At 40.6% G+C, this 144,179-nt stretch overlaps 1 long non-coding RNA gene across 1 annotated transcript; it reads left to right on the top strand.

Moving 5' to 3' along the window:
• The first annotated feature begins 37,595 nt into the window (after positions 1–37,595).
• On the top strand, positions 37,596–143,870 carry LOC137502188 (uncharacterized). The gene is made up of 2 exons (XR_011018706.1): positions 37,596–37,784; positions 143,663–143,870. It is a non-coding gene; the product is annotated as an uncharacterized lncRNA (long non-coding RNA).
• Positions 143,871–144,179: the final 309 nt, after the last annotated feature.

Genomic DNA, 144,179 nt, shown 5'->3' with positions numbered 1-144,179 from the left:
TGATCTTTAATATTTCAAAATAAAATTCACTGGGTGAGTTGGCCGTGCGGTTAGGGGCGCGCGGCTGTGAGCTTGTATTCGGGAGATAGTGGGTTCGAACTCCACTGTCGGCAGCCCTGAAGATGGTTTTCCGTGGTCTCCCATTTTCACACCAGGCGCTGTACCTTAATTAAGGCCACGGGCGCTTCCTTCAAACTCCTAGACCTTTCCTATCCTCTTCGGCGCCATAAGACATATCTGTATCGGTGCGACGTAAAGCCACTAGCAAAAAAATTAATATAATTCCTTTTTCAATGCCGCCTTCTGGCCGCATAATGGAACTAAGCCCCAGCACCACCAACTGACAGTTCCTTTTAACTAGCAGCGGGCAATATACCCACTTTAATTTTATGTCGTCCGGCTGCATGCATAAATTGTTAGTATGCTGGCCTTTGGTCCAGGGGTCCCGAGTTCGATTTCCGGTCAGATCGGAGATTTAAACTTTCATTAGTTAATTCCTATGACTTGGGGACTGGGTGTTCGTGCCGTCTTCAGCATTAGACTTCATCTTAGGTAAGGTCTCATCCTCACAGACGTCACAGCGTCAATTATAAATGTATGTGAAAGGTAAAAAATGCACTATATTAGCTTTAAGACAACAGCAAAATATTTAAACAATAATAATATAATACACCTCGGTCTTTTACATTCAACAACCATTATTTTCCCCCATCTGAATGGGGGTGGCAGAATAACGTCCACAGTTTCCCTTGCCTGTCGTAAGGGGCGACTAAAACGGGAAGCGTGAGTCACCACGCACCTCATCCTTCCTGCGGTCCTGCTGTCCGAAGTCGTGAATTTTGAGACTCATTAGCATGTTTACTTTAGATACCAGTTTGTAGTCGTGAGTTTTGATACTATTTGTCACTAATTTTAGCCCGTGAGTTTTGAAACTCGGGAGTTTTGAGACGTAACCCTTGGCGAGAGGATAGTACCAAACATCTCTGAAAAAGAAGCCTTGGCGTCACGTATGAATAGAATGGAAATGGCTTATCAACTGACCAAAGACGTTTACAACAAAAAGTCCATATCCTTGAATGCAAAACTCTGACATTATTGCACTGTCATAAGACTAGGGCTTTGTATGCAGCGGAACGCCTTGCTATGAACAAGAAAGGCCTCATAGAAATATTGGAAATAAAAGAAAGAAAGAATGAAAGAAAGAAAGAAAGAAAGAAAGAAAGAAAGAAAGAAAGAAAGAAAGAAAGAAAGAAAGAAAGAAAGAAAGATCTTAAAGACAATTATTGGCCCAATTAAAGACGAAGATGAATATAGAAGTCGGCATAACAATGAGCTGTATACTCCTGTCCAGAAGATCTCTGATGTCATGTGGAGAAGGAGAATTGCATTTTATGGCCACTTGCTAAGAATGAACCATACCAAACCCCATGGCACTACAGCCCTTGAAGGGCCTTGGCCTGCCAAGCAACCGCTGCTCATCCCGAAGGCCTGCAGATTGCGAGGTGTCGTGTGGTCAACACGACGATTCCTCTCGGCCGTTATTCTTGGCTTTCGAGATCGGGGCCGCTATCTCACCGTCAGATAGCTCCTCAATTCTAATCACGTAGGCTGAGTGGACCTCGAACTAGCCCTCAGGTCCAGGTAAAAATCCCTGTCCTGGCCGGGAATGGAACACAGGGCCTCCGGGTAAGAGGCAGGCACGCTACCCCTACACCACGGGGCCGGATTACTAAGAATGAAACCCTCACGATTTTCGAAGCAGATCTTTACCTATTTTAAGAAGACCCAGCGAACTTGGTTCAAGGAGGTGGAAAGGGACCTACACGAGATGGGGATCACTTATGAAGATGCGTTCTTGGAACGCAACCCACTGACGAGGAAACTAAAAGACCACCAGGGTTTTCAAGAAAGGCCGAAGTTAAAGACGGGAAGTATGTGGACGGAGGAAAGAAAAGAGCAACACCGGCATCGAATGAAGGAGCACTGGGCAAAGATCAAAGCCCACATAAGACAGCTGAAATAATGTGGTCCTTCGTAGGCCGATACGAACAAAGTAGAAGAAGAATACAGCTCTGTCCCTTTCGTTACCAACCATTATTTTCCCCTTTGGATTGGCAGGGGGGGGGGGCAGAATAGGGTCTAACATCCACAGTAAAGGGCCCCAGGGATTCTTAAATTCTTTAAGAAAAGGCCAGACAAACAACTGGTAGGCAATCTGCCACCTTCGTAACTGCCTTAAATGCTTATCAGTGGTGAGAAATTGATTGATTGGTTGATTGAGCTTGTGTTGGCAACCGCGAGGCCCTTAGCTGATTCCACTCACTTCTGGCAGGCTCCTTGCTTTCATCTATCCTAACCGACTTTCCACAGTCAAATCTTGTTCTTTTCCAACCCCGACGGTATTAGGTTTCCAAGGCCTAGGGAGTCTTTCATTTTCACGCCCTTCGTGGCACTTGTCTTGTTTTACCCGATACTTTCATTTTTCGAAGTGTAGGACACTTTCCATTTTCCCTCTAATTAGTAGACTACTAATAGAGGATGGCTGGCCAGTTGTACTCCCTCTTAAAACAGTAATCACCACCACCACATTTTCTTTATTGTTTTCAAACCCCCCCTTTTTTTTTTTTTTTGCAAGTTGCTTTACGTCGCACCGACACAGGTAGGTCTTATGGCGACGATGGAGCAGAAAAGGGCTAGGAGTGGGAAGGAAGATGATGATGATGATGATGATGCTTGTTGTTTTAAGGGGCCTAACATCGAAGGTCATCGGCCCCTAATGGAACGAGGTGGACGACATGATATATGATAGTTAAAATTTTAAAATGTATCCACTGACTAGAGTTTAAAAAAATGGTGATGAAGAAAAATGAGTATGAGATTACAACAATCAGTGGATCTAATTCGCAATGTCTTATTTTCTAATAAAATAAGAGAAAATACAGGAAACAAAGGAATAAGGCATTGCCTGGTAGTACAGATATATATATACATAATTTACGTTAAACGTTTAAATAACACATTAAAATACGCAACACAAACTAAGGGAAGGAAGCGGCCGTGGTCTTAATTAAGGTACAGCCCCAGCACTTGCCCGGTGCGAAAATGGGAAAGCACGGAAAACCATCTTCAGGGCTGGCGACAGTGGGGTTCGAACCCACTATCTCCCGAATACTGGATACTGGCCGCACCTAAGCGACTGCAGCTGTCGAGCTCGGTTTTTCAACCCTTATTGATTTGTATTGACCATTTACATAATTTCTTCGCTGGAGAAAGAACCACTAATATCATAATCATCATCATCATGTCCGGCTCCATGGCTAAATGGTTAGCGTGCTGGCCTTTGGTCCCAGGGATCCTGGGTTCGATTCCCGGCAGGTTCGGGAATTTTAATCATCATTGGTTAATTTCGCCGGCACGGGGACTGGGTGTATGTGTCGTCTTCATCATCATTTAATCCTCTAACGACGCGCAGGTCGCCTACGGGAGTCAAATCGAAAGACCTGCACCTGGCGAGCCGAACATGTCCTCGGACACTCCCGGCACTAAAAGCCATACGCCATTTCATTTCATCATCATCATTAGCGATGTGGAGTTTTTTAAAAGTCATTCAGCAACAGAATTTCAAAGATAGCCACCAGCGACTTCGCCATATTTTAGATAAAATTCTGACGCCTTTTTAGTGACTTGATAAATTTGGTGAGCCAAGTAGTCAATACTACATGTATATAGTATTGCGCTTCGTGTAACTGTGTGGGTGCTTGGGTGCATTTTAAGTAATGGCATCTGAGTGTTCATGACTCATTCATACGTGTGGGACCATGAGTTCATATTATTTTCGGAAAGCTTATCAGAGACAGTTTTTCCTACCCGCTCACTTCCTGTAAGGGAATTGAGATATGTAATTTTAATTTCCCTGTGATGAGACTGTGAGGGCAACATTAGGATTACTTTCCATTCGATTATTTCGAAAACATTCACTATTCACTTGCTCCAGTCATTCTAACGGAATTTCAAATGAATAATCAAAAAATAATCGAATGAAAAGTGATCGAGTAATCAAAAAATGAAATAATCGAATAAGCGATTATTTTGCATTTGATTATCCCATCACTGGTAGGAACTGGCCCTGCTCGTGAGTTCTGAGACTGGCCCAGGTAGAGAAACGTACTCTTACTAATCTTCTTGAAATTCGTGAATTTTGATACTCGTGAGTTATGAGACTCGTGAGTTATGAGACTCGTGAGTTCTGAGACACTTGGTTGACGCATGAGCTTCAAGCCTCCTCCTCTCCGGAAGGTGGGGTGATAGCTGTTGGCCTCGCTTTTGATTAACAGCATCTTACGGCAGCACAGCAGCTAGCTTGGGTACATGTTAGTTGCTAAGGTTAACATTTGAAGTCTTCAGCACCACACACCAGAGGCTACAACATAAAACAGTATAGCCACTTGCAGATAGTCCTGCTACTAGAAATAGCCATTTTATGAAATAAACTGTAATAAAAGTATGCATTTTATATTTGGATTTCGGCATGTTTTAAATTTTCTTGTAGCGATTCATTGATGGGACGAGTAGAGAATGTTTTTCGATGCACGCGGAAAAATACTTAGGTTGCCCTGTACGAGTGAGTTTGCCTGTAATGGTGGTATAATGTGAATTTTTGTAGCGTTCCTCTTGGATTATAGGTGAAGCTTTCACGAGTTCTGTGGCATTCTTCGTAAATATAACAGTGGTATAGGCCGTGAGGAATATTTCACTCGTTTGTCGTTGTTGTACCTACGTTCAGTAAGCGAGTGAAACCGTAAAACTTCGGCGACGGTAAAATACCTGCTAAATTTTGCTCATTTAATTTAGGTTAGGCTTTTTAAATTAAAAAACAAGAAGTTAGTCCCTTTATATTTCTGTGAAAACCATGACTGAACTATTACGAAGAGTCAGTGGGTAAAACATTTTTTTAAATCTGCTGTAGCTTGATGGTACCGTTACTGCCGTGAATACCAATTTGGAAAAATGTGCGAGTATGTGGTTGAAATATTCTTATGCAGGGTACGTAAACGAATCGTATTCATGAAATTTCATTCTAATTTTTGTCCTAAATGGAAGATAATTGCTTTTACGCAAATTAAGAGTAAAATTAGCGGTAAATTAATAAATACCATTATTCCTAGAGAAATATATACTTTGCTACATTACGACTATGAATTCTACTACGTCACAGCGCTTCAGTATGCCTTTTGTTCACGTAACACGTCTGTGTGTGATGTCTTTGCTCACTTACGGTCTTTGAACTTCTTTGCTTTGCTTTGCTTTGCTTTGCTTGATTTTCCTTGGTGGGGCGAGTTGTTGGCTTGTGCCCACAACCCATTAATTATATAATTATTTTTCTTTCAACAATTTTGTTTTTGTTTTTGTTATTTACGATATACTTTTCAATTCCATTTTACCGTTTGAACTGCCCGCGCTAGTCATGATGGGCAAAGATATTGAGAATTCACAGACATAACACATTCATTCGTGGACCTCAGGAAGGAAACAAAAGACGGCACGATGAAGCGGGATGCCACAGAAGAGAGTCGTGTATACAGCGAAATAGTCGCCATAGTTTCTTATCTATATTTCTGTAGTAATAATGGTATTTATCAATTTACCACTAATTTTACTGTTAATTTGCGTGAAAGCAATTATTTTCCTCCATTTAGGACAAAAATTACAATGAAATTTCGTGGATACGATTCGTTCACATAACCGCTCATTCCCACTTAGTTATCGAATGAGTTTATAAAATAATAATGTTGGTTTTAGAGAGTGAGGTGGGGCTGCGATTGCTTTTTTAAAAAATAATTTGCAGCTGGGGTAACGAATGTGTTTACCGCACGCCACTACTGCACTTCGCAGTTCAGGCCCGCGTTTAGAACGTGTTGATCTGTCGCTCTAACTTGGCTCCAACTGTTCTCGAATTGTGAAGCCGCGCATACAGCTAATAAGACATTAAACTTAATTGAGGAAAATTTTAAAGACCGTATTATCAGTACCGACTTATGGCCGTCACGGTCCCCAGATTTACCTGTTTGTGACCTTTATTTAGGGGGAAGCTTTAAAGAAATGTATGCAAAAAACCCCACACGTTGGACAAACTGAAAGAACATATCCGGAGAGAAATAGCCAAAGTTACAGAAGGCGAACTTATGCATGTGAATCGGAGTTTCGTAAGACGATGCCAGAAATGTGTGGATGCAGGAGAACATTTCAAATATCTGTCATAAGGTAGAGCTTATTTTCTTAATTCTTATTTCCTGATTTTTTAAAATTGTTATCTCATGTCATGCACGGATAAAGTGAGCGAAGTGCTGTCCTTGTTGCTACGCCGCGGAGCGGGGAGTGATGAGTCAACGGGAGCCAGATAAGTTGGGCACGTCGGCCGGCCAACCAATGATAGAAACTCACCGTATTTGGTACTTTCCTGCCTTCTGCTCACAGCGTAGAATCGGAAATGCAAATTCTAGCATCACACATGTTGTTCTGGAGACATCAGTTTCAGTGGCATACGATTAGGAGGCGCTAGAACTAGAGTTTCTTCCCGATTGTGGTGTTATATGCCCATTTTAAGCGATTCTCTATCGGCTGGTGGTTTCTCTACACTGCTATTCTCTTCTTTCTGGATCAGCGTAGGCCACGGCCGCCAAACCCCTCACCTTCTCCGATCTCCCTGGCCTGGGAGACGGCGTTACCGTCTAGGTGGCTCGCCATCTCTTTCCGGGACGGAATGAAAACTTGTTTAGTAGTAGATTGGAAGAGACTGAGGGCCGTTTTCCCCAAATGAGTTTAAACCAGGTTTATTTTAATCTAGTTTAAGTCTGAGTTTAAACTAACATTCATTTTCCCCATATTGGTTTAAACTTTGAATCGAGTTTAAACCTGGCTCAGAGTTAAACCTTCTATATTGTTGGTTTAAACTGATGTTTATATTCAATCTTCTTGACATTTTATTAACGTATCTGTGATTTTCCTAATAAAAGGGTTAGTTTTGACTACCAGTACTGCAGCACTTTAATGAAAAACGTACTAAAATTATAGCATTAGAAAAATGGGATAATTTATTGAAGTCTTTGGTTAAATAGGAAATAATTTTGATGTGCAAGAGAGGTTAAGAAGCCGCGTTCCAACAAAAGTTTACAATCTTGGAAAATCAGATGTAACGGAGTTCTTTGATGGATTTATAATTCATAAGCGAACAGCAAGGATTGTCTAGTATCGAAGAAGGATTCATTTAAAACGTCAACTGCACGAAATAATGCTATTTCGCTACAAGCAATGATTCTGGTTGCTTTAAGATATGATGCAGCAGGCATTTTTTCATTAACAACGGGGACCACAGACCTTAAATTGCAGTCTCCTTATAATATTATATACTGTAAAATACTGTTGGTGGTATGAATACTGTAATGTGAAGCATAAAAATATTCCTACATAACATGTGTAATATGTCCACTCTTCAAGTGGTACCTGGTGGCTGTGGTCGCTAAAGCGTAAAGTCCGCATCGTCCGAATCCGTGACAAGGCGGTTCGAATCCCATTTATCGAAAATATTTTTACCATCAGAATGTTGACCGGCACGGTAGGAGAGGCGGTGGTATACAATTTCTAATCGCTAGATTATATATTTATAGGATCAGAAAAACAAAAAAGTGTTTCATGCTTGCTAGCAAACTTGTAATAGAATAAATTATAGTGAAAAATGTTTCATCGTATCTATTGCCAGCATACCAGCAATAGAAATATTAATGCTATAGGGAGAAGAGTATTATGCATACAGTACGACATATCGCGAACTTGGTTATGTTATAAACGAATATGGAATCAAGTAATACATCTCCAAATAATACATCCTCAGTGGTCTGTCTGCTGGATCCAAGGTTTGTGAGATTGATCCCGGCCGAGGGCGATGGATTTTGATAGGAGATAGATCCCGAGCATGCTTAGAATTTGTTTACTTGAAATTCACATAAATGTTGATTTTCTGAGGAAAGGAATACCGTAGGCCTATTGCTGAAAGACCAGGATTTTAATATTTCAACGTTCCCGTGTGTTCCATAAGACAATACAGACATCAAAAGACACGTATTAGGCCCACGGTACTTGTTTATGGTAAAGCATGACAGAGAAAAATAAGAAATAAAAGTGCGTTCCAATAAATTGTAGACAGCAATAGGTAGAATTATATGACACAACACTTCGCACAAATGTTAACAATTTATTTATCAGTAAAGCTAATATCCCGCCGAATTTGTTCTTTATTCACTACGTACGATAGCATTAATTCGCCACAAACAGCTGATATTATTACAAAAATGTCGGTCATTGAATTACTTGGCTATGATTGGCCAATTCCAATCGACCATGCCTTCGACTATTCCTTCAGTGCAGCCAACGTTAGCGCCAACGACAGCTCGCCCGTTTAAACTAAACGAGTGTCAGAAACTGGTGGAGAAAATGGACGCAACTTTAAACTAGGTACTAAAGTTAAACGGGTTTAATTTATACCAGGTTTAACTCGATTTGGAGAAAATGGCCCTGAGTAGAGCAGGCTTCCTCTTAACAGCGACTAGTTTTACTAGCCTTGCAGCTCTACATTCGGGAGGCGGAAGACTGGTCCCCGCCGTCGGCTGTCATGAGAATGATTTTTCGTGGTTTTCCATTCTTCTGCACTAAGGCGAATGCTGGGACCGTTCCTGGTACAGGCCACGGTGCCAACCCCACCTCACCTTCTCCGTATATCACCTTCACAACTCCAAATCTTCCAGCCTAAGAGAAGGAGTAGCCCTGCAAGAGGCCCCTTCAGGCCTTAAGGTATGGAATTAAAACAATTGTAATAGTAGTAGATTGGAAAAAGAAAGTACATACATACAAACATTCATACATACATATATACATACAGATGTATTGTAAACACTCAAAATTTAAACATTTAATTAGGATCGAACAAAAAACAGTCGTATGCATCTTATCTACATTGGTTTTGACGCTCGTTGGGGCAAACCGTGAGGTCCAGCCCTCCGACGTCTTTTAATCGTTATTTCATACTCCAAGTGCATGTGTATACCATCTATGAGTACTTTAATAAAATCTAAAAACAATCAATTTTAATAAGAAATACCTTGTAACAAGATGTCATAATTGAAATCAAAATATTTATGTTCATGAAACACCTTTAATGGTTTTATCAGAAATAAGTAAATGATCCAGCATAGTGGAATATAGTTTTTGGAAATAAGCAGATCCACACTCGTCAGTTTTCGACTACTGCGACAGAAGCCAGGCAATGACCATGAGAGTTCCCGACTAGTTCAACAAAATACATTTTTAATGGCGTGTGGCCTCCGGAAAGGCCTGATGCAGGTCTTTCGAGTTGACGCCATATACCTGCGCGTTTGTTAAGATGGGGTTCTACTTAAAAATGAATTCTATTGTGAAGACGACACGAACACGCACAGACGCCGAGCCATAGGAATTAACTGACAAAAGTTAAAATCCCTAACCCGGCTGGGAATCGAACCCTAAACCTCTTGGACTAAAGGGCCAACATGCTTTTCTTTTTCTTTCTTTCTTTCTTTCTTTCTTTCTTTCTTTCTTTCTTTACGTCGCACCGACACAGATAGGCCTTATAAAGACGATGGGATAGGAAAGTGTTAGGAATGGGAAGGAAACGACCGTGGCCTTAATTAAGGTACAGCCTCAGCATTTTCCTGGTGTAAAAATAGGAAACCACGAAAAAACCATCTTCAGGGCTGCCGACAGTAGGATTCGAACCCACTATCTCCCGATGCAAGTTCACAGCTGCGTGACCCTAAAACCGCACGACCAACTCACTCGATCGCCAACATGCTAACCATTTAACTACTGAGCCGGAAATGAACTAAATTTATAATAATAACACTGACATTAATATTAATGGTGAGTGGCCTGGTGCAGATCTTTCTAGTCTGATGAATTAACCAATGGAGATTACAATCCCCGAACCGATCGGGAATCGAACCCGGAACCCTCTGGAGCAAATGAGCCGGACAAACGTAAACTCGTGTCCTCATCTCGAGGTAGTGCAGCTCTTTTCGGGCACACCCCCGAAGGAGGTGAGCTGCAGGTACCATTTTAACCACATACCAGCCCTCCTGCCATTCTTTCTGGCAGTACCGGGAATCGAACCCGGGCCCCCGAGGACGGCAGCTAATAGTGCTAACCGTTACGCTATGGAGGCGGACAAAACTGACATAAAGAGAAGTGATTTTTATTTTAAATACAGGTCGTTGATTGTGCAGTTTCTGAAATCCATCCGTGTTTGAAGCTGGGTCAATATTTATCTAAGTGTCTTGTTTATTCATTCAGGACTGCTGCACGAACGATATTAATCGCTATCGGATATTGTTTAGTTGGAAATTAATGGTTCCAATAATGACAGTACCGTACTTTAATGAATGGCAATATGACAGTTACATAACATGTAATTAGCGTATTGTAGTATGGTCGAGCAAAAAAAAAAAAAAAAAGACACACTTTGACACCATTTTCAGGAGTCATCAGTTCTCTAAATGGCTAAACAATTATTTTCTAAGCGAGCGAAACCGCGGGCAAAAGCTAGTTTGTCATAATTTACTGCCTGGAATGGCACGCACGGTATTAAATAGATAGATTTATTTATCATCAACAGGCTATTTACCCAATTACAGACGAATCAATAAAACATTATAAAACATTATATACAACAAATACACCTTAAATAAATAAAACAAAGTTCCTAAAACAATTACCAAGTTTGAACTAAATCTAGAGACGTTTATTTACACATATTTACAACACCTTAAATGAATAAAAACTAATTTTCTAAAATATTGCCAATGTTAAACTAAATCTAGAGACCTTTATATACAAATATTATACAGAGAGGAACTTACCTCCGTGAAGTCGTTAGTGCACGTCTAATTTTAGGGGGGGGGGGGAGCGGGGTTGAGTGAAAAAGGTCCACTGATTCACAACCTCATTCAATGATTTTAGTTACCGACTGGTTCTGAAATTACTTCCCCCATATGATCTCAAACATTTCAATGTCTGAGCCTCCGACTGTGGTTCTACATCCATAATACGGCAACTCTGACACGGGAAGTTAAAAAGGAATCATTACTAAAACATAACAGTCATCGACCTTCCGTGAGGTGAGGGCACCACAGGAAGAAATTAAAACATCTTATGTGCTGTTTTACAATGTTGAAGGCTTCGTTATTCATCCGCAGGCCTTTTAGGAATGTTGATGTACCGCAGAGCGTTGAAGATCCCACAAGCGAAGAGGTAATCAATCCGTCTTGCCGGGAATTCATGTGATGCCCTAATCCTAAGAAAAAAGAGATCCCCGGCCTAGTCTTCGCAGACGACATTCTGCTGCTCTCACTAACAACAGTCGGTATGCAAAGAAACCTTAAAAAAATGGTAGAATACTGTAATGCATGGAATTTGAAAATAAATACCAAGAAAACAAAAGTAATGGTTTGTAAAAGAGGAAATAAATTAAAAAGAAATGAAAGGCGATGGTGGTTAGATGGTGTTGAATTAGAAGTTGTAAATAAATTAGAATATCTAGGAATGATACTAACAGCGAATGGGTTGTGGAAGGAACAGATACGCCATGCAAAAATAAAAGGTTTGGCCGCCCTATCAAGTATAAAGGCTTTAGAAAAGAAGATGCCTAATTTAGAATACAAGCTACATAAAAAAATTTTCAATGCTCTTGTGGTATCAAAAGCACTGTATGGTGTTGAAATATGGGGTATAGAAGTTGACAAAAAAGAACTAGATGTCATAAGTAACAAATTCTGTAAAATAATAATGGGTCTACCAGAATGTTCAGCAAATAGTGGAGTGAGAACTATATGTGGAGATATCAGCATCCAAGCAGACATAAGTAAGAAAATAGTAAAATATTGGTTAAGATTAAAAAGGGGAGAGGGGAGGGAAATATTAAACCTAGCTTACCAGCACCAGATGAGACACTTGGATGAGGATTATTGGTTATCGAAAGTAAAAAGTATGCTAGACAAAATAGGAATGAGGCTATATTGGGATATGGAGATGAACGGTAAAGAAAACAGCTTCATTAAAAAGTTAACGATTAGAGTGAAGGACATAGAGAGACAGATGATTAGGGCAGAATGTGAAACTAAAAGGACACCAGTAGAATTTTGTGGAATTATCCAAAACATGTCAATAAGAAAAAAAAGAATCCCAAATAGGGAACTAAGAGGTGTGTTGTGGTGGCTTTTGGGTTTATACAAAAATAAGGGACTAAGCGAGAACCATAACGTAAATCATTGTTTATTTTGTGACGACATAATGGGAGAAGCCCATTTACTGAGAACATGTAAGGGAACGGATGCACTGAGAACCAAATACCTTGGAGATGAATATAAATTAAAAGTAGAAAGAGAGAAAGAATTTTATACAATAACCAAATTGTTAAATAAAGAATGGATCACCCCAGGAAAACTAGCTAAATTTTTCTGTATTCTAAGAAACATGTGGAAGAAAGAAATTAAAATGAGATTAGCAATAACTGAAAGTGATACCAGTGTTAGTAAATGTAATGTAGATGAGCATGAGGTTAGACAAGTCATTTGTAACTATAAGTATTATTAGAGGAATGAGAGGTAGTATGGAAATAGAAAAATGTAATAAGCAAAACATGATGACAATGTAAGTTACAAGCGCAGCAGAGAGGTAATACACTGACTGACAGAGCAAATGCAACACCAAGAAGGAGTGGTCAGAACTTTATGCCAATTGCAGGGTAGACTGACGTCACTGAGGTATGCTCATGATGTGAAATGCGCCGCTGTGCTGCGCACGTAGCGAACGATAAATGGGACACGGCGTTGGCGAATGGCCCACTTCGTACCGTGATTTCTCAGCCGACAGTCATTGTAGAACGTGTTGTCGTGTGCCACAGGACACGTGTATAGCTAAGAATGCCAGGCCGCCGTCAACGGAGGCATTTCCAGCAGACAGACGACTTTACGAGGGGTATGGTGATCGGGCTGAGAAGGGCAGGTTGGTCGCTTCGTCAAATCGCAGCCGATACCCATAGGGATGTGTCCACGGTGCAGCGCCTGTGGCGAAGATGGTTGGCGCAGGGACATGTGGCACGTGCGAGGGGTCCAGGCGCAGCCCGAGTGACCTCAGCACGCGAGGATCGGCGCATCCGCCGCCAAGCGGTGGCAGCCCCGCACGCCACGTCAACCGCCATTCTTCAGCATGTGCAAGACACCCTGGCTGTTCCAATATCGACCAGAACAATTTCCCGTCGATTGGTTGAAGGAGGCCTGCACTCCCGGCGTTCGCTCATAAGACTACCATTGACTCCACAGCATAGACGTGCACGCCTGGCATGGTGCCGGGCTAGAGCGACTTGGATGAGGGAATGGCGGAACGTCGTGTTCTCCGATGAGTCACGCTTCTGTTCTGTCAGTGATAGTCACCGCAGACGAGTGTGGCGTCGGCGTAGAGAAAGGTCAAATCCGGCAGTAACTGTGGAGCGCCCTACCGCTAGACAACGCGGTATCATGGTTTGGGGCGCTACTGCGTATGATTCCACGTCACCTCTAGTGCGTATTCAAGGCACGTTAAATGCCCACCGCTACGTGCAGCATGTGCTGCGGCCGGTGGCACTCCCGTACCTTCAGGGGCTGCCCAATGCTCTGTTTCAGCAGGATAATGCCCGCCCACACACTGCTCGCATCTCCCAACAGGCTCTACGAGGTGTACAGATGCTTCCGTGGCCAGCGTACTCTCCGGATCTCTCACCAATCGAACACGTGTGGGATCTCATTGGACGCCGTTTGCAAACTCTGCCCCAGCCTCGTACGGACGAACAACTGTGGCAAATGGTTGACAGAGAATGGAGAACCATCCCTCAGGACACCATCCGCACTCTTATTGACTCTGTACCTCGACGTGTTTCTACGTGCATCGCCCCTCGCGGTGGTCCTACATCCTACTGAGTCGATGCCGTGCGCATTGTGTAACCTGCATATCGGTTTGAAATAAACATCAATTATTCGTCCGTGCCGTCTCTGTTTTTTCCCCAACTTTCATCCCTTTCGAACCACTCCTTCTTGGTGTTGCATTTGCTCTGTCAGTCAGTGTATGATGACTGTACAACAAGAGATCTCGGAAATAGCAGATGTGTATGAGTTAATAAGAACGATATTTTGTAACCATATACGTATATAATACAACTGTATAGAACACTATAGAGTTTAAGTCGCTAAGAAGTAAGGGCGACAATAGTTATAAGTTTAGCATTATGTTTTTCTTATAGTTGTTCAGTGTTCCTTCATACATCAGGTATTGTATATTTCTAATTAGTAGATTTAGTTCATTAATATGTTAGCAGTAATGTGTTCCTTACAATGAGGTTATTTGCTGTTTGTTAGACTGTTTTTATTTTGCTTTGGGATTGTTAGTTTGTTTTGGCTGCTGTAGTATAGTAGAGTGGGGAGAGGAGGAGATAGGCCTAACCTATCTCAAGCCTAGTGTTGACTCAGTACTTCTGCACGTGTAGATTAGAGTAAGGTGTGAACAGTATTAAACCAGAGGAAACAAGTTGTCAATCTGTCAGCGAAATATGAGCCGAGTTATGGATTCCGTCTCGGCAGTGGAATACAGGCGAGACAGCCTACATGTTGAGCTAGGTCATCCGCACACATGTGGGCTGTCACACGGAGTGGTGAGGAAACCATATTGACAACTTAAGGGGTCTACGAGGTTTCGATTTCGGAGCCTCGTGAGACGGGTCTGGTTGTGACATCCCTGGGAAGGGTGGTAGGAGTTCCTCACCAGGGGGGATGTCGCGACCAGACAGATTTAGGTTAGATGTAGTATATATTTAATGTAAATTTGTCATTTTGATTCTAACTTTTCTTTTAATGTTATAAAAATTCGTTCAATTAGTAAGATAAGGTAGGGAAGATACATGTTGTCCTAGACTATATAATATTGTTAATGTCTAGGACAAAATAATTCATATTCAGTATAGTAACAGCCAATAATTGTAAGAGGGTATTGTAAGTCATGTATCATAATTCAAGGAATTGCAATAAACGAATGCTCTCTCCCCAGCTCCAGGCGATCCGGAATTGGGGGACGGGAGTATTCTATTCTATTCTATTCTATTCTATTCTATTCTATTCTATTCTATTCTATTCTATTCTATTTCGATTTGTATTTGTTTGCTCTGTAGCAAGAAGTGTGGACATTCTCTTCTAGATGGCACTACTAGAACTATAATTATGCACCCTAGTGCGAAGTGAAGGAACTGGTTTTTTTTGAAGAAATTTGGTATTCATAAGTTTGTTCTTTGTTAAATTTCTTTCATTCATTTTTTGGGTTGGCAGTATAACCCTTCTCTTTCCGCCAGTTTTGAATTTAACCAGTCAGTAATTTCTGTAAGTAATTTTCCTCCAATCATAGCTTTTCTTCCTCAGGTTTCCATGTGTAATTTCTAGTCTACCAATGAAGTTGAAGGGGTGTGTCTATTCATTCTTGAAAGGTCTCGAATTTTCCACAAGGGTATAAAAACTGCTGATTTTCTTGTCTGCGGGCCACTTCAGTAACATCTCTCTTAGTGTGTGATTATGTAGCAGGGGGCGGGAAGCGCCTCTTTCTTCGGCCAGCAGTTCATCAACATGGTAATGGCCTGTTAACATCTTCATTTCTTGCTAGCTCAGCAGTTTTAACCCGCGGGGGAAGGTTCGAATCCTTTTTAATGTAAACCTTACTATATTCATGTAAATTAACCGCAATTTGGGATAGAGAGTGCTTAACCCTCTCGAGCTCCCCCTCATGTTGTTTTGAGGTGACTACGTTTTCATACCCGATTTCCTTCTCCTCTTAGTGTAATAAATTATTATTCTACGAGTCACCTCCCTAGTATGGGATTAGCCCCTGTATAACTGGCCGAGTGCCACCTAGGTTTTAAGAAGTTTCATGCAGGAGTGCAAGCTACGCCTCCAGTCAATTTGTTTTTTTGGGCCATTTAATTAACCCAGAGTTTGTTTTCTTCATGTGAAGGCCCTGTAGGTTGGGTACAAGATACCCCTGTTTCACTGTATGTGTGCCTTAAGGGCAGTTAGGAATGAAGTTTGTTGTAGCCTTTGATAGGCTTGTAAAATTGAGAGCGGGTCTGCTCTTTTCCTCTTAACATTGTAATTAGGAGCAAGTGCTCCTCGTACTTAGGGGTTTTCTGCCCTTCAGCTATTATGGTGGTGAGCTGAGAGCTCAGAAATTAATCTTGGGGCTCGAAGCCCAAATCTTGTAACACTTGTAATTTCTTAACTTGTTTTCCTGCTACTTGGTACCTGTTACTCTGTTGTTGTTATCTGTTGTTTTTGAAAAGAAAATATAACCTTTGTTAAAGTTTTAAATTAACTTTACTTTTGTAGTTGAGACCTATTCCAGCCCGCACCTTCTTTCACGTCTGCTGTTCCACAAATACCTCGGAACACCTACAATAACAAAGGCATTTACAATAAAACAAAGATCAGTGCTCTACCATCTGAGCCATTCAGTCTGACAGGTTTCTACAAATTTATCACTTTACAGTTTCTATGCTACCAGTTAATTACAAAGAAGGATCTTCACAGATTATGAGATAATGTTATACGTGACCAAGATGATCCACGCCCTAAAACCATTACCAGCAATTTCACGAATTACAAACATGTTCACTGATGTCAGTTTCAATAAAGATAGCAAATCATTTTCTCAGCATTTTCTATGACAGGGAGGGTCTTCGAGGTTCAGTGCACACAGATAAGTTTTCAGTCTTCGCTGCAACCCACAATCATATCTCGACTAAAACACGTGAAATATGTGCTGAATCACACGCGAGCAAAGAATTTAGAAATTTTTAATTTTCATTTTCAACTTTTCTTTTGAAGACTGCTCTACACTTAGTCGTAATTCGATGGTCGAATTTAAGGTGTGTCGTTGGACGCATGTTATTTACAGTAGTGAAAGCTCGCAGTTTTCTTCCTCACGTGAGCCTACACGTGACACGATTCGAACGAACGAACGAAGGAACGAACTACTACTACTACTACTACTACTACTACTACTACTATTTCTAATTTTCTTTTACCGCTTTTCCCACACCTGTGGAGTCGCGGACGCGAACTGCATAGCTAGAGGCATGATTTTTTCACATTAACGATAAACGCGACAAAAAAATATTTTGAAGCGATTTTGCGATATATTTACGAATCATATGTTTCTGCTTAAGAAAATATGGATATTATGTTCGCGAATTAAAGCGAATTGAAGCGATAAGGCCATTTTAAAGCGAATTAAAGCGATAAGGCCATTTTAAAGCGAAATTATTTCGCGATAAGCGCGATATTACAGCGAAATCTGTAGTGAATAACGGACTTGACATTTTGTGTCAAGATTATGTATGAAAAGAAAAGGAAGAGCGAAAAAAGATTCATCAACAGGAAAGAAATATGTTATCATTAATGTTCTGGAAAATCTCTTTAAGACATGGCATCACAGAAAAGGGGTTGGCTCCAGGTTTCTTGCCAAACGAAATGTATGGTATGTTGTTATTGTGACGGCTGGTAATCCCACCCCAGCCTGTCTCCTGACGGCATTGTGCAATCCTGGAATCCCTAATGACGTCCACAACAAGCAGCACAATTGATTGGTGTATTTCGGCTTCGTGGTCAGGTAAAATTAAGAAAGTGATCACAGACAGTAGTGAAGATGGGTCGCTCGACAAGTGTTACGGTGCACAGCAGAGCTAAACAGTTTGCGAGTGAAGGTTTATACGTTTCGGAAAGCAATATTTTAATGTGTAGGCCTACATTTAGTAATGCTCGTATCGAGTGGGAGAAAGAAGATACTGTCTCAAAACATTGTTTTAAAAATAAGGAACATTCAGAACGTAAATTTAGCACTCCAACAGTGAAACGGCAGGCAACAATAGAACTCGCAAAGCCAAGAGTTAAAACATAGAATTTATTCACGAAACAACAGCGCTGCTACTCAAAGCCAACATCCCGCTGGAGAAGGTAGACGACCCTGCAGTCCGGAAATGGCTTCAAAAGTATGTACCAGATATGTACAGTCTATCAATTAAACCTCCACAATCAACGATCAGTGACAGTAATTAAACCTTTAATGATTAATTTTAGAATTTCATTAAAGCGAAATTAAAGCGATACGACAATATCTATTTCGCGAAAATTAGTATCCTTCTCGCGAAATCGTTCAAAAATGAATGCGAAAAAATCATGCATAGCACATGTGGATTTGACCCTGTTTTACGGATGGATGCCCTTCCTGATGCTATATAGAGGGATGAAATTACGTAATCACTATTGCGTGTTTGTGTGGTGGTTGGTAGTGTGGTGTGTTGTCTGGATATGAAGAGGAGAGTGTTGGAACAGACACAAACACCCAGTCCCCGAGCCAGAAGAATTAATCAGAAACGATTAAAATCCCCGATCCGACCAGGAATCGAACCCGGGCTCTCTGAACCGAAGGTCAGTACGCTGACCATTCAGCCAACGAGTCGGACATTACTACTATACCATAATATTAAAAGCGTTTTGACAGATAGGGCTGAAGGGAGGAGAATAGCACGTGCCATTGCACGCTGTTGCCACATTCCTGCATTCCTTTCTTCTTCCCTTCGCTTCCGACTCACTTGTTCGTCCAGACCAACGACCTAGAATAACACAGAGGGGCTGTATGCCTGACATCAGCACACATCGAAGGTTTTCGGCGACACAAGGATGGGAAAGGGGATTGGGAAGGTAGTGACCGTGGCTTTAGTTAAGGTACAGCCCCAGCATTTGCCTGGTGTGAAAATTGATGGGATTCGAACCCAACATCTCCCGAAGGCAAGCTCACAGCTACGCGACTCTAAACGCACGACCAACTCGCATACAACACGAAACATACCTTATTTAGTCTACAGTTGTTTGTGTTATCATGTGATTAAAAAGATTTGTTTATTGGAAATAATACTGCTTATGAACGCAGAAGATCGTAATCCTCCGCTTGTTTCTTGATGGATGATGATATCAGTGACTGTGAGTGGCCTGTGGAAGGAGAACCGGTGTCTTCCCTACTCGCTGATTTAAGCTTCTCCTATGTTAATGGTATTTGTAATATGTTAACCCCTCTGACATTGCACTACACAAACAATTCCTTAATTTAACTAGACTACTGATATCGTCACAGATGATCCAGGAAGCGGGATATCATTATTTTTGTGTGTGTACGGACTAAGGGACCAAAAAGTGCTTAGCCTTGCTCAATTTCGTAAAAATCAACAGCCCAGCAGTCAAAATCGGAGGAGATTTTACCCCATGTCGAATAGAAAATGAAAATCCACAGCCTGTTTCCAGTCATTTGACCGGGTCAGGAAATGGAATGAATGAAGCCCCATCTAGCGGCGAGGAGTGGAGTTGTGCCGGCTGTCGAAGCCTGTCTCAATCCTCTGGGGCAATGATTAATTAATGACAGATGAAACGAAATTATATTCTAGATTGTTGCTGGAATTAATGATGACAGGGAAAATCGGAGTACCCGGATAAAAGCCTGTCCCGCCTCCGCTTTGTCCAGCACAAATCTCACATGGAGTGACCGGGATTTGAACCACGGAACTCAGCGGTGAGAGCCAAGGAGGCACCATGTCGAATAGAGTAATTTACTATTACTGAAGTGGCATGTGGTGGTAAAAATTTCGCAGTGTATAAAATGTTACTGTTTTATGACTGAATTATAATTATTATTTAACTACGTAGGCCATCCAGAAATTAAGCTTTCCTATTTCTTTTATTGTAAAGTAAACGTATTTAACCGGAAAATATGATCTTGCGCGACAGATTTATGACGTAGCAATCATATATCGGCCGGACAAGTCCCGCCTGGTGTCAGTAGCGTAGCAGCAGTGGCTCGAAATGGCGGCTCGTATTCTTTTGTTTTTCCCGCCGCCTACCAAGTTCGGTCTGGGATAAAGTTTCTACGGAAACTGCGATGGGCCATTCAAGACAAGAGGCATGGAATGCTCAGTGCAGGTGATCCAGGGCAATGCTCGCCCTCATAAGGATCGGCGCTCAGCAACTGTTCTGCAGGAGTTCAGCTGGGAGGTGTTTGATAATCCACCGTACAGTCCTGATCTTGCTCGCAGTGATTTTAATCTTTTCTCTCACCTCAAGCAATTCCTGTCCTCCAATCAGCATGATCACACGGACGAAGAGCTGAAGAAGAATGCAACATGCTGGTTCCATTCTTAGGAGACAGACTTCTACGACACCGGCATACAAAAGTCGATCCCACGATATGACAAGTGTCTTAATTCTAGTGATGATTATGTTGAAAAATAGCTCGAACATTGCTGTATCGCCTGCCATTAAAGTTTCTCAGGTAACAATATTATAGCCTTTTTCTTAAAAAAAAAAAAGGGAAACTTAATTTCTGGATGGCCCTCGTGTACTCAGGCCTACTGCATTATTATTATTATTATTATTATTATTATTATTATTATTATTATTATTATTATTATTATCATCATCATCATCATCATCATTATTATTCAAATATGGTTCTCCTAAATTCTTACTATAATTAGATGAACACTGCTGTTGCATAGAAAATATAAAATGAGTTGTGTTTTTTCCCTATAAATCATTTAAACATAAGGGCTAACAGGTTATTATACTGTAATAAGATAAAGTATTCTGCTGTTCTGTTTCAACTTTCATCAGCCTACAGTACAGAACTACTGTTCATGTAATGTTGTTTTGTAACCAAATTCATGCTCATTTTTGTACAAGAAAGGTACCTTTCTCTTTAGCTTTAGAAAATTTATCTCTTACTTTGATATTAAAGTCTGAAATATATATATATATTAAATTCTATGGTCGTGAAATATATTTAGGGTAAATTGATGATAATTTTCAGAAGTCGTTCCCGCTCTCCAAATGTTTCAATTAAGTTATTGTGATGTATGAGGGAGTACAAGGTCATGGTCACTAATAGTTCTGTGCATAGCTTTTTAATCCAGGAACAAAGAGAATGACTTCTCGACAACAGGAGCATAAGAATACATTTTCAAAATACACAATTTACAGCATTAAGACCATATTCTCATATTTGGTTTGTAACCCATGCTTCAGGAGTAGCTGAGTGGATTTCATCCAAGGAACCGGGATACTAGTGTAGAAGGCACTCCTACACGATATGCTTGATAGTCTGCATTTCAAAACCACAGTCACATCGAGGAGACCCTTTCCAACCCCACTGGTGTAAGGTTGCGCCAGTTCTAGCAGTGCCACACCGAATTCTAATAAGTCTTGACCATACTGTGCGAGACAGACTGAAACCAGTTAGTGTTGTGGCAGGGTTAAAGATTTCAATGAGGTCACGAGGTGATGACGTGATGAGTTTAACCATTCGTCTCTAAGACAATTCGGTAGTTGAACTGAGTGGATGGAAGATCTATAACCCTTTTACATGCTGATTTTCGGGATTTCAACCTGGTTGTAGACAGTCATTTTACACCACAGGAAGGCAAGGGCTTGCTGTCTCCTGATGTCACGGGGAGCAACATTACAAAATACAGATATACTTGCTGACAAAACATGACAACCTCACCTCACAGCCCTACTCTCCAGCGGCAGCCCGGTGTCTATTAGCGGCTTATAGGATTTACTACGTCTACTGTAGCCGGAGTTGTCAAATCGTCTATTGCACTCGACACGAAGAAAGGATACAGAAGAGATTGTGTAAGAATGTGGTTTGACCTTGACAACCTTTCCACACCAAACAAGGATCATTCATGTATTTATTTATTCTATTTATTTTATTATATCGTTTCAAAGATCCCATGAGCTAATGCTCGTATTGGGACAGTATATTAAAAATCTGGCGCAGTTACAATAATTAAGACAAATTAGATTATTGATAATACAGAGCTGATACAAATTTATAATAATTAAAATCTAGAATACAACATTTTCAAGGATACAATTGTGTGTTTATACGAGGGCATGTCAATAAGTATCTGTAATTTTGGTCTAATTGTCTTGAGGTTGGCTCTGTGGCGTTGTGTACTCACCAGCAGCTATATGGCACCGTTGTCTACGTCTGTGGTAGGTTTCAATGTTATCAGATGAGTACACCTTGCACTGTTGCGACGTAAAGATGGCGGCGCCACTCCCTGTTTGCACCAAGGAAGAACAGCAGAACCATACCTAATGTGCATATGGTTTGCTACGTCATCTACAGTCACTCGTCTGTTATTCACGATCATATCACACACTTGTTCAATATTGGCATCAGTTACCGCTGCACATTGACGCCCGAATCTTTCCTCGTCCTTCACGCTCGTGCGACACCTTTTGAACTGTTCATTCCACTGGTAAACACTTCGCTGTGGTAAAGCATTGTCCCCGTATTGTGCTGAAAGTCTTCTATGAATGTCCACTCCTGGTACACCCTCAGACCACAAAAAAGCGGATTACTGAACGCCGTTCTTCCTTGGTGCAAACAGAGAGTGGCACGGTCATCTTTACGTCGCAAGCTGTACTGATCTGATAAAGATGAAACCTACCACCGACGTAAACGATGGTGCCATCTAGCGGCTAGTGAGGACACGACACCGTAGAACCAACTTAAGGGCAATTAATGCAAAACTGCCAATAAGTATTGACTTTCCTGCGTATTAAGAGAACCACATAGCTCGAAAAGAAACCTGATAATAAATTCATCTAAATAGGCTAAATCCAAGAGCATTAAATTTTGTCCATAAATGTTTCTTAATATTTCTTTTGAATTTATTGAAATTCTGACAAGCTTTTAACGAGTCTCGAATGGAATTAAACGCTATTACAGCCCTATACATTACATCTTTAGTTCCACACTTCATTGTATTAATTCTAGGGATACGTAAGTTTCCAGATTGTCGTGTTGCATGATCATAAATTGACGAATTACTGATGAATTTGAACTCGTTAACTCATCAGGGTGCAGTGTGTGATTGACTGCTCGCTTCCAACTCTCTTCCAGGAACTGAGACCGCCATAGCCACTGGGAGGGATTGGAATACAGATTATCCGCATTGTCTGACGAAGCTGAATATCAACCAGTGATGTACAGTGGTAATGTTACAAATATAACAGAGAAGTAATATCATTCAATCAGTTTTCTGGATTTTATTAATATTTAAAAATATGAATACTCTATTGTATTGATGAGGACAAAATACCACTGGTTGCAGAAGTAAGAGGGTCCAGCTGGCTACCACACCTGGCAAGAATGAACAACGATAGGAAGATGAAGCAAGTTCGGAGAACATGAGCAGAAGGAATGAGGACGGCCAAATATAGAATAGGAAGACTTCATCGCAGGAGTGGCAGGCAGAAGTTTTCTTCCTACCAGGTGTATGCATATGTCTTTTTGGTTTCACTAAGAGATGGCGCCAGCGAACAGTAGGCCTACGCAGCGAATGAGTGTGACACAAACGTCAGTTTGTTCGTCTGCCATCAACCTACCAACACACACAAGTTGAGTCCGCCAAACACTAGCGTCTGTGTTGTATCGTTCAGTGATCATGTCGACATTTGTGTCTGAAAAAGAACATTTGCGGGATGCATTGCTTTTCTTATTTAATCGAAAGAAAAATGCAGTGAAAAGTCATCGTTTTCTGGTAGAAACATATGGTGAACACGCTTCATCGATTAGAACATGTGAGACATGGTTTCGATAATTTAAACGTGGTGATTTCAATGTGGAAAAACCAGAGCAGTATTGTGTATTATGAACTCACTAAGCGCGGCGAAAACGTTAATGCACAACGCTATCGCCAACAAATGATTAATTTAAATTACGCATTGATCGAAAGACGACCGGAATGGGCCAGAAGACATTGTAAAGTGATTTTGTTACACGACAATGCGCCGTCTCACACAGAAAAACCAGGGAAAGACACCTTGAAATCGCTTGGATGGGACATCCTTCCACATCCGCCGTACTCTCCCCACCAGGCGCATATGACTATCGGCTCTTCGCATCAATGGGGCATGGGCTCGCAGAGCAGCACTTCAGCAATTTCGAGGAAGTTGGAAAATGGCTCGACGAATGGTTTGCCGCAAAAGACAGAAAGTTTTTTCTGGCATGGTATTCATAATCATTACTTACGTGAAAGATGGGCGAAGTGTGTAGAAGCCGATGGCCAATATTTTGAATAAACAAAAAATGAATTTCCCTTGAAAATGACGTGAGAATTTAGAAAGAAACGGCCGTACAGCCCCAGGATTTGCCTGGTCTGAAAATGGGAAACCACAAAAACCATCTTCAGGACTGCCGACGGTGGAATTCAGCCAACTCGCTCGGTGCTGGCAGAAGAGGGAAGGGCCTCTGTGAAATCCAGAAGAAACAGTAATTTACACCTGGCTGAAAGGACCCGACAGTGAAGAAGAAGAAGAAGAAGAAGAAGAAGAAGAAGAAGAAGAAGAAACTCTCGCCTGACAGTACTGCGAAGCCTATTATATTGTAACTTGCAAATATCTCATAAATTGTTTTTACTGAAGCTGGTACCGTACGCAAATCTCACAATTTTCCTGTAGGCCTATTGCATAAAAAAACACGTTTGTAAGAAAATAATATATTGGTATCAGGCGGTAGAGTGTGGTACAATGCGTAAATCAGACCCTTAAGTGTGACAAGTTTTGATCCCTACCTCTGTACAAACTCACTGGACTTTTTGAGTTGAGTTTCCTCGGAATGCCTTGATGTAAAGCATGTCTCCGATACGCACCAGCATCCTATTTTTTCTCAAGATTTTTCACAATTAGGTGCACCATACACGACAAACATAAAATATAACACCCTGCTTCCTTGTGTTCTTCAAGAACAGAGGCACGTTGTAATGTTCATACACTTGCGCCAACAGTATGGCAAGTCAAATATGGCTTATCAATCATATCACTGTAATTGCGAGTTTGGCTGTGTTGGACTTACGTCATTCATGAACAGTTTCTGACACATTATGGAGGGTTTTGGCACTTGGTCATGGCATATCTTCCGAAAATGCCACTCAAGAACAAATTGAATCAATCCATGAATTTCCTTGATAAGGGTTTGGGAATAAGTCGATATACAGGTTTATTCTAAATTAGTCACCTGAAATTATCAATTAATAATTTCGAAACTACTGATCGAAATTTATTCAGATGTTTGTCAAACATCAAGCCATATCATCAAGCTTCAGGCCTAGCCGACAGACTTCGCTCTATGCACTCTCCTCGCTCGCCTGGCGGAAAACGTGACACAGTCGCTATTAGAGATGGAGAAAATCATTTATATATCGATATATTGATATTGCAATATATTAAGAACCTATTTTCGATAATCAATATATAATGAACATAATATAATCGCAAAAGATGGGCAATTCTCTTTTTAAAGCCGATATACTTAGAAGGAACAACCTCCTTAAATCGAATTATGCTTGTAAGGTGAGCTTAAAAATATACGTACAATAGCATATAGTCCGTGGACTTCTACGTGGATCTGTCTGAATTAGACTATTGATACAGACAGGAACAGGATTCAGGGATTTAATGTTGGCGGGATTAATCCAGGACAGGACCAGGACACAAATATAATGTTCCTATCCACCTAACAAATTTAAACGTAAGGAAACAGAATTTAAAATATTGCAAGTTTTAACAAATTACATACTTGATTTGATTTGATCCATGTACGTATTTATGAACAACTTGTCCTACAAAACCTGTCATTTAAAAAAAATCACTGCAGCATATACAATGTAGAGTCCTATCTTGCTTGTACATTTAGAATGGGTTACAACAACGTCCCCTCAGAGATTTCGTTGCAATTTCCTGAAATCATCACTTGCGCTTACAGTACATGACGTTTAAACTAAGACACTAAATCCCTAGATTTTGAAGGAACTGTATAATGAGGGACAATAACTGTCATCAGCTCCTTAGATCCACTCCCTTCCACATGACTGATAGATGCAATTAAATGATAATGGAGAGTGTTGCTGGAATGAAAGATGACAGGGAAAACCGGAGTAGCCGGAGAAAAACCTGTCCCGCCTCCGCTTTGCCCAGCACAAATCTCACATGGAGTGACCGGGATAATTTTCATACCGGGCGAGTTGGCCATGCGGTCAGGGGCGCGCGGCTGTGAGCATACAACCGGGAGATAGTGGGTTCGAACCCCACTGTCGGCAGCCCTGAAGATTGTGTTCCGTGGTAAAATAAGAATATTGTTTCAATTTGCTTTACGTCACACCGACATAGATAGGTCTTATGGCGACGACGGGATAGGAAAGGGCTGGGAGTGGGAAGGAAGCGATCGTGGCCTCGGCATTTGCCTGGTGTGAAAGTGGGAAACCACGGAAAAACCATCTTCAGGACTGCCGACAGTGGGGTTCGAACCCACTATCACCAGAATGCATGTCTATAGCTACGCGACACAAACCGCACAGCCACTTGCTCGGTAAAAGAGGAATAGAAGCTTAATATTTAGTAAACGAATGGTCATCTTCTGGAGTTCGAAGCAACGAAAACCTCAATCCGGACATATCTAGTTACTTCTCACAAACAATAAAAACATGATTGCAAGCTTCCTGAGATCCTTTAATTTTAAATGAGTAATCAAACATAGTAAAGTGAAAAAAATAAGCACAGTAAACTTATTAATTTAATTAACCCCTGAACAGCGCAGTAGATATCTCGCTTGAAAAATCATTATCCAAAACTGTTCTGTGCTAATGTGCTTTGTGCCCCAGAGTGAACAAATTTCGATAAACTGTACAGGTAGAGTCCCGACATTTGCCTGATCTGAAAATGAGAAACCACATTATTATTATTATTATTATTGTTACCGAGTTTTAGCGGTAGGTAGAGGCGTAAGAAGGTGCGGGCGTGAATGGGTTTCAAACTACGGAATCAAAGTTAATGTAAAAGTAATTTAAAATTTAACTAGGTTATATTTTCTTTTCAAAAAACAAAGCAATAACAGACATGGCAGGTACAATGTAGCAAAACAAGGGGAGATACAATATTTACAGGTTTTGGGCTTCACGCCCTGACTTCAGCGATCAGCTCAGTTTTACCACAAACACAAGTTTTAACAGAGGGGCAGAAAACCCCATTCATCCCTAGGAGCCCCTGGCTCCGAATTACACAGAAAAGCCTCCACGAGGCATATGACACTCCATTTTCAAAAGAGCGATCCGCTCTTAAAATTTAAGCCTCTCAAAGGCCACACCAAACTCTACCTTCAAGCTGTCCTCTAAGGACGTATTCACAGGGGTAAAATACCCAACCTACAGAGGTCTATTACATGAAAAGAAGGTTGATTACATGACCTCTAAAATAACAATTTGAGAGGAGGCGATCTTGCACTCCTAATACACTTTGTTTTTAAAACCTAATCTGGCTCTGGGCCGCTAACGCAAGGGCTAATCCCATACTACAGAGGTGACTTAGAGAAGAACACTTTACATTACATAAACGAAGAATAGTTTGAGAAAATAAGTTCACCTCAAAACAAATGTGAGTGGGAGCTCGAGAGGGTTAGCACTCTCTATCCCAATATGTAGCCTTACAAGAAAAAGATGAAAAGAGTAATTACATTTTAGGAAAAGGTTACATGATGGAAATGCTTCGAACCCGCCGCGAGTGTTAAACTGCCGACCTAGCAAGAAAAGAAGTTATTAATAGGCCATTACCTGGTGTTGAACGGCTGAAGAAGAAAGAGGCGCTTCCCGCCTCCTGCTATGTACTTAATACACTGAAAGATGGAACAGAAGTGGCCCGGAGACCCCAAAATCAGCAGTTTATATCCTCTCGCGGAAGATTCTAGGCGTTAGGGGAAATAAAACACCCTCCCTCAAAGTCTTTATTGGCTAGGGAAAAGAAACCCCTACATAGAGGAAGAAGAAACACATTATTGGTGGAAAATTAATTAAAGAAATTCGGGATTGGCTAGATCCAAAATAAGGGGAAAAAGAGGGGTATACAGCCAACTTAAACCATGACAGAAAGAAATTTAACAAAGAACAAACTCTTGAAATAAAAATTTCTCCAACAAAATAGTTCTTTGACTCCGCACTAGGGTGCGCTATTGTTGATCTTCAGTAGTGTCCTCTAGAAGAGAAAGTTCACACTTCTTACTTCAAGTGAAACAAAAACACATCAAAAGTGACACAGTTCAAAAACTCAAAATTTTCCACGTGGTGACATCTTCTGAGAAAGTAGAGAATTAATAGAATAGATAAAGTTCAACCTTCCTCCAGAAGAGGAGTTTCAACTGGCGCAACTTTTAAATAAACGGTGTAGAGGTGTACCGCCCGGTACAGACCTCCCCCCCCAAAAGTTCCTCCAAGGGGTAACACAGAAGAACATAAACTTTTGTTTGAAAATAAGTTCCAAGTTTTGATGTTGAGATTAAGATAACTCGCAGAAGTATTTGAGAAATTTCTTAATTCGGTTCCAAAATTTTGTTGTTGCAGGTGAAGTAAAGTCTTTATGTTTATAGAAGTTGAATTTCTGAAGATAAGCTTTTAATACTTAAAAGTGAAGGAAAAATTTGCAATGTCCATCAGATATTGCTGTTGAATTCCCAAATGTAGTTATTGCTTATGGTGACTGTCCATGTAGTTGATGTAGATTGAGTCGAATGGCCGGACCGGCCGTTGCAGCTTGCGTCCAACGGAGGCCGCTCGGACCCCTCAAGTACCCTGAGATACCGCTCGCCCGCACTATGAGGGGAGCAGAGGTGTTGAAGTACGCCGCGCCCGCGGTGAACAGATACAGGCTGCGGACATGTAGCAGGTCGTGCGCCGCACATCAGCCTTGGCCGGGGGGAGAGCTCCGGCTCGCCGTGCACATGTCGTCCTCGCTGGAGAGGAGGGGGCCCATCCCCCTCCCCAGTCGCTGCACGGCGCTGCGCGGCTGCGGGGGCGCTGAAACATTAAAGCTAGGCGGCAGAATTGTGTTGGACTATCATTTTCTTTGAGGGTACGGGCTAGTGGAGAGGTTGAGGGGCCAGCGGCGTGTAGATATCCATGGCATTTACTATTATGAAGCCACAGTGTAAGGTGGAGCAGGAGACGGGAGCGTGGTAATGGCCGTGGCAAGAACAGGATGGCAGTTTAACGGGTCGGGGCAGGTTTTACATAAGGCTTACATCTAAAACCAAAATATTACAGAAGGGGCAGAATGCCTTAAAAGTGAAACTCAAAAAAAAAATATAACCTTCATATCCTTTCCAAAATAATATGGAGCAAGTTAACACAGAAATTACACCGGTTTCACCTGGGACAGGTGAACTCTAAATATCCTCTCGGTGGCTGGATTACTTAGCAATAAGGTAACCGGCGTAAGAAAATCGAGAATGATACAAGGCCCATGAAATCTGGGGGCAAGCTTGCCCGCGGGAACAAAATTTTTGACCATAACCTGGTCGCCTACCTTCAAAGTGGTGGGTCTCCGTCCACGATCATACCTTTCCCTAACCTTTTCATGAGATACTTTAAGATTAGCTTTAGCCTTCTTCCAAAGATCTTTAATGTTGTCCGGATCTATTGTCTCGGGCAGAATGTCATTCAGAGACCAGAGGTTAGAGAGCGGCGTGTTGGGAACGAACTTAAACATCAAAGAAGCTGGAGTAAATTTGTGAGATTCATGAACCGCCGAATTCAAAGCAAAAGCTAACCAATGCAGGGACGTGTCCCACCTAGAATGATCTTCATGATGATAGGCAATAAGTGCGGACCTGAGATTACGGTTAACCCGTTCAGCCAGAGATGGTTGAGGGTAATAAGCAGATGTAGTTACATGAGAGATGGACAAGTCAAAACAGAATTTACGAAACAGATTTGATGTAAAAGCTTTAGCATTATCAGATACAATGTATTGGCACGGACCAAAAGAAGCAAAAATAGAATTTAGGCAAGTAATGGTGGACTGAGCGGTAGCCAGCTTAGTCGGAAATAACCAGGAAAATCTTGTAAAACCATCTACACACACAAAGATGAACTTGTTGGCATTACCCTTTGACTGGGGGAAGGGTCCCACATAATCGATATACAGGCGTTCCATGGGGCGCGACGCTTGATGAGAAGACAAAAGGCCTACTTTAGTGGACATGGTGGGTTTACTGATCAAACAAGATTTACAAGCTTTTACAAGTTCTCGAATTTCACCGTCCATACCTTTCCATATGAACATTTCACGAATCTTTTCACGAGTTTTAAAGATTCCAAGATGCCCCCCCAATGGGGTCTCATGATAGTATTTGAAGATCATAGGTACAAGAACCGCTGGAACAACAACTTTCATCAATTTATCATGCCTCGAAGGGCAACATAGAACACCATTCCTTAGAACATAAGGGACAGCATGTTCCCCAGAAGAAAGGGTTTCCATTATCGGAGCCAGCGTCGGATCTTCACGTTGGTATTTCTCAATATCCCTAAAAAGCATGGGAGCATCTGTTAGGATGGCATTAACCTCAGATAGTATGGACTCGGAAGGTGATGAACTGTCGACAGGTTCATGGGTCTCGACGTCGTTATGAAACATACGGCTGAGTCCATCGGCAACAACATTTTCAGTACCTCTGATATGCCGTACATCGAATTGGAAGGCAGAAATACGGATGGCCCAACGGGCTATACGACCTGTACGACGCGGCCTACCTAAGACCCAGCTTAAGGCTTGATTATCTGTCTCCAAGTCGAATTTGACGTGTTCCAGATAGAGACGGAACTTTTCTAAGGCGAATAAGACTGCCAAACCTTCAAGCTCATATATGGAGTACTTTGCTTCTTGAGCCGAGAGAGTCCTAGATGCATAGGCGATGGGGCGCCTCCCTAGTTCAGTCTCTTGAAGAAGGACTGCAGCTACCGCCGACGACGACGCGTCCGTTTGGACGATGAATTTCTTCGAGAAATCAGGCATAGCAAGTACAGGGGCATTACAGAGAGCTAATTTAAGATCTTCGAAAGCGGCTTGTTGAGAAGGTCCCCACTCGAATTTGATGCCTTTCCTACGAAGAAGGTTTAAGGGCGCCGCTCTATTAGCGAAGTTAGGAATAAACTTCCTGAAGAAATTCACCATACCAATGAATCTAGCGATACCTTTGATGTCCTTAGGAGGTTTAAAATCACGGATGGCCTGTGTTCTAGAATGATCGACAGCTACACCATCAGGTGACACAATATGCCCTAGGAATGACATAGAGGGCTTAGCAAAGGCAACCTTGGACAACTTAACAGTTAACCCAGCCTTACGAAGGCGATTGAGAACTTCTCGCAGATGATCTAGATGTTCTTCAAAGGTTTCGGAAAATACGACGACATCATCCAAGTAGTGATATAAGTACTCAAATTTGATGTCGGAAAAGACCCTATCTAGTAGCCTAGTGAGCACAGCTGCCCCCGTGGGGAGCCCGAAAGGCACGCGGTTGTATTCATATAAATTCCAGTCCGTGGCAAACGCTGTAAGATGTTTAGACTCTTCGGCAAGGGGAATTTGATTATAGGCCTGATTCAAGTCCAAGATGGTGAAGAACTTGGCCTTACGAAACCATGAAAAGCAAGAATGAAGGTCGGGAAGGGGCACAGATTGCAACACCACCTTCCGATTGAGAGCCCTGTAATCAATGACAGGCCTGAAGCCTCCTTGGGGTTTCGGGACTAGAAAAATAGGCGAAGAATACGCTGACTTAGAGGGCCTAATAATACCATCCTTCAACATCTGATCGATGATTTCTTTCAGAGCCTTCATTTTAGGTGGAGATAGCCTATACGGTGGAAAACGGACAGGAATTGAATCCGTGACCTCAATTTTGTATTCAATAAGGTCAGTAACACCAAGAGTATCAGAGAACACCTCGGGAAACGACTGACACAATTTGCGAATACTATCAGCCTGCTCCTCAGGTAGATGTCTAAGGTCTAACAACATCTCATCCTGGGTAGGCGAAATAGATGAACATGATGCAGAATTACACTTTAATAGAGGGATTTTACAATTAGAGGCAAATTTGAATGTGCACGACTTACTCTGAAGATCGAGCACCAGACCAGTGTGAGACATGAAGTCCGCTCCCAGTATGATGGGGCAAGACAAATGCTTGGCCACAAACAATTTGATTTTCCATGTAAATTTAAAAACACGAATTTTGACATGTAAGGAACCTAGAATTTCTAATGGAGATGAATTAGCCGAAACATATTTAACAGGAGATGAGTCATAGTCAGGGAGTTTACAAACAGATTTCAATTTAGAATACCAATCAGCCGAAATAATGGAACAAACACTGCCTGAATCTAAGAGAGCTGTTATAGGCTCGTTATTCAACTCAATCCTAAGAAAAGGAACAGGTGCGGGGGTATCCGCCGCAATCCTAAGACACTCTCTGGGGCATTCAAAAAAAGAATTTGAAGATTGCTCATTCCCTGAATTCTCGACCCTTTTGCCCGGGGCTGAGCCTTGGAAAGCAGAATTAGTCGACTCAGCCGAAGCCGCTAGTCACTTTTTATTATTGGCATAGGTGGAATTTGCACCAGAGCAGGAGGGGGTGCTATTTGAGTTTGGGCAATTCTTGGCGATATGTGAGAAGGCCCCACACTTAAAACAGCCTTGTGATGACCCTGCTCCATTCCTTGTCCCACTTGACTTGATCAGAGGACACTTATTCCGCAGATGTTCAGGCGACCCGCAAGCATAACATTTACGGGGATTGACTGGTCGGCGAGGTGGAGGCCGAGTGTTACTAAAGGAAGGCGGGGGTTCTTTCGCGACACGCAAAGAATCGGCGTATCTAACTCCTTCCGCTGAGACGGCCAATGCTTCAAGTTCAGAGAAGGTTTGCGGACACGCCGCGAAACACAAATATGACCTGTAGGATGGCGAAATACCTTCTACAATAGCCTGCACAATCTGATCTTCAGGAAAGTGCAGAGCAAACACCCTAGTGTAGAATTTGATATCTTGAATGAAATCAGCCAAGTTTTCATCCAAGCGCTGTACACGGTAATAGTACTTCTGAATCAGGGAGGACCTGGCCCTAGCCGGGATGAAGTTAGCTAGCAAATGGGCATGGAAATCCTCAATAGATGATTGCTCGGCAATGGCTCTTACGATTTTATCAGAGAGAATACCAATAGCATACGGATAGATAATTTGCAAAATTTGACATGGCGAAAGAGAAAAAACCAGAGCATGATCCTGAAATTCCACTAGAAATCTTAAAAATGAAATTACATCACTGGTGGTGTTGACGGAAAACTTAGAGATACCTCTAAGCAACATTGCCAATGGATGAGGCAAGCTACTGAACCCAGGTGACATAGTCGTTAAAGGTTTCAATGGCAAAGAAGTTAATTCAGAGCGGATGTTACCCAATGACGCACGGCGTTCAGATTCGTTGTTCGATGGGGCAGAGATAGTTTGAGCAGCAACGGTTATCCTATTGACTTCTCCCTGAGGAGGCTCTTCATCACTACCTACGTTCACTGTGGCGGGTTGATCAGTTTTGGGAGGAACTTCGCCGGTTAGCAATTGAGTGACCTTATTAGACAATTCAGAAATAGTTTCAAGGAGCGTATTAGCGTCCTTCCTCTGAACGTCATTCACCTTTAGAGACAACAGATCATTAACTCTATTTGCAAAGTGATACAGCCTGCCTTGCACACGCTTAATTTGATTAGGAGACGGATCGTTTTCATCAAAAAAGCTGACTACAGATGCTAGCCCAGTAATATTCTCGACGATCGTGGAAAGAGAGTCATCAATTTCTTTCTCTCCCAAATTGGGGATGGAAATGGGCAAATCAAGGGACTCTCTAAGCTTGTTGGTGTCGATTGCAACCGTGCCTCCAGATTGAACGTTTCTGATAGTTAACTCATATATCAACTCCTCTTTGCGCAAATAGTTAAGGAGGAGAACATCGCGAGGGCCGGGCATGATGACAGAACAATTTTGAAAAACTCAAAAAAATTCCAGCAACTGAGACAATTGTTAGAGTTCGAATCAAAGCAATGTTTAGCCGTCAAAAGGGGCTAAATTGAGACCCATTCAACCACGCTCTGCTACCACTTGTTACCGAGTTTTAGCGGTAGGTAGAGGCGTAAGAAGGTGCGGGCGTGAATGGGTTTCAAACTACGGAATCAAAGTTAATGTAAAAGTAATTTAAAATTTAACTAGGTTATATTTTCTTTTCAAAAAACAAAGCAATAACAGACATGGCAGGTACAATGTAGCAAAACAAGGGGAGATACAATATTTACAGGTTTTGGGCTTCACGCCCTGACTTCAGCGATCAGCTCAGTTTTACCACAAACACAAGTTTTAACAGAGGGGCAGAAAACCCCATTCATCCCTAGGAGCCCCTGGCTCCGAATTACACAGAAAAGCCTCCACGAGGCATATGACACTCCATTTTCAAAAGAGCGATCCGCTCTTAAAATTTAAGCCTCTCAAAGGCCACACCAAACTCTACCTTCAAGCTGTCCTCTAAGGACGTATTCACAGGGGTAAAATACCCAACCTACAGAGGTCTATTACATGAAAAGAAGGTTGATTACATGACCTCTAAAATAACAATTTGAGAGGAGGCGATCTTGCACTCCTAATACACTTTGTTTTTAAAACCTAATCTGGCTCTGGGCCGCTAACGCAAGGGCTAATCCCATACTACAGAGGTGACTTAGAGAAGAACACTTTACATTACATAAACGAAGAATAGTTTGAGAAAATAAGTTCACCTCAAAACAAATGTGAGTGGGAGCTCGAGAGGGTTAGCACTCTCTATCCCAATATGTAGCCTTACAAGAAAAAGATGAAAAGAGTAATTACATTTTAGGAAAAGGTTACATGATGGAAATGCTTCGAACCCGCCGCGAGTGTTAAACTGCCGACCTAGCAAGAAAAGAAGTTATTAATAGGCCATTACCTGGTGTTGAACGGCTGAAGAAGAAAGAGGCGCTTCCCGCCTCCTGCTATGTACTTAATACACTGAAAGATGGAACAGAAGTGGCCCGGAGACCCCAAAATCAGCAGTTTATATCCTCTCGCGGAAGATTCTAGGCGTTAGGGGAAATAAAACACCCTCCCTCAAAGTCTTTATTGGCTAGGGAAAAGAAACCCCTACATAGAGGAAGAAGAAACACATTATTGGTGGAAAATTAATTAAAGAAATTCGGGATTGGCTAGATCCAAAATAAGGGGAAAAAGAGGGGTATACAGCCAACTTAAACCATGACAGAAAGAAATTTAACAAAGAACAAACTCTTGAAATAAAAATTTCTCCAACAAAATAGTTCTTTGACTCCGCACTAGGGTGCGCTATTGTTGATCTTCAGTAGTGTCCTCTAGAAGAGAAAGTTCACACTTCTTACTTCAAGTGAAACAAAAACACATCAAAAGTGACACAGTTCAAAAACTCAAAATTTTCCACGTGGTGATATCTTCTGAGAAAGTAGAGAATTAATAGAATAGATAAAGTTCAACCTTCCTCCAGAAGAGGAGTTTCAACTGGCGCAACTTTTAAATAAACGGTGTAGAGGTGTACCGCCCGGTACAATTATTATTATTATTATTATTATTATTATTATTATTATTATTATTATTATTATTATTATTATTATTATTATTATTATTATTATTATTATTATTATTATTATTGCGTTTTGGTTAGAAAAATGAGTTAGAGAAATGAAAATACCAATGCTCTGAAGCTATTAGGTTAGGTTTACTTCAGGATATGAACAAAACATACAAACACATAATCCGTTCAGAGATTAAATTAACAGTTGTCTTTGTCGTCTATCCTCATGAAGACCCTCAGTAGTCATATAAAATACTTCAAATGCCTACACCTCTTTGTCTATCTTACATATTTATACCATTTAAAGAGTGTTCGGCATTTACCCATCGTCTGTAAGAGTATATTTCAGTTTCCAAATACAGTGAACTCAAACCTAAACTCGTAAATTATTTTTATTACTTAATCTTTCTCAGTGTTTTCATTTAAGACCCTAAAGGTCAATCAGGACCAAACTCAACATCTTTCGAAGCAATGTTAAGTGAGTATCGCCGTACGGGTCAGAGATGTGGAAACAAACAACTTATCACCTGCAATCTGCTTGCAAAGGATTCTGAATATGTACTAACCAGAAGCGATTTCCAACCATGAACTCTGGACAAGGGCGGAAGAAATCGAGATGTCCACTCAGATCAAGCGTCGGAAATTCAAATGGACTTGGGCATGTTCTGAGGAAGGAAAATAAAACCATCGAGAGAGAGAGAGAGATATCTTGGACTGGAACTCGCAGGGGAAAAGGAGATCCAGGCACTCGTGGTGATGATTTATCCGCAATGAGGCAATGGAGGAAGGAAAGACCTGGAATGAAGTAGGGAGGTTGGATGTCAGCAGAGTGAGATGATAATGCTTTGTTGATATTCCATGAGGGCAACAAGAATTAAGCCATAAGAGGATGTTGAATTTAATTTAAAATAGTTTAATTTCAGAGAACCCAGCTTCGCTTCTGAGAAGAATATTTTTCTCTTTACCCTGGTACACACTATGGAATGATTTCGTCTTTATGTTAATTGTCTCCAGAGGAAAAGACTGAAGTACTGCCAATAACAAACATACCTCCAACCCCCACAAAAAACAAAATAAAACAAGAATCACTTTAGTAGGAAGGTGCGATCGACATAGAAACCGACGGTCAAAAAAAAAAAAAAAAAAAATTCCCCTCTGTTCTAAGTATAAAAGATGCATTAAAATCCTAAATTGTCCCCATGTAAATGAAGATTAAGCAATAGGTATTGATCTATGTTTGAAGGAATAGTCTGGAAGCTAACGTAGCAAATTTATTAAATGCAGGCACGTAACAATACGCAAAAGCAAATAAAAGGAAGCTATATCGTTAAACAGAATTACTGAAAACCTACAACCTGTTTTCCAGCCTTAGACCGGGTCAGGAATGTAATGAATGAAACATATATAGGGCAGTATTACAATGGGGACGCCACTCCCAAGGTGATTATTAATGACTGATAGATGCAATTAAATGATAATGGAGAGTGTTGCTGGAATGAAAGATGACAGGGAAAACCGGAGTAGCCGGAGAAAAACCTGTCCCGCCTCCGCTTTGCCCAGCACAAATCTCACATGGAGTGACCGGGATTTGAACCACGGTATCCAGCGGTGAGAGGCCGACGCGCTGCCGTGTGAGCCACGGAGGCTCAAACAGAATTATTATGATCTAATAAACTTTACGGTCTTAACGGTTCACATAAACCAAGTATTTTGCACTTTATCTGGAATACTAAACTGATGATGTCAGAGATATGAAATGTTGCAAAACAATGCGGTATCAGCAGAACACAAAGAACGAGATGTAGCCTGTTATGGTCGTTTTTGTTTTGACCTCTTGCGATAACATTACCAAGAGCCACTCCGTCTGAAGAAGAAACTCTTGGTGGCTAGACCAATCGCAGTACATGTTGTAACACCCAGGCAGAGGATCGTCATACCTCGTGATTTCAAACTGAACACCAAATAAGGATTCCAAAACAGAGTATCAGCACATTCTAACCGGTGTGGAACACAAGTCATATCTAGCTAATTATGCTGTAAGAAAAACAGTAGTATCAGGAATATTGTGATAGTGCATGAAGGTGAGTTCCAATATAATTATGTAACACAATTACAACATTTGTTACTAGCAGGAAGGTACTGTTGAGAGACAATCTGCTGTAAAAGCAATGACATGAACTGACCAGATATCTGGAATAAAAATCCGGAACACTTCCGATCTAATTTATACGTTCCTTCATGGACATACAGTATTTTTCAGAGGCGTCAATTTTCTTCAGTTCTGGAGTGTTTTCTTTGAGCATCGAGAAACTCAATACATTTACACACACAATATGTCTTGATTACGAGCACTGCGTTTCTGTGCGAAGGTGACTTTCTCCATCAGTCCTCAACTTATTCACTGACCAAAATACTCGTTCTACAGAAGGACTAGTCCCAGGTAAACACAACATGAACTCAACAACTAACCCAATGTTTCAGCGCGGAAAAGTGCTTATTTCCACCCATTGAAATTCCACGCTCTGTATTTTCAGAGTTCCGCTTTGCTACGTCACAATCTAACAAATTATTATTATTATTATTATTATTATTATTATTATTATTATTATTATTATTATTATTATTATTTTCAGTATATTTGATTGCAAGTTAGCGTGATTGTTTCTACTGCTATAACTGTTAGCTTTTCACCTTCAATGTTAAGTAATGCTTCATGGAATGTGGTGTGCAAAAACGTAAGGAAATTCGAAGAAGGCCTTCAGGATTGTTGATCATTTTTATTGGCTTAGAAAAAAATATTTCAATGGTTTCAAAAACGTTGAGTATTCTCTTAATTGCACTCATCAAGCCAACCATCTCGAACTGCCATAATCAAGCAACTTTTTACACTCCACGTCAATAAACTCGAAGAATTCTTTCAGTGATTCTTTGAGTGCACAGCTGCCAACTCACCGACTATGTAACACAATCAAGAAATACGGGCCATTTAGGCATCCCGAAAAATGTTTCCGGGACAACGGGACGTTTCGTCAAAATAAGGAACTGTACCTTTAGATACAATTTAACTAACTGAACAAAGTAACTATGAACTATGACAAGAGATGATATACACTTTTCAGCTTCCTATGTAATGTACATGTTGCCGGCAGTGTTTAAAACCTGGTATTTTATGGAATGAGCAGTAACTGCATAAAATGACAAAATTAAACGGGAAGGTGTGAAATGCGTACGTAAATTCATTAATATATATACTGTATTTCCTATGCATTTTATAGAAAGACAAAATCAAAACAGAGTGCCATAAAAACACTACACTTCAAGGCTTTCGTGATTAAATTAAAATTCTGCCGACTGATGCAGAGCATGCTGACTACAAAGCAGGATAGTCCAGCAATATTCCTCACACCGAATCGCTGTCAATTCTCAATTTTCAAAATTCTTCAATTCTCATCGGAAGCATGTGCAAGACCAAGTGCCGAAGTATGAGCCTTTGTGTGAAAAAATACAGCGCAGTGCAATTCTCTACGTGCTGCTCATCCCTCCCTCGTTAAGACGAACTGATCGCTTTGGAAAAGTTTAACATTTAATTATTCATTCTTCCAGATTTTGAAAATATAAGATTAATATTTTCGTAACATTCTTTAAAATTTAACAACTTTTGAGGATTTTTTCAATCTTAAAGCATTAGTGTTTTAAAACAATCCTTGGAAAACACAAGATCAATATTTTCTGAACAGATTTTGAAAAATTAAGAAATTTTGAGGAAATAATTATAAGTATGTTTTACACAGGTTTATCAAAATGTAAGACTTTGGGGGATTAAGCCTATGTTCTATACAAGTCCATAGAAACAATTAAGCTGTATTTTTATTTCGTAACTGCCCAGAATAATGACTCATTTCTCTATGAAATATGATTTGTTCATACTTTATTCTAACAGCTTTTGACATTATAATGCCTAGCTAGCACATACAATACGTAAGGAAAGCTTAAAACACATTAAAGAAAAACCACAACATTACAAATTACCACAGGTCGCCAATAATTCCTAGACATCTATATAATGCCTGTCTTTCTTAATACATTGCAGGTAACGTACATACTAGACGGTGGTATAAGGCCGTCAGATTTCAAGGGGATAACGAAACTTGTTGCATAAGGAATTTTCGTCAAGAGAAGCTTATAACTCCTAAATAATATTATTTCGACAATGATGATGTGTTTGTCCTTCTTCATACGTCCCACGTAAGTCACGAAGCATTCTTATACCCACAAATACGGTATACAAAACCGAATCAAAATATAATATACAATATAACACTCAAGTTCCTTAGGCCTTTTCAGCCGTGAAATTACCAGCGTTTCGCCTCAGTGTGGCAGTGGCCTCATCAGTTGGATTACCACACCTTTCCAAGACGCTGGCGGTAGTGCGTATTTGAGACACCACTGCAAGCCTCCTGTGTAAGACAATGCTGTGACGTGCACTAGAGGAGTCACCCAGTGGGTGGAGACGGTAGAATAACACCCACGGTAACCACTAACTGTCATAAGAGGCGACTAAAATGGGTCCATGGCTCTTACCTTTGGAGCAGGGTTGGCGACCACGGGGCCTTTAGCTGAGACCTGGCATTGATTCCTCTTACTTGTGCTAGGTTCCTCACTTTCACCTATCTTATCCGACCTTTCTTGGTCAACTCTTGTTCTTTTCCGACCCCAACGGTCTTACGTATGGAGGACTAGGGAATCCTTCACAGGGGGCGATGACCTAGATGTTAGGCCCGTTTAAACAACAAGCTCATCATCAATCCTTCATTTTCATGCCCTTCGTGGCCCTCTCATTTCACTGGTCGATACCTTCATTTTTCGAAGTGTCGGATCCCTTCCATTTTTCCCTCTGCTTAGTGTTAATAGAGGATGGTTGCCCAGACGTACTTCCTATTAAAACAATAATAATAACCACCACCACACCCACCACTAGGGGAAGTATGTACCTCCACTTATATAAGCGCTTTCACATGAAAAAATCAGTTCCCAGAAGGAAAACAAAAATTTAATTTAATCGACTGTCATTCATTGTTAAAAACATGCCAACTACTTTATTTATTTATTTATTTATTTATTTATTTATTTATTTATTTATTTATTTATTTATTTATTTATTTATTGTACACGGCGTGGCTCACGCTATGAAGCCTGCTGTTATGCCAAACCATCTTATACATGTTGCATTGTACAAACTTAAGATTCCTAATAGGCCTATATAATTAATTAATAAATTACCGGGCGTGTTAGCCGTGCGGTTAGGGGAGCGCAGCTGTGAGCTTACATCTGGGAGATAGTGGGTTCGAACCCCACTGTCGGCAGCCCTGAAGATGGGTTTCAGTGGTTCCCCATTTTCACACCAGGCAAATGTTGGGGATTTATCTTAATTAAGGCCACGGCCGCTTCCTTCCCATTCCTAGGCCTTTCCTATCCCATCTTCGCCATAAGACCTATCTGTGTCGGTGCGACGTAAAACAAATAGGAAAAACATGAGAAAACAAAATAAAATAACAGTTATAAGCAAATTGTATTTTTTTTTTTTTTTTTTTTTTTTTTTTTACAGTACTACAAGGAAACGTTATTTTATAGTCTACATAGCATTTACAACATCTCTTTTTGAATACATTTCTTCTATAGTAGGTACCTCTCATTACAACCGGAAGGGAATTCCAGGAGCGTGTGGCTGCCAGCGCTGTGAAGAGGAGGCGGACCTCCTGTTGATTGAATCGGATAATACGATTACAGCGCTCCTCCGGAGACCTCCGGTAGTCCTCCGATTGAATTCACTGGCGGAAAATTCAAATGCTTTGATGTGGGCAATGTTGCAACGGTGATCTTAGGAGGAATTACAATTTAGATTTCAGTACTAATTCCACAGATGCATGTGTTCCCCTACGTTTGTCATTCAAATGATGTAGTCGTTTCAAGATCGCCGCATTATTTGTTACGTTATGAATAACAGATTTTGATCTGCTGACGTTCAGTTTGCAATAGGTGCAGGTGGATAGAATACTGTAGATTGAATATTGGCATATATTATACCGTTGCAAATGCGTTAACAATATTATTAATACTCGTAGTAAAATAGTTACAGTGATAATTATATTCCATTGCATGTAAACATGTATTATATACGATGTTCTTACATTAATCATACTCGTAGCTCATTTATTACGGAACAGTACATCCGGCTCCATGGCTAAATGGTTAGCGTGCTGGCCTTTGGTCACAGGGGTCCCGGGTTCGATTCCCGGCAGGTTCGGGAATTTTGACCTTAATTGGTTAATTTCGCTGGCGCTGGAACTGGGTGTATGTGTCGTCTTCATCATCATTTCATCCACATCACAACGCGCAGGTCGCCTAAAGACGTCAAATCAAAGGACCTGCATCTGGTGAGCCAAACTTGTCCTCGGCACTAAAAGCCACACGCCATTTCAATTTTTACTGAAGAGTACGAACTGATTGGAACTGGTTATATGCTGTACCGGGCTGAGTAGTTCAGACGGTAGAGCGCTGGCCTTCTGAGCTCAAGCTTGCGGTTTCAATTCCGACTTTGCTCGGCGGTACCTGAAGGTGGTCAGGTGTACCGGCAGTAGCGGCGATTGGGAAGTAGAAGTAGGGGGGCAAAAAATGTAAAGACAACAAAGTACCCCAGTTTGTGGGATATAGCGGGGGGGGGGGGTGCTATATGCGTTATACATTAAAACTTTAAAAAAAAAGCTACTAAATGGAATTTCGACAGAGAGGTAAAGATTCTCAGCCTACCAACTTACTTGTGTTGATAATATTTATTTGAGATTTTGATTCAATACTATACAATAAAACTTTCACGAGAGGAACAATATTACACATGTATTACAATTAAATAGACGTACGGCGTGATTATATAATTAAAAATCATTTAGTATTTGACTACAAACTAAAAAAAAAAAAAACTGACACTAAATAGACTGCCAGACTAACGAATGCACGCGTACCCTTCCTCACAGCACATACAAAGTCTCCACTACAGTACTCGCTGTGGCGCTATACAAATCGGTTAACCGCGTGAACGACTTTGTTGCGTATTTCCGCTAATAATTTCGTTATTAATTAAAGCAAATAATTAGCTGATAAGACAACAGGGCTTGTACAAATTGCTTGTTGTAATGATTCCTGTAATTCCTTGTTTCATCCAGCTAAAATGGAATACAAATGCAAAGTTTTCTCCACAAAGTAGGGGGGCGACTGTCCCCCCTCGCCCCCCTAATCGCCGCTACTGTACCGGCACATGAAAGAACTCCTGTGGTACAAAATGTCAGCACCTTTACGTCACAGAAAACCACAGAAGTGGTTATGGGAGTACAATAATAATAATAATCATCATCATCCTTCCATCAATTTACCCTCCAGGGTTGGGTGTTCCCTCGGACGCAGAGAGGGATCCCACCTATACCGCCTCAAGGACAGTGTCCTGGAGCGTGAGACTTTGGGTTTTGTTTTATCACCGACACAGATAAGTCTTATGGCGACGATGGGATAGGGAAGGTTTGGGAGTGGGAAGGAAGCGGCCGTGGCCTTCAGTTAGGTACCATCCCGGCAATTTCCTGGAGGAGAAGTGGGAAACCACGGAAAACCATCTTCAAGGCTGCCGACAGTGGGATTCGATCCCACTATCTTCCGGATGAAAGTGGGTTCGAACCCCACTGTCGGCAACTCTGAAGATGGTTTTACGTCGTTTTCCATTTTCACGCCTAGAAATTACTCTCCTGAGCCGCTCCTATCACATCGTCGTCATAAGACGGCATGACGTAAAGCAAATTGTTACAAAAGTAATCGACAAATGAAACACGAACGATAAATGAGAATGTATATATTTCCTATATTCTCCTTCGTCATACTCATAAAGCAGTATTTACTATGTCACTAGCACATCCGTTGCGCACCACGGATGGAACGGCAAGCGAGGCACACATTCAGTATATACTGTTGCTCCGTCCTCCGCTCGCCCTCCGCTCGCGTGCCGAAGCACCGATTGGTTTCCAAGCAACAGTTTACTAAGCGCTGCACTCGCACTACCGATTGCAATCATAGGAGCAACTGCTCCGTTCCCAGCTCTATTCGCAACAGTAGCTCCGAGTGTAAGGACGCAGTGAGCTGTAATTTCAAAGAACTTACACAGTACACTTCGTTCATTATTATTATTATTATTATTATTATTATTATTATTATTATTATTATCATCATCATCATTATTATGGAAATATGCCCATTGTATTGGCACTAGAATACAGTAGTTTCAAGTTAAATTTGAATTCGCTTTTAATTTCTGGACATATGTAAAAAACGCGAAAGTCGTGCAGAAGTAAAGGATGATTATTTACGAGTGGACGGAGGAGTTCAACGGTTCAAGTCTGTAAGTGCTGCGCTGTAAAACATGGCACAAACACCTTTTAAACACCGTTCTTACGGTGTAGGAGGCAACGCGTCCGCCTGTCACCCGGCGGCCCCGGGTTCGATTCCCGGCCGGTTCAGGGTTTTTTATTTAAATTATTAATATCCCTGGTCTGGGGACTGGGTGTTTGTGTCATCCTTAACGTTCCTTTCCTCACATTCAACACTTTACACTACCGCCATTTACATAATACACGCAGGTTTCCTCACATATGGAGCAAGTAGAGGCAAAAGATCTTCAAAGGTCGACGCCCCGAACATATAGCATTAAAAAAAAAGTTAAAGGAGAGTAGTTTCGCGCAATAATAGCGACAAGTTATAAATTCATGTGAGAATGCTCGTTCATTCCTCCCGTATAAAGTTCACACTACGCGCTTGTCATTCAATGTCTTTTTTTTTTTGCTAGTTTTTTTACGTCGCACCGACACAGATAGGTCTTATGGCGACGATGGGACAGGGAAGGGCTAGGAGTGGGAAGGAAGCGGCCGTGGCCTTAATTAAGGTACAGCCCCAGCATTTGCCTGGTGTGAAAATGGGAAACCACGGAAAACCATTTTCAGGGCTGCCGACAGTGGGGTTCGAACCTACTATCTCCCGAATACTGGACACTGGCCGCACTTAAGCGACTGCACCTATCGAGCTCGATCATTCAATGTTTGTACGTAAGAATGCTATCCGTATTATCGTCCAATAATAAGGGTACCGGTATAAACTGAGGGACCTAGTTTCTCACGATAATAGTGACAAGTTATAAATTCATGTGAAAATGCTCGTTCATTTCTCCCGTACCAAGTTCACACTACGCGCTTGACATTCAATCGGAGGTTCGGGTACATAATTACGTTTGTACGTAAGAATGTTATCTGTATTATAGCCAAATAATTAAGGTATTAACTGAGGGGCCTAGTTTCGCACAATAGTTGCGACAAGTCATAAGTTCCTGAGAAAATGCTAGTTCATTTCTCCCGTACCAAGTTCAAACTACGCGCTTGTAATTCAATCGGAGGTTCTGTTACATAATTATTATGTTTGTACGTAAGAATGCTATCTGTAATATCGCCAAATAACTAAAGTATTAACGGAGGGGCGTAGTTTCTTACATTAACAGCGACAAGTTATAAATTCCTGTACAAATGCTCGTTCATTTCTCCCATACCAAGTTTAAACTACGCGCTTGTAATTCAATCGGAGGTTCTCCGGAGGCACCGATTGAAAGCGCCCGGAGCCTCCGCTCCGTCAACAACCGCTCCGTTAACAGCGCTAGTGGCTGCAGTTATGAATGAATTGCGGTAACTTGTGCGTTAAATTAGGAAGCTCAGCACGGAAGAGGTTTCTGACCTTGTACGAAAACTGTTTGGGGATGACAAGTAGGCTATTTAAGATCCGTTCTCAGATAACCAGGTGTGCCTCAACGGAGGGTGTTGTGAACAAGCGAGACGGAGTTAAGGTTTCTTCTCTCTACCAAATATAACCAAAACAGCTGTTCAAGACAGGGTAATATTATGGCAATAACTGAGCATAGTTAGTATAAAACGGAGGCATGTATTATATGCTATAATACGAGCTGAAGAGAAGACTAGCGGGACGTGAGGTGGGACACGGGGGAGCAGCTTTCTCTCTCTGTTGTCTCGGCTATGGCTCTTCCTAAAAGTATCGTCAGTCAGCCTTTGATGATACAAGTGGCCAGTCGAACAGTTCGGTAGTGTTGATCTTGTCTGTGTGTTGTAAGTGTTGAACAGCGATTTATATACTGAGGCTTACATAACTGTGTTATAAAACATTTATGTTATTATAGTGCTACTTTGCATTAATATTATGGAACCCTGCCGGAAGAAAGAAAAGACTATCCAGAGCGAAGCTAGGGAGGTTATCAGATATGTTATCCAAGAATGTGATGATGAGGCACGAGAAGGGCAACTGAAACACTTACAGAGGCAAACTAATTTGCGTGTATCTAATTACACAGGCATTTCGGTCAGCACAATTAGTAGAATTCGCAAGTACAGCACAGCAGCTGGCGATATGTCACTATTAACACCAGAGAAACATCGCCCACAGCCCGAAGAAAGATAAGTGCAGTGTGTTGGGTTTAATACAGGGGTAATAAGATAAGTAATTCAAGACTTTTATGTAGTCCAGAAGAAAGTGCCTACATGCCCCAAGCTTTTGAGTGCCATCAAGTAGAAAATCGAATTTCCGTGGGACTTTCATACCTTGAGGCGAATTTTAAGAGATATGGGATTTAAGTAGAAGAAGTGTCAGAATTTCAGAAAAATGTTGGAACGCCCAAACATTGTCAGTTGGCGCTGTAGGTATTTAAGAGTTATGCGGCGTTACAGAAAAGATAATCGTTCCATTGTTTATATAGATGAAACATAAATAGATAATCATTTAACATTTAATAAGTGTTGGCAAAGTGACAATCAACCTGGTGTTATGACCAACAGAAGCTCATCGAACCGCTTAATAATTGTACACGCGGGATGTGAAGATGGGTTCCTGGAAGGAGCTTAGCTCATTTTTAAGGCCGGAAAATCGTCAGGGGATTATCATGGCCAGACGAACGCAGAGAATTTTGAGAAGTGGATTCGTGAGAAGCTGTTGCCTAACCTCCCTAAGAACAGCGTTATAGTGTTCGTATCATTGTGTGCAACCGAACAAACCCCCCACGAAGTATGCTGTTAAGAAGGAAATGAAAAGCCGGCTAGAAAGTAGCAATGTGCCATACGGTGAGGACATCATCAAGAAAAGTGACATAGGGACACAAGGTTTGATGAAGCTAATTTAGACCTAGGCTACAGTCTATTGTTTTAAATATTATTTTATTTCATAGGTTTGTGTATCAAGCAAAGTGACATAGGGACACAAGAATTGATGAAGCTAATTTAGGCCTACAGTCTATTGTCTTAAATATTATTTTATTTCATAATTTTGTGTATCATCAAGAAAATTGACATAGGGACAAAATGATTGATGAAGCTAATTTAGGCCTACAGTCTATTGTTTTAAGTGTTACTTTATTTCATACTTTTGTGTATCAAGGAAAGTGGCTTTAAGTTATTTTATTCCATAGTTTTGTATATCATCAAGAAAAGTGAAATAGGGACACTAGGATTGATAAAGCTAATTAGGCCTGCAGTCTATTGTTTCAAATGTTATTTTATTTCATAGTTTTGTGGATCATCAAGAAAAGTGACATAGGTACACAAGGATTGATGAAGTTAATTTAGGCCTACAGTCTATTGCTATAAATGTTATTTTATTTCATAGTTTTGTGTGTCACCAAGAAAAGTGACATAGGTACACAAGGATTGATGAAGCTAATTTAGGCCTACAGTATTTTTAAATATTTAGTGATTAAATAAAATTCTATAAAATTGAGTTCTTCAGTAAACTAACTCGTCGATTAATGAATAAATTCCCTCCTCACTCACCCTTTTCAGATGGTACAGCACTGGCTTTCTGAGTTTACAGTAAGTTGGGTTGGATTTCGGCTAAGTACAATGGTATTTGAAGGTGCTGAACTACGTCAGCGTCGTGCCGACAGCTTTATCGACACGTAAAATAACCCTTGCGGCACAGAATTCGTGACGAACAAGCGAGAACATTGTTATACAGAACAGTAGAATAGAATACTCCCATCCCCGAGTTCCAGATCGCCTGGAACTGGGGACAGAGTAATCATTTATTGCTATTTTTTATATGAATGCTTTCCTTGTATCTATTACTACATTAAACATTATAATTACTCCTAATCACCATTTACACACAATCTCTAAATTGCATTTTTTAATTTTTGTCCTAGACATTAACAGTGTTGTATTGTCTAGGACAATATGTATCTTACCGGTACTACTATTAATAATTAGTGTAAGTTTTTAAAGAGTCCGAACAGATTTCTCCTTAGCTTACAATAGACATTATAAATTAACTGAATGGCTGAATGAGTGAATGACTGCATGTCTGGATGAGTTGCATGATTGGATCGTAATCATAAAATTGTTAAACGCGCACATATTCAATCTGGATTATTATTATTATTATTATTATTATTATTATTATTATTATTATTATTATTATTATCTTCACGTAACGAACACGCCGGGACATGTGTGTGAGAGAGAATGCATTCGTAACTCGGCACACTGACGAACAAAATTGACCTGCCTGTAGCTCATTTCATGTAACTTACTACAATTGAAATATAGAAAATAAATATCGTTTTCTTCTAGTACTGTAACCGTCATCGGACGTTGGTCATCATTTTGTAGAAATATGTAAAAATATATTGTAATGAATAATACAGTATATATATTAAAATTTAAAAATAATAACAGAAGCTCTTTCGATTTGCACCTTGAGGATGGACTCGGCCCGTGATAAAATTTAATGTTGAAGATGGCATAAATTCCCCGTGTCAGTGGAAAATAACCTAGATTACTATTAGTTGGAAACTGCCTTGTCTTAATATTTCGCTGGTCAGATGTAGTCTGTTAATAGATGAATAATGTTACCCACCTGCGATATACAAAAATACATCGAGTGCCTTGCAGGAAGAGACCACCTGAGGACACTGCGACTGCGAGGGCGAACGTTTTCAGAAACGCAAGTACATACACAAGCTTGTGACGAGAAGCCAGGGGCGAGGGGAGAAGCTAGGGCTAACGCATTCCCGGCCACATTCCTAGCGAAACTCTTCTCTTGAGCTCCCATCCCATATACCGGAAGTTTAGCGTTAAGTGTGGTGTTTACGTATACGGCTGCCTGCAGGTATTTATACAGGCGGAGGTACATACTTGCCCTAGAGCACCGTCACTGCACAGTCCTATATGGGAGGCTTGCAGGGAGCCGCCAGCGTCTTGGAAAGGTGTAGCAATCCACCTGACGAGCCCACTGCCACACAGGGGCGAAACGCTGGCAATTTCACGACTGAACAGGCCTGAATGTTTTTAACATTTGTAACTGATGAAATTAAATCAGTAGCGTAGCCAGGATTTCAGTTTGGGGGGGGCCCATTCATCCAGAATTTTACTTTGATAGGTGTCCAAACTTCCATAGTTTAGGTGGTGTAGAATACCTTAAAAGGAAATGGGTGTCCTTGGATCCAAGTAAGAGTAGTGGATTCGTGCGGATTCCGGAAGCTAATCGTAATTTCCTTCTTCTTCTTCCCCACTTTTCCCAAATCTGTGGGGTCGCGGGAGCGAAATGTGTCGCACATGTGGATTGGGCCCTGTTTTACGGCCGGATGTCCTTCCCGACGCCAACCCTATATAGAGGGATGTAATCAGTGTTGTGTGTTTATTTGGTGGTTGGTAATGTAGTATGTTGTCTGAATATGAATATGTTGGGACAAACACCCAGTCCCAAGCCAGAAGAATTATTCAGATGCGATTAAAATCCTCGAACCAGCCGGGAATCGAACCCGGAACCGTCTGAACCGAAGGCCTCAACACTGATCATTCAGCCAATGAGTCGGACTCCGGAAGCTAATATTAATGCACATTATATATAAAATGCTCAATAAAAGAACTTTAGTTAAAACTCCTTGGACGACAACCCACCCCCGGCTACCTCTGTTACTCCCATCGCAACATAACTGCAGCATTTCATATATTCCGCGTAGAAGTGAAATGAATGCAAGAATAAACACTTTGAGTAAGGATGAAATATTCTGGTTTAGAACAAATACGGTAATGTTATAATAATAATGGTCATGTGATAAGCAATAAAGAAGTGACATTTTATACAAATAATGCGGCAAAGATACACACACAAACACACACGCGCGCACTTGCGCGCGCGTCGAATACAGGTTTCTCGTCCTTCTTGTCCATGGCTAGATGATGTAGGCAAGAGAATGATGGCCCACCGTGACTCGTTATTTCGACATTATAAACAAACCCTAGATGACACAGACTTCGAATCTAACCGCATCTTAAAAAATCGCACAAAGCAGTTAATCAGAAATTTAAAAAATGCATATATTTTCGGATTTTAGCTAACAACTTAAATTCTAATCGCGCATGGGACCAACTTAGAGCTCTGGGAATAGGAAAACATCAACAGAGACAGACAACTCCTGACATTCCACTTGACGAACTGAACGATTACTTTAGTAGAATAAATATTCAACCTACCCAAATTAACTGCACCGACTCACCGCCCTCCCCTCCAGCCAATCCGCCATTCACATTTCACAGTGTCACAGAAAATCAGGTTAAAAGGCTTTGTAGTCGATTAAATCAAAGACTACAGGTGTATATGATATTTCTATTACTTTTATGCATAACATTACGGGTGCTATCTCGCCTATACTGACGCACATACTGAACTACTGTTTACTAAACGGAACTTTCCCTACTGTACGGAAAACAGCCAATATTATATCGGTACCTAAGAGTTTAGACCCACAATCACCCTCTGACTATCGTCCTATGTTCGTACTCCCTGCGCTTTCTAAAGACTTTGAACGTTTAGTATACGAGGAAGTTCTGGAATACCTAAATAAAAATGTTCTTTTGGACCCTTTGCAATCTGGATTTGAGAAGGGTCACAGTACCGCGACAACACTTTTGAAGGTTACCGAAGACATTAGAAACGCTATGGACAAACGACTGCTCACTATACGTATCCTTCTTGACTTCAGTAGCGCCTTTAACACTGTACTAATTCCGACTATGATACAGAAAATGGAACTGCTAAATTTCGACCTGGCTGAGCTTAAGGTTTTTAGTTCTTATTTGAGTAACCGTCAACAGCGTGTAACAGTAAACGACAAGGCCTCTAAATGGAAAATGAAACTTAGTGTTGCCCCACAGGGCAGTATTCTACGGCCCCTACGTTTCTGTATTTATATCAATGACATACCATCTGTGACAGGAAATAACACACATGACCTCTGTGCTGACGATCTTTAAATAGGCTATATCGACACTGCAAGACAAGATATTATCAGGGACCTCCGACGACTCAGTGTATATGCACAACGAAGCTCTCTTGTACTAAACTGCAAAAAAACTCAGACAATTATAATTGGATCACGAAAATTACTGAGCTTCTCAAACAATGTCGCAATCCCGCCTATCCTACTGAATGGTAACATTATTCCCTACAGTAAAACGGTTAAAAATCCCGGCGTAATGATGAATGTAACAGTTGATTGGTCTGATCAAACGAAAGAAATACGTAAAAAGATTTTTGGAGTACTTCACCCTCTTAAACGACAGAGGAATGTATTTCCATTTGAGCTACAGGCCAAAGTAATGCAGACACTCATTCTCCCTATTCTTGATTATTGTGACGTTGTTTTTGTTGACATGACGAGAGAAGAAACACTTAAACTTCAACGAGCACTGAATTCTTGCCAGCGATTTATTTACAATATCGGGTACGATGATCATATCACCCCATACTATCAGGCTGTCTCATGGCTGATGTCTGATAAACGTCGGCAGCTACACACTTTAACGATGGTGATCAGAGTGGTAGCTGAAAGTCAGGCAATGTATATTTCTTCTAAATTCATCTTTTTATCATCATTTCACAACTTAGTCTAAATACACGTTCTAGATCCATTCTTTCTATTCCACTGCACCGCACAAATAACATTATTAGATCATTTGTGTTGACTGTCGCCAGATTATGGAATTCCCTGCCAGTTCTGAGGTCAGAGAAACTAACTTTTTAAAATCACGATTTAAGGTCACCTGCCGAGACTACCTGCTGAGGACAGCTGACAGAATGGTTGAAGTATGAATGTGTGCGTTCCTGAGGATTAGCCATGTTTAAGAGTTTTTAATATTAATTAGTTCTAATATTAATTTAGTAAGTAATTTATTTAAATTTATTTTAAATTCTATTAATTTATGTAGTTTTAACTATTTTAAGAATCTCAGTATTTTATTTAAGATTTTGATTAGTATGTGGTTAAGTGTACAAGAGGGCCTGGAGCCCTAACTTCGCCACTGTACTGAAAGCACTAATAAATAAATAAATAAATAAATAAATAAATAAATAAATAAATAAATAAATAAATAAATAAATAAATAAATAATGTAAAACGTATGGGTATAGATATTTTGTTAGTTGGTAAAGAAAAATACACGTTACAACAAATGCTATGTAGGGTTTACCTTGTCCTGTTAGTTTCCAACGCGGTTAGGGCCACGCAGCTGTGAGCTTGCATCCGGGAGATAGTGGATTCGAACCCCACTGTCGGCAGCCCTGAAAATGTTTTCCCGTGATTTCCCATTTTCACACCAAGCAAATGTTGGGGCCGTACCTTAATTAAGGCCACGGCCGCCTTCTTCCCACTCCTAGGCATTTCCTATCCCGACGTCGCCATAAGACCTATCTGTGTCGGTGTGACGTAAAGTAAATTGTTACTTACTTTTCCACGCAAGTCTGGGATACAGAATATAGTAGTATAAAGTTAGAGTATGCCTTTGCTGGCAGGACCTAGTGTTTACAGTGCACTATGTCTTCTGGTATGGGCTAGAGCAATTTTGTTACTTTCATTGATCTGTCACTGTCTTATCCTTGGCTTAGACAATATGAAACTGACTGAGGTATGAGCGCTGCTAGTAATGCCATTCCTTGTGCAACCAGTCCCTGCTATGAATGGTGTGAAAATGTTGCTCATAGGGTCGGTTGGTGCATGCATGTCAGTGGGCTTGGCAGACTGATATGTAATAGCAACTTCTGGCTTGGTGAGGAAAGCAACGGGAAACTACCTCACTCCTCATTTCCCTAGTACGCCTCTTCAGTGATGCCTAGGCCATCTATGACAGCTGATGGCAGAGCTGTTGAGGATCCAACCAGCCTTAGGGCTGAAGACTGAACATACATACATACAAAGTTAGAGTTTCGTGACGCTAATATTCGTATCTATAATTTTTATTAACGTGCCAGAAATCAACGACACTGAGCTGTTGTCATTTCAACACCGTTTTAAGGGTTACCGATCCAATCCGGGATTTGAACCTGCGAACTCAGACTCAGAAGGACAGCGACTCAACCAACTGAGCCACATGAAAAGGAGGCGTTTGTGATTATTGTTATAAATAGATGCAGCCAGTATTTTTACAAAGGTTTTATGAGGAGCATTTATTAAGGCGTACGTTTTCTTACTGTCCTAAACGCACGAGGCCGGACAGAAGAACTAGCTGGAAGCTAAGGAGCCTTGCAGGGGTGTCGCTTCCTTCTCTGTTCACTTTTCCAAATCAAACTCCATGACGTAACAGCCCCGAAGCGCCATCGCCTACCAAGCGACGGCTGTTCAGCCCGGAGGCCTGCAGATTACGAGGTGTTGTGTGGTCAGCACGACGAATCCTCTCCGCTGTTATTCCTGGCTTTCTAGACCGGAGCCGCCATCTCACCGTCAGATAGCTCCTCAATTATAAACACGTGGGCTAAGTGTACCTCGAACCAGCCCTCAGATCCAGGTAAAAGTCCCTGACCTGGCCGGGAATAGAACCCGGAGCCTCCGGTAAGAGGCAGGCACGCTACCCGTACACTGTGGGGCCGGCTGGTACGTTTAGGTCTCCTTATTTTCGAATTTGACTTAAGACATCCTGCATTCGATTCCCGGCACTGACAGAGTTAAGAAAGGCATGGGATGGGGAGGATACAGCCTAGTTTTTGGGTGCAGTAGAGTTTTCCTTGAGTCTCTCGTAATCGAAATATACACGGTGGTTCCTTTTTTTTAAGAAGACAAATTAAATGAAGATTCTACTTCCTCACAAACGAAGAACGATATTATCAATTTTACGAACAGTTTCAATAATGCAGCCGGTTTATGTTAAGGACCGGCTTTCTTTTCATATTCACCGGGCGAGTTGGCCGTGCAGGTGGGGCGCACCGCTGTGTGCTTGCATCCGGGAGATAGTGGGTTCAAACACCTCTGTCGGCAGCCCTAAATATGGTTTTCTGTGGTTTCCCATTTTCTCACCAGGCAAATGCTGGGGCTGTGCCTTAATTAAGACCACGGCCGCTTCTTCCCACTATCAGCCCTTTCCTTTCCCATCGTCGCCATTGAAGATCTACGGTGCGACGTAAAGCAAAATCTAAATAAAAAATAAAACATCTTTTCACAACCCCTTCCAAGGAAAAGTTGTATCCACACTACTGGCCTGGACTTACACCCCACCCACTGAAATTATTTTGTGGGTACGCCACTGCATCCACTCACCATTTAAGGTACAAGGTAAGTCCGAAGAATGGTTGGATACTCAAAATACACCACCATAAATGATGCGGTTCTGGCTCAAAAGTATAAAGAAAGGTAAGGAACGGGATCTAGTGTTTTAAGTAGAATTCGTATCAATAGAACGTGACTACCCATTTTAAAAATGTTTCATGTATCGACTGCGATTCAAGCCTGGGCCGTCCTGATGAGAAGATAGAAGCATTGGAACTGAGTTATCACGCCCACCAATTACAAAGTATTTACCCGGACTTTTGATGGTGCCATTTGAGGTTCCAATCAGTCCCCGGGCATTTGACAAAATATATAGGCCTACCTATCGAACTTAGGCACGCATGCGCTATTGTCTTGGCATTGTAAGAATTAAAAAAAAAACCTTTTTCATAACTTACCGAGGATGCACATAGTGTTGGCTTTTCAGTGACAAAACGGCCCCTCTTCAAAAAATGTTACTTATATGGCACAAAATGAGGAACTAACGTGCAGATCACAATCCTGTCACAATCTTCCCAACGCTGCAACTCAAACACAGCACATCTCTCAACCACGGTGCAACCCGAGGATCCCCAGGACATTGTTGTTTCCTGGAACCGATCTGCAAAAGCTGACACGATGTTGTAAGCTTGCAGCTGTTTATGGACGTGGCCCCCGTTATCTCGGTGGTCACGTTCCGGCCCCCTACTGAGTAATCCCTTGCTAATTGGCCCTTTCTTCATGTCTTGATATTTGTCAATACACGGTTTCATTCCCAATACTGAGGCCTCTACAGGGAAATATCCTCGCGCATCACACTCCTAAGTGTCTTCCTTTCATTCAAGTAGTACAAATATGGAGAATTATGTATGTCCCTATTGAGTCCTACTAATAGATTCTTGTCGCTACGTTAATTTAACATTTCGGCGTACGTTTTTAAGTTGTTCGTACCGTACGTAAAACAACGGCTAATCCTCGCTCTAGTTTCAGAAAATATTTTTGGGGGGGCCCGGCCCCCCTGGGCCCCCCCCCTGGCTACGCCAGTGAATTAAATTATGGTTTCCTTCTGGTAAGTAAATTACTTGGATCACCTTCAAATTTGTCAGACGCTTGAACAAACCACTGTTGTCACATGGCTGTACACTTCCTGTAACAACTTTTTCAGCATAATAATACGGAGCAATCAGTGTCAAACATCGTACACTTCGTCCCGCGCTGAAGTCTTCAGTAATAAAATATTTCTTGTCTTATTCTTCAACACACATTCGCCCAAACCACAATTTGCAAACAAACTTGCGTAGTTCTATTATGTTAAGAAAGTGTCAAGCATCGTTTAGAGCAATTTTTAGGGTATTTAAACTCGTTCTAAAAGCATAGAAGTACACCGTTTTATTAACAAAGTGTACTGTAGATAAGCGTCCGTGTATTAACTAGGCAAGAAATAACTGCTCCTTTCTTTCTGTCGTGCTTAGGCCTATATTCTCGATCAATTTTTGTATTAGGAAGTGTACCTCATTTTAAATCCTTCTTATCTGGAAAAAATATATGTGTGTCCAACCCCTGTCCCTTTTCCGTACGGAGTCGGGTATGAAGTAAAATGTGTAAAGCGAGTTTTACTACCAGATGCCCTTTTAGACGTCAACCTCACAAGGTGAGTTAATGAGATGAAATGAATGACGTGATATACCCTATGATAGTAGGAAGAGAGAGGGTATCAATATTATTATTGGTTTAATGTCTCACTAATTACATTTACAGTTTTCGGAGCCTCCAAGGTCACGAAATGTTGTTCCACAGGAGTTCTTTTACGTCTCGGTAAATTTCCCGACAAAAGAGAGAGAGAGAGAGTGAAATCCGGTGCCAACACTTAGCCTACTCCTGTCGAATAGCACCACGGGGACTGTCCATCCGATGGACGAATCACCATCAACAGTGTTATATATCGTCACTCCATACGAACACTCCGGAGAGGTTTGGAATAAGTTTACAGGCTTTCTTGCACGCAATCCAGTGATTAGAAATTGTATGCCACCACCTCCTCTAACCTGGTAGCCAACATTCTGATGGCGATTTTATCTCCCCAGACCAACGGGACTCAAGCTAACCACGTTGTCAAGCTTTTAGACTTGAATCTTTAACGATCATGGCCACTAAGCGGCCTTTTTATCTGAAAAAAACAAAAAACAAAACCATTTCATTATTAATCGAAAGAGCGTAAAAACAGAAAAACAGCTGTTGTAATTACACCCATTTCCATTAACTAACTTAATGACCATGCCGGTAAGGAATATCATATTTCGTTTAAACCAATTCAACTATCCACTGGAGGTAGAAAAGTTCTATAATCAACTATCCGACAATATCAAACCCCTCCCCGTGAATAATCGCCGCACTTAAAAGCAAGCATAATTCAAAGTAAGAGAAGAATGTATTCTTTCTGCACCTTCAAATTTGCCAGGTTTTTTTTTCTTTTTGCCAATGGTGGTTCAATAAAAACTCGTTCCAGCAAATTAATGATCAGCACTGAATAACTTTTGATGTTACAACATATTTTGGTACCCGTAAGAAAATGTCGACGACATTATACTGGGCTTAATCAATTCATGTTTTAGAATATGGAATGCGCATTATAAATATGATATGGTTGTATATGTATGTATGTTGGGTAATCAGCCCGAAGGCTGGTTTGATCCTCTGCAGCTTCGCCAACAGCTGTCATAAATAGCCTAGGCGTCACTGAATAATAGGGATTATTACGAGGTGAACATTGGGACCAAGAAGGCACCGCATAATAAAAGGACACGTCTGAATTGCTTCCCAGGTGCGGAGCCACTGCATTTTCCACACTCAGGACAGTCTACATGTTCTAGTTTTGGTAGAAAACGTGTAGCTTTCTAGTGATCGTCACTATAAAAATGTCAGGCAAAATGAAGATAATCATTCCACTATTCACGTGGCAGAAACTCGTAGCAGATGTTTTGTATAAACTCATCACCTTTGTCAGGTATTCCATTTCTTGTTTTGTGAACTACTTATCAATGCATATTTTTTCGGAGTTTTCTCTTGTTATTTCGCAGTTTTACGTAAGTACCAAGTGGAATATATATGCTGTTCACAAACATGTGAGGCCTATCTGTGTCGGTGCGGCGCAAAAAAAAAAAAAAAAAAAAAAAAAATGAGAGAAGTAATCGGACACCCCAAAACAAGACAAGACGTCCCTATGAACACATTCCACGGTCGATTTTTTTTTTTTTTTTTGTTATTTGCTTTACGTCGCACCGACACAGATATGTCTTATGGCGACGATGGGATAGGAAAGGCCTAGGAAGGGGAAGGAAGCGGCCGTGGCCTTAAGTAAGGTACAGCTCCAGCATTTGCCTGGAGTGAAAATGGGAAACCACTGAAAACCATTTTCAGGGCTGCCGACAGTGGGGTTCGAACCCACTATCTCCCGATTACTGGATACTGGCCGCACTTAAGCGACTGCAGCTATCGAGCTCGGTGGTCGATTGTTTACAAGTTGCAGACTTTCCAACTCTGTACGAGAAATATCGGTAATAAGTGATAACCTCACGTGGCGCATCCCACGTCTTCTTGGCCTTTTTCCCGATGTATAATTGGGGTCGGCGCGAGCCAGGAAGAATGTGATTACCCCATCAACTTTTCCCCTTATATTAACACTGCGGTACTTACAGTGATCTCCATGAAGTATTTCCACTGCATCAACACAGTAATTAAAACTGAGATTTTTTTTTTTTTTTTTTTTTTTTTGCTTTTGGTGAAACTTACAACTTGACTTTTTACCCCGTTTACAATAACAATAATAATAATAATCTGCCTTGTATTCACAGATCACCTCGCGATCCTGTCTGGAATCACTAACACAGCTACAGTGCAGATAAATATACTAAATCAGGAAGCACATCAAGCAGGACTCTGAATTTCCTTTAAAAATACCAAATATATGACCAATATCAAAACAGTCCCTCATCACTTGAAGACAGAGCATTTTAGGATAGAAAGAGTTGACAGATTCAACTACCTCAGAGAAATCGAAAAGCTGAAAACTAGCGAGAGAGAAGCCAACTAAACCAGGCGAGAGAAGATGACCGCTGTTTTTCGTAGGGCACATGCTCTATACAAGACGAAAGCCATCTTAAGGCGAGCTAAACTCAGACACTACAACAGAGTGTTTATATGCTAGTGAATGCCTCCGAATGACAGGAATGTCTGGAATAAGAGAAGCCGAGAAATTTGAGAGGAAGATCCTCCGCAAGATAATAGGTCCAAAAATCGTGGATGGCCAATTTAGGTTACGAGGAAGGGGAGAAATGTAACAAGAAAGTGAAAGACTGATTGAGTCAATGAAGAAAAGAAGAATCAAACTGTACGGACATTTGTTTAGAATGGACGAGAAGAGGCTGACAAAACATTTTTTTTTTTTTTTTTTTTGACAGCAGACCTAAAGCTTACGACAAATGGTTCTGGGAGGTAAGAAAGGATCTTGAGCAGTCTGGATTAAATCTGGAAGACATCCTGAACCGAACAATGTATAGATCAGTGATCGACAGCTTCAGAGGCTTCCATGACGAGCATAAAATGAATAGGGTATGGATAGAGGAAAGAAGACAGGCTGCCAGAAAAGAACGCAAAGATTTTGGACTGCAAAGGAGCTTCCAGTAATGTGTGATTGTTGCTTAACGTGGTCTCAAATGGCCGTAAACGAATATAATAATAATACAGTGGGAAATTCGAGGTGGACGGGAGCTAAACTACCTCGAACTATAGAAAAACTCGTACTTGCGGAATTACACGAAAAAGCGACACTGTTCATCTTACAACTTCTTTGAAGTATGTTTGCAGTTGCCCACAATCATTATTACTATTATTACTATTATTATTAGTAGTAGTAGTATTACAGTAGAGTCTCGATAGTTCGACATTCCCACAAAAGCGAACTGAAAGATATGAATAACAAAAATAATAAATCGTATGTTTTCAGTACGAATGTGCCTTGTAGGCTACAAGTTAAAAGCTCGACAAAGCACACGGAAGACTGACCTTGGACATAATCTGACAGTTTCCCCTAGCCCAAACCCTCGCACTAGAGGCAGCTATGCGTTATGTCGAACAGCAGCCGGAGGAGACCCCGACGAACATCCTACTGTTTAGACGGTGGCGTGAGATTGCTGCTCGGAAACAGTACAGTTCGTTAAAACACAAGACACCTGACATTCCTCTAAATGTAATGAAAGGAGTGTTTTTGTTTTCATCACTACTGAAATAAGCCATACAATGTTTAACTTAAGCAGCTTTTTTTATTTTCAAAAGACACATGGCAATTTATTTTATTTTGTTTTCGTAACTACTGTGCTGCAACGTTTAAGATAGTAAATTTTGTCGTGTACACTGGCTTTTTCGTGTAATTCCGCAAGCTCGAGATTTCTATAGTTCGAGGTAGTCTCGGTCCCGTCCACTTCGAATTTCCGAAACTCAACTGTATTATTATTATTATTATTATTATTATTATTATTGAAAATGAAAACCTACAACCTGTTTTCCAGTCACTGACCGGGTCAGGGATGTAATGAATGAATCATATATAGGCTATTAGTACGATGAGGTCGCCACTCCCAAAGTGATTTATTAATGACTGATAGGCCCTAGATGCTATGAAATGAGAATGGAGAGTATTGCTGGAATGGAAGATGACAGGGAAAACCTGTCCCGCCTCCGCTTTGTACAGCACAAATCTCACATGGAGTGACCGGGATTTGAACAATGGTATCCAGCGGTGAGAGGCCGACGCGCTGCCGTCTGAGCCACGGAGGCTCCTATTTTATTATTATTATTATTATTATTATTATTATTATTATTATTATTATTATTATTATTATTATTATTATTATATGTCGGGCCGAGTGGATCAGACGGTTGGAGTGAACAGTTCGTCAGTGGTGGTCGCGATCTTGCTGACGTCAAGTCTCGTATGGTCTGACACCGTTGTTAGCCGGTTGGAGTGCCGTTGGTGAAGAAACAAAAATCAACAGCAGAAGCTGACCGGAAGGGTAGGAGAGGTGGTGATATGCAGTTTCTAATCGCTGGATTGCGTGCCAAAAGCCGAGATTCAATTCCGAACTTCTTCGCAGCGTTCACGTGGAGTGCGGGGCATATGGCACTGTTGATGGTAATTCGTCCGTCGGAGACACTCCCGGCACTAAAAGCCATACGCCATTTCATTTCATCCGTCGGATGGGAGACGTTAAGCTCTCAGCAGACCGCTTCCGCGTGGTGTTATTCGACAAGAGCAGGCTATGTTCCGACACCAGGATTCACCCTATCCGTCCCTCATTATCATAATTATCTAAAGACGCGCAGTCATCCATGGGCGCCAAATAGAAAAATCTACACCAGGAGAGCAGAACAAGTCCTCGGACACTTCCGGCACTAAAACCCATACGCTAAATAAATAAATAAATAAATAAATAAATAAATAAATAAATAAATAAATAAATAAATAAATAAATAAATAAATAAATAAATAAATAAATAAATAAATAAATAAATATAAATAAATAAATAAATAAATAAATAAATAAAATAAATAAAATAAATAAATAAAAACTCTTACGAGATCGCCGTAATAATTTTGTTCGCGTTTCAACTTCTAACCAATGTGTTCAGTTCTATAAATGGCCGCGAAGCCGTGGGCTAAAACTATTAAAATATAAAATTATCTTTCAGTCTGTCCATTTCACAAATTCTGCTTCTTCCTGAATCTGCCATATCACATCCCTCTGACGATGGCTATCGATCTGGGATGTTCGTCTCTGCTTTTTGAAAGCCGGAATAGCTTTCGAGGATTTCATATATTCGTCCAATCTTGAATGTTTCGCAGCCAGGTTGTTCGTCTTCTTCCTTCTACGTCCGACCTTCTATTTTCCTTGTAGGATTACCTTAAGAAGTTGGTACTGATTACCCCTGAATGTATGTCCTAGATATGCCAATTTCCTACATTTTATGGTTGTTAGAAGTTCTCGTCCAGCACTGGCTCTCATTAACAATTCTTTATTTGATATTTGAGCTGTCGATGGAATGCGAAGCATTATCCTGTGAGGCCACATTTCAAGTGCTTCTATTTGACCGACTGTCACAGTTTTTAGTGATTAGATTTCACACTCACATAATAATAATAATAATAATAATAATAATAATAATAATAATAATAATAATAATAATAATAATAATAATAATAATAATAATAATAATAATAATGTTATTGGTTTTACATCCCACTAACTACTTTTCCGGTTTTTGGAGACGCCGAGGTGCCGGAATTTAGTCCCGCAGGAGTTCTTTTACGTGCCAATAAATCTACCGACACGAGACTGACGTATTTGAGCACCTTCAAATACCACCGGACTGAGCCAGGATCGAACCTGCCAAGTTGGGGTCAGAAGGCCAGCGCCTCAACCGTCTGAGCCACTCAGCCCGGCCGCATAACAAATATGACTAAATGTAGCACTTAAACATTCTTTGTTTTAGCTTCAAATTTAGATTTTCATCACAAAACACTACATCTTAAGAAAACATTGTTTGTTGCTATCTATATTTGACAAAATATTTCCTTTTATAAAAAAATCTGGAACGATGTGTATACTGATCAATCCCACCTACGGTTTCCATTTATTTGTTGTCGGCCTGCTCGTCTGCTTGTTTGTGAAAGTATCACGCCAAATCAACTGGAATAGTTGGTATCTCAGCAGAATGAAAACTGGAAAGGAAATTAGGTTGAAAACTATTAAAATACAAGCTGCAGTAACCGGCACTGCCCGGGTACTTTTTTGAATGTTTACTTTTAAAATTTGTATTACCTGATAATTATCTGTGAAGTTATCTTTTGTAGATTTCTTTATTGTGAAACTGACTTGTATTTAACGAACTATTTTGCTGTTATGTGTATAAAGTTTTCAGATTATTTTATTACGTGTTAAATTTTGGCCTTGTGGGAGCCCAGATTGTCTTAGAAATACGTGATCCTTTCAAAAAATGAATAAAAGTGATAAAAATCGCGCTATAGATCTGATGTGCGCGATTCCAATTCTCATTGGGACTGTGACCAATCAGCCTACCGACCCCCAAAACTTTGGATTCCACACTAATATAGATCTCTTTCGATTGTTTTTATATTTCGTCCCCTTTCCTAGAGGCGCTAGGGGGTCTTACCCCCAAAGCATCATCATTATTATTATTATTATTATTATTTCTTCAGGTAGTAAGCTATATGTGTAAAGTTGGGATGGCGAACGTTTGCCCAGGCGGCAGCTTCTAATCCCAAAACGTGGCCCGCCCTCGTAATAATGAGGGTTGTAGGTCTGTTTCTTTCCTCTAGACACAAGGGGCGCGTGTCGTTTAAAAGGCAAGTGAGCACTGTCAAGAGCATGGTTGTCATAATTTGCGGACTCCACGTTATCGCATGAAGCTAAGTGAAAAATAGCACACTTCATAAATATTGACAACGGCCGTAGCCTGTTGAAACACCCGATTCCGTGAGATCTCCGAAGTTAATCAACACTGGGCGTGGTCAAGACCTGGAATGGGATGCCACGCGCTGTTGGTGGAGGGTAAGGGAATGGAGGAGCGAAAAGGAACTGGACCGAATGTAAACTCCGGCTCAGGCACACCTCTGCGGAGGTTCGGACCTGCCTTCGGGCAGAATACACCCTCACAAAGAGCCTGCCGTCTATTGTAATACGAGGTGCTGTGAGGATTACTGTTGGGGAATGAGAACTTATATTTTAAGGCCCACTGCCGTCATAAATCACCCCTTGATGGGCAAGCAAGTGGCCGAGAGATCAAACGTTTGCCGTTTTCTTTACTGCCGGCTGAGGCTCCGTTGCCCTTCCCAAAAGTGTGGTTGAGATCTATGCTGGAACACACACATACCCATAATAGCGGCCATTTTGGACATTCTTCTTTTCATCTCTTCGCAACGTCCATTCCGACTGAGGCTGAACTGTGACTTGAATGGCATCCAGAGTGCCACAGTTTATCTCAGCGACCCCGAAAGTTATAGATTCGACACTATTATCCATCGCTCTTCTCTGCCTCTTTCAAGTTTGAGATCTACTTTACAATATGTTTTTTACAATTTGCTTTACGTCGTACTGACACAGATAGCTTTTAAGGCGACGATGAGATAGGAAAGGGCTAGGAGTGGGAAGGAAGCGGCCGTGGCCTTAATCAAGGTACATCCCCAGCATTTGCCTGGTGTGAAAATGGGAAACCACGGAAAACCATTTTAGGGCTGTCGACAGTGGGGTTCGAACCCACTATCTCCCGGTGCAAGCGTACAGCTGGGCGCTCCTAACCACACGGCCAACTCGTCCGATTCACAATATGTTTTCTCAAATCGTGAGACATCTGTGTTGCATGCCAGGTGATCATACAGATCCAGAATTAATGTAGCTTTTGTTAAAAGTTTAAGGTTTAGAAATTTGTTCATTTATAATGTTAGTAACAATGGAAGATGTTCTCTTTCAGGATTTTAACCACTGTACCTTATAAAGCGAGCTTAATTATCTATATGCCTACATTTTCATTAGAAACCAACGAAAGTGCAAACTGTCAATAAGTCAGGATTGCTGGACCAAGTTGTGATTTTCCATGCATGGGTTACCCATACAGAACGAGCTTCAGATAAGAAACTTTGCCAGAGGGTAGATGTACAATCTAGATCTTAAATTCAGAACTGCAGATTCGCTAGTTTGTCACTTTTACCAATTTGCCGGGAGGGGGGACGAACACATCGAAAGTTTTTAGCGTCACATGGACGGGAAACGGCTAGGATTATGAAGGTAGCATAACGACCGAGGCTAAGAATTCCAAGCCACCATCTGCCAAACGCAAGCTCACACCTACGCGATCCAAACAGCGTGAACAACTTGCCCAGTCTTTAACTTAAATTTTCCATGATAATGCCGGGTATCGAATTCACGCCTACTGTGCGATAACCTAAGAGGATACTCCTTAGATTGTTATGAAGACGTATTTGTCTATTTCCTCTTGTACTTCGCTCCTCTCTTTCTTGTGGATAATACCAATCTCCAAACAGATAACGACAGTTGACAGAAAAATATCACCGTCAAACACAACCAAGTTTGCACAAGTAGATATCTACAGAATACTTCACACGTCTTGAATATAATAAATAGTGTGGCTTATGTCCACGAAGACATGTATGTACATATAGCATTAGAGCATAAGTTACATCTCTGAACTTCGAGTAGCAGAACTTGTAGGCCAGGAGGAGAACTGAGAAAATAGTACGAACCAACCAACATCCCGGAGCTCAACGACAGAGAAGGGTTCGGGGACAGGACAGAGAAGCACAAGTGAAGGAGAATAGGAAAGAGGATGCTGCAAATCGCAGAGGAAAAACGAGTGAGATGGGAGAGGATGAAGAGGTTCTGGTGGAAGAGGAAGATCCAAGGCATCTCGTCCGTCGTCCTACAGAGGCCATAACGAAAGATGAAAATAATACAAACAATAATAATAGTACCAGTAATAACACTAATGAATATCCTCAGCCTGTTTCCAGTCATTCGACCAGGTCAGGAATGAAATGAATGAATTAAGCTCCCATCTAGCGGCGAGGATAGGAATTGTGCCGACTGACAAAGTCTGTCGCACTCCTCGGGGGCAATGAATTAATGACAGATGAAATAAAATATTGGAGAGTATTATTGGAATGAAAGATGACAGGGAAAACCGGCATACCCGCAGAAAAATCTGTCCCGCCTCCGCTTTGGTGAGCACAAATCCATAGAGTGACCAGGATTTGAACCACGGAACCCAGCGGTGAGATGCCGGCGTTCTGCCGCCTGAGCCACGGAGGTTTATGGAACTTGAACTGATAAATATTCAGTTCTCTTCGATGCTGAAATATTAGTTTGAAAAGGAAAAACTGATAGCCTTTTGGAGAGTAGAATATAACAAAAGGTTGCAAATGTCGCGGAGTGTTTCTCTCAGATGCGCGGGACGACCTTCCTGTGCGAGAAACCCCACCTGGTGGCCGTGATCGTCAAATCTTTACGGTCTGACACCGTGGTTAGCCGGTTCGAGTTACGTTGGTGAAGAAAAATGTCGCCATCAAAATACTGGTCGGCAGGGTAGGAAGAGTGGTGGTGCACTATACTGCCTGACAAAAAATTTGAAGCATCCGGCAAGGGAGGAGGAAACGAAAGGAAACTTCACGTGTTGAGGGGGTATGTGGTGTTATTTCAGTGATTACAAAATCGGGACAAATTTACAAAGAACTTGACAGTATGAGCCCGCTTATTAGTATGGCACTGCACCTCGTCTGGCCTGAATGCATGCACTGATTCGGTTGGTGTGTCACAAAGCCGTTGTATCCTCTCCTGAGGCTAGCTAGCCCATACCTGTTGTAACTGGTTCTTGATATCCTGGATACTGACACTGGGACGGAGTTGTGGTTCAAGCTGACCCCACACATGCTCTATCGGGGACAGATCTGGTGATCTTGCTGGCCACGGGAGTACCTCAACGTTACGATGTGCTTGGTGCACAATACGGCGATCCTCCTTTGTGTTGGTCAGATGTGGTCAACCGGAACCTTGGCGACGAATATGACTGCCCTCACGTTCCTATGCAGTCTAACATCGGGTCACTGTCACATCCGAATGCCGCACAAATCTGGATACTGCACGGTTCGACAAGCCGGCCAAAATGAGACCCTAAATGAGGTCCCTTTCAAACGCTGTCAGGCGCTGTCTCACACGAGTACTCGGCATCTCCGTGTCCACTCAACATGTGATGCTGTTCACGCCCCTTATATACCCTACCCGGTCTGGTAATAACACTAATGCACGCTAGTGGCCGTTCAACCTATCACAGAGAATTGCAACTCTAATATTTTTCATACACGCTGGTGGTGTGTACGTGTACGAAGTTACACTGACATCTGCCCATTCCTTTTTAGTGCTTCAATTTTATTGTCACACAGTGTATTTCTAATCACTCGATTGCAAGACAAATGCCAGGGTTCAATTCCAAACCTCTACACGCTATTTAAAAGGAGTGGGGGTATATGACGTTGTTGATGGTGATTCGTCTGTCAAATGGAGGTATTAAGCTTTGAGCAGACCTCCATGTGTTATTAGACATGAGTGGGCTATAGCGACCCTCTCCACACTTCAATATCATCTCCTCACACCCAGACGCGCAGGTCACCCAGGGTGTCACGTAGAAAGTCTGCACCAGGCCTCTCCGAATACCACACGCAATCAATCGATCAATCAATCAATCAATCAATCAATCAATCAATCAATCAATCAATCAATCAATCACTTGTTTGATTTATTATTGATTTATTTAATCTGTTTTATGGCACAAGCAAACGCATGCAAGATAAATATATAAATATTCACAGTTCAAAAAAATTGGGGGAACATGATTTTGAACGTATGCCATGCTCCATGTTAAAAACTAAACATTTATTCTTTACCGTTGAAGTATACAAAAGAACATCGATGGATTCGCGTTCATTTTCAGAACACAAACAGAAATGTCCAAATAGGTGCGAACACAAAGTGATAACAGTCTTCCAGGGTGGATTTTTATCACAGTGGGAGAGCGTCAGTATGGTGTAGGTCCTCCACGAGCATTTATCACAGCTTGGCACCAATGTGGCATGCTCCGTATAAGCCGACGGAGGTCACGTTGCGGTAAGGTCGTATTCTTCAATGAGAGCCTGTTCGAGGTCTTGGACAGTATGTGGTGGAACAGGACGCCCACGATCATTTCTGTCAAGCCTATCCCACACTTGCTCGATGGGATTAAGTTCGGGACACACTGCTGGCCATTTCATCTCTTGAATGTCCAGTTCTCGCCAGACACCTCTGGTGATGCGCGCTACATGAGCCCTGGCATTGTCGTGAATGAGTACGAATTCAGGGTCAGCACCGTATGCAGCAACCAACACATTCTGTAGCAGTATCTGCTCGATGTAGCCCGCAGCGGTAAGATTACCACGGACGACGACAAGATCCGTACGGCCATCAATAATGATGCCACCCCACACAATCACAGAACCTTGTCCGAATCGGTCGCCTTCCTGGACAACGTTTGGCATGTACTGCTCACCACGGCGTCTCCATACACGTTGACGTCCATCACGCTGAGTCAGGGGAAATCCGGACTCGTCTGTGAAGAACACAGGTCTCCATTGGCGAAGTTGCCAGTTGACGTGGGTACGGGCAAACAGAAGGCGAGCTGCGCGATGTTGCTGCGTTAAACGGGACACTCGAACAGGACGTCTGGGTCGTAAGGACACTTCTCTTAACCTTTTCCTTAATGTCTGGTCAGACACCGTGACTCCAGTGACGCTCCTGCGGTCTTGTTGCAGTTCTCTGGCAGTTGCTGAACGACGCCGCAACGCACAGATGGTCAGATATCGGTCATCCTGTGGGGTTGTCATGCGTTCACGACCTTGTCCAACCCTCCTTGTGAATTGGCCTGTCTCACTGTAGCGATTCCACAAGCGGTGAATAACTGACGAAGAGACATTGAGGTACACAGCAACACGACGAAAAGTCCATCCTCCCTGGGTCAAAGTGCGGCCCTTGCGACTTGAACCTCGTTAAAATGTCTCATGGGATGTGATGGTTGACGTATAAAGTGCTCAAATGATCGCAGTAGTCTGTGTACTTCACTACGACAGACGGACGTATCGCTATTCACTTTGTTTTGAGGGGTCACATGACAGTTAAAGCATGGCTACGCCTACAGATGGAATACGCCTATAACTTCGATTTGACATACCCTGAGTAGCTAAGGTCTCAAGGCATGCTGTATGACCATTGTAACCCCATCTACCAAATTAACGTTCACATACGAGACGTTACAAAACATGTCCCCCTAATTTTTTTGAAATGTTTATAAATATATAAATTCATATACATTCATCATCATCAATGCCCCACTCCAGTCGCCCGGGCGTGGTTAAATACATATACATCAATATATAATATTTACAAATTTACAGGGCACATGACAAAGCAGGCTTATATCTTTAAATCTAAACTGCCTATCCATTCTATGGCTGCGGGTGTTGCCAATCAGAAATCGGACCGATTTCCCTCATATTCGCTTCTATCACATTCAAATACAATATCGTCCATAAAACGGCAATATATCGTAACCCTCAACTGGATTATGATATGTTGTTACTGGATAAAACATCACCGGGGATAAAACATTTATTTTTCCATTGAAATAAAATAGACATATTTATTTTATTGAAGGTGTAAGCATAACCCAAGCCTGAAAATGACGAAATACCAATTTCGTTTAAAATGAGGGTTACAACACATTGCCGTTTCATGGACGATATGGTGAGCTGTCTGTAAGGCAGTACCGCAGTTATATTGGGGAGAAGGAATTTTTACCCCATTTAAAGAGTGATTCAGCAGAGATTCTGGTTTGTCTTCTCTATGGCTAAATATTGTTCTCCAGCATGGCTGAACAGTCCCCATGTGAAGGTCACTGATACCCAGTTCAATAACACCATGAGACTAATCAGAGAACATATTAGATCTACACTCACTTACTTGCTCGCTGTCCTCAGCAACATCATGCTACCTGACCTACGCAGGAAAGTTGACCCGATGAGAGTATAAGAAGATCCTGAGTAACCCGATTCTGTCTATTAATTGTGACATTCGATTTCATGGTACTCACGTACTTATATGTGATGGTGTTCGCAGCCTTAAAAAAGGTTCATAAACACTGCTCTGGAGAACTGAAAACATGTGGCATGCTGCTATGAACCAAGATGCAAGTTGTTTCTGACCGGTAGTAGGTTTCCGGTTTGGTATACGCATGCACAGAAATGGTGTCCCGACATAAACAAGCAGCACAGCCCCATTCCATGACCGAAAAGGAGGGGGAGAGAGTGAAGGGGTAGTGCTGAAGGCCACTCCAGCACCGAAAAGGAGGGAAAGGGAGTGAATGGGTAGTGCTGAATGCGCAGTGTTCGTATTGCTATACATCCACCACTGCGCCCAATTCAGTCACAGCAGTCTTGTAGCTGGCTGTCTACCTGCAGCAATGTGTTAAACGAGGAGGTGGGGGACACCATGCTTTGTTTATCTCGGGACACCATTTCTGTGCATGCGTGTACAAACGCTATGGGACCATGTATTCGAGTTGTCAACAAGTCACCGTGAAATCAAGGTGGTTGTACCCTATTAGTGTGGGATGAATTCACATGTCATAAGTTGTTACCACTAGGCCTCAAATGAATAGTGGCCGCTACAAAACCCTCCTTGGTTAACTTTTGCAGCCCTTCGTTGATTTCGTGTTTCCTGTAAATGAAGGATATTGCATCATCTAATACGAATGTCGAGAAATTACTGGAGGAGCATTCTGGAGAATTCCAACAAACGCTGTAGCCACCACATTTACCCGGGATGACACTTAATGGAGAGGTCTATTCGTACCCAAAATTCTGCACCTGCCAATACTAGAGAACTGTCCTAACGGTGGTGGTGATTATTGTTGCAAGAGAAAGTACAACTCGGAAATCATCCTCTCTCAATACTTATACGAGGAAAAATGGTACAGGTCCATACCATCGAACAATGAGGGTATCAGAAAAGGGCCACGAACGATGTGGAAATGAGACTTCCTAGGCCTCGCAAATCCAATACCAGAGGGGTCGGATGAGAACAAGAGTTGACAAAGAGAGGTCGGACATAAAAGATCACAGCGAGGAACTGTGGCAAGAAGTCACGACAGCATGGCTTAAAATCTCTTCAGAGACCTTCCATTCACTCGTGGAATCCGTGTCCTATCGAAATGCTGTATTTCTCCAGGCTAGAGAGGGCCTTGCATATTATTATGCAGATAACCCATACTTTTTTGCATATCAGTCTATTTAGTCTTAAGCTTATCGTCTGGAACTAGTAATATTGACTCGGTTAGTGTTAAATAAAGCAGCAAATTAAATTAAAGCTTCCAATATCGCGTATTCTGCGAGTCAGACAGAAGGATGTAAGTAGATGAAAGTAATAATTCAAATAATGCAATGACGTACGTTCGAAGAACGTATGATTTTTAAACAAGAGGAAGAGGATTCTCATCGTGCAAAGAAGCTATGATGTCTTACTACTACCTATATCGGACGGTGGTGGTGGTGATTATTGTTTTAAAATGAAGTACAACTAGGCAACCATCCTCTGTCGAAGGGGCAACCTCTGCCAGAACAAGTCCAAAGAGGTTACCAATGCTTAAAAACGTGTAATACCGTAGTTACAGTATATGACGAAAGGGCTTATTACTTTCTCTTTTTCCTGGTCTTTTTCCCAACTTCTTTGGGTCGGTACTTCGCGTAGGCCTACACTTAGCCCGTTTTATGACTGGATGCTCTTCCTGATGTGAAGGGACTCTTGCGCATGGTAAGTGTTTTTTTTTTTTTTTTTTTTTTTTTTTTTTTTTTTTGCTAGGGGCTTTACGTCGCACCGACACAGATAGGTCTTATGGCGACGATGGGATAGGCAAGGCCTAGGAGTTGGAAGGAAGCGGCCGTGGCCTTAATTAAGGTACAGCCCCAGCATTTGCCTGGTGTGAAAATGGGAAACCACGGAAAACCATCTTCAGGGCTGCCGATAGTGGGATTCGAACCTACTATCTCCCGGATGCAAGCTCACAGCCGCGCGCCTCTACGCGTACGGCCAACTCGCCCGGTCGCATGGTAAGTACCGTAGTGTGTTGTGTGTAGATGAAGAGATGTGTACTGAGACGACACAATCCCCAAGCTAGTGGCGTTAACCACACCAATTAAATCACAGACCCGGCCAGGAATCGAAACCGGGGTCCTTTGACCATTCAGCCAAGGAGATGGACAAGGTTAATTGCTTTCCAATATCCTCGTTTAAAAATAATATACTTTTCATTGTTTATTACTTCTGTTCGAAATATTCTCACTTGCTTTCTAGTTCCAGTAGGCCTTGACTGGCCTCGAAGATGCCATGAAATGTTCGATTATATGTTCTGAGTTGCACACGCCATGTGTTACTGAAATTCTGGTTACAACTAGCTGATAAATATCAGTTGCCTTGACTCTATACAGTTCACTGATAAACATTTTAATTTTTTGCATTGTTTATTGTGGCATAGTGGAAAATAAATGCAATCAAAAAAGGCAGTGTTGTAACCGAAACTTGAAAAGACTAATGCGAATCAGTTTTGTTTCTGAATGCCAAAATGACAGCCAAAAATGGCAAATTTAAAATCATCCAAAGAAAATGATTTACAGTATTCTGCAAGATATCCCAAAGATTGTGTTACGATTGTCGAACTGACTAAGCACGCATTGTGTATAAAAGACATCAGCAAAGAGTATATTTTACAGCAGAGGTGCTCAGTGCGGCCACGCTTGCTTCTCTGAAATACGGGCAGCTTAACGTACCAAGTGTACGACACAGTCAAACGAGAGAGCGGACACATTCGGCACGGGACAGGAGCAGTGATGTTCGAGTGTGACTACGAAATTTTCCTCACACCATTGGAGTACAGTATATAGAAGGACACTATAATCGCAAGAAAAACCGACCTTTTAAAAATAAAATGGGGTTTGATTTAATCTGCGCTCGATATTAATAGACATGGTTTTATTTTCCTGTATTTACGTGTTCAAAGAAATCGGACAAGTTAGAAGTTTCGCGTTACAATGTACAAATGCACGGGGTTGAAGCGTGCAAGCTACGATTTACAATTTCTTGGCCGGGAATGACAGAATTTCCACCAAGATAAGTACAATAATTCCTGTTATTCATTTACATACTTTAACAAGTTTAATGCTTGATTTTTCACAGTGTCGTAAGCTATGTGATTTTCCTTGCTCACTGAGTTTCTGAAAATAGCATTTAAAACGTATCATCAGAAGTCCATTGATGATAGCTAGGATCTAAATAGCGAGTAGGTTTCATCACTAATGAGAACAAAGGTATTTACTATTCAAATACAGCAACACTGTAAATTAAATAACAAGCAGATATGCAGTACCCGTATGTCTTCAAATAAATAATCTAAATAATGTTATTCCCGGTAAACATGATTGCAGTATTCTCCCTAGTACCGTTTTTACATACCGCCCGGCTAACATAACCTACAGTAGATATGTTTCAGTTACATAATCCGGCTCCATGGCTAAATGGTTAGCGTGCTGGCCTTTGGTCACAGGGGTCCCGGGTTCGATTCCCGGCAGGGTCGGGAATTTTAACCTTGATTGGTTAATTTCGCTGGCACAGGGACTGGGTGTATGTGTCGTCTTCATCATCATTTCATCCTCATCACGACGCGCAGGTCACCTACGGGTGTCAAATCGAAAGACCTGCATCTGGCGAGCCGAACTTGTCCTCGGACACTCCCGGCACTCAAAGCCATACGCCATTTCAGTTACATAATATTAATACATATTTGAGTCAGTGGGTACTCCAAATTAAAATGTAAATACTGTGTATTTAAACGATAAATCTTCATTATACGCATAATTGCATCAGTTACATCGGAGTTTAAATCTTTAGCTTGACCATAGCGAGTACAAGGAAGAAGTGTGATCACTCCCCTAGTTCATCGGTTCCTCCGCTACGCCGCTCTTCCACCAGTATTTGAGCTTGAGCTTGCAAGTCAGCATACGAATAAAAGACAATTATTGCATGCAAAATATTATGTTTTTGCTTACCATTCCAGAAATCAGTTGTCAGATAGTTCGGATAGCTTCCGGGTAGATTTCAGTTTCTTTCTCATCTCTCTTGTTACAAAATAAAATCGACATTTCATATAATGTAACACAAGTTTAGGGATAATGTCCGTAACATGGTCATCACAGTATCCTAATTCTTTCGAATTAATAGTGATACTGTGCAAACTGTCCAAACACTCGTAAAATATATCGCCCCATAGACTATGTTCACAGGAGAGTTTTTGTTCCACTACACTTTCAACTTGCACGAACACATTATAAACTGCTCTTGAAGGATGGGCAAGGAAAGTGCTGTCAGTGCTGTATTTATTGCTATAGTCCCTAATAAATGTGAGGGCTGCGGCAAGTATTTCTTCTGTAGGCTTTCCGTGAAGCAAGTTGATACATTTTTGACATTTTGTGACCTTGGATACGTTGTGTATTATATATCCTCCTGGAAAACAAATCAAACACTCCTTTGCAAGATTGCGGCTATCACGGTTAATTAGACCTCAATTGTTCTCCCAGTCTGGTAAGAGGTCATCCATGTTCTCAGTGCAGTCTAGTGCTTGACTTATTTTATTTTGTGCATTTTCTACAACAGCCTTATTTGTCTATTCTGTCTTCTTAGCCAGTGTTCTTTCTCATTTGATTGACGGGTGATGTCAATATCAGTTCAAATTTGGGCTCACAATTACTAGCCAATGACAGGGCAAGTGTGGTTGGGATATAAATAGACTGCAACATGTGTACATTCAGAAAATCTATTGTTGAAGGGTGATCGTCTCAACTTAATGAGCGTAGTCTACGAAAGTGCCGTTGGGTCTTGATTAAATGTGGCTGTGAGCACATTCCGGAATCCATTATTCCATAAATACTCGGACATCTGTACAGTGCTCTCAATTGTTACTCTTACGGATTCAAGAGTTCTTTCTGAAGCAAAAGTATTATTCTTCCCACTGAGGTTATCTCTCCATTTTATTAAGGTTTGATGCCCTATTGAATCTTTATAAAGAGCCCCTGCTGGTGTATTAGTATTTAATACATCCCTTGTGAACGTTTCTGTCGGTTCGCTATCTTCAAATTCCTCCGGGTTTATCTGTCTAAAAGAACTTTATGCCATTTGCAACAGAATTACTAAATAACTGAAAAGTAAGTCTCACGTTCATGCGCTGAAATGAAGTGGGGTCTATATGTGCAGACGTTAGCTTGGGGCAAACTTTCAAACCTAATTATGCAATAGGGGCACAAACATGAAGACTAACGTATGATTTGAGAGTTTACTTTTCCCATTTCTTGGGTGTGTATTCCTAAATTTACAAATTCATCAACCTTTAATGAGTTGGTGTTAAACTGAACTTCTTCCCTCAGTTTTACTTCGTTATATATGAGAATTCCCGTGCGATTGTTTTCACTTTTCTCATCGCAAAAATAGTTCCCAATAGCACTAATGGCATGGGTGTTCACCACGTAAGGGCACTTAAGACCTTTAACTAATCTTCGCAGGTGAGTCTCCGAAGGAAGGGGAAGCATGTCATGCCTTAAACAGTGTCTATAGCCCTTAGGTGATTTAATTTTAAATAAGAGACTATCTAAAAGGAATTCATTATCACATCTCATCCCTTCCTTATTTCTTAGCTGACTTTTTTTTTTTTTTTTTTTAGCGTGATGTCAATAATAACCTTTTGCTTTCTGCTTAATGTCAGCTCACTTGAATACTTTGGCTGTAATTTGGAATCTCTTAGCTGTTTTTCTAGCAACAAAATCTTAGCATCAGCTATTTTCAATTTATTACGGAGAGTCGTTATATTACGTCCCTGTCTCTTTAGTTTGTTTATAAGTGAACTTATTGTCTTTTTAACTTGTATGAATCTATTTCATTTCTTTTATCACTATCAGAAAAAGCATCGAAATTTAATTCGTGGTGAGGCCTGTGTGATTTGTTTCTTGAACCTTCCTCCATCTTCGGAGGCTGTCTTTTACGGGGTGATTTTCGTTTGTTTAATTGTTTCGTGAGATATTGCGGTAAATTGGGGAATATATGAGGGACAGCGCCAGTTTTCAGTTTCCATCTATCTCTAGGAATTTCTACCTGTTCGCCTTGTATTACAAATGAATCTGATTTCACAATAAATTCATCAGAAAAATGTGAATTGCACACATAACACTTATCAGAAAGCTTTTTGTCCTTTCTGGGAATTGCCTTTTCCCATTTTGAAAATTCTGCTTCATTTTTAGGTGGTTTGAAGAAGTGTTTGCCTTTCGTAGTTTTGTAGCCAGACTTATTACATCCTGGAACGAAGCAAGTAGGCATTTTTTCCTCGTCGGTATTTTTGTAAGTTTTATAAACTCAGCACTGCACTTACACTAAATAAAAGAATACCATCACCAAATCACACGCTCTTCACTTTCACTTAACAATAATGCACGACATTTAAGTTTTCGCCTTCACAGAACAACTCTACCGACCATAAAACCATATTACCACTACAGTTATACCAACCCTCAGACAGCAACGGTGCTGCCCCTAGCGGACGATTCATCCCGGTCCCTATACCAGCCAACAGGGAACTACTTATAAGTGGGCCGGCACAAGGTTGCACTTGACAGTTGTAATTCATGTTGGCACCACTACAAAAATGAAATGAAGAACGTCACCCGTCAATCAGAATCACCAATCTACTACTTTTTATGTCAGATACAGTTACGCATTTTATTCATGTTAATTCGTATTTCATTCCGTATAGTGCTTATATCTTTTATTTGCTTACACAAATATGAGCATTTAAAAGAATATTATAAGGTTTAAGCGAGCCACAAAATAATTAGGATTTATTTTCAGTTGCATGTTGTTGGCAATATTGGTAGTATAGTGGTGCTATCTATATCTAGCTTGACTACCATATTGAAATGTTGCCGTTTAGTATGTCGTCGCTACGACGTGGTCAGGTGTGATTTGCGCGTTTGTGAAAGGTTTCTTTTCTTTGTGAGATAATCGTGAAATTTTATTTTAACGAACGCAGTGCGATGTCAGGAAACGACAACATAGTTATGAATCGCGAAGTGATAATCCTTTGCGCCGTGGAGTGGCTCTTAATAGTCAGGCATTAGAATTAGTGGGGAGAACTCGTGAGTTTTACGAGGGGGAGAGGAAATGCGTACGCTTGTATAGCCGTCTCTGTGTTCCTGCAGATCAAGTTGTGGAACACATATATCAAACAATAGGGCTTCCAAACCGTACTGCTATTCAGACAGGTGTTCGTCTCCAAGAACAGAAGGGAAAAGGGACTGGGACTGGGGAACATAGCAGTAGTGGAAACGGGGCTGATAGTAGGGACTTGTTTCACAGCACTCCGGGAAAGAAACGAATTATGCTATATCCTGTAATAGGAATTAATTATTTCCAGGCTGATGTAATGCAAAGACAAGAGTACGATTATTACAGCTCAAAGTCCCTTCTGCCATTGTTATGGGCAATGCATCTTACCACTCCGTAATAATGGACAAGACTCCTACTTCGAGCGCCCGTAAAGAAATGTTAAACCTCATTGAGTGGTACCGGTACGGTATGGGGTGAAGTAAAACATTACGTACGCACTAATAACTAGTCCTTCACAATTACTGAAGTGGAAGGACTGCTCCGGGAGGGTATCGAATGGATGCGGCTTTGCGGAGGAAGAAAGTTAGACATGTCGCAACATTCATTAACTCGGGAATGGCAATACATGGCATCAGCAGTGACTGTCAGGAGTTGATGATCTGCCTAGGCGACGATGACAATAACAACGAAGGTGACGGTAGTGATAGCAGTGATCTGGAAGGTATTGAGCCTCTACCTCTATGAAACAGGTATGAAAATAAGGTTTCTGAATTTTCGTAAATTTTCTAGATTTTACTTGAAACCTTTTGTGTTAGCACCGGTGTATATTATTCTAACATTTATTGGTGTATTTAAAGTGAGATTCTTGTCGGCCGATTTCTTCCGTATTTTCTAACATCGCGAAAATACGAACTTCGTAGTATATGCATCTCGTATCATTTTGTGTGATGAAATATTTTATTGTAAGCTTAATCGGTGTGTCGAAAGTTCGATTTTTGTCGGCCGATTTAATTTATATTGTGTATCATCGCGATGACATTAAAATAATTTCTCCTATGTTTTTAAAAACTCACATGTCGTGCAATCAGCTGTTGTTGCGGCGGCAACATCGCTTCGTGCGCCATTGCAGTGTGACCAACATTGTGCGCAGCTGTCATGTGCAACCTTACGCCGGCCCACCTTTAGTGTCAAATCCATTTCGGAAATCAAACTGGGTGCTACCTATGTAGGATTCACATTTGCTGTATATTCTTGCACGTATTACTCTTAGGAAGATTTTGAAAAGATGGTTCATCCGGTTTATGATTCTGTAATCTCTGTGGGATTTAGCCATTGTTTCTATGCAAGCTATTCGTATATAGAGGCTGCTTCGATTGATCATGAAGAACGTCCAACTCATGATCCTAAGTTCACGGGTGGATCACCCTTTTAAGAGTTCACACTTTCTCTTCTACTCGTTATGGCTTGACTATCACGTAGTGTCGCGCGCGAGCGAAGAATCATTAAGAGAGCCACAAGAGAGCGGTGTCTGAATTAGCCCGGAATCGCTTGCGAGCACTCGATTCTGCATGACGCCGTAAACCCGTATAGCACTCCACAGCAACCGGGCGAGCTGTAGAACATTAGAAGTTCAAAATACTCTGTTATGTCCTGTTCGTGATATCACTAAAATAGTTCAATTTTCCAGTTCATGTTTTCCTGTCTGATATTATTGTTAATGCCATTAGGGGAATTGATATTGAAATTTTACCATATTCATTTTTTCGTAGTAATCCCGTCCGGCTACTCATTCCTGCCACTCGGCTGACAAAAATTTCTGGGGAGAACGCTGTGATTGGATTGTTGATTAGCTTATAAGAACCTTTAAACTGAAGCAACAAGAAGCCACAGCGTATCCGCTTAACTCATTATATTAGTAAAGTTTCTAAAGCAAACACCACCGGGCGAGTTGGCCGTGCGGTTAGGGGTGCGCTGCTATGAGCTTTCATCCGGGAGATAGGGGGTTCGAATCCCACTGTCGGCAGCCCTTGAAGATGGTTTTTCGTGGTTTCCCATTTTCACACCAGGCAAGTGCTGGGGCTGTACCTTAATTAAGGCCACGGCCGCTTCCTTCCAACTCCTAGGGCTTTCCTATCCCATCGTCGCCATAAGACCTATCTGTGTCGGTGCGACGTAAAGCCACTAGCAAAAAAAAAAAAAAAAAAAAGCAAACCCCCCTCTTAAAAAATAATAGTAAAAATTGTAATTCATTGTGAAGAGTACAACATATTTTGATATACCGGTAAACTCTTTATTTGCATTGAAAATTACCTCGATAACGTCCAATAGAAATAAAAAAATAACTATTCCCACTCAACTGAACGTTCACCGTATGTTGACTTTCACAGCCTGTGACGTAACTATAACGTTTCTGTCGCTGAAGCTCACACACTGATCGATCGCCCGCCCTCTTATACGCGGTGTGCCCGCGGGACTAAAAGTCCAGCGTGAGCACCTCGGTTCTAGAGGTTTCAGAATGTCGTATAGAAGCAAGTACAGGGGTTTTATTTATGCTTGGCAGGGACTTTCTCGCTCGACCTTGGCCGCCAGTGACGGCTCAGTTACCGGCTACCGCGCGTGCGTATGTACGGCAGAATAGGGTGATCAAAATCATTATCATGCATTTTACTCACCATGATGGTTCATGTTTGTGGGTTACTGTAGTCACGTCCTAGTTCGTGAACCATGGGCAACGGCTGAGTGGCCTAGTAAGTGGTCCTGAGAGTCGGGATACCAGTTGCTATGGAATGGGAATGGGCATCTCGGACATATTCTGAGTCGTGGCCTTCCTTGTGCTCAGGCGGCTAGGACTATACAATTCACCGCTGGTCCATAGCCCGTTAGAGGAGAGATCCTCACTTGGACTATGTGCAAGTAGGGCAGCATCCTGCTTCATTAATTTACCGAGCTCAGAACACTTTAAGCAAGCCTCGGACCTATGGGAGTAATGGAGTCCCCCCATTTGACAGGCGAGGGACTCCTTGGAAACAACTTGGCGAACGAAATGGAATTCGATGGGGAGCTATCAATATTAATGGGGCTTATGGAAGAAAGAAAGTAGAACTGGCTGAGTCAGCAAAGAGGATGCATCTGGATGTGCTAGGAGTAAGTGATATTCGGGTAAGGGGAGATAATGAGGAAGAGATAGGAGATTATAAAGTGTACTTGACGGGTGTTAGAAAGGGAAGGGCAGAGTCTGGGGTAGGGCTCTTTATCAGGAATACCATTGCACGCAACATATATTCTGTTAGGCACGTAAATGAGCGAATGATGTGGGTAGATTTGTCAGTTGGAGGAATTAGGACAAGAACTGTGTCCGTGTATTCACCATGTGAGGGTGCAGATGATGATGAAGTTGACAAGTTTTATGAAGCATTGAGTGATATCGTGGTCAGGGTCAACAGCAAGGATAGAATAGTGCTAATGGGCGATTTCAATGCGAGAGTTGGGAATAGAACTGAAGGATACGAAAGGGTGATTGGTAAATGTGGGGAAGATATGGAAGCTAATGGGAATGGGAAGCGTTTGCTGGACTTCTGTGCAAGTATGGGTTTAGCTGTTACGAATACATTCTTCAAGCATAAGGCTATTCACCGCTACACATGGTAGGCTAGGGGTACCAGATCCATAATAGACTATATCTTAACAGACTTTGAATTCAGGAAATCTGTTAGGAATGTACGAGTTTTCCGCGGATTTTTCGATGATACAGACCACAATCGGAACTGTAGTGAACTAAGTATCTCTAGGCCTAGGGTAGAGAAAGTGAAATCTGTCTGCAAACGAATAAGGGAAGAAAATCTCCAGGACGAGGAAATTAGACAGAAGTACATGGATATGATTAGTGAGAAGTTTCGAACAGTAGACAGTAAGCAGGTTCAGGATATAGAAAGTGAATGGGTGGCATACAGGGATGCTGTAGTAGAAACAGCAAGGGAATGCCTAGGAACAACTGTGTGTAAAGATGGGAAAGGGCGAACATCTTGGTGGAATGATGAAGTGAGAGCAGCCTTTAAACGTAAAAAGAAGGCTTATCAGAAGTGGCTCCAAACAAGGGCCGAGGCAGACAGGGATTTGTACGTAGATGAAAGAAACAGAGCGAAACAAATAGTTGTTGAATCCAAAAAGAAGTCATGGGAAGATTTTGGTAATAACCTGGAAAGGCTAGGTCAAGCAGCAGGGAAACCTTTCTGGACAGTAATAAAGAATCTTAGGAAGGGAGGGAAAAAGGAAATGAACAGTGTTTTGAGTAATTCAGGTGAACTCATAATAGATCCCCGGGAATCACTGGAGAGGTGGAGGGAATATTTTGAACATCATCTCAATGTAAAAGGAAATCATCATGGTGGTGTTGCAAACAGACAAGCTCATGGGGAGGAGGAAAATGATGTTGGTGAAATTATGCTTGAGGAATAAACTCCATTGTCATAAGGCAGCAGGAATAGATGAAATCAGACCTGAAATGGTGAAGTATAGTGGGAAGGCAGAGATGAAATGGCTTCATAGAGTAGTAAAATTAGCGTGGAGTGTTGGTAAGGTACCTTCAGATTGGACAAAAGCAGAAATTGCACCTATCTATAAGCAAGGGAACAGGAAGGATTGCAACAACTATCGAGGTATCTCATTGATTAGTATACCAGGCAAAGTATTCACTGGCATCTTGGAAGGGAGGGTGCGATCAGTCGTTGAGAGGAAGTTGGATGAAAACCAGTGTGGTTTCAGACCACAGAGAGGCTGTCAGGATCAGATTTTCAGTATGCGCCAGGTAATTGAAAAATGCTACGAGAGGAATAGGCAGTTGTGTTTATGTTTCGCAGATTTAGAGAAAGCATATGACAGGGTACCGAGGGAAAAGATGTTCACTATACTGGGGGACTATGGAATTAAAGGTAGATTATTAAAATCAATCAAAGGCATTTATGTTGATAATTGGGCTTCAGTGAGAATTGATGGTAGAATGAGTTCTCAGTTCAGGGTACTTACAGGGGTTAGACAAGGCTGTAATCTTTCACCTTTGCTGTTCGTAGTTTACATGGATTATCTGCTGAAAGGTATAAAATGGCAGGGAGGGATTCAGTTAGGTGGGAATGTAGTAAGCAGTTTGGCCAATGCTGACGACTTGGTCTTAATGGCAGACTGTGCCGAAAGCCTGCAGTCTAATATCTTGGAACTTGAAAATAGGTGCAATGAATATGGTATGAAAATTAGCCTCTCGAAGACTAAATTGATGTCAGTAGGTAAGAAATTCAGCAGAATTGAATGTCAAATTGGTGATACAAAGCTAGAACAGGTCGATAATTTCAAGTATTTAGGTTGTGTGTTCTCCCAGGATGGGAATATAGTAAGTGAGATTGAATCAAAATGTTGTAAAGCTAATGCAGTGAGCTCGCAGTTGTGATCAACAGTATTCTGTAAGAAGGAAGTCAGCTCCCAGACGAAACTATCTTTGCATCGGGCTGTTTACGGGAGCGAAAGCTGGGTGGACTCAGGATATCTTATTCACAAGTTAGAAGTAACAGACATGAAAGTAGCGAGAATGATTGCTGGTACAAACAGGTGGGAACAATGGCAGGAGGGTACTCGGAATGAGGAGATAAAGGCTAATTTAGGAATGAACTCGATGGATGAAGCTGTACGTATAAACCGGCTTCGGTGGTGGGGTTATGTGAGGCGAATGGAGGAGGATAGGTTACCTAGGAGAATAATGGACTATGTTATGGAGGGTAAGAGAAGTAGAGAGAGACCCGTTAGACTCGGTTTCTAATGATTTAAAGATAAGAGGTATAGAACTAAATGAGGCCACAACACTAGTTGCAAAGCGAGTATTGTGACGACGTTTAGTAAATTCTCAGAGGCTTGCAGACTGAACGCTGAAAGGCATAACAGTCTATAATGATAATGTATGTATGTATGTATGTTACCATGTTTACAGTTTATGCTCAAAAATCATTGTCATGCATTAATAATGCATTCCTGCCTGCTGTCAGTTCTTGATGGATGCAGTACTTTTGCTTCTATCTCTTGGCACAGGCCAGAACAAAGTGCAGCTTCCACTGAAGTCCCAGTCTCATCCATGGCTGTGACAATATGGAAGCTGCTGGGGTATGGGTGGTGCTGAGTAATGACATTCAGAGCACAACCAGTGCGTCTGAGTGTTATGAAAGGTATTGCTCATAGGGTTAGTTGTGCTACGATAGCACTGTCTAGCCTAGTGAGGAAAGCAATGGCAAACTACCTCACTCCTTGTCTTGCCTAGTAGCCTCATTTTGGTACTGCCATTGGTTTTTGTGGTTTTCCTATAACTGCATAGCCGTTGGTGGTGCTATTTGAGGATCCAACCAGCCTCTGGGCTGTTGACCTAACAGACAGACAATCATGCATTTTACTCACCATTTTTACAGTTTATGCTGAAAATGTTCCGCATGCGCTGCCAAAATGATCAGCATCCCCTAATGAAGTTTTCGGTTACTCTACCAAGTTCTTCAGCACTGATGGATGCAATTGCAACTCTTATATTGTCTTTAAGTTTATCTAGTGTGGAAGGTTTGTTCCCATAAACTACATTTTTTAACATTCCCCACAAATAAAAATAACATGCCGTTAAATTTGGGCTACGAGGGGGCCACAGATTTTTTCTTATGATCCTCGTACCAAACACGCTTCAGTAAGGAGATAACGACCTTTACGTCTATTTTTATTGTTTACTGAACCTGTACGTTTGAATCTCTTGGCCAGTTGTTTTATTGTCCGATTGATAGGAATGGGTGTATGTATGTATGTATGTTTAGTCCTCAGCCCGAAGGCTGGTTGGATCCTCAACAGTTCCGCCATCAGCTGTCATAGATGGCCTAGGCATCACTGAAGAGGCGTACTAGGGAAATGAGGAGTGAGGTAGTTTCCCGTTGCTTTCCTCACCGAGCCAGAAGTTGCTATTACACATCAGTCTGCCAAGCCCACTGAAATGCATGCACCAACTGGCCCTATGAGCAATATTTTCACACCATTCATAGCAGGGACTGGCTGCAGAAGGAATGGCATTACTAGCATTACTCATACCTCAGTCACTTTCATTTTGTCAAAGCTAAGGATAAAGCTGAGACAGATCAATGAAAGTAACAAAATTGCTCTAGCCCATACCAGAAGACATAGTGCACTGTAAACACTAGGTCCTGCCAGCAAAGGCACTAGGAATGGGTCTCCCTGGAAATTTCGCTCGAAACTTTTGTCTTGTCCTAGTGCACGATTTTCGATACACGTTCACGTAACGAATATTTCACATACATTACAGCACTATACACAATCACAATAAAACACTATACAACACGACATTCAGTATGCAGTAGCTTCATTGAACACCCTACTATCTCGGAGCTCAGCTCTCAGCAACTGTAGAAGTGCCGGAAATCGCGCGCGCCAGCGGCCAGTAGCGATCTGTCATCGGCGGCCAAGTTCAAGTGATGAAGTCCCTGCCAAGCATAAATAAAGACTCTGTATCTTTTTAAAGCAGTTGATCTATACACTTTGCGGATTTTTTGTAAATAAAACTCCTTTTACGTTTTATATCCATCTGTGGGTCCGTCCGAGGATTTTTACCAACTTACCGATGAGTTATGAAAATCAAACTCTGCATACTGTACGTGTTTCCTCTAGATTGTAGTTTTGATGAAAGATAATTAAACTGTCGACAGTTTGACGGAAATGCTTTAAATAATAAGAAACGTTTCGCGCAAGTCTATATCTCTCATCTCCTGCTCTCTGTGTCACACTTGCATGCTGACAGATTGCTCTACCTTCTTATGTAGTCCCTGCGACTACAGCTAAACTAAGGCAAACGTTTTTCTTTATTATGCGGCCTAGGCTCTATTGGAAGCAGAAGGCTAGCTACTAAGGGCAATTAATTAATTAAAACGCAGCCAAAGATCGTTCAGGAGAGATCCGGTATAAAAAGGAATGTTAAAATTGATAAGCAAGCAGGCTAGATGGCGCCAATTCAAAATGCCTACACACGATAACTGAGGCCATACGGTTATTATTATTATTATTATTATTATTATTAAAATGTGCAGAATATAAACCGGCTACATATTCTGAAATATTAAATGAATCAATGTTCATCAATATACTTTTAAATATTCACTATATCATCCTTCTGGATTAATCGTACCCCAAGTTGTCAACAATAATATACACATCAAAGTAACCCGTATGATCCGGTAGTGAAAAGTACATGCTACTCGACACACTGTATAACAAAAAATCATAATTCGTTGCAAACACAAACATACAGAACTAAACATTATATTCTTTCCGAAAGCTGCCCTCTTGAAAAACAATCCAGATCTCTCAATACCGATCAATACGATCACACCTCCTCTAGCATTGATGCAAGCTCGCACACTTCGAGGCACGCTACCCATCAATTTATCTAGACGTCCTATTCCTCGACGGCATTTCTACGGACGTCCGCCAGTGTACGTGAAGGGTCCGTGCGGTCCCTGATAGGCGGTTTCGATTGGTCCCAAGCATGCTCAATGGGATTCAGATCTTGGGAACATGCAGGACATTCCACCTGAGTGATCCGGACTTCCTGCAGGTAGTCAGTTACCAGGCGCGCACGGCGCACTCTGTCTCACACGCTGTCACACTGCCCTACCTTCTTATGTAGTCCCTGCAGCTACAGCTAAACTAAAGCAAACATTCTTCTCTATCATACGGCCCACGCTTTAATGGAAGCCTATAGGCGAAACCCGTCACAACCGTGTTGATGGAAAGGCAGCACAAATAGTTCGAGGATGGTGTCTCGATATACCTCTGCCCGCAGATTGCCTTCGACATTAATAAGCGGCGTCTGGCAACCAAATTTTTTTTCCTGCCCAAACCATGATGGACCCTCCTTCCCTCTGTTGGACCAGCGGGGCAGGATGACGGAGATGTCTCCAGGCCGTTTCCATACGACTTTGATGAATAACAGAGACTAGGCCGATTCTACAATCATCCGTGAAGAGGACACGTCGCCACTGATTCAGGGTACAACCTTCATACTGTCCCGCACACCATTATCGGGCACCAGGGTGCTACGCGGTGAACAGGGGTGATCGCGACGGACGCCTAGCATGCAGATTCACTTCGTGAAGACTAATGCGGATGGTTTGTGGTGTAACAGCCATGCCAGTGGCCTCCAAGAGTCGTTACGCAGCTGCGTTGCATTGTCACCAGGGTTTCTAAGAGTCCCGAATCCGAAGGTATCGGACCTGAGCAGCTGACTGTCGTTGACCGTGGTCGTCCGGTACGAAGCAAGTACTCCATACTCCATGCTTTCTAGGAGCGATCCCAAATCGTCACATCAGTATGGATCACCCCGATCACTTGAGCTGCGTTCCTGACGGACATCCCTTGCTCATTCAGGGTCACAATAAGGGTCCGGTCAAATGGTGTGATCGTCCTACGATACATGTTGACACACTGACGGGATCATCCAGCTTGGTCCGAACTTCGGTCCATACGAGTGCGCTAATATCCGGATGAAATTATCCAAGAGGTAGCGACACCTGCAGCCCTGTATTCTTGCACGAGAACTGCATATGCAATTGCCTATGAGGGAAAACTATAATGGTTTCCCCAGCATTACGGGTACGTGTGACAGGGTGATGATGCAAAATTTTTTTGATGTGTGTACCACTGAAACTTACGGCTTTCTGAAAACTATATCCTTTCGATCGAATTTGTCAAAGCGATGAAAATAATAACTATCACGGGTGGTACATTTTTCTGTCATCGATTTATAAAGAGAGAATTCTGCCAGGCTGAATGGCTCGCACGGTAGAGCAGGGCCTTTTGAACCCAAGTTAGCGAGTTCAATTCCGACTCAGTCGGTGGTATTTTAAGGTGCAAAAGCACGCCAACCTCGGCGCCTCCGAGTAGTTAGTGAGACGTAAAACTCGTAATTATGCCTACTTTAAATTACCTCTCAACTCGAATCGTAAGAAGATGGGTAAGAGGTCCGAACCTTCGAGGGATGGCGGTATTGGCGAAAAATTGGAAAAAGACCACGAAAGTCGTAATAGTGAAGACTTCATAGGTGTCGTGAAACTAATACTGTCGATGTCGGAAAAGAATAATGAAATGGCGTATGGCTTCTAGTGCCGGGAGTGTCAGAGAATATGTTCGGCTCGCCAGGTGTAGGTAGGTCTTTTGATTTGACGCCCGTACGCGACCTACGGATCGTGATGAGGATGAAATGATGATGAAAACGACGCATACACCCAGCCCCCGTGCCAGCGAAATTAACCAACGATAGTTAAAATTCCCAACCCTGCTGGGAATCGAACCCGCGAGCCCTGTGACCAAAAGCTAGGATGCTAACCATCTAGCCACGGAGCCGGACGGAAGAGAGTTGACCAAGTGAGATCGAACAGGAACGATGAAATTGAAATTGCGTATGGCTTTTAGTGCCGGGAGTGTCCGAAGACATGTTCGGCTCGCCAGGTGCAGGTCTTTCGATTTGACGTCCGTAGGCGACCTGCGCGTCATGATGAGGATGAAATGATGATGAAGACGACACATACACCCAGCCCCCGTGCCAGAGAAATTAACCAATGATGGTTAAAATTCCTGACCCTACCGGGAATGGAACCCGGGACTCCTGTGACCAAAGGCCAGCACGCTAACCATTTAGCCATGGAGCCGGACACAGGAACGATGAAAATAAGGAACTTGGCACAATGAAGTTGAAACATCTCAATACATTGAAGTTGATTATCACACTATTCTCAATGAGTGTAAACGATTTTCTTCCTGCAGCAGGCAAAGAAATATATTTTCGCGACCTCAGCACCACACTCCGTACCTTGATCTTCTGTCCTCCGTCACACGACACTCCCTTGACACACGAGAAGCAGGCAATAACTACACAGATAAGAATTAAGCAATGTCAGCCTTTATCACCGTCGACTATTTGCCAACCAGGGTTAACAGTCTTCCTTCGCTTCATTAAGTTGCCCAATCAGTGAAAAGTATTATTTTATTTTATTTCCTCCTGATACGATAACCTTCTCTTTATCTGTGAATGTAATACTAATCAGTCATTATGACGGTGTGTACATCCGCCAAATAATGCTCAAGGTTTAACTGAAAGAGTACAGCTGATCTGTTGATTTATACTGGATACTTTTGGTCATCAGCCCCATATTAATTCTACTGTGAAGCTATTTCACACACTAGTCACCAAAACTGACATTTTTCTAACAGGTCACAATTTCCCACCTTTATCTTGAGACATACCGGTAGTCTACAGCACTGTCTACAACCATAACCGAACTAGTATGAGCAAAATGAACCATTGTATATAGCAGTAACCTCAAGAAGCGGCAGGGTTTCTAAGAAAAAAAATGTAAGTGTAATCAGTGGAAAAGTAAGAGGGGAAATACAATGTATTTTATTAGATAATCAAATCCATATTATTTCAATCAGCGTAAAAAACGAAATGACCGTATTTGACGGCCTCGCTCACAATGTCGGGGTTTGCGTGGAACAGAAAACGCCGAAGCGATTCTAAACTTCGTGGTCAAGTAGTCGGCGGTTGCAGAGAAGGCTCCGGCCTACAAGTAGCCGCGGCTTGTCCGTGGTCCAACAACTCTGGACTCCGATCGGCCAACCGAACAGAGGATGGGTGGCCACGGCTCTACGCCTCTGTATTCGAGAGGTGGAGAGGGGCTGGTTCCCACCGTCGGCTGTCCTGAGAATGGTTTTCCGTGGTTTTCCATTCTCCTGCACTACGGCGAATAGGCCATGGCTGCCAACCCCCTCCTCACCTTCTCCGGGCATCTCTTTCACTGTAACAAATCTCCTGACTGAGAGACGGCGTCACCGACGAAGAGGCCTTCAGGGGAGGAAGTGGTCAAACTTACCGGAGGAAGGAGGGGGAATTGCAAATGTTATAGGCACAAATTGTAAGGCTACCGGTAATAAAACAATACTAATATTTTACAACTGTCCGTTAGTATTGATACAAATTAAATCAGAGTTGCTACACTGGCAAACTGGCTATTTTATAACTAAATCAGACAGTCCTGGAGTTTGGTAGGAATGTAATAATTTGAGCCTAGGGGGTGGGGTGACAGTTATCACCAGGGTGGAATTCCCCCCCCCCCCCTCTCTTGTACTTTCCTTGGATTTAACACTGGTGGTACAAGGGATTCTCAACGGCTAAGACAATACGAAGAGAAGGAAGCACGATTGGAGACTCCCGGTGGAAAGCACAGCACTAATCGTACGATGACATTCGGAAGGCTATCAATCAGGACATCTTCAATAAGGAAACATAAGTGAAATGAAACCAAATTGAATAATGCTTATGTCCGATGAAAAGTCTCATCTATTCGCAAGCAAAGCAAAGTCATCCCGTACACGCCACTATCCGTAACCTCGGCACTTGGTGGCGTAGAGTGATTAGCTCTACGCCCAGCCACTTTTGCCCCCAGGAATTAGCCTGGTACTCATTTTTGACGCAGGCTGAGTGAACCTCAGGACCATGTGCATCTCCGGAAGTGGAAATCTCGTTTCTTAAACTTTCCTACTTCCTGACGGGAAATCGAACCCACGTTCTTCCGGGCGAACCGAGCACGCCTTTACGGCCTCGGCCAGGCAGCCTCTCTTATCTACTTGACTTACCTAATAATGATTACTGACCATTCGCAAAAAAAAAAAAACAAAAAAAAAAAAAAAAAAAAAAAAAAAAAAAACACGAGTCTTCAAGTGTACTGGAAGCAGACTCTTGCAACCAGCATTAACTGTCTTTATAGCTGAAGAAGACAACACCGATATTTGATCGTAATATACATGAGATCGTCTGAAAGACATTACTAAGCACTTTTATAACAATTCTGACAACAGAAATACGGAAAGTCCAGTGAAAAGGGGAAGCCAGAAACGTGGTTCGATTCCAGGCCTGGATCTGAGGGCCAGTTCGAGGACAATTCAGCCTACGTCAGAGCAAATGAGGTACCATCTGACGGTGAGACAACGGTCCCGGTCTAGAAAGCCACGAATACCGGCCGAAAGGATTCGTCGCGCTGACCACGCATCTTCTCATATCTGTAGAACTTCCGGCTGAGCAGCAGCAATCATTTGGTAGGCCAATACCTATCAGGACTGTAGAGTCTTGAGGATTGGCTTATTGATTTTTATTTATTTATTTTGCTTGTGGTTTAACGTCGCACTAACACATCAAAGGTTTTCGGCGATGCAAGGATGGGAAAGGGTTAGGATTGGGAAGGAAGCGACCGTGGCCTTAATTTAAGTACAGCCGCAGCATTTGCCTGGTGCGAAAATGGGAAAGCACAGAAAACCATGTTCAGGCCTGTCGACGACGGTGAGATCCGAACTATCTCCCGAATGCAAGCTCACAGCTATGCGACCCTAATCGCAAAGCCAACTCGTTTAGTGGCTAAGTGAAAAAGGGAAAGTCCCACGTACATATAAAATGCTCCCTGCACCAATGCTTAAAATCAGATATTACATTCATAATTTTGTACATAGTTTACTTAAAATGGCGTAAAATATTAAGTAGGCCCATAGCCTACATAATTTCTCAATCAGTCTCTCAATCAATGAGTTGACAAATTAATTCCAATCATCCTTTCATTCATTTATTTGCTCACATATTCCCTTTCGCTCCATCAGACTGTCATTCAGTCATTCTCTATCACATAAATACGTAAAGCAATTCCTTTACATACCGGTAATGTTTTTATGTGCCGGTATAATTAAAAATTTTGGAACAGGTTATTTCTTGGCATCCGCAGGAAACGAGTTCCATAGCTTTGCAGAGCAGTTCGCTTACTGGCCATGATTGTCAAGGCTTTGTGGTCCGATTTCGTGTTTCACCGGTTCGAGTCCCGTTGGCCGGAGAGTAGGAGAGGCGGTGATATACAGTTCCCATTCGCTAGAATGCGTGCCAAAAGCCTGGGTTCAATTCCAAACCTCTCCGCAATGTTCATACGCTGTTGATGGTGATTCACCCCTCGGATGCAGACGTTAAGCCTTGAGCAATCTCTTGGTGTTCTTCGACAGGAGTAGGTTAAGCACCGACACCTGGTTCCACCCTCTTCCTACCTTATCATCACCATCATCACTACACTAGTCCACACATTACATCAGTCGTCACACTGGAGCACATACAGTCGCGTAATGATTTTCAGCTCTGAGGCAAGCAGTAACTACCTCCTTGACCAAAGATGGTGCACACACGTAAGTGAAGATCCCCTTCATCGCGGCCAATGGATCGTATCCAAGTGTATGGGCATTAGAAACAAAAAACAACACACATACAGCTTTGCGGAGCGTCAATAACATTCATTCTGGAAAATAGTATTAACGGCGAAAGACGGAAAAGAGGCAACTCACCGTCCTCTCTGAGCTGAATGGTCTGCCAGTGATTAGCGGTAGACGAAGAGAGAGTTTTGCGTAGAGAAATCGTATCAGTTTGTTCGGCTATTGTATCAATGGAGGCTAATTCCAATAAGTGTACAAATAAAAGACTTCAAACGTACTGTATGCAATACAGTAATGGTACATCCATTTATAGAAGAGCATAACAAAACATGGATCAGATATTAAATACGAGGGAAGCTTAATATATAATGCAACACATTTTATTTCTCGGCCAATTTCGGTTTAAAAAATTGGAATTTTGTTTGGGACATTTTTTAATATTCCCGCTTCGTCTTGTAGAGTTTTATTAATTTCCGGTAGGTGGCAGCGCTATAACTAGCCTTTAAAATGGCGTCTGTAACGGAGGTACGTACGAAACAGAGAGTAGTTATTGAGTTTCCTTTGGCGGAAAATCAGGTCATCACAGATATTCATAGGCGCTTGCAGAATGTCTACGGAGACCTGGCAGCGGACAAAAGCACGGTGGGCCTTCCCCTCGACAACGCAAGATCTCACACAAGTCTGCGCACCCGACAGGAGCTCACAAAACTTCCATGGACTAACTTTCCTCATCCATCCTACAGCCCGAATCTCGTGCCTTCTGACTTCCATCTGTTTGGCGTGAAGAAGGATGTACTCCGCCGGAAGCACTACGTGGATGATAAAAAAACTTATCGATGCAGCACGACGTTGGCTCCAACATCGACCGGTCGATGCAGGCACACAGGCCCTCACATTATGGTGGCGTAAGGCCGTAGCATTGAACGGAGATTGTATTGAAAAATAGGGTATTGTAACAAAAGGATTGGGGAATAACACGGTATATTTGAACAGCCTGTTTTTAGAATAAATATGTGTTGCATTGTACGTATATTGAACTCCCTTTGTACAATCAATACAGCAATTACCCCTCACAGCAATGCAATTAGAGTTTGTCGCATTTTTTCAAACAAATTAAGCATACCTCCAAGGAATATCTTACCTATTCAAAACCTAGTTACAACTTTAAAATGAAGTTGCAACAAGCTTAATATTTCTTACGCTTATTCTCATGGAACATCAAAGGCAAAATGCAGCATACCTCATGCTTGAATGCAAACACTGAACAGCCAGCCACATGAACATAGTGCCATGCAAGACAAAGCAAGCTATAAAATAACAGAGAAAGTATTCACTTTGATAGGCTGCATAGGTGTAAGATCTCCCATATTTCTCCAGCAGTAGTCTGCATTAGTGCACATGAAGTGATGTGGTTTGGTGAAAGGTGAGCAGGAAAGAAAACAAACAAACGAGATCATTGCATTTATCTTACAGTAACAATAACAGCCAAACATGTAGAAAAATATTTATCTGAGGTTTTCTTTCATGTGCTTTAGAAAAGATTATAAAATGATAAGTTATTCGGTAGATCAAAGTGTTTTTCTGACATAATTCAATTGCAATGGGTGGTTTACTTTTAACACTAATAAGATACTTAACTGAAGGGTATTTCAGAGCTACTTCTGAATATAAAGGTAGGCCTACCGACAAATTTTCACAGATGTTGATAGAGTATTTTGATATAAGGAAGCCAAGGTCACCGGTGGCTAATTACCGACTTTTTAATAATAATAAAAAGGCACTTAACTACCTTTGTGTTTGTTAACACGGAATTTCTTTTGTTTTTCGAATAACATTACCTTTGTATACAGTATGTTTACTCGGTGCAATATCATACAACTACAAAGTGATCGGGTAGTTTTCAAAACAACCCCATTTCTGTCTGGTAGCAGAGAGGAAGATGCAACTACGTTCTAAAAATTAAGAAACTAGGATATCTTCCTATCTTCCTGTGAACACAGCCGTACCTGTCGCTCCATGCTTCTGGCAGATCGCTGCTGCATTTCCTCGTCTCTTCCATTGATTTCAATCATGATGTTGGTCTTCAAATCTTCAATTGTTCGTGGTCAATTTCGATACATTTTATCTTTGAAATAATCCCATAGGAAATAATCTGGTGTCGTTAAGTCCGGTGATCTTGGCGGCCACACATTCTTAGAGATTACTATGTCCTCAACGAAGCTGTTATTCAGAACGAGAGACGCAGTCTTGATTAAAATAACCGTGAGTTAGTTCAATGTCGTCTAGCTGCTCGATAAAATTGCACGAAAATATCCTCGTACCGGTCTATGTTTATCGTATCCTAGAAGAAGAATGGATCCACTATACGGTTTGCCGAGACTTCACACCAAACTCCGGCCTTCTGTGGATGCAGGGGTCTTCCATGAATACAGTGTGGGTTATGTGTGGTCCAAATACGGGCAATTTGGGAATTCACGTAACCAGTCAGATGGAACCATCTGTGAACCAGGCGATGTTCAAAATTCTCGGTAGCCGTACAGTAAAATCTAAGAACCATGTGCAGTAACGGACTCGTTTTTTTCTTTTTTTCTTATCAGGCTCCTGCAACTTGCGAATGGCAGTCATCTTGTAAAACCGCAGTTTCTTTATCTTGGTCGCTCATTAGCATGTGGAATGCGAATACCCCGCTTCCTCAGACAAACGACGTAACGATTTTCTACGAGATCGAAGCAAATGAGTCTGGACATCTTCTGCCAAGTCTGCCAAACCAGATGTGCGATGCATGCCAGCCTCGCTCAACAAAGACCAAGTTGTTTCCAACATATCATGTCTCTCTTAAGAGGATTGCACACACCATGTTCACTCCTGAAGACCCTTTACGTGGCTACGATTGACCTCTTAACCGAATAGATTTTCACTGAAACACGCGCTGAGGCAATGTGTACTGCACCTTGAACGAATGTACAGTAAAACAAGCAAGCCAGCAACAAGCAAAATTGAGGAAACAAGTGATGCCTAACACAGAATAACTTACGTATTGTTGGCAAAGTGAAAGTTGGTAAATGAATCTCCCAAAGTCTCTACACATTTAGAAAGAAATCGCATCTTCATATCTGCTATCTGAAGGAAATGGGGTCGTTTTGAAAACCACGCGGTTTATATAAATCACTCTGTACGTGACACAGTACTCACTGCTGAGCGTAATATTTGCACTGCAGTTCGCACCACAGGGCTCCAACTCTGCCATGACAATATGAATACAGTACTCAACAGCGAGTACTGTTGCAATTATTCAAATGATACTGAAGACAGAAAAGTAAGTAACGGAAGTTCAGTTCGAAAAACGAGAAAAATTTCGTGTAGGGTAAGAAGTTAATTTGTTTACTGTTCACTTGCCGACACAAAAAACGTGAGCGTCCCCTGGAAAGTATGGGTGCCCGCAACACATACAGTTAGGAGGCTAGGATATGCAACTTGGCCTTGCCGAGTTTCATTATATTACTTTGTCCTTCTATTGCTATAGGACATGGCTTTTAACATCTCTTGGCCCAGGACATCAGATATCCGACCAATGGCCAGATTAGCCGCACTGTCTGCACTATATTTTGTCTCATGATCGTGTTTTTGTTTTCTGAAGTGCCTCCGAATGTGCAGGCTCTGTCTGCCAAGGCGGTACCCGCGCGTGCTAAATCGTGAGTTCTGCTATTCGCCTCTGGTGTAAAATATTGTAATGTTTATTTTTATTCCTACACTGACTTATGGCGAGTCACATAACTTCCTTTGTTTTATCATGCCATTATTGACAGTGAGTGGGCTAATTTATGGCCTTGAAAAGGGTCGTTGGTTGGACCTCGCACGATATCTTCCAGGCGTGTAGCCATGGGATTGATTAGGGCAGAAGCATACGTACTGTCGACACCTGCCAACTCGTCCCAGGCCACATTCATTAACATCCCAGAGAGCGTTGATCGTATTTGGCACGGGATAGGGTCACGTCTCCACCATTACTCTCTTCGTCTTGGCCCACACGTTCTCAATGTGATCATGCCTAACCCACAAGGAGGCCAGTCGATAGGCTCAACCTGACCTTGCGAAATATTCCTGAACTAATCGGGGCGTGTGGATCGGAGACAGGTCCTGCTGAAATTGTATTAAACCGGCAGGATGAAGCACCCGCACGTAATGTGCGAGATATTGTCCGGCTATGAGACGTTACTTGATTCTGTGCAACATTTCTATCCAGCAAGAGCTCATCCAACCCTAATACGCAACAGATACACGGCCAGAGCGCCGATGCTCGGTCAAGTACAGTATGCTGGATTGTGTCGGGCGCCGAAAGGACGAAACACGCGTACCGGTCCATCGTTCGACGATGAAAAAAGAGTTTTTGTCGGAGAATATGACATTCGACCAATCGCGTAGCACGTTCCTCGGCAAACACAAAGTAGTACACCATCTGTTCACAATTTCTTTGTTAGCCGTTCGCAGGGATTGTAAGCCTGCCTCATTCAGGCATCTCAACGCCATCCTCGAAGTGCCGGGAAAATGAACTGCCTGGCGTAGTTGCACGGCGTTTTGGGTTGAATGGGTCTCGTCGATCCTCAAAACGTCTTGTCCAATACGCCACCGTAGTCTGTGGGATGCCGTAGCATCATCCAGCCTCTGTTCAGGTTGGATTTCCTTGTTCAACGAGAGCAACTACCCGCTTACGGACGTAAGGTCCTTGGTGTGCCTTAAAAATGACCTACTGTATGCAATAAGCGTGGTGGAGGCATCCTGCAATCCGAATGGTTTGCCCGCTGTTTCTGCCGGCGAAGTGGAAAAGAAACATCTCAAGCGGATTTGAACCAGCCACCTTCCGACGGTGAAGCTGAATCCGTATCCACTCGGCTACGGCGCTTCACCAACAGGCACGCATAACACGCCCATTACTCTGCCTACTACTACTACTACTACTAAAATTGTTTTCATTCCTCCCATGAAGGGAGACGGTGGCGCCGACTCTCAGGCCAGGAGATTTATGGTGATGAGGGAGATGTGTGGGGAAGGTGAGAGGATTGGCGGGCGGGGCCTACACTAAGGCTGTTTACAGGAACGGCGCTATCTAACTGCTTCCCACAATCGTAGATGGCAACTTCTGTACGAGCAATGTTTCACTGTCTCCGAGTATCAAACTAAGAACCACAACATCATGTTTGTATGAGAATTTTTCAGCGCGCTCAATTTCTGTGTCGACAAGTAAAAGTTTAAATCATTTGACTATCAATCGACTCTATCAATTATAACTACAGTATACGTTGTTTAACGGCAGTGGGGCAGTCCAAACTGACAGGGTATGCTTACATTAGGTAGGAGACCATTTGTATGTGCCTGGCACATGAGGCGATAGGCCTATTGTAGCACAAGGGACAAACAAAAGCACAGCAATCTCATTTGCCAGAAATGCTAGCCTCTGCACATGTTGTTTTCACCCATATCATACAATATGTTTTATATCTACAAGTGTTTGTTTTCCATAACACTCTGTTCTCACTAAATATTTCACAGTTTTTAAAATATCTTTATTTATTTTTGTAATTATATTGTAGGGTCTACATCTTTCTTCTCATTTTTTTTTTTTTTTAGGCCAATATGTAGACTATAAAACTAATAAACAATGTTTGGTATAAATATTTACCAAAGAAATGTTGGTAGGGTTGCCATACGTCCTGACTTATTTTATTGGCTATCAGTGTCAAGTCTCTCTATTCAAGATATAGTTGTTTACAAACTAGCACCTTGCAAGTAATAAAAAAGATCTTGACCCACCATGACATGTTTGGAGTTGCTAAAATCTATCCATCCCTCCCATGAGCTTGTCATAGTCTTGTATTCATTTATGGTAATGTTATTTACCCTAAATATCCTTTGGTATATATTAACCAGGGATTAACAGTAAATTAATGATACCATCAATAAAGTAAATTTTGAAGCTAAATCATTGTTTAAAGAATTTGTCACTAGGCTACAAAATGTCAAAACAATTAATTTACTATTATTTCTGATGTGTACAAGAATGGTGTGCTATTTGAAATATTTAACATGTCAACGATCTGAAAAGCTTCCCTTTCTTCTCAAAAGTTGGACTACTGAGAAATACAGGCTAATTTTAATTAAACTAATTATGGTTGTAAAACATGTCTGATTCATGTAGTTTGACTGAGATTCTAAGTTTCTCAAACTTATTTTCTAAAAATGTCAAAAATGATATATTCATATAAGATCTAAAGTAGTTTCATGATACAAGGTTTGAGGTGCCCGTAAATCCTGACCTTTTTCTGCATGAAATCTCATATTAATTTTTAGATTTTTATGGAAAATCACTGCATTTAACCCACGTAAGGACTGAAAATCTGCCAAGATGGCTCCTCGATGACTGATGATGCTCACCCTCCTAACAAAACCAGGAAGCAGGAACAAGCTCATAAGGGGCAGAGAAGCTATGGGCTTTACGTCGCACCGACACAGATAGGTCTTATGGCGACGATGGGACAGGAAGGGCCTAGGAGTTGGAAGGAAGCGGCCGTGGCCTTAATTAAGGTACAGCCCCAGCATTTGCCTGGTGTGAAAATGGGAAACCACAGAAAACCATCTTCAGGGCTGCCGACAGTGGGGTTCGAACCCACTATCTCCCAGATGCAACCTCACAGCCGCGCACCCCTAACCACACAGCCAACTCACCCAGTACAGAAATGTCGACCTCGCATGAACGGGAAGAGAAGAAGAAGAAGAAGAGTATGAAGATGAAGAGACTGCCCTTATCTCCTTTTATATTGCTCCCTCTTCCAATGCACTGACTCGGCACTGTGTTGTCTCATCATGTGTTCTTTATGTTTCTAATTTTCAATATTTGATTTGATTTGTCACTTGATCGTTCCTTTCCATTACTTATATTGACCCGTCAGGTTCCTTTACTTCTTGTGTGTATTTTCTGTTCCTAGTCTTTTACCATCTGTATCATCTTCTCTTTTCCTGCGCTTATCCAGCTTTCTCCCTCTATCAAGACAGAAGATCTGTCAAGATGGGCCCCTTAGTGCATGTAGAAGCTTGTCCTCTTGATGAAGCTGCAAAGCAGGAATAAGCTCATTCAGGTCTGAACATAGAAGAATTGTGACTGATCAGGAGAAAGTCCACATATAAATTATGTGAATAGAGCAGTGTTTCAATATGTACAGGTTGCTTTGGTTTCCTTTTCTATTCTGTTGATCGGTCATTGCGTTGACATGTTTCTCTAACTTTCTATAGGCTATACGATAGGCTATATTACTTCATTTGTTTAAAAAAAATATATATATGCCTTAAGTAATCTACACACCAAGTTTCAATTAACTTTCAAGTGTATTTCAAAATTCAGAAAATTTCTTAATCATTATCCTTCTTGAAGCAAATGACTATTGCCCAAACAAAGGTTACAATGAACATTCAGTAAGCTTTTAATAAACACAACTATAAATAAAGAAATCACTCCCTTCTTCAATTTTTGTAAATAATAAGTCTGATAATTTATCTCAGACTCAACAAAGTACTGAACAATCAAGGTATCTTTAAAAATACTTCAGATTCTGATGCACTACGCAAATTAATGATACTCTGTATCATCATACATAAAGGTTTGAATATGAGTTAATAAAATAATAAACGGAACTGAGGACACTAAGAAATCCTAATTTTTTACTTCCTTTCTGCATCCCAATCTACAAAATGAACCTATCTTTACCAAACTTAGTCACACATTCATTCTTCACAATTTGTTGGCTGTAGCAGGCATTATCAAGGGATAAACTTTAGTGGCACTCTTCACTGTACCTTACAAACACAACCACTTGTTTGATGTAAAACTGAAAATTCCATCAAGATAAGCATCAAAATTTACTTTACATACAAAGCTCGCATCACTCACAAGGAAATCATTCACCCTTACTAAGGAACCCTAGCAAAAGGAGTTTAATAAAATCTTGGTAGACCTATTGTTTAAGAACTAAATTGTTGACTGTTTACTTAAAGAGTAGAAAACTAATGTGTCCTGGTTCAATTGCAGAAGGTTTTTTTTCCTTCTTTCTTTCTTTCACTTAACAACTCTCTCAAATAAAACTCAATATAAATTGTTTTGTATGGAGGAACCAACATCACAGTCAGTATAACATGAGAGATTCTAATAAGATATTCTAATCATTTTCCATACTGTGCCTATAAAAGAAATATATGTTACTATCAAAAGACAAACGTGGGGGCTACTCATTGTAAATTAAGAAACTTCACCTTGTTTGGATGTTAAATTAACAGGAGATTTGTTCAGCTAAGCCAATGAAATGTAACTGATTTCACTCCAGAACACTTCAACAACTAATCTCAGTAAACACACACACATATTTACAAGATAAAAAACGATTTAAAGATAGACGTTAAGGGTCTCCTCAGAGCTGATAAAATTAATGGAAAACTAAAAAATGAAATTGATGCAAAAAATGAGCATAAGTGTATAGAGTAACAAAGACCAAGTGAAAGTCAGAAATGAAAAACCAATGCATATTAAAATACTTGACAAACCGTACTACATAAAATAATGTGTAGGCCTATGGGTTTTTTGATACTTTGAAACAACATGACACTGTCATAATAGCCTCTGCATCGTAACTGAACCTAAGTAAAGACAACACAGCATAAATTATACCTCCACTATGTGCAAACTCCAGTCTCTATAAAAATTAAGATCAAACAGGTTAAATGAACAGAAACAAAGGTAAATTAAACTAGCCTTACAGTGTACATTTTTTTCGCCATAAAACGTACAGGGCAAATAAAACATGCATTGGTTAAGATAACTACTATAGGTATCACTATAAAATAATGCACTCATATATTTTATTACATCACTTCGAGCTGCACTAAACCTCGGCTATGTTTGTGGTTTATTCATCACCTATCCAGAGTCATATTCCTTCATGTCCTAAAATATGTGTCACACCGCTGTCATAATCAAGCAAGTTATGAAAACAAAACAATGAGGTTAAGTTCAAGGTCATACACATCAACCCTTATGAAGTCCTCTGTTCAGAAACCTAATGACAGCTGAATATTATGCTAAGTCGGATGCTAGCACTGATTACTACAAACTACTTGTGATGTTCTCCTTGTCTTTGTTTCCTACACGACGTTCTTTCTTGTCATTCAAGCGCTACTCATGTAAAATATTCAATTTTTAATAAACGATCTTACCTCAGATCTGGAAGTTATGCCAATTTTCACTGTATATCCACTTTAAACAATGTAACCAACACACTGTCACATTAATACTTATACATGTGTCGAAATTATGTGTTTTAATGCTCACTAAAAATGTTCGCGACACCAGCTGTTGCAGCGTTCGTGCCAACTGTACTTCACTCGTTAGTAAGTGAATTGTCAGGCATTATAAACGGACTAAAGGATAGGAATAATGGCATTCATAATACTATATTATTATTTATTTTTTAATATATTAACAATCAATATCACGCTTCCTTTAATTCAAGGATTTTTCAGAATCAATTTTTTATTGCATGAATCATCGACCTCTTTCCGCTCCCACCACACCGCACCACACAAGCGGAAACTGAACTTTCCCACTGACAACCAGCTGGAGGTAGCTAACAAGTGAATCATGGGAACACAATCTACTCTTTGAACACAATATTGGCTGATCATTTTGTAAACAAGGAAACAAGTGAGCAATGACAGCTTGTCATTGTCCGATGGCATCAATGCAGACGAAAAAGGACGTTAGCAAATACAGTAGAGATTCGAGTAATAGAGAGTAACGTCACCGCTTCTGATTACAGAGATAAGGAAACATAATCATATTCGAGGGCCTTAAATGCGCATCTACTGTCAAAAACGTTACCGGTAATGTATTATCTTTACCATCTTGTGCTCGTATACATTGCTAATCGCTTGCTCGAACTTACGCTAATTAGTGGAATGCAAAGGAGAGGTAAACGTATGAAAAAATAATAAAGATTCTTGATTGTGATTTACCGTTCGCAATAGAAGAATTGAATTGGAAATGCAAGAAAACAAACCGAAACATAGGGACGAGTAAAAGAAGAGAGAGATTAGGAGATGGTGATAGTATTTTGTTTTAAGGGGGTGTTGGTGTATGTGGAACATTACTACGGTATCATTGGATACGAATAAATAAATTGGATTAAATACTTCTGAAAACAAATCTAATGAATACATTCACAGGAAGAGTATGGGTAGGCCTACTATTGAACCAAGGATCAAGTTCCTTGGTATTCTCATCCCCATGTATATAGATGGGGGCGGTAGAATTCACCCACAGTATCCCCTGTCTGTCCTAAAAGGTGAATGAAAGGGGCCCCAGGGGATCTTAAGTTGGGATGGGAGTGTGGGTTGTCGACCACGGGGCCCTTAGCTGAGTCATGTTATTGCTTCAACTTGTGCTAGGTTCCTCACTTTCATCTACACTACACCTCCCTTGATCAACTCTTGCTTTTTTCCGACCCCGACGGTATTTGTTTGCGAGGCAGGTCTAGGAAGTCTTTTCATTTTCACGCCCTCGTGTCTCTTGTCTCTCTTTGGCCGACACATTTTATCCCTGTGATTAAAGTAGGCCTAATGTTAATGTTAACATCCCCCCCCCCCCAACCATGGCACTACAGCCCTTGAAGGGCCTTGGGCTAACAAGCGACCGCTGCTCAGCCCGAAGGCCTGCAGATTACGAGGTGTCGTATGGTCAGCACGACGAATTCTCTCGACCGTTTAATGTTAATATATTCTAATGATTTTGAACATGTCGCTGAAAGGTTAGCGAATGGCTATTGTACGTTAGAATTCGGTCCCGGCTGATGCGGTATTTTCAAAATTTAAGCCCCCAAAAGCAACAGAGCTGACTTCAGCCAGAAAGAACATTTCGGAATTTACACAAATTATGGTAAGAAATTTCCATTACGCAAAGAGTAACTTCCACTGTAGTGGCAGGGTTGGACAATCTCAAGAGCAAATATTCTTCGGTGACGGGCGACGCGGTGTTTATAGCATCGGACAGTCTGTAGATTGCATATTGGGCCGACGAAATAGTGAGGGTAAAGGGGGAAGGAACCCGTAAACAAGTATAATAATTATTTTAAACTTCAATTAAGAGGGTGGCGAGTAGGGGACAAATATCTGTGTAATGATCCCTGACACTTCCAAATCAATTTTGTTTACAATGGTATTTGTTTTAGATCGCAGCGACATAGATAGGTCTTACGGAGACTATGGGATAGAAAAGGGCTAAGACTAGGAAGGATGCGACCGTGGCCGTAATTAAGGTACAACACAGCTACAGCGTTAATTTTGTGTACATATTCTCTGGTGTACATATTCTCTGGTGGTGGAACTAACTGTACGGTATGGCTATTATTCTAATAATGGAGCTCCAGTTACATTTACTGCTGCTTCCACATAGGGGGGGGGGGGGAGGGATTAGGGCCTACTTGTGTCAGGCTCCTCCTGCTAGAGCCTACGTATCTTCCTCATCTTCGTGGTCAATTATTATGCTCTTTTTCAACAATGAGGGTATTGATTTAGGGCCTAGGAAGAAGTGTCGGGGATTATTATTATTGCTGTCCTCATCGTCTCTCCCCCTGTGGGTGGAGGTGGTAGAATAACACCCACAGTATCCCCTGGCTGTCGTAAGAGGCGACTAAAAGAGGCCCCAGGGGCTTTGAACTTGGCAGCGTGGGTTAGCGACCACGGGGCCCTTAGCTGAGTCCTGGCATTGCTTCCACTTACTTGTGCCAGGCTCCTCACTTTCATCTATCCTATCCGACCTTCCTTGGTCAACTCTTGTTCTTTTCCGACCCCGACGCTGTTAGGTTTCCGAGGGCTAGGGAGTCTTTCATTTTTATGCCCTTCGTGCCCTTTGCCTTTCTTTGGCCGACACCTTCATTTTTCGAAATGTCGGACCCCTACCTTTTTTCTGATTAGTGTTATATAGAGGATGGTTGCCCAGTTGAAACAATAATCACCACCACCTCCTCATCAGTCTACTCGAATCCAGTCCTGTGCAATTCCGTAAGTTCCTCAGCCAAGAATGCTTCCTGCGAGCGCGACCCCTACGTCCATCAATTTTACTCTACATGATCAATTCACTCCTCATAATATGCCCAAGGTAGACTGTCTTTTCTTGATTGTATACACCAACATTCGTTCCCTCCTCATACAACAGCACTGGAGATGTACCGGCAGGGTGCGAAATCAGAAAGAAATGGTGGGGAGGAGAAGGAACATAGGGCTTAAATACTGGTGTTTATTTCAGGTAGTATCCCGCAGGGGAGGGGGTATAAAATTCCCCTGTAAATACAATACCTCCTCCCTCAGAAAAATGTAAATTGTAGATCTTTCTGTTTGAATTTTGTTATGATAACAAGAATGATAAACATTAGAAAGTTATTCCAACCAGCTGAGGAATGAAATGTCGTATGGCCGGGATATCCCAGGACGGGTTCGGCTCGCCAGGTGCAGGTCTTTCTATGTGACTCCCGTAGGCGACCTGCGCGTCGTAATGAGGATGAAATGATGATGAAGACAACATATACACCCAGCCCCCGTGCCATTGGAATGAACCAATTAAGGTTACAATCCCCGACCCGGCTGGGAATCGAACCCGCGACCCTCTGAACCGATGGCCAGTACGCTGACCGTTCAGCCAACGAGTCGGACACCAGCTGAGAAGTTTATGATAGACTGTCCCTTTCTTATGAAAGGCCAGACGAGGCGCGATTTGTCCTGACTTATTGTTTTATTAGCGGAACCTTCGTCTACCAGGGCTAAGTGCTGAGGGAACAAATTTGTTCGTTTGTACACACCGTAAGTGAACATTGTTCTGTTGATACCTATCGGAAACACACCCTCTCGAAGAAGTCCAGAAGTGGTGTAAGCTCGAGCTACTTACAGCAACGACAAGGGAGGAGAGCTTAAAGTAATTTACATTTTTGCCCGCGTTTCAGATGGATTTGCCGGAATGAAATATGAACAATAGGCTGCAGATGCGGATTGCCACTGCTGCATTGTTTTCTTGCTCAAGGTCTGGCAGTCATTTGATTTACTGCTGATGTTTCTATGAAAATATGCACAGTAAAAGTCATTCATTTCAGTAATAAACTATATATGTTGTACATTTTCCTCATTATTTTATATTGAAAGAATCCCTCCCGGGCAATTTTAGTGTGTGTGTGTGGGGGGGGGGGGGGGGGTGAGGTGGTGGTGGTGGTGATTATTGTTTTAAGAGGAAGTACAACTAGGCAACCATCCTCTATATAACACTAATCAGAGAGAAAAAAGGAAGGGGTCCGACACTTCGAAAAATGAAGGTATCGGCCAAAGGAAGACAAGGGCCACGAAGGGCGTGAAAATGAAAGACTCCCTAGCCCTCGCAAACCTAATAGCGTCGGGGTCGGAAAAGAACAAGAGTTGACCAAGGGAGGTCGGATAGGATAGATAAAAGTGAGGAGCCTGGCACAAGTAAGTGGAAGCAATGCCAGGACTCAGCTGAGGGCCCCGTGGTCGCCAACCCACGCTCCATAGTTCAGAGCCCCTGGGGCCCCTTTTAGTCGCCTCTTACGACAGGTAGGGGATACCGTGGGTGTTATTCTACCGCCCCCACCCACAGGGGGAGGGGGGGGTGAACCTTTGAGATAAAATAGTTGGTGGAGCGGAAAATCCCTTCCTTCCCCCCGCGATTTCGCACCCTGTAAGTACCGGTAGTCAGTCCACAAGATCCGTAACATCCTTCGGAAAACCCACATAATAATAATAATAATAATAATAATAATAATAATAATAATAATAATAATAATAATAATAATAATAATAATAATAATAATAATAATAATAATCGTCGGGCTGAGTGGCTCAGACGGTTGAGGCGCTGGCCTTCTGACCCCAACTTGACAGGTTCGATCCTGGCTCAATCCGGTGGTATTTGAAGGTGCTCAAATACGTTAGCCTCGTGCCGGTAGATATACTGGCACGTAAAAGAACTCCTGCGGGACTAAATTGCGACGTCCGGCTCCGTGACTAAATGGTTAGCGTTCTGGCCTTTGGTCATAGGGATCCCGGGTTCGATTCCCGACAGTGTCGGGAATTTTAACCATCATTGGTTAATTTCGCTGGCACGGGGGCTGGGTGTATGTGTCGTCTTCACCATCATTTCATCCTCATCACGACGCGCAGGTCGCCTAGGGGAGTCAAATCAAAAGATTTGCACCTGGTGAGCCAACATGTCCTCGGACACTCCCGGCACTAAAAGCCATACGCCATTTCATTTCTAAATTCCGACACCTCGGCATCTCCAAAAACCGTAAAAGTAGTTAGTGGGACATAAAGCAAATAATATTAATAATAATATGTCTACATACAGTATTTAGTTTTGATGTGTAATTATGTAGTTTTTTTTTTGTATTTCAACATTTAACGGAATATTTCATTTCTGTTTGAGCGTAATAATGATAATACCGCGCGAGTTGGCCGTGCGGTTAGGGGCGCGCAGCTGTGAGCTTGCATCAGGGAGATAGTGGGTTCGAACCCCACTGTTGGCAGCCCTGAAGATTGTTTTCCATGGTTCCCCATTTTTACACCAGGGAAATACTGGGGCTGTATCTTAATTAAGACCACGACTGCTTCTTTCCCACTCCTAGCCCTTTTCTACCCTATAGTCACCATAAGACCTATCTCTGTGGGTGTGACGTAAAGCAAATTGAAAAAGAAAAAATCTGTCAATGTATTTACATATTTAGTGTAACTAGATTTCTGTACTTTCAGTTAGACTATTATTTTATAAATAGGACATAACTAAGTACTGTATCTTGTTTTCTTTATTGTTATAAAATATTTGTGTAAAATACAGTACTTTCTTCCTCTGAAGTATATAGGTGTATTTTTATTCTCTGAATGTGTTGTTTTATTTCATATTTCTGTGAAGAAGACAGAATAATGGCTGTGGGAGGCAGGTGTACATACTGTGGGTGTGATCAGTCATTAGCTAATATGAGGGAACAAATAGCGAGTTTGAAGGAGATAATTAGACTTTTAACAGAGGATAAGAATGAAGAAAGGTCTCCCTGAGGATGTAGTAGGTAGGAAAGAGGGAAAAGAAGGATGGGGAGAAGTTGTAGAAGACAGATGGATTGATGTTTTAAGGTGTAGAAAAACTAGGGCTAAGGGTTATCCTCAGGGAGTGAGTTCAGGAGAGGTATCGGTGAGTAATTGGTACGAGTCACTGCAGGTAGAACAGCAGAGGGAAGAAGGGGAACAGGGAAACGTCACAGAGGAGGAGCAAGGCAAGAGGAAAGAGAATAGTAGGGAAGGGAAACAAAGAGTCGAGGACAGGAATAGGGAGGAGGGAAGGGAGCAGGAATTTGTTTGTTGATTGGGATAGTAATGTGAATGACAGAAAGATAAATAAGTTAATCTGGGATGGACAGCTGAATCAGAAAGTGATGGAACCAACCAGAAGGAAAAATGCTCTAGACGAGGTAGGCCTACTGATAAAACCAGATGAGCTCTACAGAAAAACTGAAGTGACCACAAAGCTGTTTTTTGTCATAGTTACAAATAAATGTGATAGAAGGGAAGGTTGTAAAAGTAGGACTACAGTATTTGGCAATACCATATGATTGATGAAAGGGGAAGGGGGAGTTAAAAAAATGACATCAGTGGAAAATGTTGAATAAAACTGTAAAAACTGCTTATGGGATGGGTTTAAAACAGGGCCTCTCAAACGCCCAAAATCTCATGCATGCAAACTGAGGCACAGAGTTCCTGTTCACAGTGCATCGGTCCCACTCGGCTCGGACCAACGCTCAGTCTCTGGGCTACTCGGCTCAACTTGGCTCGGATTTAGAGTGCTATGGAGCAAGTGAGCAAGAGGGAGACAGGCGGAGCGAGCAAGACAGGCATGGGAAAAGAGAGAAACAGTGCTATTGCTCCAAATCGAGGAGTGGGGGTCTGCACTATAGTCAACCAAACAAAGCCGTCTTTTGCACCGTGCACAGTGCATGCACCTTGAGGGGCCCTAATTTAAACCTTGAACCGCAACAGTTTGGCTCACCCTTGAACTGCAGTTGGGTCACTTTTGACTAGGGCTCGGAAGTTGCGGAAATATTCTTTCTTTCGCGAGTGTTCAAAGACAAAGCCCAACATAATATATGTTCAGTCTGGGATACTGTAGGCCAGAAAATGGTGGATTTTATATGTCCTTTTTTGGCATTTTTGTTTTATAGGTCCTTTTTTAGCCCTTTTAGAGGTCTTAATGTCTTTTTTTTCCACGACTTGACCTTCTTTCGACTACATGTGTACTGCCTATTCTCAGTTCGAATCATCATTAGTTTATCCATTACCTCTTAAACATCTTTTCTGAAACTAATACTTGAAAAAACCAGGGGTATCAAATTATGTGCAAAATAAGTGAAATTATGAAAGGAAAGAAATTTGATGCAAGTGTTTTTGAAGAGGAAGATCTCACTTAATATCTGTTGATATGGAGAGAAGTTTCTCAATGTTTTGCTATGTGCTGTCTGTAAACTGATGATCCTTTACACCTAAGAGCCTGAAGATGTTTACTGTGATACTGTATACTGCAAAGCCAAATGAGGTAAGGTTTCCAAATTCCAATCTCTGTAATGCTAGTGTGGTTAAGCCAAATATGATTCTAGTTAAACTAATTTCAATTTCTTTCTCCAGGATGTCCATTGTGCGTATGCTGAATTCATCCTAGGTGGAAAAACCATTTCATTCTAAATTCTGCAACAAGCAGTGAATTCCTTTTTTAAAATTATGTTAATTTAATAAAAATACATGTCTGAAAGATTTCATGATATAGATGTTGATCCCCATAGGGAATCTGAAATATTTGTCCCAAATGAGTAAATTTATAATACCAATATAAATGGTCCATTATTGGACATTATAAATTTTTCAGCTAACTCATTCCTGGTTGCCAGCATTTCGCCCCCGTGTGCTAAGTTGGGCTCATCAGTTGGTACCTAGCACACCTACCAAGACGCATGGCTAGTGCATACCATGGAGGCCACTGCGTAGGCTACTTGGAGCCACCGGCAGTGCCAATGCACTATGAGAGACTTTATCTCATTACCAGAAATTGATGCCTGCTTGGCCATCAGATGATATAGATGTTGATCCCCATAGGGAATCAGAAATATTTGTCCCGAATGAGTAAATTTATAATACCAATATAAATGGTCCGTTATTGGACATTATAAATTTTCCTGGTAACTCATTCCTGGTTGCCAGCGTTTTGCCCCCGTGTGCTAGGTTGGGCTCATCAGTTAGCACCTAGCACACCTACCAAGATACATGGCTAGTGCCTATGCAGTGGCCTCCACGGTATGCACTAGCCATGTGTCTTGGTAGGTGTGCTAGGTACTAACTGATGAGCCCAACCTAGCACACGGGGGCAAAACGCTGGCAACTAGGAATGGGTTGGCTGGAAAATTTATAATGTCCAATGACGAACCATTTATATTGGTATATGAAAGATTTCACTCATATTTTTGCACTGTATGAATTTTACAACATTGCATTCCTTTATTAAATATGTAATAAAAATAAAATTATGAATTTGGATTGCATTTTTACATCCTTTTTGCCAGTTTTTAGGTTGTTTTGGGGAATGTTTAGGTCCTTTTTTTTTTTAGGCAATTTCTACATCTTCAACTTCCGAGCCCTACTTATGACCCACCTTCCTCGTATATAACTTTCGATTAAGGAATGAAGTTCTTGATCACTAAATATTCCATTCTAGAGAATTTTAACATATTTATGTATGATTTTTCACGAGAGTTTAATCCTGATGTAAACAAATAGGCGGAGCACCTTGGCTTTGCATGTGGACATAGACGTAGTTGATTGGAGAAGCAACTGTCGCACTAACTCAACTGTATGCGAGCTCGAAGAAAATTAGTACGTTGCATTAATTTAATTTTATCTTAGTTTATTACATTTAGATAGTCTGAAAGAGTACGTAATCAAATTAAAATATGGTTGTCATATATACCGGTATATATCTATATGTTTTTTTAAATAAAACAGTGATTAAATAACGAGATATGAAGGCAGAAGGCACGGTGTAATGCAGGAAGTCTTCTCATAGTGAGGGAAAGTCCCAAGCTGTACAGAGTGGAGATAAGGTGTTGCATCTTGCAGCAGCTGTCAGTGTCAGTATTCATTGCGAGAGAAATGGAGCAAGAGGTAGGACCATCCTGTGTAGTGAAGCACAAAAGAGGAAGACCGCTCAGAAGTGACCATAGGCAGTGCGTTGTGTTTTTTTAATAAAATAAGTGAACAGAATCCAGGTTTAGCCGTAAAAGAGGTAGAGAAACTAAGTGCAGAGTTGTGTGGTGTGTCGGCTAGTTTGGTTCATAACATGCGGACAGAGTTTAGAAAGACAGGGAAATTAACAACACCGGGAAAGGAACGTAAACGACCTCAAAGAATCGAGAAGTACGACGATATCGTCAAAAGTGATATTAGAAGAAAAATTCATGAATTTTTTTCTCGGAATAAACCACCTACTTTACGCAAAGTATTAGACAGTGTGAATAAAGATAAAACTTTACCCACGTTTAGTTTAACTACATTGTACAGACTTTTAAAGGGCATAGGGTTCCAGTTTGTTAAAAGAGAACGTAAACCTGTGTTAATGGATAGGGAGGATATTGTATTGTCTTTTTGAGTTGTTTCTTTTTGATAGATGTTGTTACAGAATTATCAACAGTTTCGTCTGACATGTCCAATCATGCTATATGCTCTATCATGATAGGAACTCTACAAGATAAGAGATATACATTTTAATTCGAAAGTTGGTATTCTATTAGGTTACAGTCTACCGGGCGGACATTTCAAACAGCTGTCCTAAGATAAACCTTCCTACGCGTGTAATTTTGTGTTCTAGCCTACAATAGCTTTCTTTAATATTCAGAAAGAAAGAAATAACATAGGCCCTAATCTTCAGCAGTACTTGTCCCTTCAAACCCCTCCGTTTAGTTTCACACAGCTCAAAAACTGTTCCTCGTCTATTTTAGGTCATATGCACAGCACTGTATGTCCAAACACGAGACATTGACAGGGCGGAGGTCGATATTACACGCTCAGCGAATCACAACTCTTTCTTTGGCTGAGGTGTGGACATGCCTTGCTTACATCAGGATTAAACTCTCGTGAAAAATCATATAGTACTAAACAGAAAATAAAAAAACTTGGTACAAAGTACAAGAGCCTACAATACAAATTTCAAACATGCATTGCTGCCTTTACAGTCTACTGTCACATGAGGAGCATATGTATTAGTCTTTGGCTGTGCATTTGCTACAAAAAGTCATTTCACAAATGACTTGTTTCCAGTGCAGTTAGTGTTGACTTGACAATGTGTGCACTTCTCTTGTCTGTTAGGAATTTCTTCAGGGACATCAGCTCTGATGTTTACCACCCTACCTGCTGCATAAGTTTCAGCTAATTCCTTTCCCAGCTGCAGAATTAATTCTCTACTCTTTAGTCTCATTTAATGCATTATACACCACCCACGAGTTTATTCCTGCATGTATGGTGCTTTCACTTACTTACAGGGCATTTGATTGGCCACATCAACTCCATATTTAGATCCATTATAAAAGAACGTCTTCGAAGAACAGTATGGATTCAAGAAGGGGAGATCAACAACTGATTTAATCTTTACCGTCTGTCTGTGTGGGAAAAAACTATGAACACAACCTAAATTTGTGGTTAGCCTTTCTGGATATCAAGAACGCATTTGATGCTGTGAACAGAGAGAAGGTGTAGGAAACACTGAAGAAAACTGGAATACAGGATAACATGATACAGAGGATCAAGAATTTGTATGAAGATACCTGCAGTAAAGATAAAACACCTGTAGGAATGACTGAAACCTTTGATATAAAATCTGGGTTAAGACAGGGTGGTTTTTTGTTTCCTCTTCTTTTCATCACTGTTATAAACAAGATTCAGAGAAAAGTACACCAAACCATTGGAGGTAAGAAAATGAAAGTTATCTTGTTCGCTGACGATATATGCTTGTGAGGAGACACTAAAGAAGACCTTCAAGAACAAATAAATTCCTGACAGAAGCTGCTAAAAAATATGGACTCATCTTCAGCCAAGAAAAAAGTGAGGTTATGATCATGAAAATATATGGACAACCAGTGGGACACACTGAAATGGAATAGGAAACAGCTACAGATGAACCATCAGTTCAAATATTTTGGAAGTGTTATCTCTGATACTGTTTGTATAGACAAGGAAATTTTCCACAGAATTCAGGCAGGTAGCAACTTCTACAAAATAGTTAAAGACATAATATGGAACAAGAAAATACCAACAAAATGTAAGAGAGTCATATATGAAACCTATTACGTACCACTCCTGATCTATGAATGTAAAACATGGACCATGAAAAATAAAGATGTCAGTAAAATCCAGGCAGCAGAAATGAGATTTGTCCGTAGCATGATCAGTAAAACACGGAGGTATAGAGTCCGTAATGAGGAAATCTGCAAGCAGGCTCAAGTTGTAAGACTGCAGGACAGAATAACATTGCAGCGACTGAGATTGTATGGACATATGCGACGCATGGATGATAACAGACTACCAAAGCAAATGTATGATCTAAAACTTGAAGAGAAAAGAGCAAGAGGGTGACCAATACTCAGGTGCAAGGACATGGTGAAGATTGACATTGAACAGCGAAGACATACTTTGGAAAGCATCGAAGAAGGAGAGAAGTTCAGAGACCGGAACTGGTGGAGAAGCCTCATTCGCTGACCCATCGCTTAAGATGGAACGACGTGGGATATGTATGTATGTATGTATGTACGTATGTATGTATAAAACGTTACAGTGCCTGGTTTATTCTTTTCACCACCCTCAGTTTGAACATCTGGATGCTTAATATTCAGCACAAGAACATTTCTGTTTGCTTTTTCTTGATAGATCATTAGTGTAGTATCATTGGTCTTCAGCAATGCTGTGGTATACAACTTTTCCTTTGCCTTTTTGACACAGACTTGTATTTTCCTATGAGCTCTGTTCATAGTACTAACAAGGGTAGTTGAATTGGTTTTCAAGGTTTCAGCTAGAGACAAAGAGGTAAACAAACTGTTGCATGTAATATTTCTTCCTTTGTGTTTGTAAGGTCCCATCAGTTTTTTTACAGCAAAGTCACCAAGATGCTCACCATTGGGTCTAGTGTCATCTGTTCCAAGATAAGGGAAATCATTCACATCATACTTTAAGTCCTTGTCTACTGCCATCCAATATTTCTATCCATATTTACCTGGTTTTGAGACCATGAATTGTGTAAATCTGCAGCAACGTTTAGAATGTATAGTTATGTATGGTCTTGGTATGTAGCAACATTGTGCGTTTGCAATTAAATCATAATCGGATATCAAAGTAAACTTTTCTTCTTTTATCCCTTAGAATCTTTTAGATTTAACATAAAATCTCAAAAATTATTTCCCTAAATCTGTCACATGCCATCGTCACCTTTACACTCCACTTTGTTGACCAAAGTGAACCCCGTTCTAAGCTCTTCGCTCCTATGCCACCATGGATGTGCTTCCAGAACCTCAGTTTTCAAAGACCAATCATCTGTCTCAGTGCATGGTGCTATATATTTCAGAATTTGGTCAGTTAATTAATATAATTTCATGTGGCTATTTCTAGCTGGGTGCAGCCCTTGTAAGGCAGAACCTCCGAAGAGGGTGGGCAGCATCTGCCATGTGTAGGTAACTGCATGTTATTGTGGTAGAGGATAGTGTTATGTGTGGTGTGTGAGTTGCAGGGATGTTGGGGACAGCACAAACACCCTACCTCCGAGCCGTTGGAATAAACCAATGAAAGTTAAAATCCCCGACCCGGCCGGGATCTCTGAAACGGAGGACAGTACGCTGACCATTCATCCAACGAGTTGGACAAAAAAAAACTTGTGTCCTCATACCGAGGTGGTGCAGCTCTTTTCCGGCACACCCCCAATGGAGGTGAGCTGCATGTACCATTTTAACCACATACTAGCCCTCCCGCCATTCTTAAATTTCTGGCAGTACTGGGAATCGACCCCGGACCCCCAAGGATGGCAGTTAATAACACGAACTGTTACGCTACGGAGGCGGACATTTGGTCAGTGATCATTAGTCACAAAGCACGGATACAAGTCTTATTCACATAGCATGGGGCCATGGCGATCTTTGAACACATTATGGTGTGTACGTCTATCAACTGTGGGATAATTCACTCCAACAAATACCCAGGTCGTACCATAACATTTCAGTACCTGTGGAAATATCAGTTACACTTGGAACCCTATCAGTGTGAGTTATGGTGGCATCCTCACTGGAAGAGCAAACCAATGCGCAGCCCCAGACACAGCACCATTGAGGAACTGGAGTTCTTGCTGCCTACCCATTACCTGATAAAACTGAAAGTAAAATGGAATCAGTACTGTAATAAATTTAACCTTTTCTTATTCATAACTAGCATTGTTAGGCAATTGAAATATTATAAATGAACATATCAGTAGGGGCGGTGCGTGGTATTGTTGCAGTGTTGCACAACTCCCAGTAATTTTACGCTTCATTTTTCGTATTTTCTTCAGATGTTTTAGTTTAATAAACCTAACATATATTCGAGAACATGTTAAAATCAACCATCTTTGATCATTCGCTGAACTAATGCTTCGTAACGGACAAATAAACGCTGCTGGCTTCGAAGAATCAAACTCAGGGGGTTTGCTTTCTTATGGCAACTCCCTAGCGGACAGCGCGGCGCAACGTACCTCAGCAGGAACAAGCCCAAGCCTGCATAGTATCAGGTAGCATGCTCGCTGGTATCGGTCTCAGGGAGTTGTACGAGACTAGCAAGTCCCCTATCAAGAAACAATTCCAAATGTCTCCGTTAGATTGCGCCACTCTGCGGATATTACGTCATTCCTACTTTCCTCTTGCAAAGGTAATTTATTTCCATTTTTAAAATTTACAAATTTCATTTACGTTGCACTGACGCAGATAATTCTTATGGCGACGATGGAATAGGAAACAGCAAGGAGTTGGAAGGAAGCGGCTGTGGCTTTAATTAAGGCCCAGTCACAGAATTTGCCTGGTGTGAAAATGGGAAACCGCGGAAAACCATATTGAGGGCTTCCGACAGTGGTGTTCGAACCCACTATCCCCCGGTGTGTGTGAAAGTAGCCTAAGAGGCAGGCACGCTACCCCTACACCGCGGGGCGGGCACCAGATTTCCTTCAGTAATTTCAAGACTGTAAACGCTAGTTAGTGCACAAGCTCACAGCTACGTGACCCTAATCGCGTGGCCAACTTGCAGGGTAATTTCTTTTTCATGCCATACCAGACCACCCACAGTATTACCAACATCTTGCTTCAAGCTAAAACAGGAGGGCAAATTTTCAATTCATGTGAGGCAGCAGTAACTGTGCCAGGCTGAGTGGCTCAGACGGTTGAGGCGCTGGCCTTGTGACCGCAATGTGGCAGGTTCAATCCTGACTCAGTCCGGTGGTATTTGCAGGTGCTCAAATACGTCAGCTTCGTGTCAGTAGATTTACCGGTATGTAAAGGAACTCCTGTGGAACTAAATTCCGGCACCTCAGCGTCTCCGAAAACCGTAAAAAGTCATTAGTAAAAAACCAATAACATTATTAATAAGAGTGACTCTAGTTATAGTGTATAATTACACTCTTATTTCCTGGGTTGTAATTGCCAGATATATTTCAGTTTTAGTAAGAATGTACTTAACGATAATAGAGTTTCTTGTTATTTCTGGAAGCTATGAAAATGTGACACTGAAAATTTTGGTGCAACATCCAGCTTCAGATACCACCAGCCGCTAATGCATATCAATAGAACAGTGTACATATGCTATGTCCTCAGCCTGAAGACTGATCGGAATCCCAGAAGATACGAGAATTGCGACAAAAGTCATTGCAACTATTTTTTTCCTTGCAGATATGTGAACAGATCACAAAATGCTATTTGTAGCATGGAAGCTATGCAGGCATAGTGTGTATTCACAACAGATGGGTCTGTGATGCTGGTAATAGTGCACAGAGTGCTGTGAAATCAGTTGTGTGGCGAGCATCGTACAAGATGGAAGTAACCCGCATTGAGCCTACATCAAAATAGCCATTCTCCGGGAGAGAAATGCGAGAGAATATCACAGAGAATAGCCATTCTCCGGGAGAGAAATGCGAGAGAATATCACAGAGAATTGGTGGAAGCCCATAGGAATAATGCCCACCCATACCATACACTAACATAGTGTAGCAACCGGTGATCGGCAACACTCGGGACGATTTGTCAGTGTGCGGACCGACGTGGCATGTGCTGTCATCGAGCAGCTCTAGCTACTGGAGTTAGAGAGGGTAAGTGGCATAGAGAAACGCACTATACAAAGGACTGTAAATAAAGTACTAGCAACGTAGTCCAAACACTCGCAGGAGATCAGGTAAATAGGATATGGGGGTGGTCAGGTGGCGCTGTTATTTATGTGTAGTGTGTATTTGATGGGCATCCAGTTGGGAGTGTTGTTGCTGTGTGACGTTGAAGTGAAGTGTCAATTTCACTGCTCTAAATCATGTTTTCAAAGGGTGATCAGTGTTCGTGGATTAAGATCGAGGTTGCCCGTGGCAAAAATGCATCAGAATGTTACCGAGGATGACGTGAAGCCTGTGGCGAAAATGTATTACTGTATAGGACGGTTGTACTATGGGTCAAGGCGTTTTGTGCGGCTCAGAATTGAGCATTGAGAGGTCTTGGAACATCCTCCGTACTCAATAGAGAGGAGTCCTTGTGACTTCAACCTCTTTCCGAAGTTAAAGGAACCCCTTTGAGGCCGCCAATTTCCTGACGTGGCATCTGTACTCCGCACAGTAGGGCGCTCTGTCGTGGTCCCCAACGGCTTCCCAAAATTTTGGTGAAACGTAATGTAACAGGTAGAGGCAGCTCTGCCCAGAGAGTGGCGCCCCTGCCTATGTGAGTCCCAGAGCACACTGACCAGGTGTGTAGTATCTGGTAAGGGTTCCAGCTCAGGGTTATGAGTGAAGACCTCAACAGCATCAAAGGCAGAGAAGGTGAAATTTAGTACGGTGGAGATGACAGAAGAGGCAGCCCTGTACTTGGGGATGAACACAAGAACAAGCCATCACAATTCGAATGACCACCGGTATTAGTGGTCCTCCTACACCAAGTGCCAACAGCCTCTTTGTAGGGTGGATGAGCGGGTGGAGGTGTAGGGCACCCTTATGCCCTTGAAATGTGTAATCACTTCTAAAGGTGGAAGAACCTACTGGAGGTCAACGGCATAGAATGCCGAAGGCAAGGGGAAACCACCGCATTAAAGACCCATGTGGTATCCCTAGTTCCACTGGACAAACCCTCCATGGATGGCTGTTCCTGAAAAGAAATATTCTGGAGTAATATGCTCACATTTGGATCCCCGGGTGGGCACTAAATCAGGAAAGAAGTGTGCTGAGAGATTAAATAAGATGAAGACTGAAATTTCTGGACTGAGGATAGGAACTTGGAATGTAAGAACAATGAACGAAAAAGGAAATGAGAAAATGTAAAGAAGGAAGTGGAGAGATATAATATCAGCATTTTAGGACTATGTGAAGTATGATGGGATGGAGAATTGGTTTCTGGAGAGTATAAGATCATTTATAAGGGAGGAGACTGAAAAAAGGAGGAATAGGCTTATTGTACAGGAAGACTCTGGACGAGAACATAAACAAAGTAATACCTATAAGTGACAAAGTGATGGCAATGAAGATATTAAGTGACCCTGTGGATACCTTATTTATTCAAGTGTACATGCCTACATCGGAAGCAGATGGGGAAGAGGTAGACAAGATATATTAACAGATAGAAGAGGTGTTTGAGGAAAATGAAAAAGGTCAAATAAGAACGGTGATGATGGGAGATTGGAACAGCATGGTGGGGGGATGTAGGCAAGGAAATGTTGTTGGAGATTATGGACTAGGACAACGGAATGAAAGAGGAGATAAACTGTGATAGCTGTGACCCTTGGATTGTCAACACCTGGTTCAGGAACCATAAACGAAGACTGTATACATGGAAAAGCCCTGGTGATAAAACTAGATACCAGATAGACTACATTTTAACCAGTCAAAGATTCAAAAACAGCATCAAATGTCTAAAATGTCTAAAACTTTCCCTGGAGCAGATTCCAATACAGATCACAATTTGCTTGTGGTAGACATAAGAATTTGGCTGAAACATATTAAAAAGAAACAACTTGTAAAGAAGTGGAATCTGGCAAAATTGAAGAATGAAGATGCTGAGCCTTTTACAAATAGTATAGAAGAAAAATTGGGCAATATAAAACTGAGTTAGGACATATCAGAAGAATGGGTTACCATCAGAGATGCAATGCTGGAAACTTTAAGAGAAAGAAGTTGGAAAAGTGGAAAAAAGAAGGAATAAAAAGGATCACACAGAATGTATTAAATAAAATGGATGAGAGGAGAAAATGGAAAAATGACTCATCAGATGAAGGAAATCAACAATATAGAAAACTGAATAACGAACTGAGAAGGATTACTGACAAAGCAAGAACAGATTTAATGGAACAGCAATGTGAAGAAATAGAACAATTGGAAAGGCAAGGAAAAATAGAAGAAATGTACAGAGCTGCGAAGTGTATAACAATGAGAAATGCGAAAAATTAGCAAGCAAGGAATACTAAACAAGCAGGGAAAGGTAACAATGAATACTGAAGAAAACAAAAAAGATGTATGGAAGGAATGCATAGAAGATCTGTATGATTCTAAGGTTGATCATGAAGGATTAGTCTTAGAGTATGAACAGGACCGGCGATCAAAGATAGACAAATGGGAGGTGGAGAAATTGATTCAGGATCTAAAGGAAAAGAAAGCATTGGGCTGTGGTCAAATACAGTCTGAGGCACTGAAGGCCTTAGGGAAGGGTGCAATAGTTAGAATTACAATTCTGATCAATAGATTATATGACACAGGTATCTGGCTTGAAGATCTCCTTAAGATCAGAATGGTTCCTTTACCACAGAAATACAATGCCAATCAAGTAAGGATTATAGGACAATTAGTTTTATATGTCATATCACTAAGACTGTGACCAGAATAATGTTAAAAAGAATAGAAAATAAAACAGAGGAGAATATCAGTTTGGATTCAGGAAAGGAAGAGGGGCCAGAGATGCAATTGGGCGTCTGTGGATGATGGCAGAAAGATTTTTGGAAGTAAATAGAGAAATATGTTTGTTTTGTCGACTGGCAAAAAGCATTTGACAGAATTGACTGGTGTATGCTAATGAAAATTCTGAACGATACTGGTATAGATTGGAAATATAGAAGGTTGATAGAGCAATTGTATATGGGCCAGAAAGTGGTAGTTCAAGTAGAAGATGATCTAACTGAAGAAATAAGTATAGGAAGAGGTGTGAGACAGGATTGTTGTATGTCATCAACACTTTTCAATATATATGCTGAAAAGCTAATCAATAAGGCCTTGGAAAAATCAAAAGGACTTGTAGTGGGAGGAGAAAGAATAAAAACCATAAGAAACTCTGATGACATGTCTGTGCTAGCAGAAACGGAAGAAGAGCTCCAGGTAATGATGGAGAATATTATAAGTATGGGTAAAGAATTTGGAATGAAACTGAACATTGACAAGTCCAAAGTGATGAAAATAGGAAAAGGAGACGAAACAATTAATATATCAATAGATGGAATAGTATTAGAGCAGGTTCAATCATTCCAGTATTTGGGAAGCTTGATAACTTGCAGTGGAAGTTGTACAAAGGAAGTGAGACGCAGAATATCCATGGGAAAGAGGGCTTTCGGGAGTGTGAAAGGTTTGCTGACAGCTAGAAGCATACCAATTAAACTTAGGAGGTGGTTTGCCAAATGTTTTGTGTGGAGTGTGAAATGTGGACAGTCAGACAGAAAGAATAAAAATATTTAGAAAGTTTTTGAAATGTGGTTATGGAGAAGAATGGAGAAAGTGAAATGGACCGATAGAGTGAGAAATGAGAAGGTGTTGAGCAAGGTAGGAGAGGAGAACTTCATGATGATGATGCAGAAGAGGAAAACATCTTGGACTGGTCACATATTATGTAGAAGTTGTCTACTACAGAGAATCATGGAGGGAAAAGTTGAAGGAAAAAGTGGGAGAGGAAGAAGAAAGTTTGGAATGCTGACAGATGTGAAACGATGAAGAAGTTATAAGCAAATGAAGGAAGATGCTTAGGACAGAAATACTTTGTGGGTGTTTACAGTGAAGGAATGTAATGCAGTTGTACTTGTTAGTTGATTAAATATTGCATTCTATCAGTATTGCCACTACTTATTTACAGCCCTTGAAGGAGAACTTCTTCCGTTAAACAGTCTGCATTTATCTCCAAAGCAGTTCCGTTGCATTCAGTGTCTTCAGGAGAAAACACAATTATCTCAGGAAACTGAAATGATTCTTAGTCAGCTACTTGACTGAAGATTATCCCAAAGGGTTTCTGCGAATTATGCTATTTTCAATCACTTTCAACCACCTTAGTCTGGGCCTCCCTCCATCTATCTGGGTCTCCATCATCTGCTTCGGTATCCCTCCTCCATCCTCTTTTAACATTTCCAAACCATCTAAGTTTATCCCTCTCCATTCTGTCGTAAACCTTTCCACTCCAATTTCTTTTCTGATGTCCTCATGTCTTAATAATCTGTCCTTTCTTGTCTTTCCTGTTATACTTCTTGAAATTTTCATTTCACTGGCCTGGACTTTATTTCTCCTGTATTTTTGCCAGTGTCCAGTTCTTGGTTGCAAGTCAGTATTGGGCAGTAGTACATCTTACTCATGACCTCCTTACACTTCACTGGTACTTCCTTCCTCCACACCATATTTCTCACACTCTGGTAGAATGTATTTTCCTGTTAGATACTTTTACTGATCATCATGGTCACCCCTGCTTTCTGCATCAGTTCACTTTCCAAGTACTTGAAGCCCTCCACAATTTGAAGGTTTTGCCCATTTATTTTTATAATTCATTTCCCTTCCTTCTCCTCTTGATAATACCACTGTCTTATTCTTTCTATGCTGATTTTCATTCCATAATTTTCAACAATCTTACCCAAAATGACTAGTTTCCCTCATTTGCTCCCCACACCATAGTATCACCTGCTAACTGTATTACGTTTAGCTCCCTATCCTGATATTTTACCACTGTCTCCTCCACAGCTTCATACATAATGGTTACAAATAACAGTGATGATGGCACACTTCCTCATCATACACCAGTTTCATTCCAAAACCACTCTGTCCACCCCACATCTGGACACGGCTGCAAATATTTTTATATACATTGTTTGCATACGTTTTACCATTTGCTTTTCAAATCATTTCAGTTGCATTACTTTCCATACCTTTGCTCTGGGTATACTATCGTAAGTCTTTTCTAAATCGAGGAATGTCATTATCATATCTCTTCCACATTCCCAATTTATTCCGTTAACTGCCTCATACTGAAGATAGGGTCTAGTGTTGATCTTCCATTTCAAAAACCATATTACATTTCTTGATGTGCTGTTCAAGATCACCCGCACCCTTATGCCACAAAGACACTTGTGCGGTAATGTGGGTCACTTCCACAATGTCTAACTTTAAAACAAAGGTACGGTACTTTTGCCTGAATTAAGTTTCACTTTTGCCATTGCCCACCTAGTGGCCATGATTGTTAAGGTGTCAAGTCTGTAAGGTCTGACACCGTGGTTAGCCAGTTCAAGTACCGTTGGTTAAAAAAAAAAAAAAAAATCACCATCAGAATGTTGGCCAACAGGGTAGGAGAGGTGGTGGTATAAAATTTATCACTAGATTGTGAGCCAAAAGCCTGGATTCAGTTTCGAACCTCTCCACAGTGTTCATTTGGAGCAGGGGCATATGATGCTGTCGACGATGTGTCTGTTGCACGGGGACGTTAAGCCTTGAACAGACCCCTTATAGTGCTGTGTAGTTGCTAGCTGGGCATCTCATGAATCATTTAATTTTCAACTTCATAATTTCAAAATTCTCAATAAGCATATTACTATTTAATGAGATACAATTTAAAAGAAATTTGAATTCTTGCTGGACTTATAGACAGATATTAGAAAAAGCAGGGCATGTCCAGCAATTGCCAGGCAGACGACAGCCCTCTCTTGCCCTTTTTTCAACCCTTTCAATATTCTCCTTCCTTAACACTTCCTTATTCAGTTATTAAAATTAAAGGCTAAATAATGTGTTGTTTTGTCATTTGAAATTATTTGAACCACCACAATAAGGAAGGAAATGGAAAAGGAAATAAGTGAATGACAAGGCAAAAAAAAAAAAATTCTTGAATAATGCATTTATTTCACAGCACATTTCTTTTCCAAGTCAAACAAGAAAAAATAACTTACTTTACAGGTATTTCTATACAGCATTTCAGACATAATTACACACATTCTAAAAACAATCACATCATTACCACGTAAAATACTTGGATCAGGATAAACTTGATTTGACCATTTGATGGTAAAATAAATACTTCACTTCATTTAAAAATACAATTTGAAGGTCAACATCACAAACAACATGGAATTGAAACCAGGACCTTGCTAGAAACATAATACTTCCGAAAACATTGCTCTTTGAAAAGCAAAATGCACATGCAAACAAAAAAGTCAATATGTCGATTACAATAATATAGCATGCATTTTTACATTCCAAAAGTAATAACCAGGTACGAAGAAGGGTCCAAACATTTCTGAACTGACATGCCGAGGTGACAAAAAGTGTCATTTGTAACAAAATGGAGCTCTATGTAATCAACCAGTTTCATTTCCCTAACTGAGTTAAGGAGCAGTCATTAGCACATGTATTTTTTTTTTTTTTTAAAGATGTCATCAGTTAATAGCAGGATGTTGAAAATTCAGTCTTGGTCTGAAATTAAATTCATGAAAGAACTGCCAGTACTTCTACTGAACCACTCTTAAATACCAATTATCTAGTCCTACAATAAATACTGTAAAACAGGAAAGACTTCTGAAGTAGATCATGGATCTGGCTTTTACTGCTTCATCTCTATTATCCCAACAGAACAGCACAGACTACTGTGCACTGGTGTATGATGGCAAACCGGTTTCTTGGAAGCACAGGTCAAATAATTAGGAGACTGTCTAAACTAGGTGATTTTCTGTACTCTAACAGATCTCACAATGAACATGATGTTTATTCAACATTATTTTCATAACTATTGTATGCTTGGAATAGTAATGAGGACGGCTCTAGACTCTGATACCTACAATTTTGCAGATACACAAAGAGATGCAGATCCCTTTTGTAAAAATCATGCTAATCAGGAGGCATGGACATTTCATAATGGGTCAATATCAAGAGTCAAACAGAAAGATCTTAGGGATGCATGTATACCAAGAAAATAGAAAGGTATATTATTAATGAAGCAAAATGTTTATTTTATTAATTTAAGTACTTTTTTTACAAGTTGCTTTAAGTCACACCAACACAGATAGCTCTTATTGATGGTGTCTTTCAGTAGTTTTTTTTTTTTTTTTTTTTGCTATTTGCTTTACGACGCACCGACACAGATATGTCTTACGGCGACGATGGGATAGGAAAGGCCTAGGAATTGGAAGGAAGCGGCCGTGGCCTTAATTAAGGTACAGCCCCAGCATTTTCCTGGTGTGAAAATGGGAAACCACGGAAAACCATCTTCAGGGCTGCCGACAGTGGGGCTCGAACCCACGATCTCCCGATTACTGGATACTGGCCGCACTTAAGCGACTGCAGCTATCGAGCTCGGTTTTCAGTAGTTTTATGATGATGGAATTCGCATACTACTGGCAACTCTTCTCTATTTACCTTCAAAACAACTAAAGAATTGTGAATTTGTAAGTTGCAATGTTGCTTTACATTCACAACTGCATTGTCTTTCCTTTCTGAAGATGGTTATAGTAAAGCCTTTGCACGAGATGGTAGCCATAAGATGTCTACTTGAGGAGAAAACTACTAGTAAAAACAAAACAAAACTAGAGGATTTATAGAGGTAATTAAATGTTAGTAATGGTTTTCTGAAGAAAAAAAAATATATACATGAAACAATTTTTAGTTTGTTTGCAAGTGCATGCTTTTGCATTAATGTATACAGATTAACTTTAACTTTGTGAAAATATCCCTACATGACAGAGGAGAATGGTGGACATATTTTCAATAACCTCAATTTTGCAGACTTGTGCTAACTAACTCTATGGAGGTGAGTTATACCAGTTCAGAGGGGGAAACAAAAAGGATGAAGATATCTGCAGAATTTTGCCTAAAAAGGAAGTGTTCTGGAATATGTACAAGCAAAATGTGGGCAGATGATTATGAAAATGACTGTATAGAAAACTAACTTCTCATGTAATCAAATTTTCTTTATGCCACTTGAATATTTTCTATAATGGGAGATTGTGTTAGCGGTTGGTAAAACCCTTTTGTTAAAGTGATGCAGTGATTCAGAACAGATCTGGAACACACAAATACAGAAAAAGTTGTAAAACTTAAGGTGTGAATCTGACCAACTGCAAACCAAAAAAATTAAGCAATAATGATCTCTTGCACAAGTTGCTCGAAAGAAATTTGGGTGATACAATGAAGATTTATCATTAAAAAAAAAAACCACCAGGATTACACTAGACCAGAAATATTTGGGCCCCAATATAATAATTCAAGATGATTCAAACCTCAATACAACTTAATATCAGATGGTCATGGCAGAAGCAAACAAAAAAGATACATTCACTCATGATTTTAGAATCTGAAGTACACCATAGAAACTAGCAATATTTAACAAAACATGGCCTTACAAAGACTGCCATGCTATAGAAAAATTAATTACACTGGGTGGACAATAAATAATAATAATAGTTAAATAAGTTTAAACAGACTATAACATTATCTATTTAACTGTAGATTAAATCTTACCAAAAAGTAGAAACTACCAACAGTTTACAGAAGAACTACCCTAAAGTCTAAATCAAATAAATAAGCAAGTACATCTGTTTTAACAGGTTCGAAGTTCAATTAACTTTTAAAATATTTACAATAGACAGCTTTAAGAATTTTTATAAAATTAATTTCTTCCTTTTTTATCTGTCTGCTTTTCCATACTCTACCAAATACACAGTATATACTTTAGAACATTGGTTACTTTCCTGTACTAAAGACCAGACTGTTTACAAGAAATGCTCCAAGACTAAGGCCTCTAAAACACGTTATACTGTATTTGAAAAAACAAAAAAATCTAAATAATGTTGGTGATAGGTCCATTTAAATCTGGACTTGATTCCTATTCTATTAATGCCCAAACAATACATTTAATTCAAAAAATATCTCTCTCTCTCATTCACTACCAGAAAAATATCACATGGCCTTGGCTGCCGAGGTGAAATCTTGTTACTTGTAACCAACTGGGTAACTCGTATGGCAATACCACCTCACTTCTCATTTCCCTAGTACACCTCTTCAGTGATGACTAGGCCATCTATGACAGCCGATGGCAGAGCCTTAGGGCTGAAGACTGAACATACAACATACATTCTCCTCGGCAAGTTATTAAACTGCAGTTAATATATTAACATAACTGACAACTCCATGGAGAGAAGTCAGAACGCACAGAGTTCGAATTTAGCCAGGTGGACACGCCAGCTGGGGCTGCCTAGTCATGTCTAGGTCTTTGGAGTTTCCTCAGCTCATATCCAATATTAGAAGTGAGAATTTTGAAATCAGTTCATGAAACCAAAGAATCTCCAAATAGTACATCACAGCAAACTACAAAACAGACTAATTCAAAACTGACCATAATCATGTTCAAGGGTATAATCAGCTAGATTCTTGTGTGCAAACTGGCAGGTTCAATCCTAGCAAAAGTGGACTGACTTCGGCAAAAAAAAAATCCATAGCTCATGTTGTTCAAGTCAGTATGTAAATATATTCCTGATCTACACTATAAGTGTTTTCCTGGTAAAACTGTATCTCTTGCTGTTCCATATTGTTAACTCTCTGTTTTGCTCCAGAAAGTATTACTTTTTAAAAATAGGCCTCGTATAATTAACTGAACTTTGAAAATACCACGCAAATATGAAGTTTCTGTAGTTTCCGGTAAGTGGTGCTGGCTATCCTTCAGACATAACTGGTCATTTGTCAAGCATTTCAGAAATAGTTAATTAATCACTATACAGCTGTCAGTTTACGAGTATATTGAGTAAGTATTACGATTGTCGATAAGCTTGAATATTATGACCAGTATGGAAGAACTTCTATACAGACATACCGAATGATGAAGGCAGTTTAAGGTAATTTGCCAGCACAAAAGAAAGTCGAACATGAAAGTATTGTTGATAACCTACTTTGCCATCAGTAATGTTATGCACCACAAATTTCTACCCGAGGATCAAACAGGGAACCACTGGCATTTCTTGAAATCTTGACGCGTTAGAAAGTGTCAGGAGAAGAAAAAAACCAACCCAGACTTATGGAGAAACAACTGCTGGAGTCCTCACCATTATAATATGCCAGCTCACGAATCACTGTTGATTCGTGAATTTCTGACGAACACGAAGACTACTGTGCTTCCATCCACCTTACCTGGCCTAGCCTTAAAGAACTGTTTCCAAAGTTTGATTATTTTTCAAACAGGTCTCGGACATTGTCTATGGTGATGTGATCTATTACAGAGAACACAATGTCTTAATTGACACACGAGTTACCCAGCTGGAGACAAATCTAATGACTTGCAATCAGGAGATGAGGCTATGTGATATCTTATTCCTCACAACAAAGTTAAATAATCATTTAATGAGGATAGGCACAGAAAGATGTTTTGTGTAAATGAAGTAGTGCTTAAGGTACCATCCAACAGCACTTAATGAAGACTAAATAGGAACTTGCCAGCCCAGTGGTGTAGGGGAAGCGTGCCTGCCTCTCGCCTGGAGGCCCCGGGTTCGATTCCTGGCCAGGTCAGGGATTTTTCTCTCGACCTGAGGGCTGGTTCGAGGTCCACTCAGCCTACTTGATTAGAATTGAGGAGCTATCTGACGGTGAGATGGTGGCCCCAGTCTCGAAAGCCCCAGAATAACGGCTGAGAGGATGCGTTGTGCAGACCACACGGCCCCTCGTAATCTGCAGGCCTTTGGGCTGAGCAGCGGTCGCTGGGCTGGCCAGAGCCCTTTCAAGGATGTTAAGTGCCGTGGGGTTTGGTTCGGTAAATAGGAACTTGCTGCAATATTTTAAAAAACCTGTTTTTTTCTATGACAATCACAAATTTTATTCAAGAAATATATATTTAAGTCTTGGAGCAGCCTTGCTGCAGGTACACACATTCAGCAACAATTATTCTTGTATTGTTGAAAATTCATTCATACAATATATTATCAATCATATCAAATCTATGAGTTCATGATGTTAGATGCATACCTATTGCCTAAGCACCCTTACATTACTTACACATGAACATGCTAAAGTAAAAGATCTTTATTTCATAACAGACAAATCAAGAAAAAACAATATTCTGATCTAGGGGTCCTTACTTCTTTCTATAAATATAAGAAAGAAATAATAGCTAAGAAATAAGGCTACAGCACATGAAACTGAGCACCTTTGTTTAATCTCACAAACTAAATACTTGTAAGATATGCATCAACATCATAATAATTAACATATTCAATCACTCATTTTCTGATAAATTTCTGCAGCTCTTCAACAATTAATACAACAATACTCATACCATCACAATCGTAGATGTTTCAGCGACTACTATATTCCATCTTATAATATCAACAATATTTATATAAGAACCTTCACTGAACACAATCAAGAACATTACAATAAAATGAACATCTTCCTTCCAATGAAAGTTGAAGATCTGCTAGTGAGATTCATATCCCGCTACAAACAAAATACTAAGGTTCTGATTTAGTTTCGCATTCTTGTAATAAAAATTCATGGTCATGTAGGTTAGACACAGCAGTAAAGCACAAACATTGTCATGATATTTGGATGAGTCAAATTCTCCATGTCGACAAGAAACATTCACCAACACATCCTGATCTTGATAAAACATTGTGAGCATTACCATTTTAGAATCAGGAGATAACTGGACTTGAGGGCTGTCAAACACTAGCAAACATACACTTCAGAAAATATTAAACATCTATTGAAGATATTTAAAAAAACTGGTCCATAAGTACATAATTATTAAGCAATTTGTATGGTATGAAGAAAGATGATTTTGTGTGGTGCAACTGGTTATAAAGTGCTGTTCAAAATTCTGTTTCCATCCTTTGCAAGAAACACACAACCTCAAAAATGAGGTAAAAATGGTCAATTTTTGCCACTCCTGAAAGCAGAAGTTTCCTTCTAGAGTATGATAATGGTGTATGGCTGGGGAGGTCCTTTGAGTCAAAGCTCCATGGGCAACCTGCAAGTCTGTGAAGATGGGGTCCTTCCTAGGATGAAAGCTAGTGTTGGAAACAGTGCATGCACACACAGAGTCTATGAGACAAGAGGAGGTAAGCGATGAAGGTTAAAATCTTTGACTTAGCTGGAAATTGAACCCTGGACCCCTTGGTGCAAAGGCATGCATGCTAACCAGTTAGCCATGGAGCAGGACTTCTAAGAGGATGAACCGCCATGAGATTAACAAGTACATTTATGTAGATTTTAGAGAAAAATCAAATTTTAATTGTTGCATGGAATTCTTTGGTGGTTTTTCACCTATAACTCCTTCAGTTTTACATAAAATTTGTCTATTATGATTCTTCCTCAAGAACAGCTACATATAAAAAATTTCACAAAATTTTAAGTGAATCAATCAATCAATCAATCAATCAATCAATCAATCAATCAATCAATCAATCAATCAATCAATATAGTAAGTAATGAAATATAAGGTCAGAATAGCTTTCTTTGTTTACTCATTAACCAAGACCACAATTTATGTAACACCTACAATTCTGACTTGAGCATACACCATTTCAAATGCAAAAAAACTGGAAAATTTTGCATGAAACTTGGTACAGAGATGAAGTAACATATGACCCTAACAAATAAACCTAAAAAGCAAAAGCTCAGAGACATTGGTCTCCTCTTATGCTTGGCACAGTTGTTTGCATTTCATGATTATATGAAACTGTTGTTCTAGTATTTTCACTAGTATCTATACTAACACTGGCTGCAAGATTTTGACACACATTCCCATACCCTTCGTACAAAAGTGCTTGTGAAAAGCAGAAGTATTCTGACAACTGTACATAACCTTGTTTCAAAAATGGAAACACTTTGTGTGTAAATCGGGGCACATCATGACATGACGCCAATGTGAGATCTATTCATGTTTTGTGCAGGTATACCTTAGCTGTGTCTTTCACTTATATGCCTGATAATGTTTGATCCTCTGCAATCAGATTTAATCTGCCTCTGCCTCTGCCTCTGCCATACTGAACACGCCCAGGTAAGGAAGAGAACAATGGATGTCATGCGCCAATATTCCAAGGTTTAGTTTTCAACATTTTATATTGCCATTAAATGAGAATAAAATTGATTTAAACAATGTCGCTCACCATTTTTCTTCAAAATCAGAGAGATCAAGTTGTGACTATTTCTTGCGAGTATTCTTCTATATCCACTTGATGAAGTAATGAAGTTCCACACTTGAGCAACAGATCAAATACCAAAGTCAGGCATATCCATGTAAAACTAGAATCACTCTTTGCTACAGTGTATGTAGTGCTATGTTATGTAATTAGCTTCTATTAAAAGCTACAAATTACAGAGGTAACTGGTATTAACACTTCACCGTGTATGGAACAATTTTGTTTGGCAATTGGAACTTTGGTCATTCACAGTATGAATTCTGAAGAGGAGGCTGTACTTGTTTTGTTCATGCGGCGATGCAGAAAAACGTGGAGAATGTGGTTACATACAATTGTAGAAGTTTGGCTACAGTTTGGGCAGTTTTATTCTCTATACCATGAATTTTGCAATCATCTGGATAAGTTTTTCCAGTTCTTCAGAATGTTTAAAAAATTTTCAATGAGCTACTACAGGAAATTGGATCAATTATTTCAAGCACAAATAGATATTTTGATGAGGAAGGCCATATCGACATTAATAACTGCCAGTGGAAACTTGTTGTCACGATGTGGCTGACATGTCACTCATGCAAAAAGGAAAGTACTGCATTTGGTCTGTAGTCAGTAGACGGGATTGGCGACAGTGGTTCACGTGTGGTTGACAAAGCGTTCATCTGAAGAGGGGAAGAATTTTTCCTACTGCATTATATATTAACAGTATAGTGGCGACAAACGACCACACACGGACCACTTTTTGCAGTCGACGACAGAGAGAAACGTTTGTAAGGGCCCTTAACTTTGCCAATGTTATACTTGAGCAAGGTTTCAATTAATTGGGGTGATTTAAACAAAATATTAAGGTGAATGTCAAAACTACTCTCAGTTCTCAACTGAAAGTCCACTAAATGATAATGAATAGAACAAGACTGACGGCACGAGCTGGTTTAAACAAATGTGAGACTGTGATCATGCCCGATAAGGTATTATTTTGACTTAAGTTATAACCCTTTCAGAGCCAAGGATATAATTTTTACAAAAGTATGAGTTGTACGTTTCTTCATGCTCGAAAACAATGATAAATTACTTGAAAAATACTTTAAAAATCAACACATTTATTTTACGAAAATTTACAATGCACACATTTCTGTGATGTGGACTGTACCCATTAATTAACCTCTTTGTCTTTATCATAAGTCAATTTTAATTGTAATTAAACAGCATTTTCAAAATAAATGACACATAGTCTTTTAGTTGTGTAACACACAGTTTTACTTCACTTCATGAGATTTTCTAAATAAACTTTCTTTCTTTTAAATGCATATTACAGTATTTTAACAGTTAAATTTTATTAATTGCATACTGCACTGTATTTTATGAAGATTTCTGAAACCACTTACATCTCTTGACACACATCAACATTTCACAATCGAGTGCTCAACTGGACTGACAGAAATTGACGGGGTCAGGAATGAAGATATGCAGAACACCCTTGGTGTGGCACCAATATCTGTAAAAATCTCAAGAGTCCCCTCTCAGATGGTATGGCCACATAAAAACGAAGGCAAGATCGTGACAAGGATACCCATTGGTCCAGAAAATGGCCAAAGATGAAATGGAAGGACCGAATGGAACCTAATATACGATTCTGGTCTCACTGAGGATGATGCCTTCTACCAACTTTTAAGGCGAAGACAGGCTTAACTTACAGATCCTGCTGCAACGTAGGAACTATGTAAGGGAGAAGAGAAGAGGGTTATAAGGGCAGGTGCTCATGAATGATTCTTTTTGTCAAGCAACAGTTTCATCACTTTAACGAAAGGTATAGAGAATGGAGATACGAGCATATAGCGACCTGACATTTTAGTTCCGACAGCCGGCAACTTTTGTGTGACCAAACTTTCACCATGTGTGCTATCTATAATGAGTTCTCCCAAAACAGGCGATGAAATGTCATTCGGCGATATAACAGCTACAGTGCAACTGTCAGTGCTTGAGCACTTACCACAAGATAAGGATAATGACAATGATTTATTGATTGACAAAGTTCAATGAAGAGCATCTTTGTACAATAAAGCATTGAAAGGGTATTCTAAAGTGAATATGAAGGAAAGATTGTGGCAGGTTGTATGTGAACAACTACAATACTGCATGGGAAAGATTGTCCAAAAAACCAAAACATAAAACCAGGTATGTTATCACTAGGGGACAGATTTGAGCATATTTGCATATTTTATTCCTTAGTAGGAAATTATATGCTGCTACCATTATATGAATGCGTTTTAGGTTATTTGCAACCAAAGGACGAGATTTTACAGTGCACATACCTGTATATTGAATTAGTCCATACATATTTCAGCTTTTAGTGCATATAAAAGCTTATTTTGTTGATTGTTTTTAGCAATCTACTACTTACAACAAGATTAAGAATACGGACAACCAGAAGGAAAAGTACAGGAGAGAGACATAGTAAAACATTATACTTATTTATTGCAATAATGCAATTAAAGAATATTCAGTGCACTGTTGTGTTAGTGAATAATACATTGAGGGTAATTCTATAGCAATCAACAAAGCATTAATTAATTAAAGGCACTGCTGACTCAAATGCATAATATTGAGACGGTATGATATATACATGAAAAGCTGAGATAATTAATACAAGAAGCCGTCTTATTGTCAACTTCGCAAGAATTTGACAGTTGTTACGCAGAACACTGCATTATGATTGGGGTGGAAGTAACAGGAAGTGTTCATAGACTTATTTACGCTTGCTAAACTCAAATTTCACCACCTGTCAACAATAACAAGGGCATTCTAATGAAATTTCCTGCTTTTCACTTGCCAACATAGTAAATTAAAATAATTTGCTTAAAAACTAAAAATAAGTTATCATATTTTGTTTTTGAACACAGCATATGTTGTTATTTTCAGTGCATATATCCTGTTTTTTAAGTCCATACATGGATGCATATTTTGCTGCTTTTTTCGTGCATTTAGGTCAATAGCTTAGTTGCTGACTTCCCACCCAGAAGGCTGAGGTTCGAATGCTGGTCAATCCTGGGTTGAGATTTTTATCTCAAAAATCACGTGCCGTCAGGAAGGGCATCTGGCCTTAACCCTAGAACTGGTATCATCATCATAATTTTCCCTTATCCAGCTCCTGCCAGGTCAGGGTATTTATGGCACTTCTCCATCTTCCTCTTTACTTCCACGATCTTGTTCCAGTCTACATTTAGTCTTCTTATGCCGCTCTTCACTGATTTAATCCACCTTTTTCTAGGTCTTCCTCTTGCTCTCTTGCCCTTGCACTTTGCCTCCAGCATCTGTCTTGGAATTCTATTCCTCCATCCTCTTTACATGTCCAAACCACCTTAGTTTATTCTTCTCAATTCTCTCATTTAGCTTTCCTATCCCAACTTCCTTCCTAACATCATCATTTCTCACTCTGCCTTTCCTTGTAACTGGTAACACTTTGGTACCTGCTGTAGTGGCACTGTCAAATATTTGGCATGTTTGTATTTATTCACATAATTTCCTCAATTCATTAACAGATGTCATGACAGTCTGCTTTCTGGAATCTATAAACTTGACCATATTAATGGCCTAAAGTGGCCTGTACTGACTACTTACAGTGACAATCTTACTGCAATGAAAATAAAGAGGCCATAATGAGTCCACCTTGTCAATACTATTAAAAAAACTATATAATATGTATTATTTAATGGTACGTTTTGAGAAAAGATAATTCTCTTCTTCAGTGAATTAATACTTCACTAATTCCAATGACTTGATTAAAATTATAAAACAATTAGATCACTTAAACAATTGAAATACAGATATTACATAAATGTATTATTCTCGTCTTCAAAGATCTTAAACTAATAAAATGGTCCACTCCGACAACAACTGTTCTTCTAGAACTGTGAATGTAAATCAGCTGTGGCAAGCAATGTATTGCAGGTAACGGGAAAGTAGTAGGGTATTGAATTCTTAACTCTTATTGGAAGAGCGTTCTAAACCTTGACAGGAAGAAAGGTCGTAGATTCATTATCATTTATTTTTTAAACACATGAGTTTGCCATTTTAACAAGTTTTCCTTGGCTAAATTTTCATTTAAATTTATGTCACTATTTTACCTTTTTGTGACAGACAAGTAGATAAACAGTTTCTTCAAGATATTCATGTGAACTGTGTACAATAATTTCATATCCTTTTCTATATTCCTAAAACTAGGATTGTTGTTATGCAAATGTTCGTGCGTAGCTGAATATCTTCTGTGTTTCACTGCATTCTTTTAGATTTTAATGAATTAGATACGAACAGTTCACAACGGAATCTAAAAAGAATAAAACTCTAAATTATTTTATTTTGGCATTACAATAATTAGAAATAATAACTGATTCAAATACCAAATATTTAGGAAACCTACACAAATTAATACCATTATTAGAAAAGATTCTAATCACCCTGGTCAACATAAAAAAAAAAAAAAAAAAAAAAAAGACGACTTCCTATGGTATAATTTATAGAGCATTTAACACTCCCTTAAAAAAAGACAACTTTGATAAGGAAATTTAAATAATTCATGAAACTGCAAAAGTAATGGATATTCTAAGCATTACATTAGGAGAATAAATAATTAAATTATGGAAATGCCTAAAACAACTCTACTTAATGGCAAAAATATAAAATGAAATGCAGTGCTCTCATATAAAAATAAACACTCATATGAATTGTCTAACATTAAAAAAAAAGGACATTGAAATAGTGTATAGAACTAACAACAACAATTTTTTTTTTGCTAGTGGCTTTATATCGCACCGACACAGATAGGTCTTATGGCGATGAAGGGATAGGAAAGGCCTAGGAGTTGGAAGGAAGCGACCGTGGCCTTAAATAAGGTACAGCCCCAGCATTTGCCTGGTGTGAAAATGGGAAACCATGGAAAACCATCTTCAGGGCTGCCGACAGTGGGATTCGAACTCGCTGTCTCCCGGATGCAAGTTGACAGCCATGCGCCTCTAACCGCACGGCCAACTCGCCCAGTTAAAAAAAATTAATTCACACAAAATTGAAAGACTCAGTCAATATCATAGAACAGGTGTTTAGGCTTGACCTGTCAGGAATGTCAAAAAAAAACCCGTACATCGGACAATCAGGAAGAAGTTTAGAAATTCTATATAAAGAGCACATGAATGCAGTGAAACACAGAAAATATTCAACTATGTGCGTACATATGCATAAAAACAATCATACTTTTACAAATATAGAAAAGGATACAAATTACTGTGCAGAGTTCAGAAATGGAATTACATGAATATCTTGGAGAAATTTTTTATCTACTTGTCACAAAAAGGTAATAGTGACTTAGATTTGAATGAAATTTTAGTAGAAGAAAACTTGTTTACATTGATAAACCCATGTGTAAAAAAAGGAGAAAATTAAGAAACCATAAGAAAAAGGAGATTGCAATTTTTTGGACATATAGATCGAATCACAAATGAAGAGATACTGAATCGAATTGGTGAGAGGAGATCGATTTGGCTAAATTTGACGAGAAGAAGAGACAGAATCATAGGACACAACTTAAGACACCCAGGACTTGTTCAGTTGGTTTTTGAAGGAAGTGTAGGTGGTAAGAACGGTAGGGGTAGACCAAGGTATGAATATGACAAGCAGATTAGAGCAGATGTAGGATGCAATAGTTACGTAGAAATGAAAAGGTTAGCACAGGATAGGGTGGCATGGAGAGCTGCATCAAACCAGTCTATGGACTGATGACTCAAACAACAACATTTACAGAATGGATGATTCCAGATTAAAAAAAAGGATTTTCAAGTACCTTTGGCACAAAAAGCCAACAACTAGCTGGATTCAAAGAAGTAAAGAAAGATTTAAAAAGAAATAATATAAGAAAAGAAGAAATTAGAAAGAGCGTAGTAAGTATGGAAGGATTCCAAGGAAGATTGAACAAGAAGCCTGGAGTGAAATGGTCCGAGGACAGAAGGAAACAGCATAGTGAAAGGATGAAAGATGGAAGGAGCAGAAGAGAAAACAAAGTATGAAGAACTGAACCGAAATTGGCACGTGGTTCTTAGCAGGCCTCATCGGAAAGTAGAAGAAGAATGAATCTACGACCTTTATCCCTATCAAGGTTTAGAACATTCTTCCAATAAGAGTTAAGAAGTCACTACCCTACTACTTTCCCGTTACCTGCAATACATAGCATGCCACAGCTTATTTACATTCACAGTCCTAGAAGAACAAGTATATGGTGTTATCTGAGGGGACCATTTTATTATTTTAAGACCGGGCGAGTTGGTCGTGCGCGTGGAGGCGCGCGGCTGTGAGCTTGCATCCGAGAGATAGTAGGTTCGAATCCCACTATCGGCAGCCCTGAAGATGGTTTTCCGTGGTTTCCCATTTTCACACCAGGCAAATGCTGGGGCTGTACCTTAATTAAGGCCACGGCCGCTTCCTTCCAACTCCTAGGCCTTTCCTATCCCATCGTCGCCATAAGACCTATCTGTGTCGGTGCGACGTAAAGCCCCTAGCAAAAAAAAAAACAAAAAAAAACACATTATGTAATAGCTGTATTTCAAATATTTATGCAATGTTTTGATAATAATTGAACATCTAATTATTTCATAATTTTAAACAAGTCACTGGAATTTTTAAAATGTTAGTTCGCTGGAGAAGAGAGCAGAATGATCTTTTCTCAAAACATGTACGAATTCTCAATGTCCACAGCAGTTGTCAACTCTTGGTCAGTTCAGTTTCATTCATAATTACAACCTCTTTGGGCACAATTTCATGGAAATAAATGAATCAAATTTTTCTGTCCATCTGTTTGAGTGCCACTGCCTATATGAAAATTATAATTACAAAAATTTCAAAAATATTACATTTTTAAATTTATCCCTACATAAAATTTTAAAAATATTAAATTTTTCAAATTTATCACTACATAAAATTTTAAAAATATTAAATTTTCATAATATTTTACTAATGTTTGTTTATTCATTTATATGGTGAATTATGATATAATACTTCTTTAAATTGTGGGCTAAACAAAAGATAGTGTTATATTGTTTTTATTCTTTGATTGACTTCACTGATGAAGGGAATGCACAATGTTCCTAAGACGTGTATGAATAAATAATTTTCAATTATAAAAAGTGTACTGACAAGGTGGACCCAACACAAACTATTTGAAATAGTTTTTTTAAACAATTTTAACAAACCTTCATGCACTTTGCTTTGCTATTCTATTTCATTGTTTTCTGTATGTGTATACATACACATTATTTAATTGATTATATACATCTTTAGTATAGCGTAGTATAGTGGCATCTTCATTACAGAACATTAATAATGAAGTAATGCAAAATTTGTTGGAAGATGAAAGTGAACTTAGAGGATATTGAGAATGAACCAACTGATTCCAGGAAATGTGTAACAGCTGTTCTTTTGCATCAAATACTGGAAAGTGAAAGTAAATGAGATACCCCTACAGGAAAAGATAGAAAAATCAAGTCTGCAGTGGTATGGACATGTTAAGAGAATGGGAGAAAAGAGGATACCAAGAAAGATGTTAGAAATGGAGATAAAGGGAAGGAGACTGCAGGAAGACCGAGAGACAGATGGCTGCAAGGTGTAAAGAAGAACACTGAGGCAAGAGGAGAGAACTAAACAACAGTGAGAGATGAGAAGTGGTGGATGGACAGAAAACGACGGAGAAGCTTATGTTCCAAGCAGAATCACCCTGTGGTTGGAAACTGCTCCAGATGATGATGAAAGTGATGATGAGCCTGTCACTACTGTAACTGATGTTACAGTCAGAAGCCATGGTAAGTGGTCTACGACAATTGAATACCTTTTGTACGAAGGTAATCCCAAAAATAAGGTCTCCTATTTTTTTAATAAACACATACACCTGTTTATTTCTACAATGGTTTACATCACTTTACAGCTTGAACATTTAGCTATTTTTCTACATAATCATCATTTCGGTCGATGCAATTTTGTAGACGCTGTGACAGTTTTTGTATGCCCATGTCATGTTAGCTCACCGCCATGCTGTTCAGGAAGTTGTGAGCGGCGCTTCGGGAAACTTCAGGAACCAAAGTGCAGAGATCATCCAGGGAGATCTGTTGATCTTCACGCATGATTTGCTCAACCTTCACGACTGTCTCGATGGAAAACTGACGGTCTCCTGCTCCTTTGTTCATTCGTCGTGAATTTCAGTCCGACCGGCTGCAAACTCTCTACACCACTTACGAACATTTTTGACATTCATGCACGATTCACCATACACTTCCGTCAATTGGTGATGGATTTCAATTGGTTCAGTATCTTCTGTGTTCAAAATCCGAATAACTGTGCGCACTTCACAGTAACATCCAACAGGAGCTCCATTCTCAACGGCTACCAAGCCAAGACTGAGTGCCTCAGTGCAGCGTGCGCATGTTTATATGCGAGCGCGGGAAACTCTCTTCACAATATTGTGACCAACAGCCACACAAACAGAGTTCTGTATTTATAAAAAAAATAGGAGACCTTATTTTTGAGATTACCCTTGTATTTTAGCACTCACATACGGACCACAACTGCATGAGAAACAAATAAGTATGCTGCCAATTTCATTTCCAAAAATAAAGATTATTTGGCCAGCCATCCACAGTAGGCGTAAGTGGAAAGATGTGTAAGTTGCCATGCTCAAAAAATTCATTGGCATTTCTCTGAACATGGGCCTTGCAATTCGAAAGAACACTGCACATTACTGGAAACAACTCTCCTCTCAGAAAATAGAGTTTTATTCAAACATTATGCCTCTAAAAGTATTTCAAATCATTAGCAATTTCTGCATGTAATCTCCAGTGATCCCATTCCTTGTGGTACACCTGGATTCGACCCTTGGCACAAAGACTACTTGAACATGAAATTCAAGAGTCACTATGTACCACAAAAATACATTCCAGATTTTGACTAAAAAAGTTTCAATTGTGCGAAAACCAGACAGGTTATGTGCTTCACATAGAGAATTATAGCGGCAAAACCTTAGCCTATATGAAACATGAGCACCTGAGGGTCTTGCCGATCATGTAGTCATGCAGTTGACAGAAGCTTGTAATTTGTATGGAAAAGGGTACCACCTGATTACAGGCATTTTTTATACAATAAAAATTGTAAACCAGTGTTCTTTTTATCAGCAGGTGTCAGTGCTGAAGGTAAATTAGGGTGAAGCAAAAGAGGGAAAGAAAGTGTAAAACCCATAATAATTGGGGAGAACAGTAAGGGAATGCGAGGGGTTGATCTTGCGGACAAAAGCGTGTACTACATTACTTCTAATAAGCCCACACGAAGGTAATTGATAAAATAGATTTTTCAATTTGTTGGGACATTGTTGCTCAGAATGCATGCATTATTCATTCAAAGAATGCAGATCCCCCCTCCCCCCAAAATGGATAAATACAGATTTGTTGTGTCCATTATTGAGGATCTGTGCAGGGAGGATCCACCAGCTAATAATCCAGTTCCCACTGAAAATGAAGATGGACAGAAGCATGAATTTACTCACCTGCCAGGACACATTGTATGTAGACCCTCATCAAAGAAGGGGGTAGGTCAAGCTACTGGTGTCCTGCATGTAATGTTGGCCTGAACTGGAGCACTCCTTCAGAAGTAGTCCCAGAGCCAAGAGGAGTAAGCGACACAGGGTGAATCAAAGTAATGATTGCATGCCAATACTCTTTCCCTAATATTTTCAAGAATATCTCTCAGAGTTATCAATCTTTTGTTAGTGCATTACAGATATATCAATCACAATCTGTATATTTCATTTGTTTGTGGCATGTTTAACTTCTGTGTACACATGATCAAAAGTTTTATTATTATTTTTGAATTTAGGAATTACAATTTTTGAACTGACTACATTTTTCCAGTTAAAAAAAAAATACACAATTTTGTGTCAGCACGACAATTCTCAATGTATTAGCTTTACACAGATATATAAATCTTCATAATTTTATTTCATACCTAGTGGATATTTTTTATTTTAGTTAGACAAGTATGGCTGCAACAACAAGATTTGACATTACCAGTTCTAGGGTTAAATAACTACAAGACCAAAGTGTGCCTGGGAAGCTCCAGTGATTCCAGAAATACCTGGGAGGAAAATTTATGGATTTGCCCCCCCCCCCCCCCTCCGTTACCTCACTAATAGGATCTTATATGAATGCCACATATACACGAATAATCCATGTATATTTTTTCCAGAATTTAGCGAGGAAAAAATGGGGGTGCATGCATTATTTGAAATATGGTTTGGTACTGGTACTGCCTCACCTCAAACAATAGATCCCTTTACACTATACAGCTGTCCGGCCTTGGTCTATGTGCTGTTAGCAGGAAATTAGAAGTGAAGTATGAACCAAGTGTTACGTATGGCTACAAGTTCTTGTTATCACTGAAATGAAACGGCGTATGGCTTTTAGTACTGGGATGTCCGAGGACTTTGGCTCGCCAGGTACAGGTCTTTTTATTTGACTCCCGTAGGCGACTTGTGCGTCATGATTGTTACCACTCGTTCATGCCTAAAGAAAGCTTAGCATTACTGAAGATGCAGAGAACAATGGAAAACACACACCACGAAGAAAGCACGATGTCAGAGGAAGCTGTATTCCTGATTGGTGAAAAAAAAAACTTCACGAAAAAAAGCCTGGGCATTTAGCAGCCAAAAAGCGAAGCATCCAAACCTTGGAAAAAGGCTATGTGATTATGTACACGATACGAACCAACAGAGATATGCAGTTACAAGTGAAAGCTTTGGCGATAGCCAAGGAACTAGGCATTATCGGCTTCAAAGCTAACTGGGGCTGGCTAACAAGATTTTTAAAATCACAATGGATTTTACTTCTGGAGAAAAACTAGCATTGCTTTCAGGTGAATACAAGGAAGAGATAGTGAATTTTTATTGCTATGTAATAAATTTGCATCGAGAACATGCATATATACTATCACAAATTGGTAATGCGGAGCAATTACAGGTCTATTTTTCAAATACAGCTCAACAACACCGTCAACAAAAAGGAGGAATACAGTGTAATGATAAGAACTTATGGCGATGAAAAACTAAGGTTGTTTATAACTGGCGATGGACGATAGCTACCACTTTACATGATATTTAAAAGAAAAACAAAAAACTCTGGAGCAGTGAAAGGCGTACTGGTGAGAGCAAATCTGAAAGGGTGGATGGACAGCGACCGTGTGTTTTGCAACATCACCTAGGTGCGCTGTAAATTTATATAGCATGTTGGTCCTAGACAGCTTCCATGGACACACAACTCAAGAAGTGCGACAGAAGTTGCAAAAAGGGGAAATTTATTTGGTGATTATCCCTAGAGGCTTAACACCCATCCTCCAACCACTAGATGTGTGTATAAACCGAGCATTCAAAGCAGCACCAAATCAGCTATACATGCAATGGACAACTGATGATAAAGACTAGTTCACGCAGAGTAGAATGACCAAGCGGTCTGATGTGACTCGGATTTGAGAGTGGGTAAAACGCGAACGGATCACGCTCCATGGGAAGATGGCGACAACAAATATGATTCTTCCACTAGTGATTATGATGAATAGAGGTAACAGAACATGCAATTATTGAATTAATATTTTATTGCACATATTTCAATATCGATAAAAAATGTAATTTGCATTTTCTTTTCCTACTGTATATAGAGTCCTGGATGCTTCTGCAACAGCATGTGAAGATTATGACACATTTCTTAAAACAAATTTATATTTTATTAAATTTTCTTGTAAATAAAACACAAAATAAGAAAATTTTCCCTTCTAAAATTAGGGTACACAGATATGGCGTATTCATGTATATACAGTAATACAACATTTTTATCACAACTGTAATGGTCATGGACCTCCTTACCCTTCTGGAAATAGAGTGTGACTGGACTGAATACTGATATAGGTTTAGACTGAAACAAGTTAGTCATAAAAGCTGAGTATGTTTTTATATAGTGGGGAACATATAGAGTGGTGAAATATTGAGTGTTCACTACAATATATATATAAAATTTACAGCTATAGTTTTACATACTGCCATGGAACAGATTCTTGGGGTGATATGAAGTAAGTTGCAAAATAGTTCCTTACATTGGTAGCAGTAAAAGTTCACCTTTCAGGGATGCTTGATGTGCTTTCAAGTTCACACACGTAAAAAGTGTCCGTGAATTGTATACCATCTTTGAGTCGTACTTAATTATGAAGTACAGAGAATGCCATATCAATATCATCACAAGACTCTATGTTTGCAGGAGGGATCTATGTAAAATTAATAATCTGTTGCATAAAATTCCAAATGTACATCTACCGTTCAGTGTGTTCTCGTATAATGATAATTATAAATTAGTTTCAGGTACGTAGGAAACTTTTTCCAAGTAATTTATGTTTCAACAATCCTAATGCCTCATTCACAACACAAAATGGCGTTACTTTCCTATTCTCGTCGCTAAACAGATGACTATCATTATATAGGCCCAATGTGTTGTTCTTCACTCGTTTACCCATATTAAAATAAGGTAGAATCATTTGTTGTCACAGATGACCCAATGTTAATATACACAAGCGCAAAAACTGGTAATCCGTGTTCACCCAAGCCATAAGCACTATTGAGAAATCTCTCTTGCAGTGGTGATACTGAAAACCACTACATTGAGGTTCAATAATTTTTACATGCTTCCCATACACTGCTTCAAATATGTTTAGAAAACTGACTGTGTGCATACAACTGATTGCTATTTTTAACCAATCTTCTCCCCCCCCCCAGCATGTACAGGGGTTATAAAATTCTCCCTATTTACGAGTATGTAGAATTCACTATTTCTCTCACTGCCGTCATGCCAATTAAGTATTATGGAAAAGGTGATATTAGTGTGCACCTGTAGCAACATACCTGAAAATGTTTTTCTTATATAGGGCATAAAGTTGAAAATCTTTAGAGAATTCCGTACAAAAAAGATATAAAGCCTGGGCAGGCAGCACATGAACGAAGGAAGCATTAATGTTTCAACAAGCGGCTGTTTCTATTGCCAATCATGTGGGTATGTTCAATAAGTTGCAAGGTGGCTGTAATTGTGGCAGAGGATGAAGATGAAGATCACATTACAGCAAGGCTGAAGTATCAATGGAGACAAATCCTCATCCTTGAATAAGCACAAAGTGTACAAAAAAAAATCTTGCAAAGAATTATTATTGATGGTTAGGATTTCGCCACAAATGATCTTTGCTCCAATACGGCTGATGATGACCCCTAGATGGGTCGAAACTAGTACCGTATAATTTTGTAAATTTGTGAATATATTGTATTGAAAAGGTGGAAACATTTAAGTTATTATTATTATTACTTAAAGAATTATTATTACAAATATGTTACGAAGAATCATTATTACAAATATTACAGAAAAAGAAAGAGAACCATGATCAAAACAGAAATTTTGCCCTTTCTCTTGTGTAGAAAGAGGAACCAATGAACAAAAAAACTGATGCTCAAATCAAAGCTCTACAAGTTTTCAAGAGTAAACCGTTTACCCCAAACTACTATCCAGCTTGGTCGTTTGGATATTCAACATTCAGAACATTACATTCCTGTTAATCACTTTACTGTTTCACAGGTATGAATTGTCAAGTCGTGCACACTGGAAATATGGTATATCATCAAATATATCCCCAAGGTACCTGCCTTAAGCAGATCTATCTCCCCAGATATCTCCTACCTTTCATAATAGATCTGATATTCCAATGGGTCATCCAACAAGCGATTCCAGTGATTGTATGTTTCTAATTTTTCTGAGAACTCTGATAATTTTAATATGATCTTCAATAAAGCCATGACATGTGAAGTAAACATACATAATTTAAGTTTACAACAATCTAACAATATGTTGCATAAACCTTACCTTAAAGTTACAGTGAGATATTCCTCCAGTGGAATAGCTGAATGTATGTTTGTACTTTGACGAATTAGAGTGGATCCCAAAAGATGGATCAGCTTCTCAAAGTATATCCACACTAAGAAATATCTAAAAAAGACATGGTAGGCTTTTCTAGGAACAGCTCCTAAGAGTTATTTATTTATTTATTTATTTATTTATTTATTTATTTGAAAAATGAAAATACACAGCCTGTTTCCAGTCATTCCACTGGGTCAGGAATGGAATGAATGAAGGCCCCATCTAGCAGCGAGGATCGGAATTGTGCCGGGTGAGGAAGCCTGTCACACTTCTCTGGGGCAATGATTAGTGACTGACATATGAAATGAAATGATATTGGAGAGTGTTGCTGGAATGAAAGATGACAGGGAAAACCTGTCCTGCTTCCGCTTTGTCCAGCACAAATCTAACATGGACTGGGATGTGAACCACGGAACCCTGCGGTGAGAGGCTGGCGCACTGCTGCCTGAGCCACGGAGTATCACTATTTATTTATTTATTTATTTATTATTATTATTATTAACTTTACTGGCCACATTGGAACACTTGAGCCACGTTCACTTTCTGTTTGGTTCTTGCGATCCGACTAATATATTTTCATTTGCTCCGATTAGAATTTTCTCAATTAGTCTGAAATCTCTACAGCCCTTTCATGTATCATTTCTGCTGAGACTTTGTCCTAAGAAGGGTGTTCATTTTCTTTTTGTTCTCTGCATCCACTGTCTAACATGCATTGTATTTGGAAATGAAAATGAAAATCCACATCCTGTTTCCAGTCATTCGACCGGGTGAGGAATGGAATGAATGAAGCCCCAATCTAGTGGTGAGGATAGGAATTGTGGCAGCTGCCGAAGCCTGTCGCACTCCTCTGGGGCAATGATTCATGAATGACAGATGAAATGAAATGATATTGGAGAGTGTTGCTGGAATGAATTATGACAGGGAAAACTGGAGTACCTGGAGAAAAACCTGTCCTGCCTCCACTTTGTCCAGCACAAATCTCAAATGGAGTGACCAGGATTGGAACCACAGAACCAAGTGGTGAGAGGCCGGCACGCTGCCGCCTGAGCCACGGAGGCTCTTGTATTTGGAAATAATAAGTTAAAATTTTCACATAATTCTATTTATCCAATTAAATTTCCATTAGCATAACTTATAGCAAAATTTTGATGAATACTGGTTGAGGCCAGCACTGCTAGTTCAAGCCATTTCATTCAGTCTTATTCAATCCCTTATTGAGTCTAGCTTTCTCCTGCATACGTTTTCTACAGGCCTCTGCCCCGTTGTTATTCATATATTTGGACATTTATGTAAAGTTAAAGAAATTTGTAAATTTTCAGTCACAAAACCAACAATATGTTTTTATTTTCCAGATTTTTCAGATAGATCTCGCCGAGATGAGTCAAATTACACCTCACACGTCTCTGTGGGACATCTATATGCCAAGCTACACCAAGCGGTAACTGACTTTCAACTGCCAAAAACATACCTTTCCTTGTGATGGCATCATATGCACTAAGTCAGCTATTGCAGCCCTGTCTTGTGTAATCATCCTTCTACTTAAAAAAAAAAAAAAAAGAACTATAACTTTTTGTGTTACATGAATAGCATTAGACCGATTCTTTGCCGGAGACCCCCTAAGTTAGAATGAATCCACATCAAAACTTTCCATAATATGTCTGCAGTTTCTTACTAAAAAAAGTAAAAATTTCCCTTCAGCAGTCTCTCATTCCAAGCTGGATGAAACAAATCAACATTTGTTTATTTAATTTATTTCCGATCACTAGCAGAAACCAATGAAATCACTTCAATGTCCATTGTATAAATGATAAATAGTAAGGCAACAATGACAAAATTGTTGCATAACAAAAAAAATTGTTTGTGTGCACC

This window comes from Anabrus simplex, chromosome 9 (assembly GCF_040414725.1).
Source record: "Anabrus simplex isolate iqAnaSimp1 chromosome 9, ASM4041472v1, whole genome shotgun sequence".
Taxonomy (NCBI): Eukaryota; Metazoa; Arthropoda; class Insecta; order Orthoptera; family Tettigoniidae; genus Anabrus; species Anabrus simplex.
This window is presented reverse-complemented; position numbering and strand designations above follow the sequence as displayed.